The sequence below is a fragment of the Sabethes cyaneus genome, chromosome 3 (genome assembly GCF_943734655.1).
Source record: "Sabethes cyaneus chromosome 3, idSabCyanKW18_F2, whole genome shotgun sequence".
NCBI lineage: Eukaryota > Metazoa > Arthropoda > Insecta > Diptera > Culicidae > Sabethes > Sabethes cyaneus.
The window spans coordinates 116,129,185-116,273,363 of record NC_071355.1 but is presented as its reverse complement, the minus strand read 5'-3'; the positions used below and the strand labels follow the sequence as shown (position 1 = coordinate 116,273,363).

General features: G+C 40.2%; 3 protein-coding genes and 1 long non-coding RNA gene across 6 annotated transcripts in view; 2 read left to right on the top strand and 2 right to left on the bottom strand.

The window, feature by feature from the left end:
• The window catches only part of LOC128743749 (aldehyde dehydrogenase, mitochondrial), a 235,982-nt gene extending 207,135 nt beyond the window's left edge, over window positions 1–28,847 (bottom strand). The window contains exons 1-2 of one of the 2 annotated variants that reach the window (XM_053840402.1): window positions 28,804–28,847; window positions 28,615–28,730 (exon numbers count right to left, since the gene is read on the bottom strand). In XM_053840402.1, the coding sequence (XP_053696377.1) occupies window positions 28,615–28,722 (108 nt within the window). In that variant the 5' untranslated portion in view covers window positions 28,723–28,730; window positions 28,804–28,847. Of the gene's footprint in view, window positions 1–28,614; window positions 28,731–28,787 lie in introns of both variants that reach the window. The other variant, XM_053840403.1, reaches the window with a different exon arrangement.
• LOC128743750 (uncharacterized) lies at window positions 1,972–13,212 on the bottom strand. Its single transcript, XR_008412320.1, has 4 exons — window positions 13,114–13,212; window positions 12,803–13,043; window positions 12,620–12,742; window positions 1,972–2,089 (listed from the first exon to the last, which is right to left on the bottom strand). It is a non-coding gene; the product is annotated as an uncharacterized LOC128743750 (long non-coding RNA).
• A 34,932-nt stretch (window positions 28,848–63,779) lies between the features above and the next one.
• On the top strand, window positions 63,780–125,492 carry LOC128744654 (AP-3 complex subunit beta-2). 2 transcript variants are annotated; one of them, XM_053841811.1, is made up of 4 exons: window positions 63,780–63,994; window positions 64,053–64,710; window positions 122,929–123,517; window positions 123,573–125,492. In XM_053841811.1, exons 1-4 carry the CDS (start codon window positions 63,885–63,887, stop codon window positions 125,429–125,431), a joined length of 3,216 nt encoding a protein of 1,071 aa, XP_053697786.1. In that variant the 5' UTR covers window positions 63,780–63,884; the 3' UTR covers window positions 125,432–125,492. The 2 variants fall into 2 exon arrangements, with proteins under 2 accessions (XP_053697786.1, XP_053697787.1); XM_053841812.1 differs by lacking the exons at window positions 122,929–123,517; window positions 123,573–125,492 and adding an exon at window positions 64,782–65,051.
• Window positions 125,493–143,749: 18,257 nt separating this feature from the next.
• LOC128740051 (uncharacterized) overlaps window positions 143,750–144,179 on the top strand; it is a 771-nt gene continuing 341 nt past the window's right edge. Inside the window, exon 1 of the mRNA XM_053835558.1 lies at window positions 143,750–144,179. This exon is cut by the window's right edge and continues 341 nt beyond it. Coding sequence (XP_053691533.1) covers window positions 143,750–144,179 — 430 coding nt within the window.

The following is a 144,179-nucleotide window of genomic DNA, read 5'->3' as shown; positions in this document are numbered from 1 at the left end:
GAAGTTTGCGTAGCCAAAAAGTTTGCTACATTTCTGAAAATAAAACTTCTTGTTTCGATATCTGCTCGTCGAATCACCCCTTCAAGACCGATTTTGAAAAGCATGCATGGTAACTTGCCAGCTTGTCTCGACCCTCGCCGCGTCTCGAATCTATGGATTCTTACAGCCTCTCCCAGCCGAGATTCGAACGTACAACATACCTCGATGCCAACTGAAAGGCAAAATTTTAACATTTTTCTGATTTTATTTCAATTCGATTTTTAAATAATTCCCCATTTCTTGAATAAACTGCTTAAGATTACTCCACAGACAAACAGCCGAGACACTCGCGATAATTCCATCGTCCAATCAAAAACCACTCATTTTTCAAAAAAGCATGTTTCGCAACATGGCCAACATTGCTTTGAGTTTTCGATATAAAACCATTCAAATGTATAAAACCCTACAGCATAAAACCCGGCTAATGCAAGCTACTCCGCAACATGCATAACAGAGGGTGCTAGTGTGCAAGCTAAATGTGCAGGACGATGGTTTTTAAAGGATTTTCTTCTAAGTGTCATGTCAGTTCGTCAGTGATTACTCTATGCCCGATTGTTTTTGTCGATAGAACAATATCTGTGGTGGTGACTGAACAAACTAAAACTCAAAGTAGCGAAGATTGGGTTGAAGAAAAATGCGTCCAAACCAAATGACCGTGAACCGCTAATATGACGCACACGCTAAAAGATAGTAACTCGGTCCTATTGACGAGTGAGTTTGTTTTGTTTCGATCGTGCATCGAGCCGCTATGCTGCCCGTTCTTCCCGTACTCGACACTCGACAACGAATGAGTCAAGTTGCACGACATGACTTACAAATTAGAGCCCATAATTAATCGATGTACTGTCCTTGTAACGCTGATGTCTCTTGAGTAGATGCCGTTTTTTGTGTTAATTTACTGTCATGAGAATATTGCAGACTGGGGCCCCTAATCTCAAAGGCCCTGTGGGCCCTTTGACTCCCAGTTCGCCCCTGCCATACAAATGTAAAAACCCTACAGCATAAAACCCTGCAAATGCAAGCTACTCCACAACATGCATAACAGAGGGTGCTAGTGTGCAAGCAAAATGTGTACACTCAGCGAAATTTACATAAGATTTCCATAGGAAATACTTATGTTTTTTTGCCAAAGCAAAATACTATGTTAATCATACGATTTTCTAATGATAATCAATCGAACCACGCTTATGATTTTCATACATCCTGTATCGAAGAACATAGCGATTTCTTATGAAATTTAATATTTTTTCAAATGCATATCATACGATTTTTTGATGAAAATCAATCGAACCAAACTTATGATTTTCATACATCGTGCATCGAAAAACATACAGATTTCTTATGAAAATTAACATTTTCTCAAATGCAAATCATACGATTACGATATGAAATGTTAATATATGTCGTATGGGAATTATAGCGGCCCCGTATAATTTTCATAAAAAAGACCAATAATTTTCATACGAAAACTATATGATTAATGGAAGAATTTTCTTATGGATTTTAATACTTTTTATATGGTTTTTTATAGTACACACCATGAATTGTGTATTTATGAATCCCGCACTACGCTCGCCGAACGTGGTGATATAGGGAACACAACAGTTATCGTTCTTACATCAAAAATTATCTATTTACCGACCCATTTTGGATGTAATGTTGCCAATCTAGGCAAGGAAACATTGTACCCAAAATCAGCTGGGAACAAGATAATTTTTAATGTCATCAGAACGATAGTTGTCGTGTCCCCTATCACCGCGTTCAGCGAGCTTAGTGTGGGATTAATAAATACCTAATTCATAGCGTGTATTATATGCACCTGTGAAGCATTTTTTCTTGTTCTTACGTTAAAACGATTTAAATACATAAACTGTAAGTCTGTTTATAATTTATATATTTATTTTGTTTTAATTTTTGTATTTATTTTTCCTTTTAAAGTTATAATATCTCAATTTAGGATCTAATTAAATTTCTATTGCTGGTTTCAATCCGTTTGGTGCTTTAGTTGGAGTTAGCACAGTGTTCAAACCAAGAACTTGTAGCCGCAAGTCTGAAAGAGTTAATGAAAAATATTTAAATTTTATATATGTATTAGCAATTCGATAAAATAAGGCACCATCAAAATTTAAAAGTACTCTGATTTTGTCCAAATTTTATGTACTTTATTTTTATCGGAAAATTTTAATTTAAACCCGTATTTTTTTTAAAATACTTTTCAAGGGTGGTGTCCTTGAAGAAGTTTATTAATAAAATAATAACAATAGGGTTACCTTGAATTCAGTGAATACGAACTTTTTTTAAATAATTAAAAAAATTCTTCCAGAATGTTGGAGAACATACTAAAATAAGCAACTTTGCTGAATATAGTAGGGGAGAGTAGTCAACAGTGAGTCAACGGGATTAGTTACGTCATAAAACATTCAAGATCCATGACATTTTCATGGAAAATTAAGTTTGTGAACCTACATCGCATAATGTAGTTTGAGAAAAAATTGTTGATTTTTTTATATCTATACCTATAAAAATGGATTTCTGTCTGTCTGTCTGTCCATATGTTCCTTTTAGAATCGAAAACTACTGAACCGATCGGCGTGAAAATTTGCATGTAGGGTTTTTTGGGGTTGCCGAAGGTTCTCTCGATGGCAAAAGACCCCTCCTCCCACTAAAAGGGGGGGGCTCCCATACAAATCTATGCCTATAAAAATGGATTTCTGTCTGCTCTATGTTCCTTACAGAATCGAAAACTATTGAACCGATCGGAGTGAAAATTTGCATGTAGGGATTTTTGGGGCCAGGGAAGCTTTTTATGAAGATTCGAGACCCCCTCCCTTTGGAATAGGTGGCTCCCATACAAATCACACACAAATTTCTGCATAACTCGAGAACTAATCAAGTACAGTACCACCCCGCTAATCCGACAAATTCATGGCCGGATTAACGAGTTTTAACTCGATAATCCGACAGTCAAACTAACGTCAGTGGGGTTTGAAATGTCGTGTTGTTTACATCCAGACATAAACAACTCCGGAAATTTCCGAAAGAATTGTCGCAAATACGCAATAAATTTGTGTTGTACTAAGAAATACTCAATTTATTCCTTAAAATACTTTTAAATTCTTGTTTAGCCTAGTTAATAAGCGCAAGAATCTTTTGAGAAGAGTGATGAAAAATGGAGCTCCTGGCAAAATTGAACGCAGTTATAAGGAGCACCATTTACCCTTTCCATTTATATGAGTAACATCTTGACCCAAATGAAAACCCCCATTGAAGGCAGAGTATAGTTGAATGAAGTACAATGCTTTTTAATTCGGAATTTTCCGCATTAGCGAGATCCGGACTATCGAGTCGTCGGATTATTGGGTGTCGGATTAGCGGGGGGGGGGTACTGTAAATGAAATCAAATTTGGTATGTGGAGGATTTTGGGGGCATGAATATTTTTCATGGTGACTTAAGACCCCTATCCCTTCTGAAAGTACCATTTCGTAAGAGTGATCCTCTCCGCTTTCGTTCGTTCGGACCTAACTGAAGAAAAGTAATAGAGGTCAGTAGACTTAGGAAAACAAATATACCTAGACAGAGATGATTTCTGCGGGAGCTACCCCCTGAGTAGCCGGTGCTTCCGACGGCGCGTCGCTGGCATCACTTGTTTCATTTGTATGAGAATCCTTCCTACTTATCACAGGGGTGAGGATCCCCAAATGAGGAAATATGTTTTTCATTTCTTAAAAGAAAGAGGGGTCTCAGTACACCACAGAAAAAAAATCCTGCCTTCAAAAACCCCCATATGCCAAATTAAGCTCCATTTGCTTGATTAGTTCACGAGTTAAATGGAAATTTGTACAGTGGACTCTCGGAAAAGTTAATCGATTGGGGAATGGATCGATTAACTTTTCCGAAATATTAACTTTTCTGAGTAGGTAGTCCTAAAAATCATTGAAAATGATAAATACAAAGGCGAAAAATGCATTCCAGGATATAGGATACACATTTGTATGTATTTAGAAGTTCTAATGAAAAGATATATGTAGTAAGATCTTTATGAAATAATACTTAGCTCCTTTCAGTAAGTTTAAAATAGTCGGTTCACTAGTTTACTTTTGTTTTTTCGTAGTCTGCGACTACGTTTTAATAATGTTCGTATTTTAGTTCCTTCTTTTGCATTTAAAATTCAATCTGAGTTTGCGCTTTTCCAGTATGTTATTAATCAGTATCACGATCAGTAGTTTTCGATTCTGTAAGGAACATATGGACAGACAGACAGAAATACATTTTTATATATAAGACTAGCTGATCCGGAAAAGGTTGGTAAACGGCTAGATAATGCGGAATATAGACCCCATAGTGGTCGTTAGCCTCTTATCCAGCAACTCCGATCCCGATCTCCTCGTGGTACCAGCCGGAATACGAGCAACCTTAGCGGAGATCGGGTAACCAACCCCGGTGGAAACTAAGGTCGTATACTAACCGGGAAGGAGGTATAGTGCGTCTCGGCACTATGAGATGGCAGCCCCATCGCGAGACTCGGTAGTGTTGCCCCAGTACGGCTACACACCTAAACTAAACTTAACTAACAACATTCAAGCATATTCGGAGCGGAATATTCGGCATCGACCTAGGCGACGAAATAAGGACGACGAATGGAGACTCGGGACTTGGAACTGCAGATCGCTAAATTTCGCAGGTTGCGAGCGGGTGCTGATTGAACAGCTGGAACCCCGCAAACTCGGCATCGTAGCTCTGCAGGAAATCTGTCGCAAAGGAGAGAAGGTATGGAAGATCCGTGGCGGAAAGGCCCAGTTTTACCAGAGCGGTGGCGCTACCAACGAACTGGGAACGGGCTTTGTAGTGCTGGGCGGAATGCAGGATCGCGTGATAGATTGGAAGGCGATCAACGAGAGAATGTGTGTATTGAGGATAAAGGGCCGTTTCTTCAATTATAGCATCATTAACGTGCACTGCCCGCACGAAGGTAGACCCGACGATGAGAAAGAAGCGTTCAACGCGAGGCTGGAGGCTACGTACGACAGCTGCTCGTCACGGGACATCAAGATCGTCATCGGGGATATGAACGCCCAGGTCGGTAGGGAAGAAATGTATAGACCGGTGGTAGGACCCCATAGCCTGCACACCGACACAAACGATAACGGCCAACGATGTATAAACTTCGCAGCTTCCCGAGGCCTGGTGATCCGAAGTACCTTTTTCCCGCGCAAGGATATCCACAAAGCCACCTGGAGATCACCTGACCAACGTACAATGAACCAAATTGACCACGTTCTCATAGAGGGCCGATTCTTCTCTAACATCACGAACGTACGCTCCCGTCGGGGTGCGGATATTGATTCTGACCATTACCTAGTAGCAGTACATGTGCGCTCAAAGCTGTCTACCGTATACCGGACACGTCAAAGCCGCCCTCCTCGGCTGAACATCAGGCAGCTAGATAACCCACAAGCTGCCGAGAACTACGCGCGAGTACTGAATGAGGCACTGCCTTCTTCCGAGGAGTTAGGTGCTTCAAACCTCGAAGACGGTTACGCTCGGCCATCGGAGAGGCCGCTACCGCGGCACTAGGTATTAAGCCTCGGAGTACACAAAATGATTGGATTGATGGGGAATGCCAACAAGCGGTGGAGGAGAAAAAAAACGCTTGGAAAAATTATCTAAGTATTGCCACTAGAGAGAACCTGGCCAAGTATCGACGAGCTAGGAACCAGTTGACCACGATCCTGAGGAGAAAAAAGCGCCAAAAGGAGGACAGAGATCGTGAAGAATTAGAACAACTATTCCGAGCTAATGACACGCGCAAGTTTTATGAGAAGGTGAACCAAACTCGGAAGGGCTACACACCGAAACCTGACATGTGTAGGGACGAGGGAGGGAATCTAATTACAAACGAGCGCGAGGTGCTCGACAGATGGAAGCAGTTCTTCGATGAACACCTCAATGGCGAAGTCGCAGAAGGAGGCGGAACGGAAATTAACCTAGGAGCACCCATGGAAGATAGTGATGTCCTAGCACCTGATCTCCAAGAAGTCAAACGAGAAATCAGGTTGCTGAAGACCAATAAAGCCGCTGGGAAGGACCGCCTACCGGCAGAGCTTTATAAACATGGCGGGGAAACGCTAGCAAAGGCTCTACACTGGGTTATTTCGAGGATTTGGGAGGAGGAAAAGCTACCGGAGGAATGGATGGAAGGAGTGGTTTGTCCCATCTACAAAAAGGGTGATCGGCTAGACTGCTGCAACTATCGTGGTATTACGCTGGTAAACGCCGCCTACAAGGTACTCTCCCAGATCCTGTTACGCCGGCTGTCACCGATAGCACAAGGTTTCGTAGGGAATTATCAGGCGGGTTTCATGGGGGCTCGCGCAACTACGGACCAAATGTTTACTATCCGACAGATATTGCAGAAATGTCGGGAGTACAACGTGCCCACGCATCACATCTTTATCGATTTCAAAGCAGCATACGATACAGTCGATCGAGACAAGCTATGGCAGATAATGCACGAATACGGTTTCCCGGACAAACTGACGCGACTGATCAGAGCTACATTGGATCGAGTGATGTGTTTCGTACGCATCTCTGGGACACTCTCGAGTCCCTTCGAGACGCGACGAGGGTTGAGACAAGGTGACGGTCTATCCTGCATGCTGTTCAACATCGCTCTTGAGGGGGTGATCCGACGAGCGGGCATTGAAACGAGAGGCACGATTTTTACCAAGAGTAGCCAACTTCTAGGCTTTGCAGATGACTTCGATATCATAGCCAGGAACTTTGCGACGGCGGAGGCAATCTACGCCAGACTGAAAGCGGAGTCTAGGAGAATTGGGCTAAAAATAAATGCGTCGAAGACCAAATACATGAAAGGAAGAGGCTCAAAGGAAACAAATGCGCGCCTCCCACGGACGGTTACCGTTGACGGCGACGAACTAGAAACAGCACGAGCCACCCCGGCTCTATGCTGCTGAAGAAGACTAGCTGATCCGACAAACTTCGTATCGCTACAAACTAAACTGCTGTACATAAATCCGGAATCTCAGATGACATTTTTGAGGAGTCCAACCTTAGAATAAATCATTTTTGGCAGTTACGTAACTATGAAAGCATGGGTAGTTCAATGCACAAATTTCCAATTTTACCGGACATTAAAGTAGAAAACAACTCCCCCCATTGTTTAGACAGAAAAACTAAAACGGATATCATTTAAATATTCGCCGTGATTGTATAACATTTCGCCGAATACCAGTTTGCGGAAAACCAATTCTCGAATGACCTTTTCGCGGAAAGTACCATATCGCAGTGGTGATTTCCATCTTACTCGCCGCCGCTCGTTTGGACCCAACTGAAGGAAAGTAATAGAGGTCAGTAGATCTAGGAAAACAAATAAACCTAGACGCTGAATCATCTAGTGTTACTACAAATAGTTTTTGGTGGTCTTGTTATTGACTGTTTTATGGAAGAGTCTAAAATCTCTCGAGTTCGATTAGTTTTATTTGTATGATAGTCCCCCACCACCTCAATCCACCATGGAAAAAATTGCTTTCTCCAGAAAACCTCACATGCCGAATTTGGTTCCGCTTGCTTGATTAGTTCTCGAATTATGCAGAAATTTGTTTTCATGTGTATGGGAACCCCCCCCCCCCCCCTCTTAAAGGGCCTCGTAAAACCCCCACATATCAAATTTGGTTCCATTTGCTTGATTAGTTCTCGAGTTATGCAGAAATGCGTGTTTCATTTGTATGGGAGTTCCCCCTCTTAAAGGAGGGAGGGGTCTTAATTCACCATAAAAAAAATTCCTGCCTCCAAAAGTCCCCACATGCCAAATTTGACTCCATTCGTATTTCATTTGTATGAGAGCCATTCCTCTTAGAGAGGCAAGGGGTCTTAATACACCATAGAAATAATTTCTGCCTTCAAAAACCTCCACATGCCAAATTTGGTTCCATTTGCTTGATTAGTTCCCGAGTTATGAGGAAACTTGTATTTCATTTGTATGGGACAACCCCCCCTTCTTAACCTTCCTAGTGCATTGGGGTCGTTTTCGACCCATCGGCATGCTTACAAAGATTGATACTCAGTAACGGAACGAGCTAGAGACTTGAAATTTTCTGACTTTTCCTAACTTTGGAAAACTAACATTGTTAGGGAGTTTCAGCTTTCAGCGACATCTAGAAGTGCCATAGCAAAAAAAGTTACATATTATGCATTGGGGTCGAAAACGACCCAAGTTTTGAAATTGCTCTCATTCATCTATTTTCAATCCGAATTTCGTTTTCTTTACCTCGTTTGAAAGATATGCCCAATACCTGGCACCCAAGGCCACTTCTGCGTCGGTTCCGGAACACCCACTACCAGGACCCGGGGGACACTTTTATACTTTTTGGCTTGATAAAATAAGACTAGTGGAAGTACAATGGGGACACTTGTGCACCCGAATGGCCACTTCACCATCGGTTCCGGAACACTCGGTACCCGGTTTTTGAGGACAATTTTGAATTTTAGAATGATTTATATTGCGACACGTCAAATTTCATCACATTGATAACATAAGACTATTGAAAGTATAATAAAGACATTTTGTAGGCAAACGGCCACATCAGCATCGGTCCTAGAACAACCAGTAACCAGTTTTTGGGGACATTTTTATATTTTAGGATAACTCATAATGCGACATATAAAATCACATCGGCTTAATAAAATAAGACTGAAAGTAAAACAGTGTCATTTAGAAGCCAAATGGCAACTTTACCATCGGTTCTGGAACATCCGATGCCAGTTTCTGGGGGCATTTTTGGATTTTGCGGTACCTCAAATCACATCGCGTTTATAAAATAACTGTGGAAGCACAATGGGGTGTCAGTCGCATATAATCCGGTACCCGGTATTTATATTGAACCTTAAAACGGGGTAACACGGGCAGATGAATTGCCCTGGAATCCAAAAATGTCGCCAAAAACCGGGTACCGGATAGCCCGAAACCGATGGTGAAACGGTAATTTTGGCTGGAAATTTTATTGGTACACTGGCATTAGTGTTATTTTATCAAGCCAATATGATTTGATGTACCGCAAAATGAATTATCTCAAAATATAAAAATGTCCCCCGGGACCTGGTACTGGGTGTTCCGGAACCGACGCAGAAGTGGCCATTAGTCAACAAATATTCCTTAACATACCTTGGGTGCCAGTTTTTGGCCATAGTTTTCAAACGAGGTAAAGAAAACGAAATTCGGATTGAAATTGGATGAATGAGAGCAATTTCAAAACTTGGGTCGTTTTCGATCCCAATGCATAATGTGTAACTTTTTTCTAATGCATTAGGAACGTTAACGAATGGAGAGGTCATAATTCGCCATAGAAAAAACTGCAAGGTATACAACCCTAAGGGTTATACGAAAGGATGACGTAGGACTATATCAGATCATTAGATCAGAGACTAATGTAAACTGCATTTCAGGCATATGTATGTTTATAAGAATCTGTGAGTGCCATTAAGAGCAAAAGTGAAATATTCAGATTAAATTCTTCATTGAATGCAATGGTGGCTTTGATAATACGTGGACGGGGGTTCATAAGTACAACGCCTGCAACCATTAGGATATAGAATTTTTTTTAAAATCACTTGTGTGCATCGTAAAAGTTGAAATTGTAATGAATGACCAGCCTACAGATTATTGTAATAAATATGATTATGCGTAGCTTGACATATTCCAATAATCTTACTTTAACTCTCTTGTGGCCTTTAAAAGGGCCATTGGTTACAAGTAACATTAAAGCCAAAGTACGTTCATCGTAAATATGACGTACCATTCGAATGTCCTTCTTTTTTAACATGAATGGCAATAGGTACGTAAGGTAACGGCGTCGATTCACTATCTTTTGCTTCGAGAAGGTTGAACTAGTTTACTTTCACACGTTACCGCTTTTTACATAGCAGAAAATATGGCACATACGCAAAAATTTCTGTTTTATTTGTATGAGAGTCCTTATCCTGGGTGAGGGGTCTCAAACCATCATAAAATAAATTCATGCCTCTAAGAACCCCCACATGCCAAATTTGGTTCCATTTGCTTAATTAGTTCTCGAGTTATGAGGAAAATTGTATTTTATTTGTATGGAAGCCCCACCTCCTAAACAGGGGAGGGGTCATAATTCATCATAGAAACAATTCTTGCCTTCTGAAACCTCCACATGCCAAATTTGGTTCCATTTGCTTGGTTAGTTCTAGAGTCATGAGAAAATTTGTGTTTCATTTGTATGGAAGCCCCCCCCCAGATAACACAAAATCGTAATGGGAAGTTTACATTAAAACGTTTTCATGTCAATTTAGCATTGGAATTGCATAATGATTAGAGTATGTCAAATCGAAATGAATAATAAGTTGTTTTGCAGTCGTGCGTGTTTTCATATACAATTCATGACTGTGAATTATAAAGCAGGATAGACAATTGCAATATTTGATTATATCTTAATCATATATTCAGGAGTATTTAGTTGCGTGTTATAAAAACTGCGCAAAATAAAATTACAAATAGCTGTCAAAATTTTGGCACGTATATCGCCTCCACTTTGGTACATATATGTTCTTATATGGCGTGAAATATAACTTTTTCGTTCAGATATGATCTTGTATACCCCAGTTGCAATCGAGATATACAAACCAAATGATTTACTGGGCCCCTTCCCCTTAGAAAGGGGAAACGGTCTCAGTACACCATAGAAAAAAAACTCCAAGGTATGCAGTCCTAAGGGTTGTACGAAATGGTGACGTAGGACTATATCAGATCATTAGATCAAAGACTAATGTAAACTTCATTTCTAGCATATGTATGTTTATAAGAATCTGTGTGTGCCATTGTTCAAGTGACTGTTTAAAAGAGAAGAGCGAAATATTTAGATTCAATTCCTCATTTAATGCAATGTTGGCTTTGAAAATACGTGGACGGGGGTTAATAAGTACAACGAAACCCCTACATTCTAAATTTGGTTTTGAGGAAATTTGTATTTCATTTGTACGGGAGTCCCCCCCCCCTCTTAGAAGGAGAAGAGGTCTCAGTACACCATAGAAAAAAATCCTGCCTTCTGAAATCCCCACATGCCAAATTTGGTTCCATTTGCTTGATTAGTTCTCGAGTTTTGAGGAAACTTGTGTTTCGTTTGTATAGGAGCCCCCCCCCTCTTACGCTCCCCTTAAAATTGCTCTCTTACTCCCTATAAAATTGCTGGTCATTTTATCTATCCAACGACATATAAATTGTTCAGTTTCGTTCAGAAGTTTAGTAGTTATTAGCATTTGAAATCTCATTCAAACGTTACACTTTTATTTTCGTTTTCAGAAAGTGCTACCCAGTCCCAGTATAGTAAACAAAGACGTAGTCCTACGTCAAAATCCTGACTTCTGAAACCTCCACATGCCAAATTTGGTTCCATTTGCTGGATTAGTTCTCGAGTTTTGAGGAAATTTGTGTTTCATTTGTATAAGAGCCCCCCCTCCTACGCCCTCCTTAAAATTGCTCTCTTAAAATTGCTCCTCCATAAAATTGCTGGTCATTTTATCTATCCAACGACATATAAATTGTTCAGTTTCAGACAGTAGTTCAGAAGATATTACATTTTGAAATCTTTCATTCAAAAGTTACACCTCTATTTTCGTTTTCAGAAAGTGCTACCCAGTCCCAGTATAGTAAACAAAGAGGTAGTCCTACGTCAAAATTCTTCCCTGCAAAAATCCCCACATACCAAATTTGGTTCCGTTTGCTAGATTAGTTTTTGAGATATACAGAAATTTGTATTTCATTTGTATGGGAACCCGCCTCCTAAAGGAGAGCGTCCTAAAGGTTCAAACACGCGTGATTGATTTCTGGGATTTCAAAAGCAGTTTTGCGTCTGTTCGAACGCAATGGTAAATTTTCATGAACATATCTTGTGTTTTGAGCATGAAAACTGCTTTTGAATCCCAGAAATTAATTACGCGTGCTTGAGCCTTAAAAGCTCGATGCTCCTGCATCCATGGATGTCGCAGAACTGTTGTAATTCAATACTACCACCGGATGGTCGCAATCATGCCTACAAGCTACTACTTTATCTTAACAGATAGTTACAGTATTATTGAGACTCTACGATCGATGAAGATGATAAAGCCCTCCCTGTATTTCCTGTGAAAAAATACGAGCTTTTGATCGCTTTAACAGATAAAAAATATCAAGTTCAAGTTATCAAGTGCATCCCTTGTCATTATTCCATAGTGGCAATGAGAAAACTAATTAAATTTCTAACACGTTCCCAGTTTTCCCTAGTGGCGAATGTTACACTAGAGTTAAAATAACTCACTTCAACCCCACAACATAATACAACAGATAAAAAAGTGCCTCATTTCTTAAAACAAACTATAAATCGTCATCTAAAAACCTTGAAAACTATGTCAATAAAAGCCCAGCTAATTAAAGCAAATCAGGTCACTCCCTCAGAGTGTCTCTCTAAATATATATAAACAAAATAAAAAAAATATGGCTCGTTACAATTTCTGCAATTGAGTCTTAAGAAAATAGATAACTTAATAAACATAATTCTTTACCTATGTAGCACCGAGCAGCAACCAGTTCCATTTTCATCGTGCCATGTTGCGTAATCCGAATAAAATCAGGAATTCTGTTAGCAATTGTTTTTTAAGAAAGTGTCGGTTACTTTAATCGTTTTCCTGCAAAGTAATTTAAACCATTTTAAACAATGCGTTAGATAAATGAGTTCCTAAACTTACGTAATACAAAGCAAGCTCCTCCGTACCGTTTGTTTTTGTTATTCCGAAGGTTCGATCAGTTAGCGGGTTGCGGGAATACCGGCTTCTCTAGCAGCAAACACATCACGATAACAACTACGACCGGTAACAAGTTCCCAAACGTCGTATGATTTGCCGGATCTTCCCGATCGTTCCATTCATAGTTCCGAAACAGGTTTAGGAAAAGCAGCTCGTAGTATCATACAAACTGCACCAATAGCAACTATAACAGAAAATGGTAATGAAACACGACGTGCCGGAAAAATATAATCCAAAGGCAGGAAACAACTTACCGGCAGATCAACTTTTCCATTGCATTAATAGTGCCGAAAAACAATTAGCTAGCTAAACATTATCCACTCGTTCCATATTGTGTCCCGCAACACGCCGACCGCAAACAAAATGCGAAAAAGATTAAATTCGCAACGTAATATTAAAAATTCTTACATTTAAATAACGCGCACAATCAAAATCAAAATTCAAAACAAACGAAACACGAAAACTTTTGACAGCCGACGATCGTTACACGATAAAACAAGACAAAACGAAAAAGTTATAAACAACCCAAAAATGGGTAATCAACCTGTATTACATACGTCACACGTATGAAATTCAAAATGAACTATTGTGTTTTTCTTCCTGCAGCTTATGAAGTTCTTTATTTTTCGTATGACAATCATACGTTTCGTATGAACGCGAAATTATATTCCATTTACCTGATTCATACGATCCATGTTATGAAAATCCTATGTGAATTTCGCTGAGTGTAGGACGATGGTTTTTAAAGGATTTTCTTCTATGTGCTATGTCATTTCGTCAGTGCTACTCGGTGATACATTATCATCGTTATTATAAACAAGGCGTTGCGGTGTTTTGTAAGTGCGATTTCACTTTTAATTTTGGTGTCTTCAACCTTAGATTATTAAAGGAACTAGATGCGCTAGTTTCTTTAGGTTGTGAACCATTTAACAATGAATTGTTTAACAGTGAATTTTTTAACAGTTAAAATTTGACAGTTCGATAGTTATTTCTCATCGAGTAGTTAAAACCAATTCAGAATGCGAACCATTTCATATTAGACAGATGATAGTTATTTTACTCAATAAGAGCATATATAAGGTGAGGATGAAGATATGTTTATGTAGCAGCGAATTTCTTTATCCAGTCCAGGTTTGAATTGGATGAATTTTTGGTGTTCATTTGCTCCTATTTGATAGATAAAATTTATCTCATTTTATTTCGGGTTGAATAAAAAAATTGTTATACGTTAAACATCCATACATTGGTGAAAAAAAATTTATGGAAAAATCAACGAAAAATATCGAAGCTCTTTCCTTATCTGTGGTATATCACATTGGCTCTTAGAATAAACCATCGATCTGTCAAAAATAACCATGCTTCAGGTTCAGAGCGATGTGAAGTAGCAGAGGTGTGGAGCAACGTACTGTTTGTTTGTGTTAGCAGCGCAAATAATGTAAACAGCAGGGGTAACGTCAATCTCGCACTCTTCTTCTACGGGCATAAAAAAGCATAAACATTGTGCCGTGCAACGATGATACTAAGGCCCTGTATAGAGTGCACACGACAGCGATGCAACGTGACTTCGCTCACACTGTTTTAAATGCGTAGCCCTGCTTCTGGCGAAAAAGAGCTGCGCATTTAAATTAATGTGAGGGAAGTCGCGTCGCGTTTACTTTGTGCGGGGCCCAACACACCTATACTTTTTAGCATATTATGAACGCATACGTGCCGCGTTTGCCGTACTTTAGGGTACCGCCAGAGTAAACGCGACAGCGACGCGACGCGACTTCGCTCACATTCGTTTAAATGCGCAGAACTTTTTCACCGGAAGCAGGGCTGCGTATTTAAATGAACGTGAGCGAAGTCGTGTCGCGTTTACTCTGTACGGGGCCTTAGTAATAGTGTACATAGGCTTCAGAGCAGGGTTATTTTCAACCACCATATTGACATCTGTATATCGAGCTGCAGTAAATGACAGCGACTGAATGTCCCGGGCTCCAAAATAGACAGCGGGCCCAAAACACTGTCAAGGCAGTTGAATGAAGTCGAAGATCGATGTTTGACGCCATTTTAAAATTCAAGATGGCGGACTATTATTTGGCATTTTTTTATGAAAACCGAACCCTTGCAATGTTTTTTAGAATGAGGTCGAGGACTAGAAGGCAATAATCGATATTTGAGTGGACTTGACTGCTTGACTGAACTGCTCAATTCACCTGTTTGATTCGACTGTTCGACTCAACTGCTCGACTCGATTACTCGACGCGATTGCTCGGCCCAACTACTCGAATTGATTGCTCGATTCAGCATCTTTGGCTCGAGCAGCATGCTCCTTGTTGCTCGATTCAACTGTTCAACTCGATTACAGCAAAGTTTCGTTAATTGGTGGTTCATTAATTGGGTGTTCGCTAATTGGGCTATGTGACAACTTGAATGTCAAAATTGTATGGAATTTTCGAGTTTAGAAATTTCTAACAACTGTCAGTCGGCCCAATTAGCGAATCAGCTGGAGTGCAGTCGTGGCCTAATTAACGAATACAGGCTGTACTCGACGTCAAGTCGAGTAGTTGCGTCGAGCAGTCGAGTCAAGCAGTTGAGTCGATTATTATTCGAGTCGTGTCCAGTAGTTCCAGTCGACCAGTCGAGTCTTGTAATCGAGTTGAGTTGAAGTCAAGTTAAATAGTTGAACTGAGCAGTCGAGTTGAGCAGTAGAGTCGAACAGTCCACTCAAGCAGTCTAGCCGAATAGTCCTGTCGAGCTGTCGAGTAAAACATCGATTTCCGACTTCTAGCCGTAACGTCCATTCTAAAAATGTCTATATTGCAAGAATTTTTATGCAAAATGCTAAACAATAGTCCGCCATCTTGGATTTCAAAATCCACCTTTTCGCGTGCTTAATGGCGGCTAGTGGGTGGTTCTTGGAAAATATTTAAATGCTTTTGTAAACTTTGCAAACGTACGCTTGACAGTTTTACAACAACAATCAAGGGGAAAAATATCAACTTGACGTGAGCAGAGTTGCCAAAAGCATGTTACTTTTCCGAAAGTTGTACCCACTAGCCGTAAAGCCCTATAAATGTATATCTTTATAGACCTTTAACTAGCCACCATTAGGCACGCAAAAAGCTCAATAGCATCAGTACAAACATGTTGGCCAAAAGCAAAAATTCGAATAGCATAGTCGGCTGTGTGGGAACCGCGAGCCAAGCTAGCAAAAGAGGATGTTTGGCTTGGCGCTTGACCTGACTGACCCGCCAACATTTTGTTCATTTCCAACCCAGCATATGCGTATTAAAGCCTTTACACACAGTCCAGCATTCACCAGCGGTTTTATACTTTCGCTGAAAAGTTCATCAAAATTCCTTTCACTTGGAACCAAAATCATTAAAATCAGTTCGGTGGTTTAATAGTGAATAAGTGTGAAATAGTGAGAAAAGTGACATTTTTTCAATATGTGACTAAATAAATGTGACTATATGTGACTAGATGTTTTTCTATATTTAATCAAAAAACAGATGTTAGATTTCCTGAATAAAATTTCTTTATGACGATTTGCGTGAAAATCTTGACCAAACTCGTGATTTTAGTCATGACCTTGAAATGCGGACAGGCATATATTGATTTTTTTTGAAACGATGATTCTACAATTGATGAAGGGGCGGTAAGGGAAAGTAATGAAGAAGGATTTTTTGAGAATGGAGGAAAAGAGTGGAAAGGAAGGGGGGGGGGAGGTACACGGATACCAGCGAGCCACACGCCCTGGCAGGTGTTGTGGGTTCAAATCCGGTTTTTTTTCATGTGTGGACTCATTGCTGCGACCAGTATAGTTGATCTATTGTAATATCGCCCGGGTGTTTGCTGTATGACCTGCACTGCATTTCTTTTTGCTATAATCGCTATTGAGTGAGCGATATGCTTATTGAATTTTTTTTATGAGTGCATGCGTGTATTGAGGTTTACCCTTCCTTCAAAGCTTGATCTACTTTACCCACTTATTCCTCGCTGCCAGCACTATCCCATATTACAGTCGTCCCTGGCGAGGACTCATTCGTACCTCTGACCAGACCAGTACACTTAACTATAGGAGGGACATTTGCACTGTCAAGAGGCTTCAGAGGGTAAATATAGACTTCAGCACGAAGGAAGGGTAAATGGAGGGGCCTGAGAATAAACCCATGCTAAAGTTACTTGACATCGAATGGCTTGATTCTACTAAGATTCGAACCTACGACTACTCGCTTGTCAAAGCAGACTCGGTAACCTTGCGGCTACGGAGCCCCTTCAAATCCGATTATAATCTCTGATTATAGCTTGGTTCGACCCATGCACCTTCCAGCATTGGACAAAAGATAGGAGTCACAACGACAACTTGTTAAGCGTAGCTACCTATTACCTCCCCCCCCTTCCTTTCCACTCTTCCCCTTCATTCTCAAAAAATCCTTCTTCATTACTTTCCCTTACCGTCTCTTCATCAATTGTAGAATCATCGTTTCAAAAAATCAGAGGGGTTGTGTACAAGACACGACCGCATATATAGGTGACGCAGGACTACGTAAGTCTCTTTGTAGTGATAGTAGCATGTATTCATGCTTGTAATCATTCAATTCTTCATGTATACATGCTATATGCAGTGCTGTTAATATTCATCAGCATAGCGTTCAAACTTCTGGATTATCAGTCTACCTTGCATTGAAAATCTGCTTGCTTTGATCAAACGTACATAATAACTAAATGCAGCAAGCATGAACTTCATGCACGAGAATATACAATATCAGCGCCCTGTGATATTGTAACAAACTGATATTCACGTTTGAGCAGTGAAAATCAATAAAAAAAATTTATGCTGTTATTTAGCATCTATTGCGTTCAGCTGTTGGACATAAGATTTTTCTTTTCATTTACTGCATTTAAAATTGTTTTTTTCCTGAAGTGAATATCACCTTGTGGATTTGAAAATCACTTTCTCCTGTTCTATTTTTACGATATATTGAACTTGTATACTACGATGAAAATCACTGTGCAGTTGTACATACGAAACTCAGAGGCATAAAAAACAATATATGCTAAGAAAAAAGATTTTCTGTTTTGTTTGAAATTCGGTGATAATTAAAGGCCCTGGCTATATGTAACATATATACATGCTACATGCGTTGTATATAACATTTATCAAAGTAGTAACATTGCATACGTTCAATTCTCAAAAGATTGTACATTTGAAAACAATTTAACAAAATCAAGAACACAAACTATTGCTTTCCAGCTACCTTACTGAAATTAAAGATTGTTTTTATTACCCATGGTCATTGGCGGGGGGCTAGGGGGGGCTAAGCCCCCCCTAGAAGACATACAGCCCCCCTAGAAAATTTAAGCTGGATTTTTAAATTTAAGAAAAAACTATAGTTAGATAACTTTACATAATAAAAACCTAAGAGTAATTTTTATATGCATCACAACTTAAAGTTCCTATGCATCAATGTACATTTAATCTTAATATGCCAAAGTAATAAAATGGTCGAAAAAATGCCGGGGGCTATAGCCCCCCCTAGAAGTGAGCGCTAGTTCCGCCAATGCCCATGGTTCCCCACATTCAAGGGATTTTACCAATTCAATCCTATTTTATCAACAGCACATCTTTTCAATACACTTCTAATGAAACGGTAAGAATGCGTATTCACGGTAAACTAGCAGTCATTGACTTTTGTCGGAAAGCCCAATTTCGGAAGCAGCTTTTCGACCCAAAAGCGGGATTGTGTTTATAAAAATGTATATACTGCATTCTTCTTGCCAATCTGAACACAGCGAATATATTTTCATAAACCGAATTTTTGTTTCAAACCAAAAAACTGCTTTTGAAATTGGCAGAATCGATGATGACTAATTTCACCTTCATACAGAGTCGTATTATAACCGAACACTACAGTTGTAGCACATTTTTCCAACACAGATATCAAATTCGCCGAGGTTTAATCGTCTCGCAGTAAAGAATTTGCGATCTCTTGGGACAATGAGCTTGTGTCATTTTTTCTGGCACACTTCCCTAACACAGACATCAAATTGGACTAGGTTTAATCGCGTTCGTAAGAAATCTGTTGGCACGAGGGGGCTCTGTCACTCTTTCTGGCGTACTTCCCAAGCAAGGACATCAAAATGGTCTAGGTTTAACCGCGGTGTTCAGAAATCTTGTTAAAATGAGGAACCTTGGTCACTTGGTTTGGCTTACTTCCCAAGCACAGATATCAAATTGGTATAGGTTTAGATCATCATATAGAATCTTCCAACCAATCACGAAGCGAGAATTCTGGTAAAACATAGGTTCATTATTTTCAATTTTTCAATAGTTCAACATCAAGAATCCATACTTTTCTTCATTTGGGTCAATTCTTAGAAGATTTTCCGATCGATTGGTGTAAGAATATTGAAAATCGATCGGAAAACTGCTGAGCTATTGGCGCTCAAAACCTTTCATTTTTCGTGACGCTCGCATTTTTCGATTTTTTGGAATGACACCCTATCTAAACTTGCCGTAAGACGTAGTCCTACGTCAAAAAAAGTGAAAATCTTATTTTTGTTGGTATAACGCTTAAGTGGTATGCCATCAGCGCTACCTATCTGCAGCTGGGTGAAGCACACTGTCCATGTATGTGTGTAGTGTTCTCATCAGAGCTGCCATAAATACAGATATTTGTGCATGTATAAATTTGGGACCCATCAATTATTTCAGTTGCTGTGATTTCTGGCTCTGCTAATGTTCCTGAATTTTAAAGTAATCCATAAACTATTTATGTTATTTAAAAGATTAGATCGAGAAAATAAAATACTCCGGAGAAAACGATTGGGTCCCAAATTTATGCATGCACAAATATCTGTATCTATATGACAGCTCCTCTAGTTCTCATCTTATAAAGCATTGCACGCAGCTGTCAGTGCGTTTTTTTCCTCCCAGGTTTGACAGAGTTGTGGGGTTTGTTTTGATTACTTATTCGCAAGATCCAGAAGCAAAAAACTGCAAAAAGGACAAAAATATATGTTGTACAGAACTGTTATCATTTTCCTGCTTCGGAAAAGTCGGGTATTTCCGGTTTCCGCAAATAAGTGGCACGAATTACAAGTAATTAACCTACTAGCAATAAAATTAGGTTACAAAGGGAATCAAAACAAAACTCACAAAAACGTCAAACCAGAGTTGAGGTTAGGCACCGTGCAAAGGTTTATAGAAGTGTTGGTGACAGATGTGAAAACTGCCATACGTCAAATGTGCACGTTATCTAGTTGTATACAGAAATGAGATTAAAAATACCCTTGAAAGTTTTTCATTAGGGGACTATTCAAAAACAATGTCGTTCCAAGAAGCAGTAATTGCACCCCATCGGCAGGCAACCATGTTTTCGCTGCCAACATCTCGTGTGTGCGAAAATGAGATAGCATGTCAGCAATGCGTTTCACTCAACTGCCAGCAGTCTGATTTGGGCCCGCTGTCAAATTTTGAGCCCAGGACATGCTGTCGCTGACGTTCACTGTAGCTCGTTATAGAGATGTCGACGGGGTGAGTAATTGCCGGAGATATCCCGCATTTTGCACCTTACTGGACACCACAGTTTAAAAAAGCTACTGGGTACAAACGTGCGACATGGGGAAATCACCGCAGTAAGAAAGAGAAAGAGCGACAACGGAAATGTTGCTGTTTTCTTATACCCTAGACAGACATACAATTGTACCAGCATTGTACGTGTACAGCGTTGTACATGTACAACGGAAGGGTGACAAACATACTGCTGTACGTTGTACGTGGTTGTGCTCATCACCGATAATCTCTAATTGCATGGTCTAAGCGTTGGTTTTTGTTCCTATTCACGAAATGTTAACACAAATTTCAAGATGCCGAGCGTTTAGCGTTAAATCTTTGCCAAAATCTTGCAAAATAATAATTAATTTAAAATTCTGCCTAGTTTTTGTTATCACAACTACCAGTCATTGGCGCTGCGCGCAGTAAAAATCGAGCAGTTGTAGCTTCGTACAACGGTGAAAGAGGTAGGTACAGAAACCACCGTTGTACCACTTTCCTTGCGTGGTTCTATCGTTGTACACGGTGACAGACATACAATTGTACAGGTACAACGCTGGTACAATTGTATGTCTGTCTCTGGTATAACGCTTTATTCAATGGAAATTCTAATTACCGGCGAACTTGTTGAAGGATGCTCTCTTCATTCCTACATGAGAAAGAGATAGCATGATTACATACCCTTGCAACTAGTTCGCCGGCAATTAGAATTTCCGTTGAATAAAGCGTTAGCCGTCATTGGAACCGAAACGTCAGAAAAAACGGTTACACTGCAATCATATGCATTTCTCGGGAAATTTTTCAAATGGCCTTATCTAACATTTGCATCGAACTGAGAAAATCAACATTGAAACTATTTACTCATCATTTTAAATCCTATTTAAAAATCCGGCAATTTTTATTTTAGTGGATACTGCCTAACGGTACTTTTTACTATGGTTTTGCATTATTGTAGTAAGGATTCTAAGTATTTTTAAAAATAACTGAGTTTTGAGCAAAAATAAGGTATACAACGCTTCGGTTCAGTAAAAAACACATACACCCGATCATAAGACATAATGACAGCTAGCGTGTTACTCTCCACTTAGCGTAACGCACGCTATAAACTAGTGCGTTACCTTACGTCAAAATGTTGTGTCAGATTTGTAGTATCGTAGTTCTGTAATACAAATAACTTCATTCGCATTTACATTGACCATCATAGTAGGCTATGCGCATTAGTTACAAAACCTATAAAAGACATAATACATTCTTACTGAATCTACCTTTCGAACCACACGTGTTTCATATATCTCCGTCTAGTTTGAAGCTGTTACATTTTGGCGACGAGGATGGGATCGGTAAATTCGTTTGGTATGTATAAAATACTTAGGAAAATAACAAATCGCGAGTTGATTGCTTAAATGCAGATATATTGATGTGAATGATTCTAGCACGATCAAATTATAAAATAAAAAAAGGACTGTTTGGTTTGAGATACGTTGCTTGAATGCAGTAGATAGAAAATTTGATTTGTGACAAAGCGAAACAAGCTGATACTCGTTGCTTAAATGCAGTAGACGGAATTGTGATTTGTGAAAAAGAAACTCGTTGCTTAAATGCAGTAAGTGAATTTTGTTTTGTAGAAATTGGTTTCAAAATGTTCGCTTAAATGCACTTCGAACAAGAAAAGTTAGGTGATGCACAATTATAGTTACCATAGTAACTATGGTTACTTTGATGATGCGAGAAAATCAGAATAATGCAGTTCGAACAAGAACCGTTTGGCGATAAACAAAAATGGTTACCTTAGTAACAATGGTTACTACGGTAACTATGGGTTGAGTTATGAAAGCAGTACGAAACTTGCAGAGACAAAGTAGTTACGAGCCGAACAAAGTAGAACATATTTGTCAAGACATACAAGATATTTTTGTTATGTCAAGTAATCGGTTAGTTGTTTAAAAGTAATAGATATACGTTGAAGAATTATTTTATAGTGAGACGCATTTATAGTTAAATCAAGTTAAAAAAAAATTTGAACTGAGGAGTCGAGTGACTGATGTGCTGATTGATTTGATGTTTTACAGAAACAATGCGATCACTTGGACTGCAGCTAAGAGCGTTTGAATACGCGTCGTATACTAATGATGTTGGCATAGAGTGGCGTAAGTGGCTAAGATCTTTTGAGGCCATGATTCGTGCAAGCCGGATTGATGATGACGAATGGAAGCGAGATTTATTACTGCACTATGCGGGACCGAGCGTTCAGGAACTCTTCGATACATTACCCGAGGTACCAGGAATTAACGAACGTGGACCGTTGCTGAATGTTGAGCATTATACACCGAATATGACTGCTTACGATGAAGCCAAAAGTAAGTTGAATGACTTTTTCTTGCCAAAGGAAAATTCTACCTATGAACGACACTTGCTACGTCAAATGAAGCCACGAACTGGGGAAAATATTGACGCCTTCACTATTAGATTACGCGTTCAAGCAGAACGGTTCGGTGATGGAGCGGAAGAAAATATAAAAGATCAAATTATTGAGAAGTGTGAATCAACTAAACTACGTCGCGAATTACTAAAACAAGGGGATGTCAATCTCGACCAGGTGTTAGGAATAGCAAAAATTTTCGAAACCGTCTCTCAACAAGAAAAATCGTTTGCCGGTGTAGGTGAACTGAAATCACAGGATGTTAATAAGATTGAAACAACATATGGAATGTTGCTAAAGATGATAGTTGTCCAGCAAAAGGGAAGCTATGCAATAAGTGCGGTGGAAAGGACCATTTTCAAAAGAAATGCCGTAGCAAGCAATCAAGGAATGAGTCGAGGAAAACAAATACTAATCCAAGATTTGAAAGCCGAGTAAATATTAATAATACTGATATGGGCCATAAGAACGACCAAATGAACGTTGTAAAGCACATAGCTGATGAACAAACTGAATACGTTTTCAACATTACAACATTGGATGGCAATGTAGAAATTCGGTGTGAAATAGGTGGCGTTACTGTTTCAGCAGTGATAGATTCCGGTTCTAAGTATAACTTGCTTAGTGAATCAAATTGGGAAAGATTAAAGGAAAAAAAAATAAATGTGTCAAACCAACGTCGAGAAGCGTCAATGGTGTTCAAAGCTTATGGAGGACAATCGTTACAGCTAATTGGTGTGTTTACAGCTATGGTCAAGTTGAGTGATGCTAGCTTATCGGCTGAATTCTATGTTATAAAAGGAGATGGTAAAATTTTGATTGGACGAGATACAGCAATGGCTATGGGTGTCCTAAAGATAGGAATGCCTGTTAATAAAGTAGAAGTTAATGCTGAAAGTAAGAAGCTAGGAACAATCAGAGATATAATCATAGATATTCCGATTAAAGCAGATGCTGTACCAGTTGTTCAACCGTATCGACGAATACCGGTGGCTTTAGAGAAGGTAGTGGATAATAAACTGGACAACTTGCTTGAGCAAGGTGTTATCGAAGCGGTGAACGAACCAGCGAAATGGATATCTCCTATAGTAGTGGTACCCAAAGGAAATGATGGCGACGTGCGCATATGTGTAGATATGCGTCGAGCAAATGAAGCTGTAGAAAGAGAAAATCATCCTTTACCAACTCTTGAAGATTTTTTGCCACATTTGGCAAAGGCAAAGGTTTTCTCTCGTTTAGACGTAAAAAATGCTTTTCACCAGGTAGATGATGTGTCTGACGATATTTAATATATATAACATATATATTGCATCAGTTTTGGTTTTGATTGTTGAATTCAATCAAATAAATTTTCAAGTTTCGGAAGCTAAGATCTTAATGTTTTATTTTAGGTTGAAATATCAAAGAAATCCCGCGAAATTACTACGTTCATTACGCGTAAAGGCTTGTTTCGTTATACCCGACTAATGTTTGGTATAAACTGCGCGCCTGAACTGTTCCAAAAAACAATGGAACAGATTCTGAGCGGGTGCGAAGGGTGTTTGATTTATATCGACGATATAATTATTCATGGATCTGATCAGAGTCAGCATAATATAAGATTGGAAAAGGTCATTCAAAGATTACATGAATGGAATGTGATCCTAAACGAAGAAAAATGTATCTATGGAGTATCTGAAATGAGAGTTTTATGACATATCTTGTCAGCAAATGGAATCAAGCCAGACATTGATAAATTAGACTCCATTCGTCGTTTCCGAGAATCAAAATCTGCAGAAGAGGTAAGAAGTTTCTTAGGCTTAGTTAATTACCTTGGCAGGTTTATTCCCGATCTGGCAACTTTGACGCATCCATTACGACAATTAACGGTTCAAAAACAAAATTTCGTTTGGAAACTCGAGCAACAAGTAGCATTTGCTAAGTTAAAGGAGCATATGACTTGTCCTACTACATTAGGATATTTCGATGAATCTGATCGTACGCAGTTGGTTGCTGATGCCAGCCCGGTTGGGTTGGGCGCAGTCCTGCTTCAAATTAATGAACAAGGTCCAAGGATTATTGCTTACGCAAGTAAAAGCTTATCCGATGTTGAAAAGAGGTACGCTCAGATCGAAAAGGAGGCACTTGCTCTTGTTTGGGCAGTTGAGCGATTTCACTTCTATTTATATGGTCGGTCATTCGAATTAATAACGGATCATAAACCGTTGGAGGCGTTCGGTCCAAGATTCAAACCATGTGCCAGGATTGAAAGATGGGTTGTTCGATTACAATCATACAAAGCAACAGTTGTCTACCGCCCGGGCAAATCAAATATAGCAGATCCATTATCACGGTTGTCCGTTACAGATAATGTGACTGGAAAATCTTTTGACGAATATACAGAACATTACATAGCTTGGGTAGTTTCTAATGCATCGCCGGTTGCTCTGAAAATCACAGAGATTGAAACAGCATCTGAAATTGACAATATTATTCAGTCAGTCCGTCTTGGCATAGAAGAAGATATTTGGTCAGAAAGTGCATTACCGTTTAAGGTATTTGCTACAGAATTGTGTTTTGCTGGAAAGATTCTGTTACGAGGAACTAGAATGGTAATTCCAGAATCACTGAGAAAACAGACATTGGACTTAGCTCACGAGGGTCACCCTGGTATGACTATTATGAAACAGCGATTGAGAGCAAAGGTTTAGTGGCCAAAGTTAGATACGCAAGTTGAACAATACGTCAGAAATTGTCGAGGATGCATGCTGGTCGGAGAACCATCTGCACCAGAACCGATTAAACGAAGGGAATTACCCTCAGGACCATGGCAGCATGTAGCTATCGATTTCCTTGGACCACTGCCGTCCGCTCATTTTTTATTCGTGATAGTAGACTATTTCAGTCGTTATATAGAGGTAGAAATCATGACAAAAAAAGATACAACTGAAACTATTAAACGTTTAAATGCAATATTCGCTCGTTTTGGTCTGCCGCTTTCCATCACCGCTAATAATGGGCCTCAATTTATAAGTGATGAATTCCGAGAGTTTTGTAGTTCCAACAATATAAAACTAATTAACACAACTCCGTATTGGCCCCAACAAAACGGCGAAGTCGAGCGACAAAACCGATCTCTTTTAAAGAGACTGATAATTAGTCAAGAAACAAATTCTGACTGGATTGCAGAATTAAATAAATATTTACTAATGTATCGTTCATCTCCACACTCAACTACAAAAAAACTCCATCTGAAATGCTTCTTGGCTTCAACATACGTGATCGGCTTCCGTCAATTTATCAGCCAGCAGATGAAGATGAGGAAGTGGTAGATCGTGATAAGGAGGCTAAAGAACGAGGAAAGTTATATGCAGACATAAGACGAAATGCTAAACCAAATAATATTGCTGAGGGAGACGATGTTCTGGTAAAGAAAATGACAAGAACAAATAAACTATCCCCATATTACGAACCGCAGGTTTACAAGGTCCTGAAAAGAAAAGGAGGAGAAGTTATAGTGTCTTCAAAAGACTCAGGCGTAAAGTACCGTAGACACGTTTCTCATTTAAAGCCAATTCCTCGAGAATCACTTTCAGAAACTAATGAACTAGGATTATCTACTAAATCAAGCAATGAGAAGCAATCTGATAGATGTAAACGAATTATCCGTAAACCAGCTTATATGCAGGACTATGTACAATCAGTATTGACTGATCCCAATGATGCTTAGGATTAATAAAAAAAAAAATAGATAGTAAATGTAGTATCGTAGTTCTGTAATACAAATAACTTCATTCGCATTTACATTGACCATCATAGTAGGCTATGCGCATTAGTTACAAAACCTATAAAAGACATAATACATTCTTACTGAATCTACCTTTCGAACCACACGTGTTTCATATATCTCCGTCTAGTTTGAAGCTGTTACAAGATTGAAAACCGTTATGTTATATGCGTCAAAATCGTCAATATGTTTACATCGTTCAATGCAATCGAATGTTACTAACGTCGAATTGAACATAAGCATATTATGCTGCATTATAGGCTTTTACGTAAACAGTGTTGTGTTTTGGTTCGTTGTTCGTATCATTGTGAGTTAGAAAAACTCGAGGAAAAAGTAAAATAAAGCTATCCGAATAAAAACCACAAGTTCACACAAAATGACGGAAATGACTGTGGTGCATTTCTTTTTTCTTTAGTTACTTCGGCTGATTTTATAAGAGCGTATGTCAAATGACAATTCGTTTCATACATTCGTCCCGAAGCGGTGCAAGTAAAAAATGTAATTGTAGGGATGTTCGGTCATATTGTCAAAATTGTTTAAACTTATTCATGAGTCGATTTTCGTGAATCTAATCTAATAAGTGCTTTCATAACATGTTATATAGTAACATAGCATAAAAAAAACCGTTTGTTGACATTTTGCGACTTAAGTCCCTTTGAAAAATTTCCCGAGATTTGACGTTCGTTTCAAACCCTTGTTAGTGACGAAACCGCAAATTACTTCATGCTGCCGCCACAGATGTCTCTTTACCACGACACGCAGAAAAAAAATTGTAAATGCAAAAAAATTCTGTATAAATTCAACAAAAAATATTGTTGACTGAAGGCTAACCCAGATATTTTTTTGATTCTGATTGTTTGACTTTTTAGTTCAACAATCCACCTTTTCGTGTGCCTAATGGCGGCTGGTGGGTACACTTTTTGACGTTTATTTGCTTTTGGGAACCCCGCACACGTACGCTTGGAAGTTCTAGAACAACAATCAAGGCTGGAAGTATCAATCTGACGTGAACAAAGTTGCCAAAGCCATTCTAACGTTTTCCGAAAGCTGTACCCACTAGCCGCCATTACGCACGCGAAAAGGTCGATAAGGTTTGTCATTTCAAATAATTGCTAGTTTCTATCAAAGAAAAAATTGTAGAATCAAAAATAAGTACTTTTGGGTTTATAAACGATCTAGTAGAAGTAAAAGAAGTACGAATTCAGTTTAAACAATATTTTTTTGATTCAAAAATAAAATACAAGTTGAACTCAACAGGGGATTGTTGTTTCAAACTATCACCATTTTTCTGCGTGTACGCAAAATTGCGCAGAGTGGCGTATCTATGTAAATACTCTCAGGTAAATACTATAACTATCACGCAGAAAAATGCTGATAGTTTGATGCTGGTTGTTTCAAACTATCAGCATTTTTCTGCGTGTAGGCCTAAGCTTCAACCACAGACTTCAACGCACATTCCTCGAATTAAGCCCCAAACACAATGCATACGGATTTTACTACGTTGCGGCAATTTGACAGTTTTTCCACGGGTTTTCTGTCCAATTTCCGCAACGTAGTAAAATCCGAATGCATTGTGTCTGAGCCTTTATGAACGAAAAAGTGCGCAGGAAGCACCATGACACTGCGAAATCGCACTTTTACTAAAAGAATGCGTACACGCAGAAAAATGGTGATAGTTTGAAACAACAATCCCCTGTTGTTGAGTTCAACTTGTATCATATTTTTGAATCAAAAAAATATTGTTTAAACTGAATTCGTACTTCTTTTACTTCTACCAGATCGTTTATAAACCCAAAAGTACTTATTTTTGATTCTATAATTTTTTCTTCGATAGAAACTAGCAATTATTTGAAATAACAAACCTTATTGTTGAACTAAAAAGTCAAATAGTTAGAATCAAAAAAATATCTGGGTTAGCCTTCAGTCAACAATATTTTTTGTTGAATTTATACAGAATTTTTTTGCATTTACAATTTTTTTCTGCGTGTAGTTTTGATGAATATAGATACATTCATTATTCAACTTACCCCCGAATAAAGGATTTGCGGTGAAGTCAGCGGCGTAGGCAATGATGAATATTTTGCGTTCCCAACATTATTCAATTTTGGTGAAGCAAATCGGAAAATACGTTGCATTATCAGCTCTGCAAAATAAATTAGTTTGCGCAGTTAATTGGCATATTGACGTCCTTAAAGCGCACTTGATAAACAGCTTACCCAAACTATAAATAAACGAACAAACGATAAATTATTTCGATGATCGTAAAGCTTAGTCAAACTAGAGTGACTGTATACAGAGTGGCGACAATGTCAAAATTGGAATGATAATTCTCTCGTCACTTTTCATTTAGTCCAATGTAACAAATGTAAACAAATCCGGTTTATCCACGGGAATGACACTTCCAATACCAACCTGTACAAAAAAACGTAGCCAACATAGAGCGGGCCCAAGCTGACAGCTTCATAGATGGGCTCAAGCTGACAACCGAGTCGGATGTGTAAATTGTTAAATTTTGTTAGTTTTAGTTTGATTTTAGCCAAGGTTTTAGCGTCACATGGCTAATGCCAGGCAGGCGAAATTGATGCGAAACAAAAGAAGTTGTGAAAATGGTTAGTTAAATTCGTTTTGTGAAATCGCTTTGCGTTTGCCGCCTTTTTCATGTGAGCAACGAAAATGTGACGTCATATCAGCCCCCTGGGTTTATCACAACAAATTATTGCTCTTTTTAAACTCTATGTTATACAAAAACACCTGCCCAAATAGAATTATTTTGAGGTGAAAAAATTAGCATTATCAAAATGTCCAATGTGCACATTCGAATTACGAATGACTGACTGTTACTTCGGTCGTTCTCATCTGATGTCCAAAGTGCAAAAAAAATCAAAACAAACCCAATCTGTACATTGGACGTTTAGCAAGTGAAAGTTTTTTTTCGCATTATTTATGCATTTTAAGTGAAACAAGCGGTCTAATATCGAAAAATAACCTCGAAAATAGCGTAGCACGGCAACGCACGTATTTTACGGTGATCTCGCTTAATTTATGTGCAATAGCCTGGAAAAATAAAACCGTCCCAAGTACAGCATGAGATGGTAAACAGTCCAATGTAACTTTTTCCATAATAAACCAAAATTGCTTAGTTTTAATTAGATTTTTAAAATCTCCGTTAAATATTGAATGTTATTATTCATCAACCACGTTGAGTGAATGACTGAAAATTATTTCATTTTGAAACAATTTAAAGTTCAATTCGAAGAACTTCGATCTCGTTTTTCTCAAAATGGTGGAATTGTTACATTGGACGAAATCAAAAGTGACGCGAGAATTATCTGTCAGTGTCATTCCAATCGAGCAGACGACCTATCCAACGCGTATGCAGGAAAGAGAAAGAAAAACCTTGGAAAAACCGCATTGCATACATTTGGGATGACTTGTCGCCACTCTGTATATAGTCACTCTAAGTCAAACAACCACCCGTCGTAGAGTGTAGAGTCAGCCCAACCAAACAGGGATGAGAAACGAACGTCAAATGCATATGATTGCTGTGTTAGAGTGACTATATACTATATACTATATATATATAGTCACTCTAGAAATTCTAATTGCCGGCGAACTAGTTGAAGGATGCTCTCTTCACTCCTACATGAGAAAGAGATAGCATGATTACATACCCTTGGGTATGTAGGAGTGAAGAGAGCATCCTTCAACTAGTTCGCCGGCAATTAGAATTTCCATTGAATAATGCGTTAGCCGTCATTGGAACCGAAACGTCAGAAAAAACGGTTACACTGCAATCATATATGCATTTGACGTTCGTTTCAAACCCTTGTACTAGAGTGACTATATACAGAGTGGCGCCAAATCATCCCAAATGTATGCAATGCGGTTTATCCTAGGTTTTTCTTTCTCTTTCCTGCACTGAGAAAACTTTTCATATAGTTTCTATGTGTCCCACACATAGATTTTTGCAATGTGCCTAGTCAATGAACTTTATATGCCACACAGTTATAATTTATGGGTACGCGAAACTTTTGCACATACTATTCATATGCGTATATTTTTTATGTGTATAATTGCACATACTATTCATATCCGTATAATTTCTATGTGTATTTCTAGGCGGATTGTGTTTATATGCGGCACATGATAATCATCTAGAATTTCATATGGAAATTTACCATTAGTTATGTGCAGAATATTTTGAGTGTGCATACGCGTTGGATAGGTTGTCTGCTCGATTGGAATGACACTGACAAATAATTATCATTCCAATTTTGACATTGTCGCCACTCTGTATATAGTCACTCTACCTTGTACATACCCTTGCAACCAACCCATCGGCAGACAACCATGTTTTCGCCGCCAACATCTCGTGTGTGCGAAAATGAGATAGCATGTCAGCACTGCGTTTCACTCAAATGCCAGCAGTCTGATTTAGCATTGGGCGATACTGTATCTGTATCGAAAAAATCGATACTTTTGAGCCGATATATCGATATTTTGGATCGATACTGAGCGTCCCGATACCGGCCAGTATCGATGCTAAAACGACGATATTTGTATCGATACCTTTATAGTAAATGCTAGAGAAACTATTGCAAATTGCATCAAAAACGCGAAATGCAAGAAACTTGCAAACATTTTGTAAGCAAAATTCCAGCAGTGAGCCGTCAATTATTCATGTCAATTTATTGGGATTGACACTTGCAATAAGTTGACATAAATATTTGACAGCTCGCTGCTAGCATTTTGCTTGTAAACTGTTTGCAAGATTTTTGCATTTCGCGTTTTTGATGCGATTTGCAATAAAATATTGTGCATTGCAAGAAATCTTTTCATTCTCGGAAAGTTCATAGCAAGCTGTCAAAATAATTCTGTATTGAGCGAAGCTGATGAATTTTCGTTATTTGAATATCGATATTTTTCACATATCGATACGTATACTCAGCTGAAAGCATAATCAGCTAAATTGCTCGCATCACGTGACGATCTGCATTTTACATTTATTTTTAACACTCCGTATAACGTGTTAACATTTACAAAGCTGTTATATGCATGCCGAAATTAACTATTTCGAAAAAAAACTATATCGAGATTTCGTCCACGAATATCGATACCAGTTATATCGATACATTATCACCCAATGCTGACCTCGCCAAATATTGAAGGATGTGCTTTTGTCCAGAGCTGCCATACAAATAGATTAATTTTTATTGTTTAGATATTTGCAACCCCTTTCCGTACTTCTTAAATTGTGTTACTATTTACACATATTTTTATACTTATGATATTCAATGGATTTATATAATACATATTTTTGAATGTAAAAGGTTAAAAGACGTTTTTTTTATGTATTTTTAGTTGCTAAAGCATCAGTAACAATTGGACATATAAACCAAAAAATATTTGGCCACCTTTCCTTGTTCTCTTTGCGGTGATTGACGATGCGGGTTACCGCCGCAACAGGATGAAAATTTATGTAAATAACCGCAATACTTTATTGTGCTTCCCGAGAAAATATTTCGTTTTCCAGTTTAATATAGTTGTGCGCAAAGGTAAATCATTATTATTGACAGTGTAAGCACGTGTAAGTTTTTTATGTTTATGCTCTTATTCTTTGCTTAGATAACATTTGTTTTGTCCTATTACGTACAGACTTACAAACAACACAGTTACAATGTCTTACGTTAACCGAAAATGATAAAATTTAAATGCTGATTGCGTTTGTGAAAAATTTGTCCATGTTTGAACGGGCAAACACGAAGCAAGCTACCCTAGCATTCAGCTGATGAGCAAGAGAGAAATATTGTTGTTTTTCTCATCACTCTTGCGTTGACAGTTTCTTACGAGATTTCGTAAGAGTGTAAAAGAGATACTTTGACTGCGAGCAACCAGAACAGAGCTGCGCGCAACTGTTAGGCGCACAACTAAACCGATGAAAGAAAAATTTTAGATATTGTGCTTTGCAGCTGTACCTGGATTAATCCAGATTATTTTCTATAATGCCAATGTATATGACAAAAGAAAACAGCAACATTGCAGTTGTCACTCTTTCTCTTTCTCACTCACAGCATTCGCAGTATCGCACTTTTTGTGCCAGTCGCACTTTTAGACTGCGGTGTCCAGTAAGGTGCAAAATGCGGGATAATAATCGCAATAACCAATTTGCGCAATGCTGTCAATTCTATTTTTAGAACCAGAAATAGTTTTGCAATGCTTTTTCAGTCGCTTAATTAACGTCTTATCAATCTTTATGCAGCCAAAAAATGATCTATTTTTAAATTTAAAAAAGAATAGAACGCGTCATATTTATTTTGCTATGGCGTCGTATTTTTCTATAGCGTGCTATGAATTCGTATATGCAAGCTAATTAAAATTACATGTCATCTTTCGGGAATTGAACCGCCATCTTCTGATCCATAAGCACTCATCGTATGATCCGCCCCATCTGCATCTGCAGAACAGACAGTGAAAATATCCTTACACTTGAAGCAGTCGATAATGTCGATAACTGACATATTTTCGCTGCCAGTCGAATTGCGAAGCTCTAAGATCTAAGTGCTGTGAATCGAATGAAAGCTTGCTATTAGATTGTAAAGCCACTTTAACACCCTTAAGCTGCTTTAAAGAAGTTTGACAGCTGTGAGCCTAATGAAAGCGTCTACTGGTTTATAAAGCCACTTTAACGCCTTTAAGCAACCGTAAAACGGTTCTATATTTATGGCTGTTCAAAAGCGGATCGTTTAGCAGAAAAATCCGCTATTAAGCTTATTTATCAGCTTTGGAGGAAAGCGGGTTTGGAAAAACTTAAAGTAGCTTAAACATCGCTTGGTCAAACACCATTTGAGTGTTTGCAGCTTGGATTGTCTTAAACCAACTTGTAAACAACAATTGCTCTTGCTGTTTACGGGTTGGTTTAAGGCGATCCAGTGTACAAGATTTTTTGAAAACAGACACTGATGAAGCCTGCATGTCGTAGGCGAAATATGTATCTGTCACGAATAAATATAAATAGCAGAATTTAGTTGGAAAGTTTTAAATTTCAGAAGATGGCGGTTTAATTCCCGAAAGATTTTTAATTAGCTTGCATATACGAATTCAAGTTATTCGAAATTTAAAATATAGCTTATGACGCCAAAGCAAAATAAATTTGACGCGTTTCATTTTTGAAATTCAAAAATAGATTATTTTTTGGCTGCATAAAGGTCGATGAGACGTTGATTAAGCGACTGAAAAAGCATTGCAAAACTATTTCTCGTTCTAAAAATAGAATTGACTGCATTGCGCAAATTGAAACACGCAAACGCCTCTATTAAGCTCCATTGCAGCTTTGAAAGCAGCTACCCAAGTAACAATTTCAGGCTGATCAAACGCATTTATAGCTGAATTTATTCTACCTATGGCTGAACTATGGTTTAGTTTTAGAAATAAAAACCTTTTTTCAGCTCTTAAACATGTATATTTAGTGGCTGCTAATAGCTGCTTTCGAAGCTGCAATGGAGCTTAATATAGGCTTTTGCGCGTTTTTAAATAACCAATTTGCGCGAAGCTGAAAACAAGGCGCACAGAGGTTTTATAAAGGGTGATATAATTGCTTAACAAGTGTTTTTTCTGCCTCAAACGAAATAGGTTGTATAAGCTCCAAATTCGGCTGAATAAGTATACATAAATTTTATTTGATGCATATTCAGCTATGGCTGAATAATAATGACTGCTAAAATATTTAATTAGCGCATAAATGTTTGACAAATGACAAATCGTTTATTCAGCTAGTATAGCACAATTATTGAGAATATTGACGGGTTGTGGAGAGGTTGAAGATGCGTCTAATCTGCTTGTGACACTATTATGTGAAGCAGCTGATTTACACCGCATTCTTTGGCTGCTTAATCACTTATAGAATACAGAGGCATTTACTTCAATTTATTCAGCGTCTACCACCTGTATTCAGAGTTAAATCAGCTGTGACCAAATCAGTAGCATTGTAATTCAGCTTCGGTGTTTGTTGGGTTGAATTGAATTGAATTGAAGATAGAACCAGCAAATCAGAGATTGTGGCAAACGTGAACAAACCGAGCGAGAGCTGATTTTCTTATACTGGTCCAGCAGAAAATACCTCATCCTTTTGGGTTACATTTGTGACATTCGCCTTTTTGTTAATTCTATCTAGAAATGGCTAAACTCTATACTGAAAGTTGAGTTGTTTCCGATAGACGTGTTCAATTTACGGTGTACTTTGGTAACCTTTTATGCCGCAATGGCGCTAGTAGTCGTGTCTTCAGGATTATAGAGGAGTGAACTATATTGTTAATATAGTATATTTGGTCAAAGTGAATCTGATTCCAATTCAAATTTCGCAGGTTGAAATCGCCGATCACAACGACATCATCATCTGGGCCGATGGACACACTTACGGACTCGACAAAAAGGCAAAAGGAGCGATACCGATCAATGCTAGAGGTAGGTGGAATATAGCCACAGCACAGAAAAAGTGATCCGGTGTATGCTGGCAATTTAACACAGAGTGCTTCATTGTTTTTAGCTACTGCGTGTTCGGTACTGGCGATGCAGTTTCGGACGGCAATGAGAGCACCACATCCAGATGTTTTTTCACTGTTTGCTGAGTTTCTATCACAACGATATACACAGAAAGCGGGAGGAAACAACGAACTATCCATTACAGTTGAGTCCAGGTTAGTTTCGGTGAAGCAATATATATCTATATCTAAGTCGATTGAGGACATATAGATAATTTTTTGCCGTTCACTTCCTTTTATGCTATTCATGTTCTGATAGTATACATCCAGTATAATTCTTTTCTTTTCGGCAGGTTTTCGTCTTGTGGATAATACGGAGGCAGCGGTAGTCAATTTCGGTACTAACTCAGGTACGTCAGTAATGTTTTCGTGAATCGCAGTAAGATTATAATCTATCGTCATTTCAGATTCATCATAATTACTGTGTGTTGGTGAGCGGCGTGAGGAAATTTTCCGGATTGGACTCATTATACTTGTAGTCATCTCGAAATGTATTTGATCGAGACTCATTTATGAATTCACGGAAATAGATTCCCATTTGCCAGCTCGAGGGCTGCATCGCCTTTTCTTTATAAGCAAAATCAATTCCCACCTTGAATGATACGTATGTCATTTGACTTAAATGTTAAATCCGCTCCTTTACGAACTAATTTAACGACTTCGACCGGACCCTCTAGTTCTAGATTCTGCTGTACTAGTTTAGAAATCTCTTCCACAGTGGCTTGTGGTGAGAATCTAGACAGAAACAACCAGAATTTATTGGCACGAGGGGTAATCGGTACGATCGGAATGGAAGAGTCGCGCGCTGGCTCTTTATTCCCACAAAGCATTTGAGCAGTAATTGTTTCCTTTTGCGGAGGATCTAGAAGAATGTGCGGACGCTTCGATGCTCTTCCGTCTGAACCAGGAATTGGCTTGGGAGTTGAAGGTGTTAAGGGAATTTTTCTTGTGAGTCGATTGATCATATTCGCGTTTTTCTTAATTTCATCCCTGAATTCCTCGAATAAGCGTGTAGGGCGCTATATCTCTGCATATTAGCGTTGATAGGAGGAAATGCTTATCAACTTAGGAACTTTATTGGCTTGTTTCATTATGCCTGATTTTTGTTTTCAGGTATAATAAATTCAAATTTGTCACGAGGTTTTCGAGTCATTTTAAATCTCGCATGTGCATAATATTTTTAGATATAAATTATCAAATTATGGTTGCATATGAGCACCAATGGCATTAAATTAAATTTATTAAAAGGTATTTTTTAAAGGTATCTTAATTTTCGTAATTACTGGCTTTACCAGAAATTTTTTGAATAGTCAGGTTAGTCTTATATAACTCCCCCCATCAAGGGGTCGGTCACTCGGCACAGCCGTTTTTATGTTAGGCGACTTGAAACGAACCGAGCTGTGCCGATGCTGTACCGAAAGTGCCGAACTGCAAGATTTGTTAAATTCGTTAAAATCTGATAGATCTGGCAATCGTGCGAGATGATTTTGACAACTGGCAGTGCTCCCATTTCATATGTAAAATTGAACAGGAGGTGTGTAAAGCCCTATAAATGTTATTTTTATAAGGCTTTAGAGGTGTGCCGTTTGATATCTCTGCAGTGCCGGGGCACTATGTGCTGAGTGTCCGACCCCTTGCCCCCCATCTACTAACAACAATTCCTTTCCCGAAATACTTGAAGATGCAGAGGATTCCCTGGTCTTTAGTAGCAACAAGTATTGGACTAACACTCCTTCCCATCCCACCAGGACCCGCATTCGGACGTGGCCGGCCGAGGGGCAAGACACTGTCGAAAATATATTACTTTTCCCTATGGAAATATTTTTCCAACCTTAATATATTGACCTTTCCCACCCATAATATAACCGAAAGCCCTATAAAGTTACATTTATTTATACATTTATAGGGTTTTAATAGAGCCTAATATATTAATATTATGATAATATTATGAAGTGTCTTGCCCCTCGTGGCCGGCGTCGGTATTGATCAGCATGCAGGGACCTGATAAGGTTGCACAATGAGGAATAGCGTGCTGTCCCAAGTATGCTCTTTCCAGCCATCATTTTGCAATTTTCATCGGTCCTGGTCAATAACGGAGTAGCAGCACACGGGCGGTATCCTATGCTTATGCTTATGCTTATGCTTATTTCATCCCTGAATTCCTCGAACATTTTACTTTGCTGGTCCAGTACCATATCAAGTGTGTTATTAGCATTGCTTAGAGCTCCACGAAAAGTTGCATTGCTCATAAGTTTTCTGCAAGCTTGACACATCCAAAAAATCGCATCACTAGATTTTACCTCTGCCCATAGGACAGGATTAAGCCTGGAGCACTCAACATGAAATGTTGATCGACAGAAACCTTGACAAATAACCGTGTCAGCCTCCGAATGAATACAATTGGCACAGGCATTACAAAGATGATCCATTTTCAATACCGATTTTTTTTCACCCACAATCACGTAACGAATAAATCTTTAATACTTAAAAGCGTAATGTTTATCAAAGAAAACTTTAAGCACTATCCAGCAATATTATAAGCAGTATTTCAACGAAAAAATTAGCAAAAATTGCAGCTCATTTCACTATACGTATCTATTTGTAATCAAACATTGACAGTTTTATTCGGAACAGTTTCTAAGGATGATACATAGGAAATTATGAAATTGCATGAAAAAACCTGCTGCTGGCATCGTTCGTCAGCCGGTGCACACCCTCCCCAGTCACTGCCCCGGCCAGCCGGCACCTCGAATTCCTCATCTGACCAATGTCGCTGGTAACTGTTCTCTTCATCTTCAGCTTTTGCTGTCATCTTCAGTATTGCAGTACTGGACGAACCCGGGGACAATTTGGTGCACTCAGCTCTTTTGAGATGAACTGAAGTCCAGTGTCATGCATGCATGTTGAAACTGCGACAGGCTTCATGGGACTTAATGAAGGGCAAAATTCGCCTGGTAAGGTACCTATCCCAGTGTATCAGTGTACAGATCCCTTGCCAAGTCATAATCTTTTATCATGAACCCATCCCCAAAACTAATCTCGAAACTGCTAAAAATCCAACCGCGAGCCAGAGCATGAAGAATTTAATCTGTGGGTTTGGCTGAAATCGGCCTTATTCATCATCGAGTCTGACATGCATCGCGTTTCGTCATCATTTGGCCGCACAGCTCACGAGACCGGATTTTAGCCTTTGTTTATTGTTTGAGGTTTCTGCTGTTCTTGCTTGGTAACACCTATAGTCATTCCCAGACGGATTTGCAATACAGTCAGAATTCAGTTCTTTTGCCAAAGCACAATCCGTGATGCTGAGATCAACCTTGACTTTCCGAATGTCCCTCAACCGCAGTTGATAATCAAAAGTTCAACTCCAACGTCTGGGCTGCGCCTTGCCGCCTTGAGGGTTTCTTTGCACCCCTCATTTACTCACACTACAGCTTGTAGTGGATAGAGGTTAAACTAAGGCTGTGAACCATTTCGCGAAATTTTTAACTTTTTGGTTAAAATTTGACAGTTCGATGGTTTTCCGAAAATAACCCTGCTCGGGAGCCAAAGTAAATTGATATATACCAGGTATATGACAATGCGAGCTGTCATATACACTTTGCACTAACACGTCTACACTAGTTCTGAGATTTCGAGCATTTTGTATGGAAAATTAGTTAAATTTTTAAAAAAATCGTTGGATACGCAAGATTTGTCTTTTTTTTCTTACAGCTTTTATGTTTATGCTTAGAACATTATTTCTAGTATGTATTTTCATGAATACAATGAAGTGCAACATTCCAAATTGCAAGCGGAAATTTTTTCGTCAAAGCGGTATCAAGATGTCTCAAAGAAATGTCCTTATATCACCTTCCTACAAGTAGTAAAACAAAAAAGAAATTCTTAAAAATGCTCGGACATGATTGTTCAATAAGTAGCATGAGCAACATTGTAATCCGCCCGCGATATTTTTCGTCTGATTTCTGGTAAGCTTTTAAAGTGTTAATTATCATCTAAGACTGTTTTGTAGCAATCTAAGATTACTTTTTATGGTTTTCTACGTAGTGTTGAGACAAGAGCATATATATCAAACAACGTGAGCGGGCAAATTTATGATAAAAAGGTATGATCTTGGAACAATGACTTCAACTTAAGGATTTTCAAGCAGTAGCCGAGGGGCAAGACACTTCATAATATTATCATAATATTAATATATTAGGCTCTATTAAAACCCTATAAATGTATAAATAAATGTAACTTTATAGGGCTTTCGGTTATATTATGGGTGGGAAAGGTCAATATATTAAGGTTGGAAAAATCTTTCCATAGGGAAAAGTAATATATTTTCGACAGTGTCTTGCCCCTCGGCAGTAGCACAAGCATCTATTCGAATAAAAGTATTTTTAAAAGAAGACATCAGAGGCAGATATTCAAGAGCATCATGCAAGCAAAATGTTGGACGGAACGTGTTTTAATTTAAGCAACCGTATACCGTATTGATCGTGAAGTATTAGAAACATTAATTCATTTTTCAATTGCACATCGAAATAGTTAGTCACCCATGTTCTCAAATTTTTTACGCATAATTCAAGAAGGCTACAAGTGCAAATGACTTTAAAATATATTCCTTACATTTCATTGTAAATGTTCAAATATTTCTCTGGAATAATATAGCTGCATTCATTAATTACAATTAATTTAGTTTTAATTTTCATGCAAGTTCCACCATATTTCAGAACTATTTCTTCTTCTTTCTACACACACTGATGCAACCCTCGATGGTCACATACCTGGTATATAAACCTTTGCACGGTGCCTAACCTCAACTCTGGTTTGACGTTTTTGTGTGTTTTGTTTTGATTCCCTTTGTAACCTAATTTTATTGCTAGTGGGTTTATTACTTGTAATTCGTACCACTTGTTTGCGGAAACCGGAAATACCCGACTTTTCCGAAGCAGGAAAATGATAACAGTTCTGTACAACATATATTTTTGTCATTTTTGCAGTTTTTTGCTTCTGGGTCTTGCGAATAAGTAATCAAAACAAACCCCACAACACTGTCAAATCTGGGAAAAAAAAACGCACTGACATCTGCGTGTAATGCTTTATATTGCGCTCTTCACACTCAATTGGACTGCACAGTTATTAAGTGCAACCTTCAAAACTGTGATGAAAAGTGTGCTACTGATAATATCGCTAGTAATCTTATATCGATAATACCATCAAACTTTATCGTCCTGGAAGAATATCGAAAATTGGAGGGTTTAAAGTGAAATCTTCTTCTTGATTTGTTATTATTTTAACATTTTTGTTCTATTTCTTACGTATTTTTGCTTATATTGCCATATTATCGTTATTAATTATCAACGATAACAAAACTTTATCAATAATCGTTATAGATTTTGACCGACATTTCCCATCATTACAACTCTCCACGCTCAACCTCGGCTACTCAAAATTGAGTAAAAAACTACTCAGTTTCGGAAAAACCGTGGGTACGCAAAAATGAGTAAAGGTGCTGTCACTCAAAAATGAGTATGCATACATTTTCTCCAAAATGAGTAGTTTTTGCTCAGTTTTATTTACTTGGATAAATGGGTGGAAACTACTCATTTTTGAGTAACCGGGCATTTTGTCAAAACAGAGTAGTTTCTACTCAGTTTAATTAACTAGAATAATGGGTGGAAACTACTCATTTTATTGAAGGAAATGGTTAGAAAATACTCATTTCGAATATGTTATTTCAATTAAAATATCTAATTTAGTATGATGTATTATTATGAATATTTATTTGTAATTAACCTTCGTAATGCATCGGAAAAAGTTTCACATTATTTGAACTTAAGTTTTGAGTTTGCCCTCATTCTACCGTTTTCAATCCGAATTTCGTTTTCTTTATCTCGTTTCAAAGATATGACCCAAAACTGGCACCTAAAGTAAGTTGAGGAATATTTTGTTGACTAATGGCCACTTCAGCGTCGGTTTCGGAACATCCGGTAACTGTTTCGGGTGACATTTTTGACGTAGGACTACGTCTTTGTTTACATATACTGGGTAGCAATTTGTGAAAACGAAAATAGAAGTGTAACGTTTTAATGAATCTTTCAAATGATATTGTCAATTGCAAGGAAAATTGTCCAATCAATCAGTGCGCAATCGCTCATAAAAGTGCTATTTTAGCTTAAATCGTTTCAGTCTCTTAGGCGCACTTATTGCTTGGAAGATAACGAAAATGTGCGCCGAAGACACCGAAACGATTTAAGCTAAAATAGCACTTTTATGAGCGATATCGCACTTTGGATGGTACAATTTTCCTTGCAATTGACAATAATAACTACTAAACTACTGAATGAAACCGAACCGGGATTTCTGTCTATCTGTCTGTCTGTTCGTATGTTCCTTATATACTCGGAAACTACTAAGCCGTTCGGCGTGAAAATTTGCATTTAAGGGTTCTTGGGGCCAAGAAAGGTTTTTATGATAATTAGAGAACCGTATCTCTCCTAATACGGGGTGCTCTCATACAAATGAAACACAAATTTTTGCATAACTAGAGAACTTATCAAGCAAATGGATCCAACTATGACATGTGCGGGGTTTTGGAGGCAAGAAATTTTTCTATGGTGAATTGAGACCCCTCATCTTTTTAAGAGGGGGCTCCCATACTAATAAAATACAAATTTCCTCTTAACACAGACATAACTCTTATAAGAAAAATCAACAAAAATTATCGTACCTAACATTTAGCCTGAACACTAGCACCATCTATGATCGACATTCCCAAATATCAAATAGCAACATGGGTATCCATCGAAGTAGCAAGTATTTTTTATGGGGAATTCCACTTCTTTCGTCAAAAAGCACCAATTTGACCAAAACGGAGACATTCCCAATTAACCTAAATTTGAAATGACGGTTTAATCGGTACGAAGAATGGAAAACGAGTGTTATGTCTGTTTGTCTGTGCTCTTAACTTGAGGACTAATCAAGCAAATGGAAACAAATTTGTCCTGTGGGGGGTTTAGGAGGCAATACTTTTTGACGTAGGACTACGTCTTTGTTTACTATACTGGTAGCACTGTTAGTCAGATGCTATACATTAGTTGAATAAGCTACTTGTAAACAAAAATGTTTCTCGTGACGTGATTTTGCGGCTGCCGTGCGGGAATGGGATAAGCAATTGCAACAAAATATGTTGGAATGATAGCGTAAACCGAAGATATCAGATGGCTCTGCAACATGTAGGCTGACTGCCTTTTCCTGAGAGGGCCAGGCTAAAATACTCAGCAGGTTGCTATAGGCATTTCCTTGCAGCATGAAGGATTTCGTCACTTCACAACTTAACTTATCAATTTAATATTTTTTGCAACAAGTATGAGTATGAGTTGCTATTAAAAAATGTGATGTGATTTCATTATTTTTTCGTGCATGAAAATCTTACGTAAGAAATGATTAAACTCCCTCCCCCCATCATGCCTGGAAACAAGCAGTTGTTTTACGATTCATTAATAAATTAATAAATTAAATAACTTATGTAGCCTAAAATCATCCCAAACTCGGGAACCGTATATTATACGACTCCAAAATGTTCCTATTGTACATCAGTCTCATTTCATCATTTGTTCCGGGATCGACGCTGAAGTCGCCATTAGTCAACATCAACAAAATATTCCCCAACTTACTTTAGGCGCCAGTTTTGGGTCATATATTTTAAATGAGGCAAAGAAAACAAAATTCGGATTGAAAATGGATGAATGAGAGCCAGCTCAAAACTTGGGTCGTTTTCACCCCAATGAATAATGCTCATGAACATGAGGACCACCTACCGGTAGTGTCGTATAAACATGGAGAAACGCTGGCAATGGCTATAGATTGGATAAATTCCAAGATTTGTGAGAAGGAGAAGCTACCAGAGGACTGGATGGAAGGAATGGTTTGTTCCATCTACAAAAAGGGCGATCGGTTCGACTGCTGCTGACCCTATAGAAATGAGCGCAAATTCCGCCAATGATCAATTCCAAACAATTCCGGGGCAAAATTTGTGGCATTAACCAAGGTCAGGCTGCAATAGGCCAAGGATACAACATCTTATTCTGCTCCCTGAAAATAGAAAGACGTACCAACTACTAAAGATGTGTAAGAATAAAAAAACAAAAGTAGTAAAGTAGTTGCTTAATAAACCAATACATACATAAAGAAATGATGAGAGTGCATTCATTGCAAAGCTTGGTTAATAAATAATGCATATAAATTATTATTGATATTCGTGTGCAATAATTGATGTATTCGAAATTGATGCAAGATTACAGAGGTGGGCACTGCTAATCAGCTAACCGCGAACTAGCTAGCGCATAGTGCGTTCGTCAGGTTTCAAATGGGTTAGTAGTTTTGTTAGCTTGGTATAATAGGTTTTTATAATCTTATGAACGCATAAGGTAAATGGTAAAAGATGGTAAATGGTTGGATAAAGCGCAAAACAGATCCCATAGTTGTGCTTAGACTCCTATCCCTACGTCCACGTGATACCAGCCGAAATACGAGCTACCTCAGCGGAGATCCGGTAACCAACCCCGGTAGAAACAGAGGTCGTATACCAACAGGGAAGGAGGCACAGTGTTGTCTCGACACTTTAAGATGGCAACCCCATCACGAGACTTGGTAGCGTAGGCCTTAGTACCGTCTAGTAGTGTCTAAATCTAAAAAACTAAGAGTCAAGAAAATTGTACTCAGAACATTCGGCATAGACAAAGGCGACGAAATAAGGACATGCAATGGAATCTTGGTACTGCAACTGCAACTGGAACTGCAGATCGCTAAATTTCGTTCGGTGGCGACAGAGTGCTACTCGATCAGTTAGAACCCCGAAATTTTAGCATCGTGGCACTGCAGGACTGTCGCAAAGGCGAAAAGGTATGCAGGGTCCGTGGCGGCAACGTGCAATTTTACCAGAGCGTCGGAGCGACCAACGAGCTGGGAACGGGCTTCGTAGTGATGGGCAAAATGGAGGATCATAAACATGTATTGTCCACACGAAGGTAGACCCGACGACGAGAAGGAAGCGCTCTATGCGCACCTCTAGGCAACGTACGAGAGCTGCTCACCACGGGACATCAAGATCGTCATCGGGGATATGAACGCCCAGGTCGGCAAGGAAGCAATGTTTAGACACAGAGAATAGACATTCAAGCAAAAGATCCCCACTAGGATAAAACTTATGTCAAATTAGTTGAGAAACTATAGAGATTTTGTCGCTAAAGACGCATAAAATTCTACAATAAACTCACAACAACTAGCTTCTGGCGCTATTGTCACGCTTATATATACTAGCGCCTGAGGAGCCAAAGGTTATCAGTGTGCAAATCGAAAGAGTCATTTAGTTGGGAAACTATAGTCTCTGTGCTATAGTGGTGGTGACGCTAGCACACGCTATGTCCGAAGGTACTTATTATTTAATTTACATACACTTCAGATTTCTCTTCACAGGATTCACAATCCCCCTTGCAGTGACATGCAGTGAAAAATGAGTATTTTCGAAAATCTGAGAAAAATGGAGAAGCGTCACTGCAAGGGGGATTAATCAATCCGTACAAAACTTTGAGAAAATGAATGTGGGGTCGAAATGAGCAATTATCCCAAATTTGGTTGAAATCGGAGGTGGTGGAATACAACGGATATGATCACTAGAGAGGGGGTGACCCCTAAATGACCTTAAAAATTGAATTTTGCAAAAAACCTAAGATAAAATATTTTAAGACCTTCATTGAATTAATTGTTTTGACTAATACTAACATCCTGTGAAGAGAAATCTGTGGTGCATGCCGATTAAATAATAAGTACCTTCGGACATAGCGTGTAGCATATTAGGTGTTTTAATTTGAAATTTTGTCCAAGAATTCCCGAAAAATTTGAAAGAGTCTAAAATTACTCGAGTTCGATTAGTTGTTGAGTTACGCAAAAATTTCTGTTTTATTTGTATGAGAGTCCTTATCTCCCTACCACAGGGGTAAGGGGTCTCAAACTATCATAAAAAAATCCTGCCTCCAAAACCCCCCAAATGCCAAATTTGGTTCCATTTGCTTGATTAGTTCTTGAGTTATGAGGAAATTTGTATTTCATTTATATAGGAGCCCCACCCCTCCTCAAGTTGGGAGGGGTCCCAATTCACCATAGGAAAAATTCTTGCCTCCAAAAACCTTCACATGCCAAATTTGGTTCCATTTGCTTGATTAGCTCTCGAGTTATGAGCAAATTTGTATTTCATTTGTATGGAAGCCCCCCCTCTTAAAGGGGAGAGAGGTCATAATTCCCCTTCTAAAGAGGGGAGGGGTCTCAATTCACCATAGAAAATATTCTTGTCTCCAAAAACACCCACATGTCAAATTTTGTTCCATTTGCTTGATTAGTTCTCGAGTTTTGCAGAAATTTGTGTTTCATTTGTCTGGGAGCAGATACCGCTCTTAATGGGGGGAGGGATCTCTAACCATCATAAGAATCTTCTCCGGCCCCAAAAACCCCTATATGCAAATTTTCACGTCGATCGATTCAGTAGTTTTCGATTCTATAAGGAACATACGGCCAGACAGACAGAAATCCATTTTTATAGGTATAGATTTGTATGGGAGCCCCCCCCCCCCTCTTAGTGGGGTAAGAGATCTCTAACCATCATAAGAACCTTCCCTGGCACCAAAAACCTTTACATGCAAATTTTCACTCCGATCGGTTCAGTAGTTTCCGATTCTATGAGGAACATACGGGCAGACAGAAACCCATTTTTATAGGTATAGATTACCAACAAATGCATATTTAATTTTTATCGTAGAAGCCACTCAAAAATCAAAGCGCAGCCTTCAGGGTTTAATTGACTTTGTAAGCGAATATCGTTTGCCAGACACCCAAATAAGTAAAACTGTTTTTAGTAATCATTATAAAATAGATACGATAATAAGAAAACCGCTTAAATAAACAAGAGATAATTTGACAAAACAGACCTTAAAACATTTAAATCAATCAAAAACTGAATTGCTTTCCATCTAGTTCCTCTCTGACGTCACTGTTCTGGGGCAAATTAAGCAGTGTCGTTTGGCCGACTGGCATATAGGCAACACCTCGCGATATCCTCTGCAGCCTCAATTCTTCGCATTTCTACAAAACCGTCATCGCCAATTTAGCCGTAAAAATTCGCTGCTTCAGCATTCCCCTCCGCCGATACGACAGCGGCTTTCTTCTTCTGTTCGGCCTTCTCGATTATGAAACGATCTTGTCAGCTTCCCGTTAGGCAACTTGTTACATTTATACCGCTTGGGTAAATTCATTGCCGAAAGTCAAATGAGTAACGGAAATGTGAATTGGCCAGGCTGAAGCCGACTTGCGTGTGTCGAGACGCACAATTAATTGGCTACGAGTAGCGCAGGATTAAGTACAATGGAGAGGAATTCTTGATGCGGCAAGAGCCACCGCGGCTCTCGGCTGGTAAAGAAAGAAGAAAGTTCTGGAAGCCTCCGATAAATTAAATATTTTCAAAATAATAACAAAAATAAGCATGGGATGGAAAAAATGATAAAATTGACCATTGGCGGTCGCGATGCGAGTAAATATAATTGATATAAATAGATAGTTGCATTATTTCCAAAAAAATCCTATACTTATTTAACTAAAGTTTATTTAGTGGAAGCTAATTGGAAGCGTTAACCCATTTAAAACCTAGTGAACACACTACCGTGGACACCCGTTCGTTTGACCATTTTTAATCTGAACACTTTTTAATTTGAACCCCGTTGGTTTGCATGCATGCAAATTAAAAATGGTTCAAATGTCATTCTCAACATGACATCATTTCTTTATGCAGACAATGCACATAAACACGATTTGTTGGTACTGACCTAGCGTGTTTAATCGGTTTCACATTTCGTTTTCCTAACGATTACGATAGAAATCCGATTGGAAAATGCAATATTCGTACTTGCAACTGCCAACTAAAACAAACCACCAAAATAATAACAAAGAGCAGGGCGGCCAGTTCACACAGGTTTCGGCATATTTCGGGTTACCAGTTGTTCAAATTAAAAAGTAACCCCGTTAGTTTGCATGAGGAATCGTTCAAACGAACGGGGGTCCACTGTATTCGTTAGCTAATTCGCGGTTAGCTGATCAGCGGTGCACACCTCTGCAAAATTAAATTAGTAAAACATAAAAAGTCAAATTTAAAACTATACAATTTATGATTCTGCGTTTAGCACGCAGAACATCGTAGTTATGTGAAATAATTAAGTTCAAAACAATCTCACCGGCACTTATAATATGTTCTCTTGTCCGTTTCATCAGCAGCAGCACATCTATGAATTTGCTGCAGTCCAAACCAGGTCAAGGTCATCTCCAACAGTAATTAAACAGTCAGCTCTAACCGCTCCAACTCGCGATTTGCACCGAACATCCACCAGCAGTATTTAAAAAGTTTGATGACTCGTGCATCTTGCGTTCACTTTTGTTCACAAAAATAAACCAGTAACTACTTTAAAAAACTTAAAAAAAAACAAACGAGAGCGAACAAGCGTTAAATCAACAACAAATTTTCGCGAAAAAATCTGATTGCGGCAACACTCAATTTTGAGTAGTTTTTGCACAGTGACAATATGCAATTCTACTCATTTTTTGACAGCCCCATATCGATTCGCGAAGCGAAGCGCTACGATGCGATGCGATGCGATGTGTTCGCCTTCGAACCCACATCCTCTACCTCAAGATTTGAATGAATCGTGCCTGATGCGATGAAAAGCCGAAGTTAGCTTGTTTTCGCTCGTGTGTATTTCCCCCTTACATGAAGCATCATGAACGTGTCAGCGTATCGACGCTACTGACTCATCCGTTGAACACAAGCTCTGTTGCTCATTCTTAGTACGATTCGCGTACGATGCATGAATTTGAATGCAACGAAGCGAATATCAGCAGCCTTGGTTATAAGTTTAGTCAATTAAACTATATGCCTTCATGTAAAATGCTATTTAATACCATAGGCATTTAACTAATATGTTTTATGGCAATTAATTATTATTTGAACAAAAGAAATAACGATAATTTGTTTACCAAATGCATTCTATAAAATGAACTATTAACATGTGTTTTATAGTGAAAATAAGTGAAAGTTATAGCGATGTACTTATAGGATGCATGTTTGTTTTGTTTACGTTTAATATTCATTATTACATATAATGTAAAAACCAATGTAAATAAATCGTAATATTTTTCCGGCATGCTTTGAATGTTCCGTGCATTATTGATTTCAAGAAAAATAATAATAATTGATGTGTTATGGGAATCATGATTCAAAAGTATAAGGGGGATGCTTTAAATTTATATGTAGTAGGATTACGGATTAAGTAATTTGTCGGTATAAAACATCCCAAATTTTTCACATGAAACAGATTACACGTTGTAACATGAATAAAACGTTTCGAATTTTTCGAGTGTATACACGCGTATTTCGTGTTCGCTAGTGTGGGTGCTTGAGCTGTCAGAAAGCTTTATAGTGTGTTGCTATCTATTTCTCATGTAAGAGTGAAGAGAGCAACTTTCAAATGGTCCTCGGTAAAGGAGAATTCTCGCGTCACTTTTGATTTCGTCCAATGTAACAATTCCACCATATTGAGAAAAACGAGATCGAAGTTCTTCGAATTGAACTTTAAATTGTTTCAAAATGAAATAATTTTCAGTCATTCACTCAACGTGGTTGATGAATAATAACATTCAATATTTAACGGAGATTTTAAAAATCTAATTAAAACTAAGCAGTTTTGGTTTATTATGGAAAAAGTTACATTGGACTGTTTACCATCTCATGCTGTACTTTGGACGGTTTTATTTTTCCAGGCTCTTGCACATAAATTAAGCGAGATCACCGTAAAATACGTGCGTTGCCGTGCTACGCTATTTTCGAGGTTATTTTTCAATATTAGACCGCTTGTTTCACTTAAAATGCATAAATAATGCGAAAAAAAACTTTCACTTGCTAAACGTCCAATGTACAGATTGGGTTTGTTTTGATTTTTTTTGCACTTTGGACATCAGATGAGAACGACCGAAGTAACAGTCAGTCATTCGTAATTCGAATGTGCACATTGGACATTTTGATAATGCTAATTTTTTCACCTCAAAATAATTCTATTTGGGCAGGTGTTTTTGTATAACATAGAGTTTAAAAAGAGCAATAATTTGTTGTGATAAACCGGATTTGTTTACAATTGTTACATTGGACGAAATGAAAAGTGACGCGAGAATTCCCCAAGGGTATGTAATCATGCTATCTCTTTCTCATGTAGGAGTAAAAAGAGCATCCTTCAACTAGTTCGCCGGCAATTAGAATTTCCATTGAATAAAGCGTTAGCCGTCACTCGGACCGAAACGTCAGAAAAAACGGTTACACTGCAATCATATGCATTTGACGTTCGTTTCACACCCTTGGAATTCCCAGCAAATTTTTTGGTTCCTGTCAAAATTAACATTTTGGTACCTATGCGTGGGACATCGAAAATGTATGAATTTGACAGCCACTTCACCCCGTAGGAAATTTCTGAAAGAGCGCAAGAGATCGAAACATTTTGGCAGATTTTCACCCACACGTACATACGGGAATTTCTATGAGTGTGCAAGAGATCGTTTAATGCCGTCAACGCGAATTGAATAAAGCGTTAAGGTACTATTACACTTGCATACAAATATGACTAGTTTGCCATATAAATTTGTCATATAGGTGTAATAGCCAAATAAATATGGCATACTTAATATGGCGACATACATATGGCGGCGGCCCGTCATACAGTCTTATGTCATGTATATGTAGCGGTGTAATAGCCATACAGCACTCGTGCGCTAATTGCACGTCCTCTAATCGCACCGTCTTTTAAATGCACGTCCGCTAACTGCACGATCGTGCAATTAAAAAGCAGTTATCTGTCAAACTACACGTGGTTTCCCAGGTGGTTGCTATAAACAAAAATGCAGCGTTGCCGAATGCAAACTCTCTATCTCTGCATTACATAGATACATTACAAACAATTTCATGCAAATTTGGCTAAACTTTGACTAATTGAACACATTTTCATTAAGCTTTTAGTTCGTTTGTAAAAATTTAAATGTTTTGCCCAAAATTTAGCGTACGTGTGAATGCATGTGAAGAGTTCTTTACAGTGATAACGCATCACGTTTTACAATAAATATTGGCAACCATCGTGCAATTAAAAAACGAAATTCGCTAATCGCATCACCTCATTCGTGCAATTAGCGAACGAGTGCTGTATTTATATGGCAATGAACAAGTGACACCATATATATGATCAAGATTTGTCATACTATTCGGCGCCAGATATATGTCACAGTGTAATATCAAAATAGAGCCCTAGTCATATGCATTTGAATATATGGTGCCAGGCAGCCATATAAAAATTGCTGGTTTTTATATGCTACCCGTTTGTCATATTCAACGCGCGTATTTTTCATGTTTATCTTCAAAGCGACTCGTTTTATTGGATACACTTGTTAAAATATCTCGCAAATTCTTGTAATTCTGTTCTATGAACATAAAGCTTGCAATGAAATCTTTATGTGGCTTGTTTGTTGTTGTTTAATTTGTAGCGAACCGACGAGGGGCAAGACACTGTTGAAAATATATTACTTTTCTCTATGGAAATATTTTTTCAACCTTAATATATTGACCTTTCCCACCCATAATATAACCTAAAACCCTATAAAGTTACATCTATTTATACATTTATAGAGCTTTAACAGGGCCTAATATATTAATATATTATGATAAGATTATGAAGTGTCTTGCCCCTCGCGAACCGATTACAAAAATGAGTGCAAAATGTTGTGACCCGTTTTAACATAGTGTTTTCAAATAAATGTTGCTCTTGAAGGATACGTTCTACTTTCTTTGTGTAACTTTAGTAATTTTTCTAGGATCTGAACATCGGGTTGCAACAATTTGCTTTTGAGTGTGTAAAAAGAGCAGTCAGATTTCATTTCAAAATTTTATCATGATTTTGAAAACTTTGCTTTTTCAGTGATTTTGACGTGACGTCATTTTGATTATATAAGCAATTTTCAAGATACGATTTTTTGAAAAAAAATCAGAGGGGTTGTGTACAAGACACGACCGCATATATAGGTGACGCAGGACTACGTAAGTCTCTTTGTAGTGATAGTAGCATGTATTCATGCTTGTAATCATTCGATTCTTCAAGTATACATGCTATATGCAACATATATGCATGCTCTATACGTTGTATGTTACATTTATCGAAGTAGTAACATTGCATACGTTCAATTCTCAAAAGATTGTGCATTTGAAAACAGTTTAACAAAATCAAGAACACAAACTATTGCTTTCCTGCTACCTTACTGAAATTAAAGATTGTTTTTATTATCCATGGTTTCCCATGTTGAAGAGATTTTACCAATTCAATCCTATTTTATCAACAGCACATCTTTTCACTACATTTCTAATGAAACGGCAAGCATGCATATTCATACAGAGTCGTATTATAACACAACACTACAGCTGTAGCACATTTTTACAACACAGATATCAAATTCGCCTACGTTTAATCGTCTCTCAGTAAAGAATTTGCGATCTGTTAGGACAACGAACTTGTGTCATTTTTCCTGGCACACTTCCCTAACACAGACATCATATTGGACTAGGTTTAGTCGCGTTCGTAAGAAATCTGTTGGCACGAGGGGGCTTTGCCACTCTCTCTGGCGTACTTCCCAAGCAAGGACATCAAAATGGTCTAGGTTGAACCACGGTGTTAAGAAATCTTGTTGAAATGAGGGACCTTTGTCACTTGTTTTGGCTTACTTCCCAAGCACAGATATCAAATTGGTATAGGTTTAGATCATCGTAAAGAATCTTCCAACCAATCACGAAGCGAGAATTCTGGTAAAACATAGGTGCATTATTTTAAATTTTTCAATAGTTCAGCATCAAGAATCCATACTTTTCTTCATTTGAGTCAATTCATAGAAGATTTTCCGATCGATTGGTGTAAGAATATTGAAAATCGATCGGAAACCCGCTGAGCTATTAGCGCTCAAAATCTTTCATTTTTCGTGACGCTCGCATTTTTCGATTTTTTGGAATGACACCCTATCTCAAAACTTGCCGTAAGACGTAGTCCTACGTCAAAAAAAATCTCATTCTTTTGAAGTCTCTTGACCAAAAAACTATGATGAATGAAAAATCGTGGCAAAAATGGTTTATTTTGCAGCATATTCAGTTGGAAACGCTTCAAATGACATAAAAAGTATAAAAGCCAATATTCCAAATAAAAATATCTTGAGAATTAAGCCTTCAAGAAACTTCGTGCGAAGAGAAATGGAAAAGGGTCGAAATGAAATTTCTCATACCAAAGGCTTTAAAACACATGCAATACGAAGAAATGATTCGTCTCAATTCAGGTCGATCTTGAACCACTCATCATCAATTTTCCAGGCGTTTCAGCAGCCGCAAATTGCTTTCGAGTTCAGCCTTTTCGCATGTTGGAAACCAGATGTACGATGAGAGTCTTCAAGTAGCGCCTGTAGTTCTCTGCTTTCAGTTTGTATTATCAATATTATTATCCGCAGCACCTTCCGGCATTGGCGGAACTAGTGGGGAGGGGCGGTGAGGAGGGGCTTAGATTTACCCTTCTAAAAAAATGGACCTGGCCGACCAAAAAAATGGTCGAAAAAAATACCGGGGACCCCCTAGAAATGTGCGCTAGTTCCGCTAATGCCTTCCGGTCGAACACGGCAAGGAAGGGAATGTCCCGGTGAGTAGCGTCGCAGCTTGAAATCCATAAAGAACTACCGGTCTAATGAGGGCTATGTACATTGTCAGCTTCGTACCGCGGTGTATTACGAAGGGCAAAAGCCCGATTTTCCACTTGTTTGCGCCGCTGGTTCTCCTTGCTAGTGTTGTCCGCGGTCACCAGCGAGCCCAAATACACGTACACATCTACCACTTCTAATTCGTCGCCGTCAACGGTTATCGTCTCCGTCGCAAAGATCCAGGCTTTTGATGACATCAAAATCATCTGCAAAGACTAGAAGTTCTATACCCATACTATAAACCGTGCCTTTTGTTCGGATGTCCTGTTTTCAGATCACCCCCTCAAGAGCGATGTTGAAAAGCATGCAGGCTAAGCCGTCACATTGTCTAAACCCAAGCCGCTTCTCGAAGGAAATTGAGAGTGTCCCGAGAGATGCGCGCGAAACAATCACTCGATTCAATAGTTCTGATCGGTCGTGTCAGTTTGTCCGTAAACACGTGTTCATACATTATCTGCTGCTTTAATGTCAATAACGATATGATCCATGGGTACGTTGCGTTCCTGACATTTCTGTTAGATCTGTCGGGTGATAAAAATGCTCGCGCTAGTACGACCAGTCAGAGCCGATCACGCTTTTTGAAGATAGGACAAACAACTCCTTCCATCCCTTTTGATCTCGTAGAAATTGGGTACTGCGACACTACAGTCTTCCATAAGCATTCTTAGGTCAACTTCCGTTCTGCCTCCTTTTGCAACTTCGCCATTTTGGCACGGGCGCAGCCAGAAATGTTTTCTGGGAGGGGGGGGGAGGGGGGAAATAAGAGGAGTTGTGACAAGATACGACCTCGTTTTAATAATAGGATTCCCCAAGGAACAATTTTTGCTTATTAAACGTTTCACCGACAGCTTTTATTCAGCACATGCTGTATAGCTGCTTTTAAAGTATATCTAAACACCTCTGTTCAATGCTTATACAGTTGGTTTTGGAGAATTTAAACAGCACAGTGCTGAATATGGGCGTGGAAGATGCGTTTGTATGACTGTTATGCAACGTATAGTAAAATGTTTATTCAGTACGCATAGAGATGTTTATTAAACTGCTGCTAATGATACTGAAATTACGTTTATTCCACAGCAGTTCAACATTTAGACAAGCAAAAAGAATAAAATATGCAGGAAGTATTTTTATTTTATTTTGTGGGTTTCGTTATTTTTATGTTCACTTTTGTATTCGTATTTTTATAATTTAATGAGAGACTTAGTAGGAAATCGTTGGTTGACTCAAAATTTATCAAGCCTGCCATTATACTTTTTTCATTCATCCGAATTCGAACTTACATACTGACGGTCGGAAGCCATCGACGAACACATCTGAGATAATCTGACATATGACAGGCGCCGAGTTTTTAGCCGATGTGGATTTACCTGTTTAAATTTGTCAAGCGTGGAACAAAAATGGGCTAAAATACATTTAAGCGCTGAAGAGTAGTTTCTTAAATTATGTTTGGCATCTGCTGTACAAGATTGCTTTAGAAGTATTTATTCTGCACATGTTAAACATTTAATAAACTATTTGTGCTAAAGTATTTCGCTTGTACCACCAGCAATGACAGCAACATAAAGGCCCAAACAGAATACTGCGTCAACGTGTCCGTCGGCGTCATTCTGACAGTTTTCCCATGGGTTTATTGCCAAATTGACGCTGACGGATGCGTTGACGCAGCATTCTGTTTGGGCCTTAACACACTCACAACGCAAAGGTTTTTTTTTCTTGAATATTGACGACGGTGAGCGGTGCTACTGAGTGAAATTAACTGGAAACTGGAAATCCAGAACTTTCGTCTAGCTGCGAACATTGTGTGCAATTGTTCAGTTAGTTAGCAGTGATGTGATTAGTTAGCAGCAGCAGTGATTAGTTAACAGCAGAAGTGGTTCGTGCTAGTACAGCAGAGGATTAGTACTTTTGTCACCCCATCATTAGTTTACGCAGATAGTACTGCTTCTGCTTGCTGTCTGTGCAGGTATATTTGTCAACGGGTCGGATTTAGTTTTTTTCATCCAAAAAACAAAAAGCAGCAGTGGATGGCACGAGAAGAAGTGAGGTTTTCGCGCACCGGCAGCGGGAGCTGGTCACGCGATTACGGCGCTACCAGCAGTGGTGGTATTGCCATTATGCCACCCGATCATAACAATTCTGGCGGCTTTAGCCCGACGCAATTCATCTCGCTGAGCAAAGCGTCAAGTAGAGCTGGTTGCCGTGGACGAGGGATAAAGACACGCCGAGGGAGAAGATACAGATCGTCCAGACAACAACAAATAAAAGGATTGCCACGACCAGCAAAGATTTGTCTCAGATAAAAGTGGTTATGGAAATTTTTTCTATTCTTAATCTGTAAAAAAAAGAAATAAAGTGTACCTAATACAAATTTATTTATATAAATTATAAAGTGTAAAGTATAAAGTGTCATTCAAGTTATTGTGTTATTGGCTGCCATCAAGCACTTTTTATTCCACACCTGCTCTTGGTGGTGCTACTGATACGTTTGTACGACGATTAATCGACACATATTTCACAATTTCTCTTAGCAATCAGCTGATGCGTTTGGGCAACTTTCATTCCACCCTTATTCCATCACTATTCCACACTTGCTCTCAGCAATGCTGCTGATTCGTTTGCGCCACGTTTATTCCATCCTTATTCCACTACTATTCCACACGTGCTTTCTGTAATACTGCTGATACGTTTGCGCAATGCTGATTCCCCTCTTATTCCACTTTTACTCCACAATTGCTCTTAGCTGATACGGTAGCTTTTAAGCGACCGGTATTCCACACCTGCTCTTAGCTGTGCTACTGATACGTTTGCACAATGCCTATTCGACTCTCATTCCACACTTACATAACAACATGTAGATGTTGATTAGAAGCTAGGAAAAATGTGGGATATGACGTTTAAACAACACGTACTTCAGCAAATTCGCTTATTCAGCACCGGATGCTACCACACAACTCTTATTCGACACCTGCTCTTTTAAGTGCTGCCGTTTTGCTCCTTGGGTCTTCATACATACATGCTACATACAGCATATATACATGCTACATGCGTTGTATGTAACATTTATCAGAGTATTAACATTGTCTATCTTCAATTCTCAATAGATTTCAGAGTTATTGCTATGTGCATTTGACAATTTAACAAAATCAAAACACAAATTATTGCTTTCCTGTTAACTTAAAAAAATTAAAGATTGTTTATATTGCGGAGTTTCCACCTATTTAGAGTCCCACGCGAAAATTATTAGCGTGGTTATTTTTAAAATTTCTTCGAAAGTTTCCTTTTTACTCCTGAATCCCGCAACGTTCATTAGGTTTATAAACCGCGTAGTACCGAATTGGGGCACAGGATTACAACTATCCGGCTCAACTCCATCAATGGGTATGAGCAGTCCGTAAACTGTGTACAGCAATCGGAGCTTGCCCCAAAAAGACGATCAATAAGATTGTCGCAGTGGCCTTTTAACCCAATACCCTCCTGGCATGCAAAAAACATATGAGCGTTGGAAAAAAACATGTCGATTAGATTTCTTTCTTTGTTTCTTAGGACCCAAGTTAATATCTCAAACCTAGCCTTCCCTAGAATTGAGATAAGAGTGCGTTGCGTTTTCGTAACGCTGGGAGGAAAGGGGTTAAAATCAATAACCTTGCCAAGGCGGAGGCCAGTTGCGTTGAACCAGGGACTAGGAACGTTGAACTAGGCTAGGAGGATTGGGCTTAAAACAAATGCGTCGAAGACCAAATACATGAATGACAGAGACTCAAAAAAGACGAACATGCCTTTTTTGCAGCCGGTAATCGTTGACTGCGACGAACCACTGGTAGGGTTGCCAAGTGGCCGGTTTTTGGCCGGTCCGACCGGTTTTTCACTTGCAAAGCCGGTGGCCGGTCAATCCTGCACATAGGCCGGTTTTCCGATATATGAAGCCGGATTTGTACTTTTTGTCTAATTTAATTTTAATTAATTTTGATAAATTTATTAGCAATCCTGAGCAGTGGATTATTGAAGATAAATAGCCAGTTTTGTAGTGACAATACTTTGCTTCTGGCGGTAATATGTATACATTAAATTGTCCACCACTAGCGCCAGAAGCAAGTAGTTATCACTCTGATACTAGCTATCTTCTGTAGACAGCTATTTAAAACAATGTTTATTCGAGAGCTTCTCAAATGCTAATGATCGGTTTTACACTCAATGTCACTCTTTATATAAATTTCTACTATAGGTATGCTATGCCTACTATATCTGCTACACTTCAATAATCAATTCAATGTTCGTTCTGGTTTCGACTGTGAGGTCCTACCGTTCGCTATCTCCACAACTGACTGTTCTTCCCATTACACGGGAAACTGTCAACCGTTCCAGGCAAATCCTCCAATGCTATACTGCCACAACCCCCCCCCCCCCCACATTACAGGAAGGCAGGACCGACCAGCCGGTTTTTGTAATTTTCAGACAACCCTGCCACTAGTAAATGAGTAGCCGCGGACAACATCACAAATAAGGACATCCAGTGGTGTATTCAAGAAGGACATCGAGCCTACTTTGCCCTTCGCAAAGCACTGCGATCATCAGACATAAGCCGTCGTACGAATCTGACAATTTACAAACTCTCCATTAGACCGATAGTTTTTATAAATTTGACAATGTTCATGGAGGACATGTGCGTCTTTGCGGACAACTTTTGGCGGAGTACAAGATCAAAGCAAAAAGTAGCAGAGCAGAACCAAGAGCAACAGACACTAGTTGAGAAGATTACCAACGTGCAACCTACATTTGGCGAAAGTCGGTAAGCTACGGTGAACCGGACACGTACTAAGGAAAACGGTTCTATACAGCAACCCCATCAGCTCCAAGAATAGAGGAACTTAAGAGGGGACCCTACTCTGGAAAGTCGGAAAAATCGAATATTATTTCTTTTGCATTTTCGAGAAGCTTATACCTTCAGAAATGTCATGCCAGAAGGACTTTTATCATCTGATCTCGTTGGAAAGTTACAGCGAAAACTGTGGGGTCACCTTTAGGGAAGTACTTCGCTGAACTAAACTAAAAACGTTTTTCTCGAAACCATGTTTTTTCAGCTGGCGGTACGTGTATCTCAGAATCTCGTGCTCCGATATTGCTGAAATTTTTTTTCAGCATGTAAAAATGAATTATCTAAATTGTTACGTAGCCGTTTTGAGATATCTCAATTTTTCAGTTTTCATGAGCTCGCAATTGGCCATTTGAAATTGCCTTTCTTTTGGAAAAATTGCTGCCATTTTGGTAACTTTTCGAATTTTCAAAAACCGCTACGTAACAATTTAGGTATTGACTTAAAGCTTCAAAATCATCCTTGAAATCCTTTTATCGATACTTCGTTGGTTCCCAGCACGTACCGCCTGCAAAGAACTATTTTCTAGAGAGCATCCACGCGCCCTGCTGCCTCCAGCATAATAATCCCTATTTTGGCATTCAAAAAACATAATATACACGTTCGAATATACCTCAGTCTATAACCAAATTACCCCAACACTTAACTATAATTCCAACATACGAAACATCCATTATTTTTCGACATTCCAGAGTAACCCCCCCCCCCCCCTTAACGTGTGAGAAGGCTCGTCCAGGTCTAAAGCGACATTTTTTACTTTTTAAATATAAAAACTGCGACTTCAGAAACGCGGCGAATAGCCAAAGAGTTGAATGGAGCTTAAAACAAAACGAACCATTCCGGTTCTAAGCTGCTGACGAGTTTTGTGAGCCTTCCGAAAACCGTTCTCTTCAAGACCCGCATCGGCAGTAGGCACAGAAGGGCCCAATATGGAAAATAGCCCTACCAAGACGGAGGTGACTTCTGAGACGCCTGGGAAATTGGCCATGAGTGACCCAGGAAGAGTATAATGAAGACAAAACAGGACGAACCACACCGGCTTTATCCTGAACAACAACAACAAAGATTATGACCCCAACATATTCGTCCCGGAACCAGTGGCTTTTCGCTATTTGCTTTTATCATATTATGCAGGTGAATTTTCGAATTGGACGAAAAACATATATTCTAAATAATCGAAAAACTCCTGTTGCCACTTTACTTTTAAATCAAATACGAATATAGGTAACAAAACTTTTTTTATTAACTTTAAAATTTCTGTTACCCAAATTATAGCGTTTTTTTGGACAAAAAGTGAATCACGCCTCAAATATATATGTCCCGGTGTAATAGGTTTGCCATATATGTCAACAAAATTCATACTGGTCATTGTTTCATATGTCTTTGTTGGTCATACTGGTGTAATTGCCAAGGGTAAGTCGCTGAGAACATTCCGTTCACCTCATTCATAGAAATTTTGTTCAGTCTGTACCTTACTGTACCGCTGAGGTGCTGATCGTGTGAAACCTGCCAAACTCGCCTGCGCCCAGCCAAACTGTTTTGATCGTTTTGACAATAACAAACATTGGCAGGGCTGCCAATTTCTAACATTTCAAAATTTAAATGTCAAAAAGGTGGGCCACAGTGTGCCATGAACTGTGAAATGAATGTACCGCAATTGTAATCAATGAGGTAAGCAGTTCCTTAAATTGAGCCTGCAACAATGTTCTAAGCGACTTACCCTTGGTAATTGCCATATTTTACCTTGCCATATATATGAAAACATATAAACTGACAAGGCTGCCTGTCATAGAAATTGGCCAAATTTATATGGCTTAGTGTAATAGCTCTTGCCATACCTTGCGTGTCATATTGATATATGAGCCATATTTCATATGGCACTATCGACCATATTTATATGCTAGTGTAATAGTACCTTTAGTCGTCACTCGGACCGAAACGTCAGAGAAAACGGTTACACAGCAATCATATGCATTTGACGTTCGTTTCTCACGTTTCTCTTTTCTCACCCCTGGTCCTGGGCTCAAAATTTGACAGCGGGCCCAAATCAGACTGCTGGCAGTTGAGTGAAACCAGCTAACTGGCACCTTTACCTCATTTCAGCTACTGTGAACCATTTCGCGAAATTTTTAACTTTTTGGTTAAAATTTGACAGTTCGATGGTTTTTCGAAAATAACCCTGCTCGGGAGCATGGTTATTTTTAGGCTGTGAACCATTTCGCGAAATTTTTAACTTTTTGGTTAAAATTTGACAGTTCGATGGTTATTTCTCCTTGAGTGGTTAAAATCAGTTCAGAATGTGAACCATTTCATATTTGACGGATTGATAGTTTTTTTTTGCTCAATGAGAGCATATAAGGTGAGGATGAAAATATTGTTTTTTCTGTCCGAGTTAAAATCGGAGGAATTTTTGATGTTCATTTGCTTTTTTTGATAGATAAAATTCATCTCATTTCAATCCGGGTTGTTTGAACAAATTTGTAATGCGATAAGCATCCATACCAATGTAAAACAAATCTATCGAAAAATCAGCGAAACTTGTCGAAGCTCTCTTCCTCACCTGTGCATATCTCATTGGCTCTCAGAACTTGGTTAAAACTAACCATGCTCCCGAGCAGGGTTATTTTCGGAAAACCATCGAACTGTCAAATTTTAACCAAAAAGTTAAAAATTTCGCGAAATGGTTCACAGCCTTAACCAAGTTTTGAGAGCCAATGTGATATGCCAGAGGTGAGAAAAGAGCTTCGATGTGCTTCACTGATTTTTCCTGGAATTTTTTTTCATCGATGTATGGATGTAATTCAACCCGAAATGAAACGAGATAAATGTTATCCATCAAATAGGAGCAAATGAACACAAAAAATTCATCCAATTCCAACCTGGACTGAATAAATAAATTCGCTGTTATAGAAACATATCTTCATCCTCACCTTATATATGCTCTCATTGAGTAAAACAACTATCAATCTGTCAAATATGAAATGGTTCGCATTCTGAACTGATTTTAACCACTTGAGGAGAAATAACCTTCGAACTGTCAAATTTTAACTAAAAAGTTAAAAATTTCGTGAAATGCCCGAACAAAGTTACTTTTTTGCTTTTATTCTTTTTGTGTCGGACGTGTAGGAAGCGTAAAAAGATGTTAGCTACGTCTTTACCCTTCAGTTTCATTTTTCATACGCCTGTGGGCAGGGGGCTGATATGACGTCACATTTTCGTTGCTCACATGAAAAAGGCGGCAAACGCAAAGCGATTTCACAAAACGAATTTAACTAACCATTTTCACAACTTCTTTTGTTTCGCATCAATTTCGCCTGCCTGGCATTAGCCATGTGACGCTAAAACCTTGGCTAAAATCAAACTAAAACTAACAAAATTTAACAATTTACACATCCGACTCGGTTGTCAGCTTGAGCCCATCTATGAAGCTGTCAGCTTGGGCCCGCTCTATGTTGGCTACGTTTTTTTGTACAGGTTGGTATTGGAAGTGTCATTCCCGTGCCTGTGGGCCCCACTGACAGGTGAAGAGCTAACTTGCGTGAAGAGTGGCGAATATATGATTTCTCGTTTACGCTAACGCTAACACATGTTGGCATCGAAAACATGGCTGCCTGCCAGCTACTTGAGTGAAACGCAGTGCTGACATGCTATCTCATTTTCGCACACACGAGATGTTGGCAGCAAGTAGCTGGCAGGCAGCCATAAAGTTTGCTAAGCCCAGTGAAAAAGGCTACAAAAACTTATCGTTTATCACTCAAACGTATGTTTTTCTACCGGGGTATAACTGGGGGAAAACAAAAACAAACGTGTAAAATCCACGGGAATGACACTTCCAATACCAACCTATACAAAAAAAACGTAGCCAACATAGAGCGGGCCCAAGCTGACAGCTTCATAGATGGGCTCAAGCTGACAACCGAGTCGGATGTATAAATTGTTAAATTTTGTTAGTTTTAGTTCGATTTTAGTCAAGGTTTTAGCATCACATAGCCAATTTCAGGCAAACAATTAATGCGAAATACATGAAACTGTGAAAATGGTTAGATAAATTCGTTTTGTGAAATCGCTTTGCGTTTGCCGCCTTTTTCATGTGAGCAACGAAAATGTGACGTCATATCAGCCCCCTGGTAAAATCAATGTAAAATCTAACAACAGCAACAACAAATCGCGCGTCGATGTGTGCGTACGATAAACGTCAGCAAGCTCAATGTTTTCGATGCCAACATGTCAAAGTAAATTGATATATACCAGGTATATGACAATGCGAGCTGTCATATACACTTTGCACTAACACATCTACACTAGTTCTGAGATTTCGAGCATTTTGTATGGAAAATTAGTTAATTTTTTTAAAAAATCGTTGGATACGCAAGATTTGTCTATTTTTTTTCTCACAGTTTTTATGTTTATGCTTAGAACAGTATTTCTAGTATGTATTTTCATGAATACAATGAAGTGCAACATTCCAAATTTCAAGCGGAAATTTTTTCGTCAAAACGATATCAAGATGTCTCAAAGAAATGTCGTTATATCGCTTTCCTACAAGTAGTAAAACAAAAAAGATTTTTTTTAAAATGCTCGGACATGATTGTTCAATAAGCAGCATGAGCAACATTGTTATCCGCCCGCGATATTTTTCGTCTGATTTCTGGTAAGCTTTTAAAGTGTTAATTATCTTCTAAGACCGTTTTGTAGCAATCTAAGATTACTTTTTATGGTTTTCTACGTAGTGTTGAGACGGGTAAATTTATGATAAAAAGGTATCATCTTGGAACAGTGACTTCAACTTAAGGATTTTCAAGCAGTAGCACAAGCATCTATTCGAATAAAACTATTTGTTAAAAGAAGACATCAAAGGCAGATATTCAAGAGCATCATGCAAGCAAAATGTTGGATGGAACGTGTTTTAATTTAAGCAACCGTATACCGTATTGATCGTGAAGTATTAGAAACATTAATTCATTTTTCAATTGCACATCGAAATAGTTAGTCACCCATGTTCTCAAATTTTTACGCATAATAAAGAAGGCTACAAGTGCAAATGACTTTGAAATATATTCCTTACATTTCATTGTAAATGTTCAAATATTTCTCTGGAATAATATAGCTGCATTCATTAATTACAATTAATTTAGTTTTAATTTTCATGCAAGTTCCACCATATTTCAGAACTATTTCTTCTTCTTTCTACACACACTAATGCAACCCTCGATGGTCACATACCTGGTATATATCAATTTACTTTGCCAACATGTTAGCGTTAGCGTAAACGAGAAATCATATATTCGCCACTCTTCACGCAAGTTAGCTCTTCAGCTGTCAGTGGGGCCCACTAGAGTGACTATATACAGAGTGGCGACAATGTCAAAATTGGAATGATAATTATCTGTCAGTGTCATTCCAATCGAGCAGACGACCTATCCAACGCGCATGCAGGAAAGAGAAAGAAAAACCTTGGAAAACCCGCATTGCATACATTTGGGATGACTTGTCGCCACTCTGTATATAGTCACTCTAACCTACCCCGTAACAAAGTGACAGTTATTAACAGTTTCCCCATAACACCCGCCAGTGTCAAAAATGTCGCGACGATCGTTTTTACATGCCGGTCAAAATTGACGCACCTTCGATTTCCAAGGCTGTGAACCATATAGTCCAGCCCATCGACATCTCCATATCGAGCTGCAGTAAACGTCAGCGACAGCATGTCCGGGGCACAAAATTTGACAGCGGGCCCAAATCAGACTGCTCGCAGTTGAGTGAAACGCAGTGCTGACATGCTATCTCATTTTCGCACACACGAGATGTTGGCGGCGAAAACATGGTTGTCTGCCGATGGGGTGATATAGTCTATATATATATGACTTGTCGCCACTCTGTATATAGTCACTCTACCAGTTAGCTGGTTGGCATTGGCAGCGAAAACATTGTTGCCTGTCAATGGGGTGTCCATTATAGATTAAAAATTTCTTCAATCTAAAGCCTATCAAGCTGTGACGAACAGCACTCAGGTGTTTTTCAATCTTTTTTTTTCCTTAAAGCTACAATGTTATCCGGATCTGCAGGCGTTAGCAGTGGGGTGAATTCCTACGGAAACGACCGAAACGACATAGAGTATGCAAACGAAAGCGGAATCTTTCATGCTGATTATAAAAAGTAAATAATAAATGCTAAGATAAGTCATGAAAACCAAACCTACATATAAATGTTTCAGGAATGATGATCTCATACAAATGTTGGACAGCAATAAAGATAATTTGAAATTAGAGGCAATGAAACGAATTATCGGCATGGTTGCAAAAGGCCGAGATGCTTCCAATTTGTTTCCTGCTGTTGTGAAAAATGTTGTTTCGAAAAATATTGAGATAAAAAAACTGGTTTACGTTTATTTGGTTCGCTATGCTGAAGAACAACAGGATTTGGCATTACTATCTATTTCAACATTTCAACGAGCTTTGAAAGATCCGAATCAATTAATTCGAGCTAGTGCATTACGAGTACTTTCAAGCATTCGTGTCACAATGATTGTACCAATTGTGATGTTGGCTATAAGAGATTCTGCTTCAGATATGAGTCCTTATGTGCGAAAAACAGCTGCTCATGCAATACCTAAGCTTTATAGTTTGGACCCGGATCAGAAAAACGAACTTACTACTGTAATTGAAAAACTGCTATCTGATAGAACTACCCTTGTTGTAGGTTCGGCAGTAATGGCATTTGAAGAAGTTTGTCCTGAGCGCACAGATTTAATTCACAAAAACTATCGAAAATTTTGCAATCTATTAGTTGATGTGGACGAATGGGGCCAGGTTTTGATTATCAATATGCTCACGAGATACGCAAGAACGCAGTTTGTGGATCCAAATAACGACGTAAGTTATCTTAAAATTAACATGCTAACATTTTTGCTACATACGCTCTTACTTGTTAATTTGCTTATAAGATTCATCCGACCAGCGATGGCACGATCATTTGAGGCAATCCATTCATTGCCGCCTCAGCCAAGCAGATTTTCAAAACGTTATAGGTATGGTTATATATATGAAGATAGAGCCTAGGGCTAGTTATCTGTAATTTTGCTGAATGAAGTAACACACATACCAGCAACAACAATCGTAATTGTAATTTATTAGAGATACGTTAACCACTTAGTTTACAAAAATGTTCAGGGTCAAGGATTTATAAAGAGAAACATTACAATGGAAATCCAATAAGCAAGCAATTAAAGTTAGCAACTATGAGCTATGCACGAATGATAGTAAGTTAGTAAATATAGAGCTATATATAGTTTAAATAGTGGATACAGTCACTGGTTAATCGGGAGAGATCTCTTGAACCCACTTATAGTTGGTTGCTACTTTGTCGTCACACGGGAAGTATGTTCCATATCAGCGCTCCGGAGATCAGCACATTTCTGCGCCCATAAGTTGTGTGATTGTAGTTTATTAGAATGTCATGTCCTAGTATAGTATCTCGAACTGTCGCAGTCGATTCTCTTGAACGAAGGTTAACGACGAAACGCACTGCAGCTTTAAAGCAGCGATGAAGCCGCATTTTTTGGTCGGCAGATAATCCTGTGTAGAAAATGGCGTCACCGTATGTAAAAAATGGGATTATCACAGATTGCACTAACTTCTTGCGTGTTTGAGTGGATAATACTGCAGCAAATCTCCGAAAAGTCTTCAGGGTGCTAAATACTTTCGCAACTACGTTGTTGATCTGGGGGTTCCAGTTGCAGTCCATGACCAACTCAAGGTTAGTTACTTTTTCGGATAATGGAATTGCCTCTCCAAAAAACATAATAGGCGATCGTGGTACTATTTTACCTTCCTTGCAGAATATGATGGCTTGTGTTTTCTTCGGGTTGGGAAATAAACAATTATGAGCCGCCCAGCGCTCGATTGCAGCTAGATCACGGTTAATAGTCGCAATGAGTCTGTCTACTTCCGCGATTGACCCAGAGATATTCAGGGTGGCCACTCAGTCGGGAAAATCGGGAAAACCGGGAAAAAGTCGGGAATCACTAACAGTCGGGAAAAAACCGGGAAAAAGCCGGGAATTTCACAAATAAACCGGGAAATACCCGCCCGAGAAGTTTTTTTTTCAATAGCTGCATTTTTTCAATCAAAATCTTCAGGGCGCCTTTCAGGTTTTTTTCATCTCGCCACTTCAGTTTGAGTTCAGCTCAGTTCATTCGGCTCACTTCTTCGGAATTGTGATTTGAACCCGAACCCCGCTCCACTATCCTCTTGGTTCGATTAACAGCGTCCAATTGACCGAAGTGTGTTAGTTGGGCTGGTCAATACGTACTTCGTTTACTTACGAGTTAGATCGACACCACACTAGCAAATGGCACCTTCACTAGTCGTTCACCGAGCGGAAAACAAAATATTCCAAAATCTTATGGAGACTTGTGAGGCATTATTAGGGGCAAGTCACCCATAACCGGACACTTAAGGATTTTGACATATATAAAAGCAACACTGCATAACTTCAGTTTTTTTCACTGGAAGAGTAATATAGAAAACTATTTTCCAATAAAAAAGGATACACGTACTTGAATCACTAATGAACCATTTTAGAAGCGAAATGAGAAATCGAAAAAAATCATTACTTAAAAATTGTGTCTCCCAATACCAGACACTTATCAGAAATCATAATGTAAACCAATTAAAGACTTATATTTCTGAATAAAACATGCCAAAATGTTTAAAATCTCTTATTGCTTGCATACTTGCATACTTGAATGAAACAGGCTGCTTTGCTTTTCCCGTGTAAATCTTATGGGAGAGTTTGCTCTAACTCTTTTATTCATACGGCCTAATGGCACGTGTCCCACCCCAGTGTGGGATGGAACCTTGACACGTCAGTAATTAACCTTCTAACGGGCAACATAGAAAAAATAATGTGAACAAGCTAATGAATATTTTTTCATGAAATTTAACTCAAAATTTGATATTCATGCAAAAATGCATGCATATCATACATTTTTTCACGAACTTATCCGCTAAAACAAACTTGCATCCGTTAAGAACCATCCCGCGAGTAGGAGCTTTGAAAAACTTGACCCCCGATAATTGGTTGTAATCGACTTTCGCATAAATTTCTCCTCCACGATCCATTGCGCTTCGTTAGCATCTAGTCGTACAACTTACATGCCCGAATTCTGGCCTGCTCGGTACCACCTGGAGCCTTTCAAATTCGCCGTACAGTGTAGCAGCCATCTTCAGTTTTTTCTCCAAATCAATCTGAGATATTGGGATTAACCTTAACTTTCCGAAAAAAAAACTTTCCGAATGATCTTTACCCGCAGTTGACGATCAAGGGTTTCACTCCCACGTTTGGTTTGCACTTTGCGGGCAGTCGTGAGAATTTTCTAACATATTTTGTTAAAAAGTTTTTGATAACTCACGCCTCTATAACTTTGGGATAATCCAGCAGTTTTGCCTGCACCTGAGTTGACGCTGATGGATTTTGGGGTTGACTGTGTCAATCATTTTTATTTTCTCCTCTTACATGATAAATATTTCGGAATAACATTAGTTTTAGACTACAAAAAATATAAATCAAGCAGAACTGTTTACAAGCAACATAACGCAGTCAAAAACTTGCATATCCGACTGAGAGCACCGCTATCGCCAAATTAAATTGCCCCATTTCTAAACGATCTAAGCTTAATTTATTTAAATTGAACAATTATCTTTATCAAGACTTCAAAACGGTTTCTCAAACGGTCAAACAATTTTAAAGTAATCCGACCAGTTGAAAAATTTTTCGGTCGGGAAAATCATACATAAACCGGGAAAAAGTCGGGAAAAAATCAGGAATTTGAAATTTGAAATTGAGTGGCCACCCTGTATATAGTTGTAGATCGTCTGCATACAGTTGGTACTGACATAGCAGCTCGCTTGGGAGGCTGTTGATGTACATGGCAAACAGTAAAGCACTGAGACATGAGCCTTGGGGCGTACCGTCGACTGTTGCCCTTTCACCCGATGTAGAATTGTTTACTCGGACCATTTGCTTGCGATTAGAGAGGAACGATGCGATGATGAGATTCCGTGCTCCATCTGAGAAACGGAAATCACTGGATAGTTTATTACTCAAGACCATGTGATTAACACAATTAAAAGCGAGAGAAAAGTACTAGCACCATCACCGTACAATACCCATTATCTAGGTTGTTATATATATCATGACTAACCTTGGCTAAGGCGGTTGTTGTACTATAACCTTTCCCAAGCTGGGCTTCAGCGAGAAGCGACGGATTGGTTACTTCGAGATACTCAGTCGTTCGAACCAGCAGAATTTTTCTAGCACTTTAGAGATAGCCGGAAGGACACTGATTGGCCTCAAATCCTTAGACGCTACGGTGTTCGAAACTTTGGGGATGGGTGTAACGATCACTTTTTTTCTATATGTGTGTGTGATACAATCCATCGCCCGCTGACCGGCAGCGCTTTTATGTAAAAAAATTACTTGCATCTATTAACTAGAAAGTTTATGTCTCTATATGCAAATAATTTTAGTCCTGGAGATGGAAGGTGATAGCTCTATTGTTCATCCAGCGACCCATTTCTAGAATGCCTGGATATACACGTACATTCCGAAGTCGCCTTCATGGACAATAAGCCCCACATGGATACTTTTAAATATCCACACTTCCAGAATAATTTTCATTATTCTGGCGCGTATTTGGTTTAATGAAATCAATAATAATTGAAATAGAACGATATTACAAATGTTTGCTTTCATCCGTGCATTGCATATCTCTAGCGCTAGTAGCTCTAGTACTCTCGCAAATTCATGAAAAGTATCGATTAATCTATATAGAAAAGTAATTTTATCGATATCAATAACTATCGATAATTTAACAGCAAGAGTTCACCAAAATATTGTCAACTATCTACAATAGCTGGTCAGAGTGATTTGTAATTTGCATAGCAATTACTCGCGGCAGCAATACACGAATGAAAACAGAATACTTATGCACGTTTGCCGAATGAAACTTCCGTAGATCATATAGAATCACTCGCCGCAGTGCAGGAACCACAGGAACAGAATAGCAACTTAGCTTGGTTTATTCGATGGCGAGATAGCAACTTGATACATCTCACTCACACCAAATAGCAAAATTTGTTATGCATTTTGTTCGCAACTACTCGCTGCTAATCCTAGCACATAGTGCCATCTCGCTTACACTATCAGCGTCAAACAAACTGGCAGAACTTCATGTTATTTTTCCAGATGATTTTCTGTTTCTGTTTCTGTTTGCAGCACAAGGTGGGGCAGTTAGAGCCAAGTCTGTCCAGGGCTGAGATAAGGTGGTTGTGATAATGTTAAAAGAATCCGTGCGGATTACGCTAGCTCCATAATGTATTGGTGATTATGGATTAATGGGCGGAAGAAGAGTGACAGAACTTGGCTTGATATAATTGTGTGCTTGGTCAATATAGCATAAGATGGCTTGTACTTATCTTGTTTTCTCCTTCCTTTGTTTGTTTCCTCATCTTGTTCGTAGTCAATCCTATTAAACCTGAAGCAGGCTCCACGCCGGCCGTCCTCTTTATCGTTGTCACCAGTGTGGTCATCTGTGGCTGGTCTCTTGCCTCCCCTCACGGCAACATTATTGTTGCCGTGAGAAGAAGCGATAGAGATCAGGCAGAAAAGAAAAGAAAAGAAAGAGGAATTTTTTAGTCAACATGTTGATTGCAATTTTCAAGTTAGTAATATCACGAGAATTCTATGTCTGTCCATCACCTATGCTACCGACTAACTACTCGCTAGGATGGACGCTACTCATCTCCCAAATACCCATGTCATCACGATTGACCCAGCGCTGTTCAACAACCTATGGTCATTAAAAGCCACAGCCGCTTCTTTATCTACCATCTTTGCAGTATTGTAGCTGTTGGCGTAAATTTTCGAATATTTTGTGCGGAATATTATTCAAGAGCAATATTATCGCTCAGAACTATCGAAAAACTACTTGAACTTCCGAAAAATAGAGCAGATGCGATATAATGGGGACTGGTACTCGCTCGTATTATTCCCGGTGGCATTAATTGCATATTTGTAGCGGTAGTCAACCGATTTGTCGGTATGCTCTTCAGACCGTGGTCAATTGAAATGATTCTGTAACTAAGAAGGGATGAGGTGGATCAAAAAGAACTTCACTTGGAGATATGTATATATGCCGTGTTAGGTCTTAAGTGCAAGCTGTCACTAAAGCAAGACTTAATAAGATGTTAACGACGTTGATAATTCTGTGAGGATGGTATTGAATCGAAAAAAAATCCTCATACCACGGCCATATATTATGAACTATGACCCCATTTTAGGAAGTGGAAATGATTGAGGACAGCCCTTCGCTATCGCTTGAATCAGCCAGAGAATCGAATACCTGTTTTTACTTGAAGAAGTTTTAACTCTAAAAAGATTTAGTTAGAAATGGAATTTCAGTTGAAGTCTGCCAGCATTGGGCAATGGAAAGAACAAGATATATATCGAGGCTATAAATCTTTTCGAGTGATCCACTAAGTCCGACCGCGACGACAGCCGCAAGAATGGAGAGGAGCAGGCCGCCGGTGAGTTGCCACCGTTCGACTTGATGGACTCTCCGACAGAGGCTCATCAGCATTAGGAAGGCCCTTGGGAGACAAACAGCGTCATACATGATCATTTTATGTTGTTAGTTGAATACCGTTAACGCGGTTAGTCACAAGACATGCAAATCATTCTAATAAAGGAGGGAAATAAGAAAAAAAAAAAAAAAAAAAAAAAATTATAATTACATCCAAAACAATACAATAGAGGTGACAGTAACAGCAACGATAGCAATATTAGTAATAATAGTAATAGCATAGGAAACTGATACAGGAAACACAGCTACTGACTATAACTTCCTGCCCATTAATAATTGTAATTTGGCAGCATAGGTATAAGAATTTCCGACTCATCATAGAACACTCAAACATATATTCATTCGTACCTATACACCCATGCACACTCATACATGCATACACATGTATACATGTACGTGTGTGTATATTTTTCAGTGCTGTGCTGTCCATAATCGCATAACAGCCACAAATTCTATGGCAATCTCATAGAAAATGTCTCGATTACGCCAATAAAGACATCACATCATTTTTGAACACTCGTTCGTTCTAACTAGCGATAAATTTTAATTTTCATGAGTAAGTCAAAATCTCATGAATGGTGGGTAGGATTTGGTTTCAGTTTTCTAGAGAAATTTCTGTGCATACCAGCAATTCATCTAGGGAACCGAGTAAGCCCTCCCGGTGCTTCGGCCCAAACGGATTGAATTTAAAATCAAATCCGTTCGATTTCGCTCCATTCCGCTTTACGAGACACATGCTACACATAAAGCTAAATTATGCAATACTACATACTACACATATATCCAACTTAAACTATAAACATTCTACATGCGGAACTAAGAATTTTTAGGTCGTTTGGCCGAAGTACGCGTCAAACCACCTACCCATGGGAGGGAGATTTTTCCAGATGATTTTCACAGCAAAATTCACTTTCACGGAACTTCCTGCATGCTTTTCACATGCAAAATACGCCTATTTATCGTTTACAACCATTTTTAACAACACTAACTGAGAAAACTATAAAAAATTACGAAAAGTTCTGCAGCCGGCACGAACAGAGCACTTTTGGTTGACAGTGTTGTCTTGTCAGTTCTCGATCACTTTTTCCATATGTTTGTAAATTCCTTAGTGTCAATGATGGCATTATATAAATGTGCCAAAGCAGGAAGGACGAACGGGCAAAGCATTTTTATGATCTTAATCGGGATGCCATCCGAACCGATGGCATTTGATTGGATTTCTTATATTTTTGTAGACACTTCATTGACTGAAGTATGACGGAATTCAAACCTTTCAAAGCCATGGACACCAGCAGCTATGAGCTGGGGTAGTACGCTGGCTGACCGTTGTAGGGGAGTGCTGTAATCTCTGATGTCCTGCGAAAAACTGGTTAAGTTCATTGGGGTCAATTTGTTCATTTGTCACGTTTTTCTTTGTGTTCCGAGTCGCGAAACACGTGCGACCGATTTCTTTTGAGCAGTACGTAAATCACCGGGTTTATGCTTTGTTATGGTAGTACAGCTTGTTGTCGCGAGCAACATTTATTTTGGCTAAAGATGGTCTTAGCCGGCGGTTTTGCCTGCTTGCCCAAAGCCTGCTTCCGACTAGGTCGTACATAACTCTGGCAACTCTGTCGTAGTTTACATCGTTTTCTAGTGTTTGCTACATTATTTTTGAATATTTTCTAGTGAAAACCGTAAATTTTATTTTTATATTCAGTGGAATCCCGCTATTTAGAAAATAAACTATCTGTTGAAGTTCAGTTCGGTTCAACCGTGTGTGATATCAATTTTGGTAGTGTTTCTGATCGTGTACAGCTCGATTCATACGTGCATTTTTGATCCGGCGCCTATTGTTTGAACTTGGCAGCATCTAAAATGGATAAAAAAGTGTGTGGAGAATGCTGCCTGCCGATCAACGATCTCGAGCCAGTGCGTTGCGGCTTTTGCGATTCCTTTTTCCACATCGGACAGCAATGCTGTGGATTCAACGGCCGGGCACACAAAGAGCTGTTTGCGCAAGGAAAAGCAATATTTATTTGCCCAGCTTGCAAAAACGAATTGAATGGCAGGAGTATCCGTTCGTATTTAGCCGAAAAGTGAAATTGTGTTTCGGCCCCGCCGGTGGATGCGGTATCAAATCAATTCATGCAGCTGGTTGCAACCGTTGGATCCCTTAGTGATAAAGTGGATCGTCTAATGCAAAGTCGCAACGATCAAAACTCAACAGCTACATCGTGGCCTAAACCGGGTCTTAAACGTCGACGCGCTGATAGTGAGCAAACTGTACGTGATTCGGCTGACCGTGGCACCAGTATGATCGATTTTAGTGATCTGTCTGTTGCATCTATCACAACCGCCCCCCGTCCTGCAAGGTGGTGGCTGTATTTGTCCGGATTTCAACCTACAATAACTAATGCCGATGTTATGAAAATTGTATCTCGCTGTCTCGATCTGAATGAACAAGATAGCTTGATGTTACTCGTCTGGTGCCAAAAGGGACTGACTGTTCGAATCTGACGTTTGTTTCGTACAAAATTGGATTGGATCCGCGTCTCAAACAATTAGCTATGAGTGCATCTTCTTGGCCAACCGGATTGTTGTTTCGAGAATTCATTGACATGTCAAAAAACCGAAATACTGGATCGACGGTAGTAATGAATCCACCCGAAGCCGTTTGAATTTTTCTTCGCAATTGCTTTTAACTAATGACGACCGGAATGCTTGCATTTCTGATATGCTGACCTCGTCTTCGTGCTCATGTCATTCTTCTGCTGTTGCTGTTTTGGATCCGGGACAATCTTTATCAGGCATTATGGAAGCCCCTGACCCCTCCGACACAGTCGTGCCCGTTGCAGATGTCCGCCTTCGTCGTCGTCCCGGTCCTGTGTTCGGAAGTGGCGACGGGGTCTTCCAGCCTGTACTCTCAGGCAAGTATATTTGTGTACCAGAGCGCTCGGTACCTGATGATTCCTTGCAGTTTAGTACACCGAATCGTGGATCAGCTGCTCCATCACATCGGCTGCGGATCTATTACCACAACGTGCGCGGGCTCCGTACAAAAATTGACTCCTTCTTTTTGGCGGTATCTGAAGGAGACTACGATGTGATAGTACTCACCGAAACGTAGCTTGACGACCGTATTTATTCTACGCAACTATTTGGCAATCATTACACTGTGTTTCGGAACGATAGATCCCGCCTGAATAGTCGAAAAACACGCGGTGGAGGTGTACTAATTGCTGTTTCCATTAAACTAAATTGCCGCATCGATCCTGCTCCTATCTCCGACACTCTCGAACAGTTATGGGTGATCATTGATACATCCTGTTCGATTGTGAGTGTAGGCGTTATATATCTGCCCCCCGAACGAAAATCCGATCGTCAGCTCATTCAACAGCATGTTGATTCAATAGCATCTATATTGTCGCATGTGGATCTTCATACACTAGCGTTACTGTTCGGAGACTATAACCAATCCGGTTTGAGCTGGTTTATTTCAGACAATGGTTTGCCCCTTGTGAACACGCTATCATCACAAATGCCGGTTTGCTGCTGTGATCTGCTAGATAGGTTCAGCTTGCATGGACTGACTCAAATCAATACAGTTCTGAATCGAGATGGTCGCTTGTTGGATCTCATTCTTGCAAACGAATTGGCGGTGCCTAACTGTGATATATCTCTTGCGTATGAGCCGTTAGTCGATTTGGAAGCTGTGCACCCTGCTATTACCGTGTCGCTTAATCTTCCGTTACCAATGATGTATGACCAGCTATCACAAAATACAACTTTAAACTTTCGTCGGGCTGACTATATAGAACTGAGCGCAGCTTTTGCCGAAGTTGACTGGGATGCAATTTTGGAAGCCAGTTCCAGTGTCGATGATGCGGTGTACTGTTTCGGCAGCACTATTGAAAACATCACCAATCGGATAGTTCCAGTATGCACACCAGTGCGGCAGCCCGCGTGGTCTAATACACGTCTACGTAAGCTTAAGCGTTTGCGAGCGGCCGCACTGCGAAAATATTGTTCTTATCGGTCAGCGTACTTTAAAAATCAATTTAATATTGCAAGCAATCGGTATCGCAGCTACAATCGCTATTTGTATAACCGATATGTGAATCGTATCCAAAATAGTCTACCTAAACAGTTTTGGTCGTTCGTAAATACAAAACGTAAAGAAATCGGCTTACCCTCGTCTATGTTTTTGGGTAATTGCGTTGCCAACAGTGAACGTGGAAAATGTGATCTGTTTGCCGAGCAGTTCAAACAGGTATTCAGTGATTCCAACGCATCTCCCGCACAAATAGAAGAAGCTCAAAACGTAGTACCACGTGACATTTTTTCATTCGAGATGCCGCATATTGACGCTGAAGTCATAAAATCTGCTTTGGGTAAACTGAAAACTTCATATGCACTTGGTCCGGATGGTATCCCTTCGGCTGTTCTCAAACAATGCAGTAACGTGCTTAGTGCCCCAATCGCGAAGCTGTTTAATATGTCGATACAGCAGCGCAAATTTCCTGAACCGTGGAAGTTTTCTTATATGTTTCCAGTACATAAAAAAGGCGACAAACGCGACATCACTAAATACCGAGGGATCACGTCCTTGTGCGCTTGCTCAAAATTGTTTGAAATTCTCGTAAATGACGCTTTGTTTGCTTGTTGTAAAAGCTATATTGACGCTGACCAGCATGGATTCTTCCCGAAAAGATCGGTGAGCACAAATCTGATGCAGCTTGTTTCCCGCTGTTTGCAAAATTTGGACTCAAGCTTTCAAACCGACGCTTTTTACCTGGACCTGAAAGCCGCTTTCGATCGAGTGGATCATGAAATACTGCTGAGCAAAATGGAGCGACTGGGTATATCTACGGATGCCGTATGCTGGTTCAGATCCTACCTGACGAACAGAAATTTATGTGTCAAAATAGGATCCACTGTCTCCAGCTGCTTCTCCAATCAATCTGGAGTCCCGCAAGGCAGTAACTTAGGCCCGCTGCTTTTTTCAATTTTTATAAATGATGTTAGTTTCCGGCTTCCACATGGTTGTCGACTATTCTATGCTGACGATACTAAAATTTTTAAAACCATTACGTGCCTGAGTGACTGTGTGGAACTGCAAGAGTACTTGAACGTGTTTGTGAGCTGGTGCGAAGCAAACTGCTTAACGCTAAGTATAGAGAAGTGTAACGTGATTTCGTTTCACAGAAAACGTGCGCCTATTGAATATGACTATACTATTTCTGGCCACCACCTCCTCCGCGTACAGCATATTAAAGATCTGGGAGTGCTGTTGGATAATGGATTAACATTCAAGTGCCACTACGACAGTATTATCTCCAAGGCCAACCGTCAACTTGGATTCATGCTCAAGCTTGCGGATGAGTTCCGAGACCCACTATGCCTTAAATCACTTTACTGTTCACTTGTGCGGTCAATTCTCGAGACTAATTCTGTCATTTGGTGTCCATTTCACGCAAATTGGTCGCGCAGAATCGAGATGGTACAGAAGAAATTCGTCCGCTATGCCCTTCGCCATCTTCCGTGGCGCGATCCACTGAACCTACCGTCGTATGAAAACCGCTGCCGACTTCTTGGTATTCAGCCGCTGGAACTCAGACGACGAACTGCACAGGCGGTTTTTGCTGCTGAACTACTGACGGATCGCATCGACTGCCCGTCGTTATTAGAACAACTGGCCCTATATGCTCCCGAACGACCGTTACGCCAGAGAAACTTCTTCTATTTAGAACCACGGAGTCATTTATATGGATCTCATGAGCCTGTTCGATTTATGTGTCTTCGTTTTAACGAGGTGTTTGAAATGTTCGACTTTAATGTACCAATACATGTTTTTCGTAACCGCTTGCTTAATATTAGAAATTAGTGGTAGTATAATTAAGAATATTCATTAAGACATACTTATTGTCAGATGAGTCTCATAAACAAATAAACAAATAAACTTAGAAATTGGATGTGATATTCACTCGTGCTTATCGTGCTGATTAATTCACTTCACTACTGGTATGGGAAACTGTTCCCAGGAAAACTTAACTTTATTGAAAAAAGTTACAATTGTCGTCTTAAAGCTACGCGTTGAATAATCGATGGATACTTATGTAAAGCATCCCAGAAAAATTGACTTATATACTATGTCCCTTTAGATACCAGACTTTTCTTCGAATATCTATAATTTTCATTTATTTTCCTACTGGAGTCTAACGGGCGCTTATCCTAAAACACTCTAATTGTTTGATCACTGCTCATTGCGTCCTAACGATAAAAAGAGAAAGAAATTCTATGGCTGTGAACCATTTCGCGAAATTTTTAACTTTTTGGTTAAAATTTGACAGTTCGATGGTTTTCCGAAAATAACCCTGCTCGGGAGCATGGTTAGTTTTAACCAAGTTCTGAGAGCCAATGAGATATGCACAGGTGAGGAAGAGAGCTTCGACAAGTTTCGCTGATTTTTCGATAGATTTGTTTTACATTGGTATGGATGCTTATCGCATTACAAATTTGTTCAAACAACCCGGATTGAAATGAGATGAATTTTATCTATCAAAAAAAGCAAATGAACATCAAAAATTCCTCCGATTTTAACTCGGACAGAAAAAACAATATTTTCATCCTCACCTTATATGCTCTCATTGAGCAAAAAAAAACTATCAATCCGTCAAATATGAAATGGTTCACATTCTGAACTGATTTTAACCACTCAAGGAGAAATAACCATCGAACTGTCAAATTTTAACCAAAAAGTTAAAAATTTCGCGAAATGGTTCACAGCCTAAATGCGACACATGGGAGTGGCTTAATCTTTCATGCCCTAAATAAATAGTCTAATCAGTACATAATCCATGCGCGAGATGGTTTTTCAGATTCCTTTTCATATTTTGATTTTCCCACTCCCGATCAGATGGATCGTTCTGCTGGCATGTTTATTTGATTACATCGTTGGCGCGTCTAGCTAAGCAGCTTGCTTGCTCTACCTCTGGAAGCGATAATGCCTCCAGCTAAGTTATTTATTTTTATCATTCCGCTCTAGTAGCGACATTCCGGGGCCCGTAAATCATCCTAGATTTACTAATTAATTTGTTGTATTTTTGGATATAAATATGCTTCGGGTGCGGCCGGTAGATCGGCCTCCCTTGGTGCACTTTCAATATGTAGACTTATTTCATTTGTTTCATTCTTTTGGGCCATTCTTCTCATTGAATCTCGGTGGGACAAGAAGCTCGTTAGTGAATCCCAAAATGATGCTATAAGTTGCCAGCCGAGACCGTATATACCATATAATATACGTCCGTGCATAAAAGTATCAATTACAAATTTAATTATCCTACCAATCATGTATATTCTAATAAATGTAGAAGTTATATTCCCCAGCCAAGTTGACCAGGACATCAACTTACTCCAATATTTTTCGATGACATTTTCAACTATCTTACTTGAAACAAGCGCATCGAAACGAAATCCTTGAATATCGGGTCGCTGACCAACTAGGATTTTGTGTAGTACGTTAGACGCTATACGTCTGTCTCCCTGTTCATATATCATATCCCTCATTTTTTCAACACTGTCCGCATCATATACTCCACTTTGCATAAGATTTGGTAGCGGCGTGTAGGACCATGTAGTAAGAATATCCGTTGCAAGCTGTAACGGAGCGTTAGTCTCTCGTATACGACTGTCTGTGGTATACCATCTACCACCGATTCGAAATTTGGCAGGGAGTAAAGGTGTGCAATCAATTTGCGTCCCCCTAATTTGCAGAATTCTGGTCACAGGTGATATAAACATTGATTTGTTATTATAATTTACTGGTATCTCTTGATAGCAGTTTTCATCCGACCTGGGCATTACGTAAACTTGTTTACATTCCAAAATGTGTAAAACTTCACCTGCTACAACGGCCGTATATCCGGACCGCTTAATTATACTAGAAACAAATTCCGTAGGATTTAATCGTGCTAATGTTAATCTTGTTTCCATTAGCGTTTTATCGACTTTACATATTTCAGTCATAACTGTATTCTGACCAATATAATTTTCGACGATTGTTATTTTTGAGTTGAAGTATGTAAACAAGTCAAAATTTCTACCTGATGTAGATCGTCTAATAAAGGGAGAGTTGAAGCCAACTACTTCTACTATTAATATTCGTGGGTGATCAGTTGTAAAACCAACATTACCACAAATTTTCGTTTGCTCCCTAGCACGAATAGAAAACAAATTCGACTTGGAGATTATGCTGTAGATAACATTCGTCGCTTTACGACCGTGTTTATTTTCGTTTTTAGTTTTGTTTACTGTACCCTCGTAAATAACTTCGAACTCCGTTTCTTCGCATTTTTTATTAAAGTTTACGTCCCAGGTGATGTATCCGTCTTCTGAATCTAAACATCGTCCTTGGGAATAAAAGCAATTTATACCGTTTCTCAAATATACAGTATCGCTTTCGAAGTCAACTGTTGCTACATAATCTTGTAACGTTATCTCATATTCGTAAAAAACCAATGCATTTTCCCACGTATATTCGGGTGTCCAATGCCTCCCGCCTACGCAATTACTTCCAGAAACGGAGCCCACAATGAGTTTCTCACCTCTAACTGTAGAGTTTCGCTTTAGTTCGCGAATAGTATGAGTGTCTGTAAGTGTCACTCTATTAAGTTGATGTGAAAGTCTACATTCTTCTGCAGTAAACTCTTTCACCATGTAAGCATAACCCCTCTCGAATTCAGATGTATGCGAATGCATACAACAATGCTTAATTCGGCGCTTTATTATCACCTTGCATTGGAATGCATGTATTTCGCTTTTGACATTACGTTGCAAGACCTGTATTTGCACTTCTTCCGTCGTTAAATTGTTGGAAGGTGGAATACAAGCTGCTACATCTAATAATGAATAACTCGTTAAGTTAACTTCAGGATTGCCGCAGTCATAAGCGATTAATCCGGAACCTTCATAGGAAAACACGGATCCGAATGCCGCACATATAATGTAAATAAGCATAAGTAAATTACTCCACGTCCAGGATCTAATTTAATTTAATTTAATTTTTTTATTTTTCGCTAGTGAAGGAAAGCCCGTTGGAGTGAAACTCCTTTTAAGCCTCCTCTCCGACAGGCACAAAACCTTCAATCTTTTCAAATTGAATACAGTGGTGTGCACTTTCCAGTGAGCGACATGCTCTTTTAAGGAAGTGCTTAACTACTTAATATCTAGTTCGTGAGGTTATTGACTTCATTTAATTACAATTTTTGTTTGAATTTACCAATGACCTTCTAAACTATTTACGGGTAGCAGATGGTGGTTTGGTAGGTGGTGGGTGGTGGGTGGTGGCAGTAGATGTCGATGGGCGGCGGCGGCTAGTGGAGGAAGATAAGAGCAGAATAGAGATACAGTTTTAGTAGCGAGTGAATTAATGCAGAAACTGTTGAATTCTCATCTTGAACAAGTTCTTCACAGATGTTTTGAATTCGTTCAGAGTTGAGCAACTTTTACACGTTGACGGCAACTGGTTGAAAAGTTTACTTCCAATGAAGGTAAACTTCTTGCGACCATACTCTGTTCTGGGACGAGGGAGTATGAAATTCCCAGCTTGTCGAGAAGCGCGGTTTTGTTGGTGTCTAATTAATGTTGAGTTGTGATGATACTGGGGATCATTTACAGTTTTCCACATTTTGACCAATATTTGGAGTTCGTAGAGGGCCCTTATCGGTAGGACCGAATCGTTCACATTGGAGTATAGCATGTTGGTAGGATACAGAAATGGCTTTTTAAAAACAATTCTCAGGCACCTGTTTTGTAGTACTTGTAGTTCTCGCAAGTTCGCTTTGCTCGCAGAACCCCAATTCGCAACAAGGTACTGAATTCGAGAATGCACTAGGGAGAAGTACATCATCTTAAGACAAGTTAGCGGCAAGAACGGTGAGACTCTTCGCAATATTCCGCATAATGAACTCAGCTTTTTCTTTAATGAGCTAATATGCGCAGTCCAACTCATTGTAGCATCGATTGTCATTCCCAGATAACAATATACGTTAACCTTTTCAAGTGTTACACCTTGGACTGAGACAGGCACAAGGTCTGGTATCTGCTTCCGCATGGAGTGTATCAGCATGTATTTGGTCTTACTGAGATTGAGAGACAATTTGTTTTCATTGAAGAATTCCATAAGCAGCGTAACGTCCTCCTGGATTTGTCTTACAATCCTTCTGCATTCGAGCGCTTGGTAAAATACAGAAGTATCGTCAGCGAACAATCGGACCTTCCCGTGCAACTTCAACTTGCATAGGTCATTGATAAACAGTAAAAAGAACACAGGACCTAAATTGCTGCCTTGTGGTACCCCAATCGATATAGGATGCTGAGGACTGGAGCAATTTCCAATAGACACATATTGAGTACGGTTGGTCAGGTAACTTTCCAGTAGCATCTTGGTCGTTCCCCTTATTCCATAGGATTCAAGCTTTTGCACCAGTAACATGTGATCAACAGTGTCGAATGCTTTTTTCAGATCGATAAATAAAACTCCACCAAAGCTAGCGTTGTCGAGTGAATCATAAATATCCTCTACCAAGTCACTTGAAGCTGCGAGCGTATTCGAGCCTTTCCTAAACCCATACTGATGGTTGTTGATCAAGTTGAAGCGGGAAGTATACTCAACCAACCTAGCTACAATGAGCTTTTCAACAATTTTGTCGATTATAGACAACGTTGAGATTGGTCGATAGTTGTTGAGTTCCTTCGTGTCTCCTGATTTGAAAACAGGAACTACGCGGGCTATCTTTAAACAGTCAGGATACTGCCCAGTTTGTATGATTTCATTAAAAATATCCGTTAATAGTCATGCGAAAAACTCGTGATGGGTTTTAATAAAGTTCGCTGTTATTTTATCTGCTCCAGCAGATTTTTTGGAGTCTAAATTGTTAATAAGCAGCAGTATCTCATTGATGGAGGCTGGTCTTAGGAACATAGATGATGAAGACGACGGCATAGTTCCAAAACGGTGGATGTTGCGATTACTCGTGATGGAAGAAGCCAGATCAGTACCAATCAGTACCTCAGGTAGTATTCTCGTTTGCAACGCGCTTTTTTCGCTTGCAGCATCTTCGACACATGGGACAGCAGCTCGGCAGCACGTATATTGTTCGGATCAGTTCGCACTTTTTTCAGGTGGTTGTCTTTAATGCGTATGAGCCTCCACAAATCAAGCGTCATCCACGGACAGTGTCCTTTGATTCTCACCTGTACCGTAACCGTCCTTGTGCAGTCTCTAACGTGAGCATTATAACGACCAATCACATATTCCAACTTCTCATTAGCAGTCATTGTCAGCGGTAAGTTCAACATCGATTGATGGAAAAGTTCATTCAATCGGTTATGGTCTATGATTTGTTTTGTCAAAAGCTTTCTCGCGGTCTGGCAGATCATATCAAATGACGAGAATATTAAATAATGATCGCTCAGATCGGTGCCAATAGTATCATTGATAACTGAATCAGCTAAATAATCGAAACATACAACATGATCGAGTACATTACCACTCGCAGGCCTCGTGGTAATTGTATTAGTAACTAACAAATTATACGACGCCAACAGTCGTGTGTATTCACATACAATATTGTTGGAGTTAATATTAACTGGAATGTTGGTATCCCCTACAATTATACATCTATGTCCGCTCCGAACTACTGAGATCATATTATCAAGCTCATGAAGAAATCTTCTAACATCAAATCCAGGTGGTCTATAGACAGCATGCAAATCAATCGGTTTACCATAGGTTTTAAATTGGCAGTGAATATGATGGAATCCATCGACAGTTCTGTTCACACATACGCTCCCATTCAGCTCATCTCGAACAAAAACGGCTAGCCCCCCGTGAGAGTCGCTTCTGCACGAAAACGTCCCATTATATCCGTCTATCTTGTATAATTGAGTCCGATCATCCTTGATCCAGGTCTCACAGAGCACAATAACATCCACACGCTCATTGCACCTTTCCAACAACTCTTTAATGGAATCAAATTTTGATAAATCATTTATGCCTCGAATGTTTAGTTGCAGCAGTTTAAAATTCAAACGAGAGAGAGATGTGTTTTTATTTAATATCCAATCTTCATAACAATTATAAAATCTATTACTACACATATTTTGTTTTTATTAAATTTAGTTTCTTACTGCCGACGCTTCGGAGCGGGTTCCTGAATAGAAATCGAGTGTGAGGTAGAGTTGGCATTAAGTTGCCTTTTTAGGGTACATCTCTCCAGCTCTTCTAGGTCCTTACGGCTGCGAATAATTTCAGTCCTCGAGTTATCAGTGCGCTTAACTAAAATTGCACCATTCCGTCCCGGCCAGATGTATTTACATTCCAACAATGTTTGCGCCTCTTTTACTTCACTAAGCAATTTCATGCCTAATGCTGTTAATTCGTCCCGCAGAGTAATTTTCTTTCCTGGGCGCGGCCAATTATAGCTTTTCTCTTACGCTTTGGTTCGGGTTTTGAAATTTGAGCTGCAATCCTTTTGACTACGTCAAGGTCAATGCATTTTCTTTTCCCATATTCGTATGGTTTAAATATTTCGGTTGGCGTTCTTTTTACTACACCAACAAAGTTATGTTTATTGCCTGCACTTGACTTTACAACATGCGGCTTCCTAGAACTTTGCTCTTCAAAATTTTGCTTTATTATTTGTTTGAGTTCAACGCCCAAATTTTCTTCTCCTTTTGCGGTACCTCCCTCTTCACTCGGAGGGTTTACATCTAGTACGGCTAACTTAACAACGGGTCTTTTTAATATTCCTGTCGTCGTTCTGATTGTGGCCGAGCGAACCTTTTGGTCTTTGCCCGGATGTACTTCTATTACCATTCCTTTTTGCCACTTTGCTTTATGATGATCATCGGCTATCATTACGATGTCACCAACACGTATATTGCGAATCTCTTCTGTCCATTTGGATCTCCTTGCGATTGAAGGAAGATACTCATGTAACCAACGATCCCAATAATTTTTTGTTAGTAGTTGAACGCGCTTCCACTGTTGTCTTAACGCTTCCGCTTTGGAGGTGTCATTCAGGGAAGGTTCTGATTCCCCGGCACATCCAAATAAAAAGTGGTTTGGAGTGAGTGGTTCATCATCAGTGGCGTCAAGTGAAATGGCTGTTAGTGGCCTACAATTTATTATAAATTCAATTTCTGCCAAAAGGTGTCTAAAGACGTGCTCAGGCATTGTTTCACTGGGTATTAAAGTCTTTATTTCGTACACCTGCCTCTCCCAGCATCCACCTTGGTGTGGAGAGGCTGGAGTATTAAAATGCCATTCAATTCCTTCAGTAGACAATCGACGTTGAAGCTCGTTATCTGCTCCAACAAAATTACTTCCGTTATCGCTATAAAGGTGCTTAATTCTACCTCGTCTAGCTTGAACTGTAGTGAGGCACAATAAAAATGCATCTGCACTTAAGTTCTGTGCTACTTCTATATAAACAGCTCTAGTTGTCATACATGTAAATAGAGCTCCCCATCTTTTCTCCGACCGTCTATTAACCGATACGTTATATGGACCAAAATAATCCACTCCCGTATGTGTAAACGGCTTTACGAATGGTTGTAATCTACACTCGGGCAATGGTGCCATTTTAGGCGCCTTTGCTCTCGCAGATTCATTCTTACAACGCTGGCAACGATTCTTAATTTTTCTCATACCGGCGTCAATGTTTATTTATTTATTTATTTATTTATACTAGTCTTCGAAATTTCGTACAGACAGTTCTTAGTAATTACTTATTCTAAGTTTGAAAGTAGTCCGAGTAACATTAAAATCATAATCGTCAGAAACAGTATTAAATACACGACAACATACGTCAGATGGATTGTTTTGAGCGAATTGAGTACGGTGCATTGGAAGCCTAAGGAAATCAGCTCGTCGAGTATGCCTTGGTGGAACGTTAAATCGGACTCGACTTAGGAGCTCCGGGCTGTCGATATTACCTCCAAGAAGATCAAAGATGAATAGTCGTTGCAGCAAAGTTCTCCTATTCGCCAACGTTGGCAGACGTATCAAAGCGCATCGATGTTCGTAAGGAGGCAGTCGAATTGGGTCATCCCAGGGCAGCAACCGCAGAGCGTACCGAACGAAGTGACGCTGGATTCGTTCGATCCGGTTGATATGGACAGCGTGGTAGGGCGCCCATACAAGCGCCCCATACTCAAGGATACTGCGTACAATCGCACAGTAGAGAGCAGTCAAGCAATAAGGGTCGGTAAACTGCTGCGTATTCCTTTTTATGAAGCCCAGAATAGCGTACGCTTTAGCAGTAGTAGCTGTAATGTGCTGAGTGAAACATAATTTGTTATCTAGAAGAATGCCCAAATCTTTAACGGAATCGACTCGGGTGATACTAGCTGAATCCATTTTGTAGTCAAACAAGGTGAGATGCCTATTTCTGCAGAATGAGATGACATTACATTTCTGCACGTTCACGTCCATTCCGTTGAGTTTGTACCAACTTAACAGCGAATCGATGTCGGATTGTATGGCAGAGCAGTCAACACTGGAAGCGACTACCCGATAGAACTTCAGATCGTCCGCAAACATATACTTGGACGATTTTATCGTGGGACACAAGTCGTTTACAAAGAGAATGAACAACAGTGGGCCCAGGTGACTTCCTTGGGGCAGACCGGATAGAATCTCAAATGGTAGGGATTTGGTTCCATTAACACGTACGACTGCAACGCGACTGGTGAGATATGTGAATGATATGATATTTCTGTTGGACTGCTGCTATAGCAGCCTTCATTTTCTTATGCTTGAAACGCTCATGTTGGTGTTTCAGTATTAACTCAGTTACATGATGTTTATCTGGCAAAATGTAGGGATATCGAGCCGCATATGGAACAAATTTCGTATTTTTGTAACATGTTTCTGATCTCATTATACCGTTGTCTGCCACAAACGGCGTGAGAGTTCGAATCCTACTGCTTTTACTGCAACCGTTCCAGTAGTTTGCAATTCCACCATCTCATCAGGAAACGCATTCCATTGAGCGGTTCGAATCAAAAACTCTTCAGCTTGCTGCATATCCGAAGCGGTTATTATGTTATTAAAGGGTAAGTTTCGCCTTTTACTTTTAATAAATTGCGCGAACTTTTTAATTATGCAGAGTGCTCTTTTCAATCAATTCCAATCAGAGCACCAAGTAATACATAAAATATCGAACTGTGGCTTATCGATTTCCTTTAGCGTATACATGGGTCGTAATTCTTCATGACACGACTCTTTAATTGATATCTCTTCTTCAATAACTTCATCTATGGAGAACAAGTTTTTGGTGTTAGTATTAACTTCGCTACCACCAAAAATAGTCCATCCCAATTTTGTTTGTTTGGCAATGGGCTCTTTATTTCCCCTCGAGCGTTCTGCTATTGCCTTAAATAAATAAGCATGAGGTAGCAGTATGGTGGGTACCGCTTGCTCATATGATCGCATATTTACATCACGAAGGTAAGGATATCGTGATTTTAATTGCTTCATATCTATTGATTGAACAGGTAAATTCAGTTCATCAACTGTTCTCTTGTTTTTAATGGTAAAGATTTGTCCATTATCGGCTTGGACCTTGATTTGTATTACCTGACTATTCCGTTCTTCCTGGACTTCTCCGTTGGTCCAGGCAAGCGTTAGAGGAACACATGAACCTGTTGCTTTAACATCATTTGCAACTTGTTCTTTAATCAAACTCACAGACGAACCTGTATCAAAGAAAGCGAAAGTTTTATATTCGCAGTCTTCGCCGATTATTGTAATTGGCACTACTTGATAGTAGATAGTCTTGTTATTTTGCACAAGACAATTTACATTTTCAGGTTGTCTTCTTGACGTGTCTGAATTGTTATTTCTTGTATTAAAGGGCGCGTGTAGCAATGGATGGTGCTTCAATGTGCAGCCGTCAACACCACATGTTTTACCAATCTTGCAATCCTGCATTCTATGGTTGCTGTAATTACAACAAGAGAAACAAATTTTCCTTTCCCTTGTGAATTGCCTTCTTTTGTCAAGTGGCATCCTTTTAAAATTTGAGCAATCAGATAAACGATGATCGCCCTTGCAAGCAAAGCATCTGGACTGTTTATTACCGAGGAAATTCACCCGGTCTGGTCTTGTTCTTTCATAATTAACGCCTCTTTCCGCTATTAACATGTTCGCAAGAGTTTCTTGTGGTTTCAACTTATAAAAATTTTCTAATGTTGGAGCCGTATAGGGGTTGTTAGGAGTTGACAAGAGTCTCTCTTCATTAAGGTGCATCAACCATTTTTGATGCAATGTTGTTGGTAATTTAAAGGCCAAGTCTTTAATCAGACGTTGGTCATTCAAATATTCCTCTCTATTCAAACTTTTCATAGTTATTACCAGGTTTCCAATCCCTGATATAAAGTCGACTACCGTTTTAGGCGAACGAAAGTACCTCTCTTAATAATCCATTATAGACCATTTCGGAACTGCCGAAATGTTCTTCTAATTTATTCAAAATTATTCCGACGTTGGCGGAATCCAACAGGAGTGCACTGACTAATCTCAATGCATTTCCTTTGAGACTTTTTGGTAGTCTATACAAATTTTCCAAATCGGAAAAATTACCTTTATTCGTGGTTTCGATAAAGGTTTGTTTAAATCTGGGCCAAAGATTATATGACCCATCAAAATATGGCAACTCAATCATCGACTGTTTCATCAAGAAACTGTCGGTTGATGAGTGCTTTTCGACGTTTATTTCTTTAATCTTATTGATAATTTCATTAAGTGCCTCGACATGCGAACTGTCGGGAGTTTCTAATCGAGAAATCTTCTTGTCCCTACTTGAGATCTCGTCGTAGAGTTTCTTACATTTAAAACAAATCCACGGCTCCTTTTCGCCGGAAGTATGATCTAATCCTGCGCATGCCACGTGGAACCAGCGATCACATTCGTCGCAAGCTACCAACGTGCCGATGCTATCGGGTTTTTCACAAAGACGGCAATTGCCGTTTTTATTGTTAACTAAAATTCTGTGCATTTTCACTCACCAGATGTTTTCCTTTGCCTGCGCCTGCTGTGTTTGTTGATTCTAGGGTTCACCGATCGTTCGTCGATGCGGCTGCCACCAGCTGATTGCCGATGCTGCCACGCTGCTGCTTCGGTTCACCGACCTTTTGCCACCGACTGGGTGCCGATGTGTTGGAATCACCGACTGCCTGTCGGTTGGAGTGTCACCGGCCTATTTGAGCGCCGATGTTTCAGATTACACTAGTCGCCTACTAGTGACTCAAGCTAGCCCACTAGACTTGAGATTTTGGATAGCACCGACCTTCCGTCGGTTGGGTTGCACCGGCCTCCTTGTGTGCCGATGTTTTTTCGGATTGCACTAGCGCCTGCCAGTGACTCAAGCAGCTCACTGAACTTGAGATTTTGGATAGCACCGACGTCTGTCGGTAAATATCACCGGTCTCCTTGCTGACCGACGATTACAATGGCACTAGCGCCTGCTAGTGACTCAAGCAGCTCACTGAACTTGAGATTTTGGATAACACCGACGCCTTCCGTCGGTTGGGTTGCACCGGCCTCCTTGTGTGCCGGTGTTTTTTCGGATTACACTAGCGCCTGCTAGTTACTCAAGCAGCTCACTGAACTTGAGATTTTGGATAGCACCGACGTCTGTCGGTAAATATCACCGGTCTCCTTGCTGACCGACGATTACAATGGCACTAGCGCCTGCTAGTTACTCAAGCAGCTCACTGAACTTGAGATTTTGGATAGCACCGACGTCTGTCGGTAAATATCACCGGTCTCCTTGCTGACCGACGATTGTTGTCGGTAGATATCACCGGCCTCTTTGAGCGCCAATGATAGCGGGTGCTGCCCCAAACTGGTAGAAGTCGTCCCGTCTTTTGCCTGCTTGCTTGCAGCAGGTCTTTTGATTGCCCTTGCGCGGGCCGACAATTGTCACTTCTACCCCTGTGGTAGAGTCGACTCAAAACAGTCAGCTTTCTGACTGAAATTGCGAGTATTATTTTCCTCGACTTAGTGCCTGTACGCTTGCGACAGGTCTTTTTTTACTTTCTTACCCTAGCGCGGGTCAAGAATTGTCACTTCCACCGCCAGTGGCAGAAGTCGACACAAAAAATCAACCAAACAGTCTGGTTGGAAGCTTCCTGGTTTTATTCCGTGAGTTCGCCTTCCTTACTATCCTCTGTGGATAGCCACCATTAAATGTTGTCGCGAGCAACATTTATTTTGGCTAAAGATGGTCTTAGCCGGCGGTTTTGCCTGCTTGCCCAAAGTCCTTTTCCGACTAGGTCGTACTTAGAAATTGGATGTGATATTCACTCGTGCTTATCGTGCTGATTAATTCACTTCACTACTGGTATGGGAAACTGTTCCCAGGAAAATTTAACTTTATTGAAAAAAGTTACAATTGTTGTCTTAAAGCTACGCGTTGAATAATCGATGGATACTTATGTAAAGCATCCCAGAAAAATTGACTTATATACTATGTCCCTTTAGATACCAGACTTTTCTTCGAATATCCATAATTTTCATTTATTTTCCTTCTGGAGTCTAACGGGCGCTTATTCTAAAACACTATAATTGTTTGAACGCTGCTCATTGCGTCCTAACGATAAAAAGAGAAAGAAATTCTAAATGCGACATGGGAGTGGCTTAATCTTTCGTGCCCTAAATAAATAGTCTAATCAGTACATAATCCATGCGCGAGATGGTTTTTCAGATTCCTTTTCATATTCTGATTTTCCTACTCCCGATCAGATGGATCGTTCTGCTGGCATGTTTATTTGATAACATCGTTGGCGCGTCTAGCTAAGCAGCTTGTTTGCTCTACCTCTGGAAGCGATAATGCCTCCAGCTAAGGTACTTATTTTTATCATTCCGCTCTAGCAGCGACACAGCTTTTAGCTGTAATTTTAATGAATTTTTAGATCATTTTCATATTAATATTTAGTTAACTTACATAAATCGGTTCTTCCTTGTTACAAATCGTGTAAATCAAATTTTCGGTGCTTATTGCACAATGCGCTGATCGTATAGAAATAAATTTAGGTTAAGAACTTGTTTTAGATAGCATAGCATTAAGCATTAATTTAAGTTTTTACTGTAGCAAACTATTTAATGTAGTTTTAAGAATATTTAGTATTTTAACTAGTATTTCGAATAAATTGTTTTAACAAATTTCACGCACTCAATCTAGCTTTCACCAATGTGTTCTGCTGCGTCGTTCTCGTTCGTTCACCGTTCTTCCTTTGACATATGGCCAAGATGTAATGTCGATTTCAGGTGGTGTGTTTACCGATTGGTAGGTGTGTGAGTGCCGCCACGACAGTGCGGCCAGAACCAACATCCTCCCCCCCGTAACACTGACCGTAAGGCTCTGTTTTACCTCCATCTGTTACTTCCAAGACAGCCAATTTAGCCACGGACCGACGAACCAACCCCCTCGCAGTTTGTACAATAGCCTGACGAATCTTCCCGTCGTTTCCTCTGATGACTTTGAGAATCCGTCCGCGTTCCCAGTTGTTTCGGGTGGACTCATCCACAATTACTACCAGGTCGCCTTCCGCTACTGGTTTCACGTCTGCAAACCATTTCGTACGTTTAGTCAAAGTGGGCAGGTACTCTCGCACCCATCGTCTCCAAAAGGTATCCAGATGAAGCTGTATCTGTTCCCAGGATGATCCTAGTGCGGCTGCGGTGTTTTTCGGTTCTGCTGCTGGCTGGCGAACTCCGCTTGAACTGCCCAGTAGGAAGTGGTTCGGCGTCAACGCTTCACTCTACTCGGACGCGATGGGCAGATACGTTAACGGACGAAAGTTTACCAGTCCTTCCGCTTCCACAACTAGGGTTGCCAGCGCCTCGTCGTCCAACTTGCTGTGACTCTTAAAGGTAACGTCCATCGCTGTTTTGATGGAGCGTACCATGCGCTCCCAGGCACCTCCCATATGAGGAGTCCCAGGAGGGATGAGCACCCACTTCGTCGTGGTACTGGTGAACGTGGCTGCTAGCTGCTCAATCTGCTCCTGTAACAGTCGATTTGCTCCACGGAAATTGGTTCCGTTATCGGAGTAGATCGTCGCTGGTGATCCCCGACGGACAACGAAGCGGCGTATGGCCTTGACACAGGAACTGGTGCTGAGACTATGGAGACATGGACAGCCCGCACAGTGAAGCACGTGAAGACTGCAACCCACCGTTTCGCACTGCTCCTGCCAATCTTCACTAACACTGGTCCGAACAGATCTAAACCGGTGTGCGTAAACGGTCTTTCAAACGACGCAAATCGAGCTGCCGGTAGAGGAACCATCGGGGGAATCCTTGGTTAAATAAATCTTACACCACTGACAGATTTTCATAATCTGCTTCACGGCAACTCTGAGTCGCGGCACGTAGTACTCCTGGCGCATCTCATTAACCACAGTTTCCTGGTTGCAGTGACGAAATTTCCGATGATAATCATCTAGGACAAGGTAGGTGTACCTATGTTTTCCAGGTAGTATAACTGGATGCTTAGTGCTTTCGGCCACGTTTGGAGCAGCAACGATACGTCCAACTATTCTCAGGATACCGAACTCATCCAGCATGGGCGACAGTCTGTACAGGCTACTCGATTTCTCGAGTTGTAACGGTTGATCTGATGAACTCTGCTGATTCCTCTGCTGCTGCTGGGAACGCCTCCCATTGCGTCAAACGTATCAGTGTTATTTGTCCTTTTTGCAGCTCTTCTGATTCCAAATATCCTTTGTTCGGTGTTTTTCCGATTGCAGTTCGCCTACAGTTGTCGACATAGCGATGAACGTACGCGGCTGCGTTGATTGCCCGGGACAAACGAGAGAATCGATTCAAATTGAACACCATTGCTGGCACGGAAACGTGATGGTGCACGTGGCACGGCCGTAGCTCTTCTTTCGTAGCCAGTGTCGTTGACTTTTGCCGAGGCCACTCGGATGGCGGATATTTCAGGAACTCCGGGCCCTTGAACCAAGCGCCGGTCACATCTTGACAGGGACCTTTTCCCCACTTGGTTGTCATATCAGCTGGATTGAGTTTAGATGGCACCCATTGCCACTCGCGAACATTAGATGCCGTCAGCAATTCTCCAATCCGACATGCTACAAACTGCTTGTATTTTCGATGATCCGCGCGCAGCCAAGCCAGTACGGTTGTTGAGTCGCTCCATAGAAACCGTTGTTGAACCTTCACGTTGTGGCTCTCTTCGACAAACTGCATCAACCTAACTCCCAACACTGCAGCTCGTAGTTCTAAACGAGGAATCGATGATGGCTTTAACGGGGCCACTTTGGTCTTTGCCGCGACCAGGACGCTTTTACCAACTCCGTCTGAATTTGTGATTCGAAAATACGCTGCCGCGGCATAAGCAACCTCACTGGCGTTTGCGAAGATGTACAACTGAAGGTTCTAATAATGCCGAACGCTACCATTCTGAAAGTAGCACCGAGGAACACGAATTTCAGCGATAGTCCGGAATAAGCTGGCCCACTCACTCCAACGTTCGAAGGCCGCCTCATCGACTTTTTCATCCCATTGGATTCCACTGCGCCAAACATCTTGCAGCGAGAATTTTCCCGTGCACCAGGAACGCGCTCCATAGGCCCAGGGGGCCAAAGAATCCCGTTAGGCATTTTAGAATTTATATTTTTTTGAAACGATGGTTCTACAATTGATGAAGGGACGGTAGGGGAAAGAAATGAAAATTTTTGGTGAAGGAGGGGGAAGAGCGGAAAGGAAGGGGGGGGGTATTGGTAGCTATGCTTGACAAGTAGTCATTTTGACTCCTACCTTTTGTCCAATGCTGGAAGGTGCATGAGTCGAACCAAGCTGTAATCTGAGATTATAACCGGATTCGAACCCACAACACCCTCCAGGGCATGTGGTTCGCTGGTACTTGTACCTTTGTATATGTATAATATATGTATGACCTCATTCCAAGGTCAAGACTAAAATCTTGAGATTAGTCTATTACATAGGAACGGGGCCTTCCCTCGAAAACCCGCGCCGAGAAACGCGGCTAACATACGCTGACGGACGAACAGCGTCACGTGCAGTACCTTGCAAGTCGTAAGGACCGGCACAGTGTCGTCGTCCTGAAAGTAAATAGTAGTTAGATTAAAACTTCTCGCTCGGTGGTAATCTGCAATTGATGCAGGAAGCGGCACAATATGTGTCGATAACACAACCAACACGCGTAGCTATCCTTGAGAAGTGGATTTTGCGGTCTCCTTTTGTCCAGCGCCTCTATGGTTCAAAGGTACAAGTACCAGCGAACCACATGCCCTGGAGGGTGTTGTGGGTTCGAATCCGGTTATAATCTCAGATTACAGCTTGGTTCGACTCATGCACCTTCCAGCATTGGACAAAAGGTAGGAGTCAAAATGACTACTTGTCAAGCATAGCTACCAATACCCCCCCCCCCTTCCTTTCCGCTCTTCCCCCTCCTTCACCAAAAATTTTCATTTCTTTCCCCTACCGTCCCTTCATCAATTGTAGAACCATCGTTTCAAAAAAATATTAATATATGTATGACCTCATTCCAAGGTCAAGACTAAAATCTTGAGATTAGTCTATTACATAGGAACGGGGCCTTCCCTCGAAAACCCGCGCCGAGAAACGCGGCTAACATACGCTGACGGACGAACAGCGTCACGTGCAGTACCTTGCAAGTCGTAAGGACCGGCACAGTGTCGTCGTCCTGAAAGTAAATAGTAGTTAGATTAAAACTTCTCGCTCGGTGGTAATCTGCAATTGATGCAGGAAGCGGCACAATATGTGTCGATAACACAACCAACACGCGTAGCTATCCTTGAGAAGTGGATTTTGCGGTCTCCTTTTGTCCAGTGCCTCTATGGTTCAAAGGTACAAGTACCAGCGAACCACATGCCCTGGAGGGTGTTGTGGGTTCGAATCCGGTTATAATCTCAGATTACAGCTTGGTTCGACTCATGCACCTTCCAGCATTGGACAAAAGGTAGGAGTCAAAATGACTACTTGTCAAGCATAGCTACCAATACCCCCCCCCCTTCCTTTCCGCTCTTCCCCCTCCTTCACCAAAAATTTTCATTTCTTTCCCCTACCGTCCCTTCATCAATTGTAGAACCATCGTTTCAAAAAAATTTTAATATATGTATGACCTCATTCCAAGGTCAAGACTAAAATCTTGAGATTAGTCTATTTTAGAATTTGCCTTTCGGTCGGCTGCTTTCCTTCGTCAATCAACCTTTGGATGGGTTCTTGAACCGTTGTAGATAAACACAGGATATCCTCCTCGGTCAACCATAACATCCCAAGTACGCGTTCAAACGCCTTCCTGTCCGGGCCGACATTTATGTCGATCAACGATTTCGTTTCACCGAGACGGTGCAAGACTTCTCCACTATTAGACAACCAGTTCCTTAACTGAAATCCTGCCTTGGCGTGAATCGACCGCATCTCCTCAGAAACGCGTACCGCCTCCTCTATACTGCTATAACTTTGCAGCGAATCATCCACATAGTGGTTTCTAATTATCCCTTCGACTGCCCGGGGATACTGTTTCTCGAATTCAGCCGCATTCTTGTTCTTGATGAACTGTGCGGACGCCGGCGAACACGTTGATCCGAAGGTTGCTACGTCCATTAGATAGACGTCTGGAGGACTCGAAGGATCCTTTCGCCAAAGAAACCGCTGTGAGTTGCGATCTTCCTTTCGAATAAGTATTTGGTAGAACATCTCTTTGATGTCCGCCGAAACTGCCACCTTGAACTGCCGAAAATGTGCCAAAACTGCCGGTAATACTGTGAGTTGATCCGGTTCCTTGAGTAGGAGCATATTCAGGGAAATATTTCCTACCTTTGCCGCCGCGTCCCATATGAGTCGTACTTTCTCAGGTTTTCTGGGATTTATCACCGCCCCAAGCGGCAAGTACCACATCCGATCTGCGTTTCCACTCGCCAACTCCACTTCCGTTGCCTGGTGGGCGTATCCCTTCTTCTCATAGTCCATCAGCTGACGATGGAGGTTTTCTAGTAGCTTAGGATCCCGCTCCATCTGCTTTTCGAGACACTGCAACCTGCGGAGAGCCATGTAATAGCTTAATCTGGTCATACTTCCACAAGAGTCCCGTTTCGAAACGGCTTCCCACACGAACTGTTGTCTCTTCTAGAATCCGCTGAGCACGCTTCTCTTCCTCCGATAGCAGGCTTATTGTTGTTTGAGTGGCGACGTCCTCAAGAGCAAAGTAGTCCTTTACCGTATTGTGCATATCTTCGTCCCTGGTGCAGTCGCAAGAATGACAATTCAGTGATTGTATCGCGTTCCCTGCTGCCTGTCCACCATATACACACCAGCCCAGCCTTGTTTTTGCAGCAACTGGTTCACAACTTCTGCCTTCTTTCACCTTCAAGGGCACAATCAAGTTCACGTTATTTACACCAATGAGCAATCGCGGCACTGCATCAGCGTAGTTGGTTATTGGCAGCCCACGAAGATGCTGATATTTGCCAGATAACTCTTCATACGATACCGTTTGCTTGGGAAGGGAAAGCTCCTTAACCGTGCGCACATCATCCAGTGTATGTTTTATGTGTCCACTTGCCGCAGAAATTGATAATGACACTTGCTGCGATGAAGATTCCGTTCTGGTTACGTTACCAGTCCACATCAAGCATAGTGGCCGGTTCTCGCCGTTTACTCCCAGTTGCTCCACTAATTTCTCTTCAATCAGCGTCATTGACGACCCGTCGTCGAGGAAGGCGAAAGCATTAACAACAGCGCGTGGCCCGAAGAGAGTCACCGGAATTATACGAAAGAATAAAGACTGTCCCATCTGTCGATGGGTATGATTTTCCCCAGATGATACATGCGGCGGATGGCTGATTGCACTGTATCTCACAGAGTGGAGTAGAGGATGATGACGGTACTGGCATCCATTTATTCCGCAGCTACTCGAACGCTTACAGCTTCGCCTGCCATGGGTACCCAGACAGTTCCGACACAGTTTGTTGGTTTGGACGCATCTCCATCGTTCGTCGATAGACAGCGACTTAAACGTTCTGCACTCCTGCACACGATGTCCAGATCTCTTACAGGCGTAGCACAATATCTTCTTTTCACGCACCTTCTCCGTAGTGTCAGAGTGTGCGTTAACTATTCCTCGAAACTTCGGCTTCGATTTTTCTCCCAATACACTCCTGCCACTTTTTCCGTCATACACTGTCACTTTACTCGCGGATATCACAACGTTTGACATAAACTCACTGAAGGTTTTAAGGTTAACTTCCGGGTAGTCGCGCAGAAAGTAACCCCATTCCATCTTCACATGACCCAGGAGCTTCCCTACGAGTTCCATTAACAGCGAGGGATTGGACAAATGTGCGAGTTGACCTGCTGCCTCGAGGTGATTGCAAAGACATTGGACAGCCATACCGAAATCGATGAGCGTTTCTAATTTATCGACTTTCGGTGCCGGGGCAGAACGAACCTTGTCCAGAAGCGCGTGTATAAGCAGCTCTGGTCTACCATAAAATAGATTCAGGGTATCCATAACCTGAGGGACTGACTCCGGAAGAAGGAGACGACTTTGTACAGCATCATATGCGGCGCCTTTTAGGCTGCGTTGGAGACGACATAAATTTTCAGTACTGGTGTACCCACAAGCAAGTGTCGAGTTTGTAAAACTGCTTATGAACACGGGCCAGTCTGCAGGATTGCCCGAAAACTGCGGCAGATCCCGCGGCATAACCTGACGCGCGGCTAGTTGCGAGGGGGTGGGGGTATATTCGGAGAACGCCGGAGGCTCAATTGGTACCAGCTGTTTTCCGGAATTCAAAATGTAATTTGGTCGTGGCTTAGGTTGGAAAAAATTTCCAAATTGGCTAATCAGATGTTTGAGGTTTGCATCTTCATCGCTTGGTTGAGCGGGATTAACATTTATTAATGGTTGGTTCGGCTTACCTTGCACTTTTGGTACGGGGGGTCTGGGGGTGATTCTACCTTCTACGTTCCTTTTCACCAGCGTTGGACAGTCCTGTAGCAGCTTGGGAACCGCTCCTTTGCTCGGACCCGCAGTATGTACTTCCAACGGTCGTGGTTGCTTCGTCGACAGATTCGAAGTCTGCTTTGCTATCGGTCGCTGCAACAGGGTAGAAGGCATCTTTTTGACGACCGCCTTTGGTCCCAAAGAATACCGAACTTGCGGTGGTATAGCTGGATGTTTTAGTGGACTCCCAGGTGCTCGAACGTTGGCAACGGCAACATCGTTTTGTCTGAGCGGTGCGTGGAGCAGCGTCTAGGGGGCGGCATCACTGTCTTCAACAGGACCCGTTGCGCCTTCTCCTTGACCTGCATTCTCGTTGATCCACTTTCTAACCTTGTCGATGTCAGCACGCTTGCTGGTTCGCGTCCGACCACTGGCGTTCTCCTCTGCTGCATCCAGTTCGGCCTCCATCAGCTTGTCTTATCGTCGATGTACTTTCGTTTCAGTTCGTGCTGCTCTTTCAGCTTCTGGTGCTGCAGCGCTACCCGTGCCGAACCTGCTTTCGATGACGTGGTGTGTACCGATACGATATCTTGTGCACACGACCTGCAACTCCACGGTCGATCAGCAATCGAGGGCGTAACGCCGGCACAAGACTGGTGCCACCATGAATCACATGTGTCACACTGCACAAAATCGTCCACGTGGTCTGGGCGATTGCAATTTACGCAATTCGCCATCTTTTCGTTGTTGACGGGAGTATTCGGCGTATCGTTTTCAACAACGGCGTTTTAATATTTAGTTAACTTACATAAATCGGTTCTTCCTTGTTACAAATCGTGTAAATCAAATTTTCGGTGCTTATTGCACAATGCGCTGATCGTATAGAAATAAATTTAGGTTAAGAACTTGTTTTAGACAGCATAGCATTAAGTACTTACAGCTCGATAACAAATTTTAGTTAGGATTTACTATTTAATTTAAGTTTTTACTGTAGCAAACTATTTAATGTAGTTTTAAGAATATTTAGTATTTTAACTAGTATATCGAATAAATTGTTTTAACAAATTTCACGCACTCAATCTAGCTTTCACCAATGTGTTCTGCTGCGTCGTTCTCGTTCGATCACCGTTCTTCCTTTGACATATGGCCAAGATGTAATGTAGATTTCAGGTGGCGTATTTACCGATTGGTAGGTGTGTGAGTGCCGCCACGATAGTGCGGCCAGAACCAACACTTTGCGTTGTTGAATTTACCTTCACGACGTAAATTATTCCGTAACACTTTTGCTGGCAAATCGTGAGCGAAATTTCTTTCTGCGTATTGTTTCTTCGCAGCAAAAATAAGCGAAGTGGCTCTATCCCTTTAGCGTCGATAGTCCAGCCAATTATTATCCTCTCTGCTTCTGTAAAGGATTGTGCTGGTAGAGCTTGTGTGCAAGGTTCCTTAATGCGATTGTCTGTTCAACCTCAGCAGTGATCCAAGGAGTGCGTTTATTGCGCACTGTTATCACCTTTTCAGGAGCATGCCTTCTCATAAGATCTTGCAGCTCAGTCGTAAATCTTTGAGCTTTGCCACCGATGTTTCCAGGAGCATGAAGATAGTCTAGATTCAGTGCTTGATGGTCAGCTTGCAGTTCGAGCTGGTCGATTCTTTCGAAATTTCTAACTGTGATACGTTGCGGTGCCTGGGTCTGAACACGTACATCTGTAATGAGGAAGACTGTATTATGATCCGAGACACTATTAATGGTCGTCTTAGATGTTAGAATGCTTTGTGTACTGTCTGTTACTAGAAGGTCAATAGTCGAGACACTCCTTTCTGTTATTCTTGTTGGAGGAGTGGGGAGTACTATAAGGTTAAACGTACTGTGAATATGAGCGAGGGCAGTTAAATTGAACGATGGTAGTGTGGCGGCGACATTTATGTTGTAATCTCCCACCAGAAACAATCTGTCAAAGCCAAAATCTTGGATATCGATCAGCAACCTTTCATAAGATTGTGCGAAACTATTATTGGAGCAGGACGGATTATAAATTACTTCAACACCAATGTTGAGATCATTTATCTTAACTTGAATCACTAAATATTCGAATCTGGTCGCAATGGGCATGACTGGATCAAACGTTGACTTCAGTACCGGCACCGCTTTGAGTCCTTTTTGCACATAAATTCCTACTCCACCACATGTTTTCGAGCCGCGACCTCTGCCGCTTGGTAAGGAGTGTTTAATAAAGTTGTATGCTGGAACACGGATCGGTCCGGCAGGAGAAGATATTTTCATTTCTGTTTCGGTTACAGCGAAGAGATGGTATTGCGATTTATTCAATTGCAGCTTGATGCCATCAATATGTCTTTCAAGTTCTCTGACTTTAAGATGTCCGATTCTAAGATTAGCGTAGTCTCTTGACATGTTTAGCGATAGATAAACGTAAAAATATTATAGCGAATTGAAGGAATTGTTGGTTGATTCTGCGTCGAAAAACATGGTCGAGTCGTTTCCAGTATTGGCGTTGGTGAGATTAAGAAGATGAGTGATATCTTTCACAGGCGTGTATTTATTTTGTTTCGATAGCCGGATGGCAACAGTATCATTCCTGACAAAAACAGATTGAAGAAGTTTCTTTTGCTTTAGCCGTAGCGCTAGGTTTTGCTTTAGCCGTAGCGCTAGGTGCGTCTGAACGTCGGTACTGAAAGCATTTTATTGATAGTAAAGCGATACTCCAGGGGAAAACCTACACAAGTTCTACAGGAGGTTCTTTAATTTAGCCTCGGTATGTTTCTCAAAATAGCATCTGAGAACGTGGGATCTGAATTCTTTGCTAGTAAAAGCAACAATTGTCGGGGTCAGCGACCGATCAGCCCAATTAAATGATTTAACTGATAACCTGAAACAGGATGCCACTTGTGATATATTCTCTTTTAAGTCGAGAAAGCACAGTAATTTTTCAACTATACTGCGAACGTTTTCCCCTACGCGATATGGTACTTTATTGAGCGATATTCTGTAGAGGTTAGCACTGTGAGAACCGTTTTTGGCTAACTGGGCTGCTGATTCGATTAACTCACGTTTTCCTTCAAAGGTAGTGGCAAACTCTGAGAAAGCTGTAATTCTTCGCTCTAAACGTTCCAAATCGTTGATCCTATTACGTAGCTGGTCGACTTGTTTCGTAATTTTGGTCTTGAATGCTGCTAGTTCTGACTTCAGATTAGTGAACTGAGTTGAGAGTTCTTCAATTCGTTTGTCGCTCTCGTGCGAATCGACAGATTTCACAGTACATAGTATGCGTAGAATTGTATGTCTTCTAAAAGTGAGGGTCCGATGAGTATACAAATGGCGTGGAACCAGCAAGAGCACCGATCACAACAAATCCACACGATTTTAGTGCTGACTTTTTTTTTCTTAAGTTTTTCGTTCCGGCGGGTCTTCTAATCTACAAACACTGCAGGTTTCTTCCTTAACCATAATGAGTGTACGGCTGATTTCACTTTTTCTCCGGACGAAAACGAGAGATAGAAATCATTCATGTTCAACACTTCGAGCGTACACACACACACACACACACACACACACACACACACACACACACACACACACACACACACACACACACAAACACACACACAAACACACACACAAACACACACACAAACACACACACAAACACACACACAAACACACACACACACACACACACACACACACACACACACACACACACACACACACACACACACACACACACACACACACACACACACACACACACACACACACACACACACACACACACACACACACACACACACACACGGAACAACCGAGATTTGCATGGATTGGCATTTGTAGCGATGGTAGGGTTGCCAAGTGGCCGGTTTTTGACCGGCCCGACCGGTTGTTCACTTACAAAGCCGGTGGCCGGTCAATCCTGCAAAAAGCCCGGTTTCCGACATATTGAGCCGGATTTGTAATTTTTGCCTGATTTGTTAAATTTTCTGATATATTTATTAGCAATCCTGAGCAGTCGATTATTGCAGATAGCCAGTTTTGCAGTGGCAATACTTTACTTCTGGCGGTAATATACATTCAATTGTCCACTAGCACTAGCAGCAAATAGTTGTCACTCTGAAACTAACTAGGGTAAAGAACTAGTTTTAAGCAGTCTAAGCGGGTCACTGATTGTTTTACCTTATTACAAGCGATGGGTTGACTAAGTGGGGGATATCAGCATACCAATCTTCTTGCTAACTTTAGTTCTTCAAGCTGTTACCATTGGAAGACACTATTGTTGAGCTAAACTTTTGATTTTTCGCTTTAAAAGTTGGAGCGGCGGAACTAATTTTGAACACACCGAACCCATTTTCACCCGCAAGGTGCTATTTTAAGCAATCCTAAAATCTGAATTTTTTTACGTCCCGTTAAAAAATCCCTCGAACTTTTCCCCCTATTCAGTAAGTTCGCGTTCCTATCCGTGACCTACTAATCGGCATCTGATGCGTAATCGACATAGCGTATCGGCATAGATGCGTAAAATGCCATCTGTCTAAATTGTTTATCGGGGCATACACTCACCGCACCGTTCGGCAAACGGTATGTTGCGGATAGTTAAACACCGTTTTGTTAGTTGCTTATACTTAGCAGCTACAAAGCTGGAATATATTATAATTTCAATTACAATTGTGTTTACCAGGTAAGTATTTAATTTTAACTTACATTTTCAGTGTTTTTTCTCTATTTACAGGTTCTTTATCTACTGGATTCGGAAACACGGGCAATCTACAACTACAGGTAAGTATACAAGTATGTACTTTCAGGTTACGGACTAGTAACGCGACGGTAAGTAATTTCTTTTATTCAACCTATCTTGACTGGAATAAACTGTATTTATTTCCGACTTTCACTGGACTAGGTGAACTAATTACTTATTACTGCTACTGCTTTCAACTGTTGACTAAACTATATATTTTACTGCAACTTTATTTACAACTGATTCTGCAAACTAGCGATATCGATGTTCGGTTTATTTACAAGCGACTGTCATTCCGTCAATGTATTCGCTCGTGATGAAAGGTAAGTTGTTCACTTTTTCACCATGACGAGGGGCTCGTCAACATACCCCGACCCGTGAACCACTACCGTTTCCGAAGCGACTACATCCACATCCTTATTGCCCAACATATTTACCACTTCTCAATTTCACGCTGTTTTATCGAACACTACTCTAGCTGTTTGAACTGAGGCGCACCTGCCCAAGTATTCCTGAAATTCTCTGCAGAATAATTCGTGCCATCAGCTGCGTCACACCGACTAGTGTGTAACAGCGTATGATGACGTAAGCGGCACCCATCTATTCCGCACTCTCTCTGTGAACGACACGGCCATTTCCGATGCGGGATCAAGCACAATCGGCACAAATTCTTCTGCCGCATTGCCTTCCAGCGGGCTCCAATATCCAAGGACTTGAAATTGGAGCAATTCGCGATCTGATGACTGTCCCTCTCGCAGTACGAACAAGCTTTCGATGCCAAACCGCCGACTGCATTGTCCGTGTACGACGTGATCGGTGACTCACTCCTGTGAGCGAACAGCCTTTCCTTGTGCGGACTGTCCGCGCTTGATTGCTTGGTGTAATTTTGCACGAAATCGCTCCCAACGCACAGGTCAGAAGCCAGATTTACTAGCGTAGACATGAAGGTGTTGAACGTCGCCAGGTTCACGCACATGAATCCTTGTTTGAAGGATGCCCACTGCATTTTCAACGGGGTTGGTAACTTCTCAATCAACTCCTGAAGCAGCATGGGGTTGGACAAGTGAGCTTGCTGATCGGTCAACACAATATGATCAACGAGATTCTGAATCACTAAGCCGTAAGCAACTATGCTGGTTAGGTTTTCCGACTTCGGCGGAGGAGCATTCCTGACCTTCAGCAACGAACTGATGAGTATCTCGGGCCTTCCGAAGAGCTTCTGCAACGTTGCCATTACGTATGGAACGGATGCGGGCAAGAGCAGACGGCTTTTAACTGCTTCCAATGCCGCACCCACTAAACTACGCTGCAGTCGAGCTAAGTTTTCGGCATCCGTGTATCCGCAGACTTCCGTCGTGTTCTTGAACGAACTCAAGAAAATTGGCCACTTTTCGGGATCGCCGCACAGTGGGACCATTCTGGAAAAAGGCGGTCAAAAGTCTTTTCTCGCTTTTCCTGACGTTTTCGAGCTTAGGTGTCTTAGGAGAAGTTTCATAAAAAAGTATTCTGCATCTAATGATATTTTCATATAATTATATATTAAGGGGATAACAAATTTGAAAAAATTAATTTTTTATAGAAACTAGATAGCATGGTCATGTGTTCGGCAAAGTTGTAGAACTTTGAATTTCATTAAACTTTGCCGAAGATACTATGTATCTGCATCATATGGTTTGCGAGATATAATTGACTTTCTGTCGTGACCCCCTTAAAATCAGTTTTTTAAACTTCTTGTACACAAAACCTCATCTAACAGGTTCGACATGTTCTACAAACTTTTGGATACTATCAAAATCCGTAACTTTTTAGAAGGTATATATATCATATATTGCTTTATTTGCTTTAAAAATGGATTTGAAGCATAAATTTTACCGTTTTTACAACTAATTTTTTCCGTAAATAGGCAGCTACTGGCAGCTAAAGTTAGCATCGCTTGAACCGCCATAGAATGTAGTATAAGTGTGCCAAAAAATTTTGGCCGGGTCTGGCCGGGCATTTTGGTTATTTCAATTATGAATTACATACATATATGCTGGTTTTAGTAAGTTATCAGGGTTTTTTTATTCGTACATGTTCATAATAATTTCACAGGACCTCGCCCACGTCTGTTTCGCTATCTGTTGCAGAATTATTTTCGTTCTGGGATTTTTGTAAAAGTTTGTATGTTTCTGGTAACAACCGCCATGATTTTCTTTACTGTTGGTCTTCTTAAAGTTGAAATCAATGGATCCGACGTCATTAACAATTTTTTGAAAACATTTTCGTTTGACAATATTCTGTTCAGAAATCAGATTATTTCAATAATTACATAAAATCATGATTCATTACTGTTAACATACCTTGAACATTTACGTGCACGCTTTATGTCTTTGATACGGTACTCTTGCGGTTCTTCCGAAAGACGACCGACTGGTAGAACAGCTGCATCTATTATTTTTTCTATTACCGTGAATTAACGACAATATCGACAAACGAAGATGTTTTCAGAAGATTGTTAATGACGTCGGATCCATTAATTTCAACTTTAAGAAGACCAACAGTAAAAAAAATCAATGCGGTTGTTACCAGCAGCATACAAACTTTTACAAAAATCCCAGAACGAAAATAATTCTGCAACAGATAACGAAACAGACGTGGACGAGGTCCTGTGAAATTATTATGAACATGTACGAATAAAAAAACCCTGATAACTTACTAAAACCAGCATATATGTATGTAATTCATCATTGAAATAACCAAAATGCCCGGCCAGACCCGGCCAAAATTTTTTGGCACACTTATACTACATTCTATGGCGGTTCAAGCGATGCTAACTTTAGCTGCCAGTAGCTGCCTATTTACGGAAAAAATTAGTTGTAAAAACGGTAAAATTTATGCTTCAAATCCATTTTTAAAGCAAATAAAGCAATATATGATATATATACCTTCAAAAAAGTTACGTATTTTGATAGTATCCAAAAGTTTGTAGAAAATGTCGAACCTGTTAGATGAGGTTTTGTGTACAAGAAGTTTAAAAAACTGATTTTAAGGGGGTCACGACAGAAAGTCAATTATATCTCGCAAACCATATGATGCAGATACATAGTATCTTCGGCAAAGTTTAATGAAATTCAAAGTTCTACAACTTTGCCGAACACATGACCATGCTATCTAGTTTCTATAAAAAATTAATTTTTTCAAATTTGTTATCCCCTTAATATATAATTATATGAAAATGTCATTAGATGCAGAATACTTTTTTATGAAACTTCTCCTAAGACACCTAAGCTCGAAAACGTCAGGAAAAGCGAGAAAAGACTTTTGACCGCCTTTTTCCAGACTGGTCCCACTGTGCGCCGCTAAACCTCGGTAACTCCCGCGGCATGACTTGCCTAGCCGCCAACTGCAAAGCCTCCGCGTCAAAATTCTTGTAGTCACGATACCTCAGGTAATAAAGTATCGTGACTACAAGAATTTTGACGCGGAGGCTTTGCGGTTAGCTTTTCTTTCGTTTGATTGGTCAGAATTTCTTAGTATCACAAACTCAGATATTTTACTGGAGATGCTCAATGGTCATTTCAATTGGCTACACGATAATTTTATACCACTGCGCGTGAGCAAGCAAAGAATAAACGCTTGGTTCAACAGTGATATTGAAAAAGCTATTATCGAAAGAAATATTGCCTACCGTAATTGGAAACGCTCTAGAAATCCCGTTGAACATTTAAACTACAAACGTAAGAGAAATCTGGCCACCAATATGATTAAAAAGGCAAAAGACAACTACGACCAGCGTAAATTTAATGCCAACTTACCTAGTAAACAGCTTTGGAATAACATACGGAAGCTTGGTCTTACAAAAAACCAAGCGTCTGATACTTCTTGTAATTCTTCAGAGGAAGAGATAAACGAATACTTTGCCTCCAACTTCACACCTGAACCAGTTATTGATTCGATAATACCCGTCAACAATGATGGCTTCCGCTTTCGTCCTGTTCAGGACTATGACGTTGTGAATTCAATTTTTTCTATAAAGTCGAATGCAATTGGTCTAGACAACATTCCAATACAATTTTTAAAAATTTTGCTACCCTTGGCTCTTCTATATATCAACCATTTTTTCAACACCATTTTAGCCACATCAATTTTTCCGAAAGCATGGAAGATTGTTAAAGTGATTCCCATCAAAAAGAAAGCAAACTCCAATCATCTCACCAATTTAAGACCAATAAGTTTGCTAAGCACGCTCTCTAAAGCTTTTGAAAAGATCATGCAAAACCAAATGTCACACTTTGTAACTGAAATGAATTTCCTAACCAAATTTCAATCCGGATTCAGAAGGTCTCACAGCACTGAAACAGCACTTATGAAAGTCCACGATGATATCGCACAATCAATCGACAAACGTGGAGCCACTACCTTATTATTAATTGATTTCTCTAAAGCCTTTGATCGCGTCTCTCACTCCAAGCTGGTTTACAAACTGTCGTCTTTATTCCAGTTTTCCAGCCAAGCAGTCAATCTAATCCGCTCTTATTTACGTGGCCGCAGCCAAGCCGTGTTCTATAATGGTAAAATATCTTCATATCTACCTATAGATTCTGGAGTCCCTCAAGGATCCGTGCTGGGTCCCCTGTTGTTCTCAATGTTTATCAATGATTTACCCACAGTTCTGCAATTTTCCTCAATACATCTCTTTGCAGATGATGTCCAGATTTATTACTGTGCCCAAAATAATGAAAGCACTCAAAACATCTCAAGAAAGATTAATCATGATTTGAACAATGTTTTTCTTTGGTCGCAAAGAAACCTTTTGCCGATTAACACCTCCAAAACTCAAGCAATGATGATCAGCCGATCTAGAACTTTGATGGAGACACCATCGTTATTCATGAATAGTGAACGTGTGAATTTTTCCAGCACTGTCAACAATCTCGGTATGATTTTTACTTCAAGTTTAAACTGGGATCTCCAAATAAATGCCCAGTGTGGAAAAATTTATGGTACGCTTAAACGTTTGAATCTAGTCACACGTCATTTCTCAGTCGATACCAAAATCAAGCTTTTCAAAAGTTTGATACTTCCACATTTTTTATATGGGGATTTTGCGTATTCGAATGCTTCTGCGGCATCTCTAGCTAAACTAAGAGTGGCTTTAAATTCCTCGGTAAGATATGTCTACAACTTGTCTAGGTATTCCAGTGTATCACATTTACAAGCTTCATTATTAGGTTGCAAATTCACTGATTTCTACAAGTTTCGGTCATGTGTTCACTTATATAAAATAATAAAAACAGAAAAACCTGATTATCTATTTTCTAAGCTGATACCACTCAGACAGACTAGAACGTCTAACTTTATTATTCCATCTCATCGCTCATCATACTATAACGAATCATTGTTCGTCAGAGGTATAGTAGTTTGGAATCACTTACCGAATGCAGTCAAAAATAGTACTTCAAAACTAGTATTTAAACGGAATCTACTATCAGAGCTCAACCGCACGAATTAGTTAAGCTTCAATCGAAAAAAGAAATAGTTTATTAGTTTGTAAGACAAATTTTTCTTTGATTTGAATTATATTGCACCATATCAGTCTCCAATTGTAACAAATTAAAAGGCAATAGCCTTACGTTACGAAAAATAAACAAATAAATAAATAAATAAACTGGGCGCTGGTTGGTCCTATTATACTGATCGATGGACTTATCACAGTTCCGCTGACTCCTACAGCTGGTATCGTAGAAGGTCCTACTCCAGATCTCGTTACTGGGAACGGAACTGTTGTTTCTGGATACGGATATGACACTGAATTCGCGGGAAACGCCATACTAGTTTGATTATACAAGGGAGGATAACCTGACGGTGGCCCATTGAAAGTTGTTGGTAACCCGAACGAACCTAACGTGGAGAACGCCATGGGATCTACATACACCGCAGGCGCAGGATGAAGAGAAACTGGAATCGGTACTTGTGACGATCCTTGTTGATGTACATAACCTCCACTCACATCATACGGGTTCAAGTCAGCTGCTCTCGGAACAACATTTGTTCCGTAAATGGCACTTGACCGGATTACCGGAATTAACCCAGCTGAACTCGCAATCATTTCAGAATAAACCGGTGTTTTACCGAGACTACTGGGGAGATTGTGAATCCCGCTGCCCATAGAAATAGGAATCCTTGGAATCGTCGGAGCACACGAAACAATCGTCGAAGAAACAATTGGGGTAGCAACTACGGACGTAACCCTATTTTCACTAACTGTTGCCACTACCGTCACTGGATTCCTCGATATGGTGGATACACATGTTGAAATACTTCCAGGTGTCGGTGTAACAGCTAAAGCTTCGTATGACTTCGTTAACGAAGTGACGGTACTACCGGGAACGGGGATCGTTGGATCCGAATACAGCATACCCTGATTCAGTGTAATCATCTGGGAAGAGGTTCCTACGGTCGTAGAAACTATGGTTGGTGGTAGCGCAGTGGTTACTGAATTCACCTTACTGACGGTTGCAACTGGTAGGGCATCTTTCTGTACCGGTATAGATGGCTTGGAATGTCCAATTTCGTCCCTCTGAGCTTCCTTGGCGGACCACTCCTTCCTCCGATCGCGTTTACTTTTCACGCTGACTTCACTTTTCCTACTACACGACTCCTTTTCGTCCTCTATCTGCATCATCAACTCGTGTCTTTGCTTCAGGTACTCCTGCTCCTCGTCTATCTCCTTCAACTTGGCCTCTTCTTCCAGCTTCCGCATACGTAGTTCCTCTTCGGCACGCTTCTTTTTCAATTTCCGTTGCTCCTCTAGAAGTTGCAGACTGAGCTGCAATTTCTGCGACACTCGGCTACTCTTGCTGACCGACGACTCGTTGAATGATACACCTGACTTCGATGCAACATCCCAATTTGCCATGCAATCACTGCACTTCCAGCTTCTATCTGGCTCTGCAATTGAATCAGTCACGCCCGCGCAGCAAAAATGTACCCACGTATCACACCCGTCACAACACACCATGCCTTCCTGCACATCGGTACGGTCGCACTTTTTGCAATATTGCGTATTGCTCGCGGCGGTCGTATTATTGTTCCCGTCCGACATTTCGAGACGCGACCTAGCTTGCCTAACAGCTGATTAACTCTAACTGTACTTAAGACTATTTTTACAACTAGCAGCTTACAACGGCTGGGCAGAATTAAATGATACTGACTATTTGTTGTAGTTCAACTCCGGTCCGCACTCAACGCTGCAAATGAAACCCGTTGCTCCGGCAATGACGTCCTATTTGCAGGTTGGTAAACTCCAACAAATCATCCAACTTCGGATGAAAATCTTTGTAGAATGTTGCGGATAGTTAAACACCGTTTTGTTAGTTGCTTATACTTAGCAGCTACAAAGCTGGAATATATTATAATTTCAATTACAATTGTGTTTACCAGGTAAGTATTTAATTTTAACTTACATTTTCAGTGTTTTTTCTCTATTTACAGGTTCTTTATATACTGGATTCGGAAACACGGGCAATCTACAACTACAGGTAAGTATACAAGTATGTACTTTCAGGTTACGGACTAGTAACGCGACGGTAAGTAATTTCTTTTATTCAACCTATCTTGACTGGAATAAACTGTATTTATTTCCGACTTTCACTGGACTAGGTGAACTAATTACTTATTACTGCTACTGCTACTGCTTTCAACTGTTGACTAAACTATATATTTTACTGCAACTTTATTTACAACTGATTCTGCAAACTAGCGATATCGATGTTCGGTTTATTTACAAGCGACTGTCATTCCGTCAATGTATTCGCTCGTGATGAAAGGTAAGTTGTTCACTTTTTCACCATGACGAGGGGCTCGTCAACACGGTATTCGTCGTCTCTTTTATTCTCTAGTGTTCTCATTGGCGGGACTAGCGCTCAGTTCTAGGGGGGGCTATAGCCCCGGAATTTTTTTCGACAGTTTTATTGGTCGGCCTAGTAAATTTTTCTAGGGGGGGGGCTAAACCTCTCCTAGGGGCTCCTTAGTCCCCCCTAGCCCCCCCCCCCCCTAGTTCCGCCAATGGGTGTTCTTATGGGAAACTGCGAGTTTGACGTCTCACTCGCTGTTCATAAGGATGGTGGGAGAACAAAAGAGGTAAACATATAGCAGTACAAACGATCCGACTGAACAGTGTTGTCAAAGCAAATAACATTGAAACACATCGTTGCTTTATTAAATCACTGAGAAAATCTTCGAAAATTATTGAAAAAGCTGTCTTTTGTGTTGTTTTGAATATAGAAAAATTAATTATGAACATACATTTCTCTTGAAAGTATTGAACCACGTTTTCACCATAGGAGGTTTCAGTTAATTTCAAACTTAAAATTCTTATTTCCAGAACCGAAACAGTGTCTTGGCAACACGATAGTTCATCAGTTGTGCTGCAGCTGCTGCTAGTGGTGAACAGGTTCTGTCAATTCAGAATTTGTTTTCAGTTTTGTTAGAAAATAATAAAACTTTTGGCTAGTGACAAAGCCTTAGATAATAGAAAAAAAGAGACTGAATAATATGGTATGTGACAATTGAGTGCTTGACTTTCAGAGTGGTTGTAATCAGTGCTGAAAATTTGATGAATTCGTTAGTAGCGAGCTACTGTTAAGTAAACAGTAGTTAGATTAAAACTTCTCGCTCGGTGGTAATCTGCAATTGATTTAGGAAGTGGCACAATATGTGTCGATAACCCAACCAAAACGCGTCGCTATTCTTGAGAAGTGGATTTTGCGGTCTCCTTTTGTCCAGCGCCTCTATGGTTCAAAGGTACAAGTACCAGCGAACCACATGCCCTGGCGGGTGTTGTGGGTTCGAATCCGGCTATAATCTTAGATTACAGCTTGGTTCGACTCATGCACCCTCCAGCATTGGACAAAAGGTAGGAGTCAAAATGACTACTTGTTAAGCATAACTACCAATACCCCCCCCCCCCCCTTCCTTTCCGCTCTTCCCCACCTTCACCAAAAATTTTCATTTCTTTCCCCTACTGTCCTTTCATCAATTGTAGAACCATCGTTTCAAAAAAAAATATTAATATATATGTATGACCGCATTTCAAGGTCAAGACTAAAAACTTGAGATTAGCCTAAAAATACATTGGCGGAACTAGCGCACATTTCTAGGGGGGCTATAGTCCCCGGCATTTTTTTCAACCATTTTTTTGGTCGGTCAGGTCCATTTTTCTAGGGTGGAGGGCTTAATCTCTCCAAGGGGGGACTTAGCCCCCCAGCATCCCCTAGTTCCAATGCAAAGTTATGCTTAAAACCCAGTTTCCGCATACATGGTTTCAAGGGGACATGAAAGTCTAAAAATTTTGAAATCCTTTTGGATTTTCCGGGATTTCCTTCAGGAAAATGAATTATCTGCATTGTAAGCCGTACAAAGTCAATTCGCTTTGTTGTACATGTAATTCAAAAGTATTAGCAATTGACTAAAGAAGAATAAATTGAAACTAATTAAAAGTATTAAAAGTAAAATTACATTTTATCTTCATTTTTAAAATTTTCCCGCGAAAATAATTGTCAGGCTATAAATCCAAATATGGGGGTAGAACAAGGGGTCGGTCACTCAGCACAGCCGTTTTTATGTTAGGCGACTTGAAACAAGCCGAACTGTGCCGATGCTGTACCGAAAGTGCCGAACTGCAAGATTTGTTAAATTCGTTCTAATCTGATAGATCTGGCAACCGTGCGAGATGATTTTGACAACTGGCAGTGGTCCCATTTCATCTGTAACATTGAACCGGAGGTGTGTAAAGCCATATAAATGTTATTTTTATAGGACTTTAGAGGTGTGCCGCTTGATATCTCTGGAGTGCCTGGGCACAATGTGCTGAGTGTCCGACCCCTTGGGGTAGAAAGATGTTGTCGAACATTTTACTTTGAAGAAAGTTTCGGCATAGCTTAAGTGATCGAAGTTTGAATAGAATGGTAAATAGAAAAGGCAAAGCGTTGGTGCTATATTTCGTATTCTGAATATGACCTGTTGTTCTCTGCTTGAAATATTTCACAGCCAACTGTTAGAGTTGACTTTTACAGCGCTCTTAGTCCAGATTCGAACATACCACGACAGCCTTATTAGGTTAGTTTCGACTTGAAGGCTTTTTTAACTAAATGTCATAAATTGTTCATTTCGATTGTAGTCAAGGTTAGGCTTTGCTCCTTTTTTTAGTTTAGCATTTAATAGAATCGTTAATTGACTTGTGGATTTTCACAAAACGTCTGTTTTTTGCAACTTTGCTACTATTAGGTAGTGTTCGCCTCTGAACGATCTTCTGGCAGTGGACTGTATGGTAGCGGCAGCGAAAGCAAAAGCAAAAGGTGAAAAAATTAACTCTTCATATAGCGCTTATAAGGGCTGCGGTTGACTTTGCTCGCTCTCCTTTCAGTGGGAAAATCCAGTGGGGAAGTGGGCGGTGGACCAAACACCGGCTGCTATGCCAACAAAAGTTTATTCCTCTTATTCTAAATCTTCGGCTTATTGCTACTGCTGCGATGTGAACGGTTGGACGATTGAAAATGAAATGGGGTGATTTTCTCTGGGTGGGCGGCAGCAGTGTATGCTGCTGGGTGCGGGTTTTACTTTCGGCTGGAGACGGAATATCCTCCCCGGTTGAAGGATCCGCGGTTCTCTGGACATCGCCGGCTTTTCAACTAACTCGTTGTCTTCGATAGGCAGGATGGATACCTTGTTGATTAGACGACGATACTTGCAGCTCTTGGAGAATACATCGACTGCACAAACAAGTCCATCGTCACCAGGGTAGACTGCTACGATGCGTCCCAATTTCCAGTTGAGGGGTGGTTGGTTCCGGTCATGAAGCAGAACGATCATGCCCTCGCGAACATTGAGCATCTCTCGTTGGTTCTTCTTTCGGGGTTGCAGGGTGTGCAGGGTGATAATCTCTGCTCCAAGCACTCCAAAAATGTTCACAAAGGAGTTGAAGATGTTGCGAGCACGTCAAACGGGAAACATTGACGTCTTCTAAGGAGAGCTCAGCTGGAGCGGTGAGTGGTCGCCCGATGAGGTAGTCAGCCGGAGTGATAACTCGTGGATCCGCCGGGTCATTCGAGATGGCGAATAAAGGGCGGGAATTCAAGACGGTCTCGATTTGAGCCATGACAGTCGAAAGCTCCTCAAATGTCAGCTTCACATTACCGACGACACGCTTCAGATGTGTTTTACAGGATTTCACGGCCGCCGAACTTCGGTGCGACTGGCGGGATGAAGTCCTACTCGATTGCACGGCTGCGACAGAAGAATTCGATGGCGTTCACAGCCTGCTGATTTTGGAACTGTTGGTATAGGCTGTTCAATTCATGATTCGCACCTCGGAAGTTGGTGGCGTTGTTCGAGTGCAATTCATGAATCATTCCAAGGCGAGCAATTAATCTTCTTAGAGATGCCAGGAAAGCATCGGTGCTCAAATCAGAGACGACTTCTAGATGCACAGCCTTAGTTGCCATGCAGACGAAGACTGCTACGTACGCCTTAATCAGCGTTGGACGACGTGACCCTTGTTTAATCCAGAAGGGGCCGGCGTAATCCACACCGGTTATGGCGAATGGGAGCGATGGCATCACTCTCGACGCTGGCAGGTTTCCCATTAGTTGATTGGGTGTCGTAGGATTGGTTCGGAAGCACTTAACGCATCGACGGGTGATGAAATGGATGATGGATCGACCTTTCGGGAGCCAGTACTTTTGGCAAAGAGCATTCAGCAAACCTGTTTGCTCGACGTGAAGCAGTTCGCCGTGCATCTGCTGAATGAAACGATGAATCACCGGATCCTTATCCGATAAGATAATTTGATGGCGACTTTCAAATGGTAGTTGCGATCGGTCAAGTCGGCCACCAACACGGAGCAAACCGTTGCACAGTGGTCCCATTGGTATCAGAACACGCGTTTTTTTAATTGTGCCGAAATGCTTCATGGTTAAGTATGTTCAGATAAACTTCTCAGTGTTAAAAGCTCTTTCATATGGCATGAACGATTATTTGATTAATCCCCCTAAAAGTAAGATAAAAAATTTATTTTTTGAACAGTAAAAGATACAGCAAAACAAAGTTTTACAAAATTTTTGATAAGATTATTATAAAGAACTTTGCCAAAGAAAGTAACCTTCTAGCTAGTATAGTTTTAAAGATAAAGAGCAATTTTTGTGGAGACTTTACGAAAATCAATTTTTTAACCACAGTTCTTTCTACAGTATTTATTCGCATTTGACATGTTCGGCAAAGATTTTGTAACTGTCAAATTGCATACTTTTTTAGAATATAGTAACTTGCTATCGTCAATATTTGCGGAGAAAATTAAAGTTTTCATTTAATAATTATACAATTTTCAACAGCAATAACTCTCAAACATGCAAATATATTTAAGCCAAAATGCAAAACAAATTAGCTTGACCCTATGTATCCCTCTACCAAAACACTCGCATTGAAAATTGTTACTCGGTTGAATTTAACTATGGCGTAGTGTAAAAACTGTGTTATCCCGATCAAGTAAGTGTGCAAAATAAATAATGAAAATGTGTAATCCAAACAGCATGGATTGTTTGTAGAGATTCAGAAATTTTCAAATTCGTTTTCGGTTGAAATTTAATTACTGCAGTTCGAGGTGTACGAATTTCGAAGTGTATTTGAAGATTCTTCATCCTCACCAGAGCTGCAAAAATTCAAAACCATACTGTTGAAATGCGCCAAAATGAATTAGTTACGAAATCAGCAACCTATGATTCGTGCTACCTGATAAATGAATTAAGGGCGCTATCGTGAACGCCGCCGTCCAGTATGTGAACTTTGTTTTTCCTTTAGCGATTGTGGCAGTCAACTCACACATGATATCACTGAGTCTGAACGTTAAAGAAAATCATTTTCATTTCAACTAAATGATTTTTTCCGGGAGCGGCTATGCGTATCAAGAGTGTTCATAAAAGTGCTTATAATATAATTTACATTGTGTATTCAATCATGAATGGTTAGTTCAGACGCTATTAGAATTTCATTTTTTTAGGTATATGCAGCAAGATTTTTTGTTTAGTTGTACAATTATTGTGATTAGAATTAAAGTGTTAAGTAAAAAATCTTAAAACTAAATTCTTGCTTACATAGGCACAATGTGTGTTAACTGCCTGTGTGTCTAGAGGCGTTACTGAAAAAAATCATTTCATTTGTTGAATGCTGATTTTTTTGATAACTGAAAGTAGCTCACTAGACTGCGTAGGGAAAGTAAAACGCGCGCAAATTCAAAATCAGCCTTTGGATATGTAGGTATCAAATATCTCCGAGTGCTATGATTTGATGTTGGTGTTACAATACAGGGAATATAATGAACTGATATTTTCCTTTTTTCAAACTCATTATTTTCTGTCAACTGTTTTCAGCCCTGATCCTCACTATCGCTATTATTGTGCATATCATATGTACTGACCAACAGTTGCAGTACATCTTTGGAGGACATGGCGTTTTTGTTATTTGGTAGTTCCCTCATGCTAGAAATTACCGGATCAGAAGATTCTAACAGACGGCAGAAGATCCAGGGTGGCAACTCAATCTGTGATTTCAAATTCCTGGTTTTCCTGGTCGATTTTAAAAAAATTCCTGGCTTTCAAATATAACACAAAATTAGCATCAAGAATGGAAAAATACAAGTTTTTTTGTATTGAATATTATGCTGGAAAGTTTGCCGGGTTATCTATTCCCTTTTCCTTTGTTTCTAGAGTAAAGATAAAAATTTATATATGCTGCACTGACTAGGATTGAAACCGGCGGTGAGTCTTCTCTAGCAAAATTTTCTTATGAAAATGCGTCGGCTACTTCAGCTAAAGGTAAACATTATGAGAAAAACCTGCGAAAAAAGCAAAATCGGACAAGATACTTTTTCTCGTTCCGGTCTGTCTTTTACCGGTCCCACCGTAACCCGCATTAGCCAGATATACGGTTGCAATATTTCTAAGAAGTGTATGTAGCTCGTGATTCATAAAACGTTCCCGCCACTCTCCGCTTTCAGTTTGTACTCCGCCAAATATCATCCGCAGAATCTTCCGGTCAAACACGACAAGAGCGCGTATTTCCGCTGTGAACGACGTCACAGCTTCAAGTCTGTAAAGAACTACCGGGTAAATAAGGGTTTCGTACATTGTCAGCTTCGTACAGCGGTGTATGCTGCTTCTTGATCGTAGCGTTTTGCGAAGGGCAAAGCAGGTCGAATTTCCTACTTGAATGCGCCAATTAATTAAGAATATTGCGCAACAAAAGAAATGTGCAATATACAGTGAAGCTGTTCAGAAAATCTTCAGTGAAAGTTGACGGAGTACTCTAGAGAAATGTGAGAACAAACCACGGAAGAAGGTTCGGTTGCAAATACAAACTGGAATAGAAATAACTTTCTGATTACTTAGAATAGCCTGTTGACAAGGCTGAGCCAATTCTACGGGCACCAATCATCGCTTCGAACGTCTCTGCCTGATCTAAAAAGTAAATATACGCTGTAGTTATGCGATGAGTAATTCATGAAGAATGAAGAAATTGTTGCAGTGGCAGAACCAGTCTAGGCTGCTGTCGAATTGCTGTACCGGAAAAATTGTAAACTCTACAACTCTAGAGCTGCTCTCGGAACACCTCGCACACGGCACAACTGCTGTGTTGTTTACTGTATTGGTAGAATTTCAGAGAAAGTTCGTATACTTAAATTAATTCGTTTTATAATTAATCGCACTATTCGTGATTTAAAAACAGATGACTTTGTAATATTCTTCAAGGCATCAAGAATGTTTTGCTAGTAAAATTCTGTAAGGTACTTCCTTTTTGCGAGGACACTGAATAAAAATTCTCTGCCTTCGCAAGTTTTTTCATTAGAATTTATTTATTAACATTTGTTTTCGTTTGAGACGACATGATAAATTCTCTTCGCGATCTAAAACTTTTTTTTATGAACTAGTCAATTAGTTATGCCGAAAGAAATTGAGTACCATTGATTATAAAAAGATCGTCTTCAAATCATAAAATTTTTAAATGTAGCTTTCGATTATTAACTTTTATCGGTTTTCATCAATACCGAAAATCCGGTTTTCGAAATACCCCCGGTATTGGCATTTCTATTCAAGAGTGCAGGTTTTCTTTTATTAAAATGTTTTTGTGACGTTTACTTTCCCCCATCCAAACCCTCCCATTCCTCCTGATCCTTTTCCCTTCCCAGCAGGTAAGTGATGAGGCAAAAGCGGCGAGGTACAAATATCCAAAATAAATATGAAGAACGTGCCACCCGAGCCAAAAATTCGGAAACATTTTGAGGATTGAAACCACCCGTTTCCATAAGTTAACTTAATCTAGTACGATAAACTACTTTAAAGAGAAATTTCGTACTTATTTAAAATTTAAATCATTCTGTAACTCGAATTGAAAGCTTACTATTCAATTTTGTAAAATTAAGAGTTGCGGAATGTAGCCACAGATACTTTACAGACCATTGCTCAACAAATTGTCTTGCCAGTTGGCTCAATGGGCAAGAAAGGTTAGCAGCTTGTAGCTCCAAATACTGGAACTAATCGAGTTCCAAGGGGCTTACGAGGCTCGGAGCGAATAAACAATAAAAGTGATCGTACCCTGATCACAAACACAACTAAAACCAAGATTGAGTGTGCACGACTAAGACAGCAACCCATCAACGATGCACCAAGCTGGAAAAGGCTATTAAGAAGTTCTGTTAACGGGACAAAAGAGCCAGAGTCAACTAACTAGTTGAAGAGGGTCACTACCAGCAGACATATTCACTTATTGCAGAAATTTTTGCTACCTTAGTGGTGTTAGCACCAATGCGAGGATGTCGTCACGGGCAGAGCTGTCTGATTACCTATCGACCGTCCGACCGACCGAGACAAGCTTAACCGTTGAGCTAAACATTTAAAAAACTCTTCCGAGTCTCAAATTCCGCAGACTAGAAAAATCAGCAGTGCGTGATGTATCGACCATGTCAACCTGGAGGTGCCATTGTTAATTGAAATTGAATATATGAAGTCTTGTAAAGCACCAGGAATAGTCTGCATTTCAACCGAGATGCTGAAAACTTGCCCAGTATTGTCATCGCAAATGTTGCATCAGCTCTTCGGCAATATCTGCAAAACTGCAACATTTCCGGTGGATTGGATACAAGGCGTTTCAGTAAGTCACCAAGAAACAGAACCTATCTGAATGCGAGAACAAGGGCGGCGTCAGGTTTTTCTGTATCGCTCTTGTAGTACTCCGAAAGGTGATTTTTGAGCGAATCCAGGAGAAAATCCGCGCTACTCTCCGGCAGCAGCAAGCTGGATTCCGTGCCGGCCGATCGTGTGTGGATCAGATCACGACACTCAGTATAATATTCAAACCATAGCAAATCATCGAAATCCATGACTGCCTTCTTTTAGAGCTTCTTGATTTCGAAAAGCATTTGACCGACTAAATCACAAACACATCTCGGCGTATGCGGAAGGCGTAGAGAAGTTCCTGATATGCTATATGCTCATCGACGCTCAATATGAGGCGGTTTCGTGCAAATCGCTGCACGATGACCTTCTGTGGGGCCCTATAAGGGTTGCTACAGGAGTGAGACAGGGTTACATACCGTTCCTCGTTGTTATGAATAAAATTTTAATTGCCAATGATAGCAAATCTAACCGAGGATTACCCTGAAACTCTTTGACAATGGAGTAATTAAATTACCTCGAGCCGTCCGACGACATTTACTTGCTCTCCCAATGGCAATATCATATGCAGAGAAATTTAAATGGTCTGTGCTACAACTCCAGGTCTTTGCGACTATAGTCCACGTCGCAAAGACCAAGTCAGTGGGAGTGAACAATAACAATTCCCCCAATTTCACAGTAGAGGTTCAGGAGGTGGAAGATTTTGGTAGCCAGACAACCCCACACGATGGTGCCAAGACCGATATACAAATCAGAATGACTAGCGACGATTTTTTGGATCTTACTTTGGAACGTTTGGTGCTCAAATCAGATCGGTGACAACTGCAGGTCTTCGTTAATCGTTGCCTGAATACATTATTCGGGCTTGATGGCCTAACACTCGATCGTTGATATCACCAGCGCCAGATAGAAACAGAGATTTGGAAACGTAGGTAGAGGTGGATCTGACATATTTTGAGAAGAGAATCGAACGAAATCTGCAGGAAACCTGGATTCAACTGTAATCCACAGGGAGAGCAGAAGAGGCAAACCTAGAGGCTAATGGTGGGCTACACCGTCAACGTCAGTCAACTGATTCAGACTATTGACGCAAATCTCTCCTGGCGACAGATGAAAGCCAGGGCATATGACCATCGACAGTTGGGAAAGCAGACTTTTTGGTTTTGTCGAACCAGCGGACATGACCACACAAGTAATTAAGCAACCAGCAAGCATCTAATTTTTTTTCCTGGTTTTGGGTGAAAATTCCTGGTTTTTTCCCGGTTTTTCCTGGTGTAAAAAAATTCCTGGTCTTTTCCTGGTTTTCCTGGTTGAGTTGCCACCCTGAAGATCCGTATTTGTAGCCATTCTGGAGATCTTCCTTGTGTGATGAGTTCGGAACTGTTGTGTGTCCTTGTCCACCATTGTCATAACCAGCTCGGAACCACTACCATTCTACCTTCACATTCAATGGATGTAGGATGAATTTTTGCGATTTGCTGGCCTATGTTAATTTTTTCTTGCAACGTTAGTGCAGTCGTTTCCTTTGCAAACTGAAGATGCAACGGCCGGCAATACCTGGTCGAAGACGATCTAATTAGGCTAATTCAAAGAAACATATCTGGTCGAAGATGAATGTGGATTTAGAAATATATTCTTTCCATTTGTTGCTTCTTTCATGGGAACAATTGATGTGACACAAAGGCTTGAGTTGGAGGTCGTGCCATCATCATCAATGAATGTTTGCTTATACTCGCTAAGAACTGCGGTTCCATCTTCCATCGCAATCGTACTTTACGAAAAAAGTTACTGTCTTCAGTTCTTCATCAGAAAACGTGCTTAGTGATGCAGCTTTCGAGCTGATAATACTTGACGAGGTCTGATATGCACAGTAACAGCGATAGTGAGGATGAAGTATCTTCAAATACACTTCGAAATTTGTACACCTCGAACTGCAGTAATTAAATTTCATGCAAAAACGAATTTTGAAAATCTTTTTCTGAATCTCTACAAATAATCCATGCTGCTTGGATTACACATTTTCATTATTTATTTTGCACACTTACTTGATCGGAATAACACGATTTTTACACTACGCCATATTAAATTCAACCGAGTAACAATTTTCAATGCGAGTGTTTTGGTAGAGAAATACCCAGGGTCAAGCTAATTTGTTTTGGATTTTGTAGTATTTTTTTTGTAGTTTCACATGGGTAATAAATGGCTTAAATATATTTGCATTAATATTTTTTTGAAACGATGGTTCTACAATTGATGAAGGGACGGTAGGGGAAAGAAATGAAGATTTTTTTGGTGAAGGAGGGGAAGAGCGGAAAGGAAGGGAGCGGGAACCGGATTCGAACCCACAATCTCAGGTTATAATCTCAGATTACAGCTTGGTTCGACTCATGCACCTTCCAGCATTGGACAAAAGGTATTAGTCAAAATGACTACTTGTCAAGCATAGCTATCAATACCCTCCCCCCCTTCCTTTCCGCTCTTCCCCTCCTTCACCAAAAAAATCTTCATTTCTTTCCCCTACCGTCCCTTCATCAATTGTAGAACCATCGTTTCAAAAAAATATTAATATATATGTATGACCGCATTTCAAGGTCAAGACTAAAAACTTGCGATTAGTCTATATTTGCATGTTTGGGAGTTATTGCTGTTGAAAATTGTATAATTTTTAAACGAAAACTTTAATTTTCTCCGCAAATATTGACGATAGCAAGTTACTATATTCTAGAAAAGTATGTAATTTGATTGTTAGAAAATCTTTGCCGAATATGTCAAATGCGTATAAATACTGTAGAAAGAACTGTGGTTAAAAAATTGATTTTCGTAGTCTCCACAAAAATTGTTCTTTATCTTTAAAACTATAATAGCTAGAAGGTTACTTTTTTTGACAAAGTTCTTTATAATAATCTTATCAAAAATTTTGTAGAACTTTGTTTTGCTGTGTCTTTTACTGTTCAAAAAATAAATTTTTTATCTTACTTTTAGGGGGATTAATCAAATAATCGTTCATGCCATATGAAAGAGCTTTTAACACTGAGAAATTTATCTGAACATACTTAACCAGTATAATCAACCATTTCGGCGCAATTAAAAAAACGCGTGTTCTGATACCAATGGGACCACTGTGCGTTGGTGTAGATGGGACGAAGATTTCCTAACCTCTTGCATGGTGCGTTGTCAAGGACTCGTTTGATTTCGCCAGCAAAGTGTGCATGCTGCACGACGTGCATGATGGTTTCTGTTGCACGGCGAAGCTCATGGACGGTCAGATGGGGTCTTAGTTCTCGGGCAGCTGGATTCTGCTTACGGCAATTATTAGCAAACCGACGAATGTAGCCAACAATTCGTTGTAGCTTGCAGAAATTGCTGTAATTGGAGAAGAATGAAGGCATATCCATTCTTACATCGGAGATGGCGACGGCAGATTTCAGTTCCGGTAGCGCTTCCTCAGGTATCTCGTCCGGAATAGCCACTTCGTAGCACACCACTTCAAGGTAACTCGGACTATGCCACCAGAGGGTGTTGGTTGCCAAATCTTCGGGAAGCTGTCCGCGAGAGATGACATCGGCTGGATTCTGTTGGAATGGGACCTGTTTCCACCGGAACTTGTCTGAGTGCTGCTGGATCACAGCTACTCGATTTCGCACGAACAGCTACAACTGGTTGAGGGGTTTCTTCAGCCAGGCCAAGACAATCGTACGGTCACTCCACAGCACAACTTCCTGAACCGGCATATCCGGGGCTGGCAGTACTTTCGTCAGTAAACGGGTCAACAGGAGGGCGGCGCACAATTCTTTCCGTGGTATGGTGAGCTCACTCAGAGGGGCCAGTTTGGATTTATTGGTGAAAAGACGAGGCCTTGCCGAACCATCGGCAAACAGGGTCCGTAAATAGGTACATGCTCCGTATGCCGCTGTGGAGGCATTCGAAAAACCATGCAGCTCGTAGGCGACTACATTGTTCAAAATCACACACCAAGGGATCCCAATGTCACGAAAATGCATAAGTGAAAGTTAAAGGTTTTGCCACTGCTTGGTAATAATTTCATCCACCGGATCGTCCCAGTTGATTCTGCGCGAGGAGTTTCGCCAAAACAATAACCACAATAAGTCCAAGAGAGTCGAAGTATTTGGCGATTTCGGAGTACATCGTACGTTTCGTTGGTGGTGGTTTCACAGGTGGATTCGGATGATAGGCGATCTTCAATGTATCGGCGGTTGGGTCCTAACGTAGGCCTAACACCTTTATGGTTTCGTTCACTCCTTGCTCCTCCGGAGTCATCGTCTCTCGTTCATCCATAGGAGTTTCTTCAACTGCTCTTTTGCCACGATAGCATCTACCACCGAGGTAGCTCCTGACAGTACGACGTCCATATAGGTCTCCTCCTTCATCATACAAGCGGCGATCAACAAGTTCTCATCATCTTCCTTGACGAGCTGTACCAAACACCTGGTTGCTTGATAGGGGGCCGATGTGGTACCGTACCCAGTAAACCATTTGGTTAGTATATCTCGATTGCAACTGAGATATACGAAATCATATCTGAACGAAAAAGTTATATTTCACGCCATATAAGAACATATATGTACCAAAGTGGAGGCGAGATACGTGCGAAAGCTTTGACAATTATTTGTAATTCTATTTTGCGTAGTTTTTATAACACGCAACTAAATACTACTGAATATATGATTAAGATATAATAACGGGCGGTATCAGGATTGGTAATGTGCGACTGTATTAGTGGTTTGTGTGCGTCGTGAAAAATTTTTCGCGGCGAAATACGTATACGCGAAGTGTGCGTGCGGTAAATGCCAGTAATCTCTATAATACGTAGTAGTGCTTCATAAGCTATGTACATTACAGCAAAAATTAGACTGCAAAAATGAAATACTGCGGGAAAATAATGGTGTCCCAAATTTATGCATGCACCCAACATTCATTTTTCTTAAATAGTAGGGGTATAGATTACACTCAAGTACTTTTTTTACACGGTTTAGTTTTTTGAGTATTAAGAACGGGGTAACTTAGAGACCATTCATTTATTTCTCAATACTTTTGGGAGTAGCTCGACATTCCTCACGTAGATTGTAAATAGTTCCTTAGCTGCACCGTTTTCGAGTAATCGAAAAAAACAAACCGTGTAAAAAAAGACTTGAGTGTACCGGGTAATAAGCGCTTGATTAACTGTCATTCAACAGAAATGTTTGTTGGGTATATCTGGCATCTGCTTACGACCTTTTGAAAAGTTGGTGCCGAATTATAAAGCTTGTTATTCATTTGTGTGTCTTAATTATTTTACACACTGGTTATGCTAAACGCTTTCTGTTAGTTGCCTTCCTCATTTCAAAACCAGTAGATGCTAACAATAATATAAACCACAAATCATAATTAAACTATTTTTCAGACAATTACTGAAGACCTTATCGTTGGTGTTGGTCCCACATCACTATCTACAGCAAAAAATTTACTTTCTAATGCGCTAATGTCGTTTCAGGATTTTATTGACATCAACGAAAATAATAAACCGTTTTATGATGATTCCTCGTCAGGGTCAGAGAAGCAAATGAACTTGATACCTCCGCGAAAAAATTATTGTTTGGATATAGATCATCGACTGCTATTACGGCAAGCTAAACCACTGTTACAAAGTCGTAATGCTTCCGTGGTTATGTCTGTTGCTCAATTGTACCATCACATCGCCCCTAAAGATGAAGTAACGGTTGTTGCGAAGGCTTTGATTAGACTATTAAGAAGCCACAAAGAAGTGCAAAGTATTGTATTGACTTGCATTGTTTCAATGTCCGCCAAGAGAAAGACTATCTTCGAACCGTATTTAAAGTCATTTTTTGTAAGAACCTGTGATCAAACGCATATTAAGTTACTTAAGTTGGACATCCTAACAAATCTAGCTTCTGAGAGAAATATTTCAAATATTTTACAAGAATTCAAAACTTACATAAGCAGCAACGACAAGGAGTTTGTAGCACATACTATTCAAGCCATTGGGAGGTGTGCCACTTCCATATCAGAAGTTACTGATACATGTTTGAATGGACTAGTTTTTCTGTTGTCAAACAAAGATGGTAATATATATAATAAACTATGCTTCTCTTTCTGATTAATTATGATTGTTTGCAGAAAATGTTGTCGCTGAAAGTGTGGTCGTAATAAAAAAGCTGCTGCAAACACAAACAGATGATCATTTTGACATAATAATTCAAATGGCAAAACTTCTTGATTTTATACACGTTCCAGCAGCGCGTGCGTCAATTCTCTGGCTTATTGGAGAATATAATCAAAAAGTACCCCAAATTGCCCCGGACGTGTTGCGTAAATTGGCCAAATGTTTTGTCAGCGAAAACGATGTCGTTAAGCAACAGATTTTAAACCTGGCTGTCAAACTATATCTCACTGATCCAAAGCCGACAGAATTACTTAGACAATATGTGTTTAATTTAGCTAGATATGATCAGAACTATGATATCCGAGACAGAGCTAGGTTTTTGAAACAATTTTTTCTGTCGACTGGTGAACAACAGACATTCATGTCACAAAGCGCTCGAAACGTTTTTCTTACGGTTAAACAAGCGCCCACGCTTAGTAATAGATATGAAGTTGGCAGTCAATTTCAACTTGGTTCTCTTTCTCATTATTTAAATATCAAAGCTAACGGTTACCAGGATTTGCCGTCCTTTCCACAGATTGCACCGGATAATTCAGTTCGTAATGTAGAATTGTCATTACAATATAGACAATTGATTCATTCTACGGAAACGGAAAATAAACCACATTTAACCGATGATTTGTATGAAAAGAGGCAAGCCAAAGAAAAATTATTTTATATGGAATCGGACTCCGATACCAGTACTTCTTCAAATAGCTCATCGGAATCTAGCTCAAACTCGAGTTCGAGTAGTGATCATCAGTACAACGACATGCAAAACATGGTAAACGATGCATTAGAATCTTCCTTGCCAAATTCAAGAAGTGAAAGTGAGGATAGCAATAACAGTGAATGCAGTAGCAGTAATAGTAATTCTGAAGTTTACGATAACCCGTCAAGTCATGATCATTATAATTTTGTTGAATGCACCCAAAAATGCAGAAAAACTGTCAAATGCACAGAAGCAGGAACGAAAAACTTTTCTATGCCAAATGTGGAAACCTTGCAACAAGATAACTTAGATTTGCTTCTAAACATGAATGATATTCCACCAGTGGGGCCTGTCATGACACCCTCACTCGATGTCTCCACACCATCTAAAGAAACCATTTTGGGTAATCTTGGACATGCTGTGATTGACCCTAATTATATACCTGTCAAATCTAATGAATTACTAAACAAAGTAAACGGGTTTGGCCTTGAAATCAGCTATCGTTTTATTCGCTCTCCTCATATTTTCTCTACTAAAATGATTTCTGTTGAGCTTGTTTTTACTAACCGTGGAAACATGGAGCTTACTGATATTCTTATTGGAAAAAAGAGTCTGCAAGCGGGAATGCATTTAAAGGAGTTTCCTCCGATTCAGGTGTTAAATCCGAAACAATCAAGAACATGTATTTTAGGGTTGGATTGTAATGATTCCACACAACCTGCTAACTTCGAAATTATATCTAGTAGTGGCACTAGTTGTGTGACTCTTAAAGCTCCAATTGGTGAGCTTATTCAGTCAGTGATACTTCCAGAATCTCTTTTTGTTAGAGAACGTGCCAAACTGAGGGGAATGACTGAACATTCCAGTTCATTCCAATTGAATAAAACTCTCAGAGAAGGATTACTACATGAACGCATTTTTGAAGTGATTAACGTGGCCAACATTCAATGCAGTGAAAAAGGTCGTTCATATTTTGCCGGTCAAACGATAAGCTCTAAAAGCCTTGTGTTGATAGTGTTACAGGTAGAAGAAAGTCATACATGTACTCTTACGGTTAATTGTGACAAAATGGTTATAGGATCTATGCTTTTTAATGAAATAAAAACAGCAATTAAACAATAAATATTGTTCTATTTCAAGTATATGTTTCATCTGAGTTTTTTTTTGTAGCTTAACAGCGTGTCGATGACACTGGGCGAGGGTAGCCGGCAAGCTAACAAGCTGTTAATAGTGAAACTTGCGGACTTTCGGGCAGTTTTCTAAATGAACAAAATACGCGTCGTACTCGGTTAACGTTCTAATCACGAATGCTTAGTTTGTTTTCAGCTATTGCATAGATTTGCTGAACGGCTACAGCTTATGTTTACTATGTAATTCCCCCGAAGGGGTTTGGGTCGACTGATGGGATTTTTATGATTGGAAAGGTATATCACAATATCTTCCCTCTACTACTACTACTTATTAACATTCATTAAACCGATCGAAATTCATTCTTATAAACTATACAAACTTGTAATTTTCAGAACTCAAGTATTTTACTTGAAATAAACAAAATTTTTATCGACCTTCTTCTTAAAAACTCTAGAGGATCTTCTTAAACTTTCAGTAGGATGTCTTCCAGAGACTCCTAAATCACTACAATCATTCGAACGAAATACTTTAGGGTGTATTTCACTTCTGACTGGCGGTGGCATCTCGAATACGGGTGGAAATCCACAGAACAGCACTCGTTCGCTAATTGCACGAATGAGGCGATGCGATTAGCGAATTTCGTTTTTTAATTAATGAAATTCAGCGAGTGAATTTTAAGTAAAACAAATAAAACCGCCCAGTTAGCTTCGATGTATGATGCTGGTCTAACAAGTACAGCCTGAAATCGTTAATTGGGCCACGACTGCACTCTAGCTGATTCGCTAATTGGGCCGACTGACAGTTGTTAGAAATTTCTAAATTCGAAAATTCCATACAATTTTGACATTCAAGTTGTCACATATCCCAATTAGCAAACACCCAATTAACGAACCGCCAAATTAACGAACCACCAATTAACGAAACTTTGCTGTAGCTGTATACCAAATCATCATACCGTCAATTGACAGATAGTGGCGCCCTTGTTTACATTTTGGAAAATTTTCCTTTTCGTTTATAGCGAATGTAGCGTGTGTTTTAACATTTTAAAGGCATAATGGCGTTTTAAATTTATCCTAATGCTGTTTAAAACAACAAACTTGCCGTTTAACAGCTGAAACTTTTTTGGAGTCTGCGGTCTGTTTGTAAACAAGGGCGCCAGTATCTGCCAGATGACGTCACCTTGATTTGGTCTATATAGTTACTATTAGAGTGACTATATACAGAGTGGCGACAATGTCAAAATTGGAATGATAATTATCTGTCAGTGTCATTCCAATCGAGCAGACAACCTATCCAACGCGTATGCAGGAAAGAGAAAGAAAAACCTAGGATAAACCGCATTGCATACATTTGGGATGACTTGGCGCCACTCTGTATATAGTCACTCTAGTTACTATATATATATAGTTCGGCGGATAGAAAACCAGGCGAATTGGCATCCCTGATTTATGAAATTAAATTTGAAATTATGGTGAAATGTGCAGGTTTTTACGAAAAATAATCACTGGCGGGTGTTGAAAATGACTAGTTCTATGAAAATAAAGTGTGTTTTTTTTAACATTACTCCTGCATTTTGGATTTTGAAAAGCTTTTGGCTCCGCTTTTGACGTTTATTTGGCTCCCGATTTTCTATCCGCCGAACTATATATATAGTAACTATAGAAAATATGTATGCGAGCATGGCAACAAAAACATCCCATCAAGAAGACTGGCAACTCTGCTAAAAGTCGAGCGACAGTAACAGCAATGCTATCTGCCGAGTTAAAGTTGAACTTTCACATACTAGTGCGTTTATATTAGAATATGGATGTACACAAACACGTATGCAATGCATTGTTAAAATTAGGTTTAGAGTGTAACACAATTGAACTTTCACATTAAACGTGTATTAAAGTGTCAAATAAATCTTTCTTTTTTGTCTTTGATTCGATACGACGTGCATGCGTTTTACTTCGTTGTCCGAAATATTAAAAGGTTATGCGCCCAGTTATAACGCGTTAAAATATATAGCACATTCTCGTGAACCGTGAAAGAAAGTCTGTCGGTAGTGCGCGATGGAGGAAGAATCGAAAATCCTCAGGATCAGGCCGTTTGACGGAACGAGCTTTAATAATTGGAGCTTCCGAATGCGAGTTTACCTCCAGCAGCTTGAGGTACTGCATTGTATAGAAAAAACGGCTGAAGAAGAAGATTTTTGGGAGAATCCGGCCGTCGGTGCAGCTGACGTACGTGCGGCTAACGAAGAGAAAAAGAAATTGCGCGTAAGGCAGGATAATAAGTGTCGTTCGGTTTTGATCCAAGCGGTGGCCGATAGCCATCTTGAATATGTGAAAGATAAAAAGAGCCCAAAGCAAATATGGGATGGTTTGCATAACGTTTTCGAGCGAAAAAGCATTACAAATCGGTTTTTGCTTAAAAAGCGTCTTTTAGCAATGCGGTTTAACGAGAACGAGAGAATGCAGGACCATTTTCTGCGATTCGACCAATTAGTGCGTGAAATTAAGGGTGCTGGTGCTAGAATGGACGAAGAAGATGTGATTTGTCATCTTATGTTAACCATGCCAGACTCTTACGATGCAGTTACCACTGCTATGGAAGCTGTTTCGGAGAATCTTACGATGGATTCCGTGCGGCAGAAATATCTCGATGTGGAAGCTAAGCGCAAAGGTCAGCGAATGGTGGCAGATACAGAAGAGGCTGCATTCGCTGGGAAGTCGAAGAGAAAAATAAAGTGCTTTGGTTGCGGTGAATTTGGCCATAAAAAGGCGCAGTGTCCTAAAAATCGCGATGGTCAAAAGCAATCGAAATATAGTGTTCCACAGAAGGCTAACGTCGGTGCAAAAACAATTTCGTTTGTGGCTGCCGATGATCGACATGAGATTGCAGCTGCTGGCAATATGGCAGATACAAAATGGTTTCTGGATAGCGGTGCGTCCGAGCACATGGTTAATAACAAGCTATTGTTCGAAAGTCTACAGAAATTGGACGAGCCAGTGGTCATCCAGACAGCGAAAAGTGGTGTTAGTTTGTTAGCGCATTACAAAGGTCGCATTGTTGCCAGTGCTGTAGTTAACGATGAAAAGATTCAAATATACATGGACGATGTTTTGTATATTCCGGAACTATCATTAAATCTGTTGTCGCTTCGACGGTTGGAGAATACCGGTAAAAAGGTTATATTTTACGGCGGACGTGTGATCGTGGAACACAATGGCGAAGTTGTGGCAAGCGGTAGACAGTTGGGACGTTTATACTGTATGGATCTGGTGTGCGAGGAAAGTAATGTGAATATAAATGCGCTGATTACGGGCAAAATGAGTAAGAAACTGGAGCTCTGGCATCACAGGTTCGGCCATCTCGGAAACGATAATCTCGTAAGACTTGTGAAAAAGAAGATGGTCGATGGTATGTCACTAGATGATGAGTGCGGCGATTCAAAAAAATTTGTATGCGAACCGTGCATTAACGGCAAACAAACGCGAGATCAGTTTCAAACCAGAACTGAGAAACGTACTAGTAGGCCGTTACAAATAGTACACAGTGATGTTTGTGGTCCTATTACGCCAGTGTCCTGGGACGGTAATTCATACTTCGTTACATTCACGGACGATTTTACTCACGTTTCGGTCGCATACCTGATGAAAACAAAGAATGAAGTGCTAGATCGTCTAATGGATTTTGAGGCAATGGCAACCTCTCACTTCGGAACGAAAATATCTATGCTGCGATGTGACAATGGTGGGGAATACACCGGTAAAAACGTTAAGATTTTTTGTAAGAAAAAAGGGATCCAGTTGGAGTACACCGTGCCGTACACCCCGGAACAAAATGGTGTTAGTGAGAGATTAAATCGTACGATAGTGGAGAAAGTGCGCGCGATGCTAAATGCATGTCGTTTGCCGAAGAATATGTGGGGTGAAGCAGTGTATACCGCAGTATATGTTCTGAATCGGAGCCCGAGTGTTGCAGTCGATGGTGAAATTACGCCGTATGAAGCATGGAACGGTCGGAAACCTAACGTCAGAAATCTTCGTGTGTTTGGGAGTACCTGTTACGCACACGTTCCCAAGGCGTTGCGGAAGAAGCTGGACTCTAAAAGTGAGAAAGCAGTTTTTGTTGGGTACGCGCCGAACGGTTATCGTTGCTGGAATGGGAGGAGAGTTTTTGTGGCTCGAGATGTAATTTTTGATGAGTTTGAATTTGAGTCGAATAAAAACGCAAAATGCGACCCTAGTGAAACGGAACAAGTTGTGATTGACTTCTGTCCTGTGCCTGATCCGGAAGATACGCCAGTGCCGGAGGGGGGCAGTGATTCAAATACCAGGGAAGAACAGGATTCGGAAGAAATGCATTCTGCAGATGATAGCGAAGATTCATACGAAGAGAGAGGTATTCGGAGAAGCCGAAGACAAGTGGTTCCGCCAGCGTGGCATCGTGATTACGATATGACGGCGTTTGCTCTCAGTGCTGAAGAGTTTGTAGAAAATATACCGTCAGATGTTGGGTTACTGAAAAAGCGTAGTGATTGGTCAATGTGGAAGAAAGCAATAGAAAACGAACTTGAATCCCTGGAGAAAAATAAAACCTGGAGCTTAGTAGAGTTACCTGAAGGAAGGAGAGTGGTTGACAACAAATGGGTGTTTAAAGTTAAAAGAAATAGTGAAGGTGAAATCGAACGCTACAAAGCCAGGCTCGTGGCCCGTGGTTTTTCACAGCGTGAAGGATTTGATTATTCGGATACTTACTCGCCGGTAGTAAAAATGACCACTTTGCGAATTTTGTTATCTCTTGCTAATCAGGAAGACTGGGACATCCACCAAATGGATGTAAAGTGTGCGTTTTTAAACGGAGTTTTGGATGAGGAAGTGTTTATGCGGCAGCCGTCTGGGTTTGAACGGGGTAGATCGCTTGTTTGTCGACTGAATAAGGCCATCTACGGTCTAAAACAGGCATCGCGAAAGTGGAATGAACGGTTTCATGAATTTATGACTCGTCTGGAGTTTAGAAGAAGTGAACATGATTTTTGTTTGTACACTTGGTCGACGACGAATGGCATAGTGATGTACGTTCTGATTTATGTTGACGACATCCTCATCACTGGAAATTCGAACAAGTCAATAGTTTGGCTTAAGCGACAGCTTTCTGCCGAATTTGAGATGCGGGATCTTCAAGAAGTAAAATGTTTTCTTGGTCTGTCCATACAACGCGATCGAGAGAAGGGATCCATGAGTATCGATCAGAAGCCATACATAAAAAGTGTTCTCGATCGGTTCGGAATGAAGGAATGTAAACCTTCTGCCATTCCTATGGAGCCACATCTGAAACTTGGGAAGGAGAAGAATGCCGTGAAATTTACTACTAAGCCATACAGAGAACTGATTGGCTGTCTTATGTACCTGATGGTGACATCCAGGCCGGACATTTGTGCGGCAGTGAATTATTTTGCTGGTTTCCAGTGTTGTGCTACGGAAGAGCACTGGATACATTTGAAGAGAGTGTTACGTTACTTGCGTGGAACAGTCGACTGTCAGCTTGTATATCTCCGACAGGATTCGTTTGCAGATCTTGTAGCTTTTGCAGATGCCGATTGGGGCAATGACCCTAACGATCGTCGTTCAGTTTCGGGATTCGTTATTAAGCTTTACGGCTCAACGGTGGCATGGGCGACTAGGAAGCAATCTTCGGTAGCCTTGTCGACTACAGAAGCAGAGATGATGGCTCTTTGCTTGGCAAGTTGCGAAGTGATATGGATAGTGAATTTACTTAAATCGATTGGACGACAAGTTAAGGAGCCGGTTACTGTGTTCGAGGACAATCAACCGTGTATTGCCTTAACAAAGGAGCCTCGGAAGCAGAAACGAATGAAGCACGTCGAAGTTCAGCATTACTTTGTGCGAGAGCTCGTAGATGACGGTAAACTACGACTCGAATACGTACCAACCGAACAACAAATTGCAGACGTGATGACCAAGGGGTTGGCGTCACCGAAATTTCGAAAGCTTCGTGATCAGCTGGGGCTGTTCAATTGAGCGGGGATGTTAAAATTAGGTTTAGAGTGTAACACAATTGAACTTTCACATTAAACGTGTATTAAAGTGTCAAATAAATCTTTCTTTTTTGTCTTTGATTCGATACGACGTGCACGCGTTTTACTTCGTTGTCCGAAATATTAAAATGCATTGCCATGCTCGCATACATATTTTCTCACCAATACATGTACACACAGCTTCAACTTTTGTCGGAAGGGGTGCGCTGTTCCTTCTGTTGCTCGACATTTGTATGGGCGCGACGAAGAGATGCCAGTCTTCTTGATGGAATGTTTTTGCTACCAGGTAATTGACAAAAAGTGTGTAAAATGTTTTTATGTAATCTACGAGTAATCCTTCAATAGAGCACCCCTCGAGCAGTAAGTGGCAAACTAAATCTTGATGTCGCTGCCATCGCTGCTATGTAACTCCAACACAAAGAAATATTGATAAAGGTACGTGAATATTATTTGATGAGTTTGGCAAACTATTTCTGGAGGGCGCTACCGACAGATTTTACACACAAAAAATCGATTACTTCCTTCGAGCCTGCTAATCTGTTCTCTGTGGTACCGGCACACCAAAGATATCAACCGGTACTTTTCAAATTGCTCAACATAAAAATGGATGTGCTGAGTGACCGACCCCTTGAGTATTAGTACTTTGTTTATTGATGCCTTGCAGTCGACAACAAGACGAATGCTATTGTCCTTTTTCATCACAACTACCACAGGTGAAGCCCATAAACTTGCCTTAATAGGCGTAATGATTTTATCTTTTTCCAGGGCTATTAAATAATTCTCGCGTCACTTTTCATTTCGTCCAATGTAACAATTGTAAACAAATCCGGTTTATCACAACAAATTATTGCTCTTTTTAAACTCTATGTTATACAAAAACACCTGCCCAAATAGAATTATTTTGAGGTGAAAAAATTAGCATTATCAAAATGTCCAATGTGCACATTCGAATTACGAATGACTGACTGTTACTTCGGTCGTTCTCATCTGATGTCCAAAGTGCAAAAAAAATCAAAACAAACCCAATCTGTACATTGGACGTTTAGCAAGTGAAAGTTTTTTTTCGCATTATTTATGCATTTTAAGTGAAACAAGCGGTCTAATATTGAAAAATAACCTCGAAAATAGCGTAGCACGGCAACGCACGTATTTTACGGTGATCTCGCTTAATTTATGTGCAAGAGCCTGGAAAAATAAAACCGTCCAAAGTACAGCATGAGATGGTAAACAGTCCAATGTAACTTTTTCCATAATAAACCAAAACTGCTTAGTTTTAATTAGATTTTTAAAATCTCCGTTAAATATTGAATGTTATTATTCATCAACCACGTTGAGTGAATGACTGAAAATTATTTCATTTTGAAACAATTTAAAGTTCAATTCGAAGAACTTCGATCTCGTTTTTCTCAATATGGTGGAATTGTTACATTGGACGAAATCAAAAGTGACGCGAGAATTGTTCACTTTATCCTTTAAGCGATAACGTACTTCGTGTGGGAGTATAGAATAACCACCGGCTTGTCTCTGATACACTAATACAACGATACAAATATAACTGCGTCACCTCGTTTATTATATTCACATTGGTTTATATTCATATTTCTTTGTTCTGCTGACGAATCGAAGCGTAATAAAAGTTGTTCCTTTTCTCGAGCATAACGCGTTTGGTCTTTTGGTTTAAATATCTATTTTTCCCGTGTTCTCTCCGTCGCGCCCTGTCGTCAGGTTATGTGCCCAGTGTCGGGAAACGTGGACATTTTGTGTGGAAAGACTGTTTTTTTCCGGAAATATCGCGTTTTATTTTCCGAAGATTAGTTGTGCTGAAGTGAACGAGAAAAGATGGCGGATCATGTGAAGATTTCTTTTACGAAATTGAACGGAAATAATTATGTTTCGTGGAAATACCGTATGCAGACGATGTTGGAGCGGGAGGAGGTTTGGCACATAATTGAGATGCCAAAACCGGAAGACCTTGATGAGGCGTATCCCCAATGGCAGAAAGATGATCGGAAAGCCCGTACCACGATTGCATTGTTCGTAGAGGATAGTCAGCTAAGATTTGTAAAGCGAGCGACGTCAGCTAAAGAAATGTGGCATAACCTCAAAACATACCACGAGAAGGCAACTATCAGTAATCAGGCGATGCTGCTGAAACAGCTTTGCGCTATGGAATTGAGCGAGAACGGTGATGTCGAAAAACACATCGAGGACACTGAAAGCCTCTTCGAGAGATTGGACAATGCTGGAGTTGAATTGAGCGACCTACTTAGGATTATAATGCTGTTGCGAAGTTTGCCACCATCATTTGACAACTTTGTCACTTCTTTGGAAAACCGACCGCAGGAGCTCTTGACAATGTATTTGATCGTTACCCGATTGCGAGACGAAACGCAGAAGCGGGCAAGTCAGCCGGGAATCGGTGTAAAGGAGGAGCGAGCATTATTTAGCGAGACTAAACCGAAAAATGAGAAACGGAAATGTTTTTTCTGCAATATGCCGGACCACATAAGAAGGAACTGCCGTAAGTTTCTTGCTGTTAAAAAGCAGGAAAGTGTAAATAAACCCTCGCCGAAGCCTAGTGGACAGCAAGTGCATCAGCCTGAAGTTTTTGGAGCGTCTTAGTAGAATACGAAACCTAAAAATAAAAAATAAGAAAACTTATCCAATTTAATTCTACTATGTGTATTATATTCAATGACAGATACGTATTTCGCCTACGACTTGCAGGCTTCCTCAGTGTCTGTTTTCGAACTACAGTTCGAAAACAGACACTGAGGAAGCCTGCAAGTCGTAGGCGAAATACGTATCTGTCATTGAATATAATACACATAGTAGAATTAAATTGGATAAGTTTTCTTATTTTTTATTTTTAGGTAAGTGCATCAGGTTCAAGCGGAACCGAAACCGGTGGAAGTACCGTTGAATTGCGTGAGTACAGTTCAAGGTGCTATATGTTTTGTCGCAGGAGGAGCAATTCCTGGTGCATGGACGATAGATAGCGGCTGTACCTGTCACATGACAAGTGACCGTGAGTTTTTCAACGAGTTTCAAAGGGATGTCATTGTCGAGGTGACACTTGCTAATGGTACTGTTACAAAATCGGCTGGATGTGGCAGTGGTGTTTTATTCGGCGTAAATGGTGGAGGCAATCGGATCGCAATCAGACTGGAAAATGTTTTATACGTACCGTCGCTAGAAGGTGGACTAATTTCAGTTAGAAAGTTAGCACTAAAGGGCTTCGCTGTAGTTTTCAAGGTTGATTGTTGTGAGATCCGAGCAGCAGATGGTGTTGTGATTGCGATGGGTGAAACGGTGGGTAATCAGTATAAGTTGAAACTGGCAGAACACTGTAATGAGGTAAAAGCCGCAAATCACAACGAATTGTGCCAACATACCTGGCACAGAAGATTTGGTCATCGAGATGTGAATGCAATGGGAGAAATTAAATCCAAGGATTTAGCGGATGGATTCTTGATTAAAGACTGTGGGCAACAAGTAGTTTGCGAGTGTTGTCTGCAAGGAAAGTTGGCTCGAAGTCCATTTCCTCCGGTGACCCTGCGAAAGTCGAAGCGAGTACTGGATCTGATCCACAGCGATCTGTGTGGTCCAATGGAACATCAGACACCGAGCGGTAATAAATATCTAATGACCTTCATAGACGATTTTAGCCGATTCTGTGTGGTATTCCTTTTGAAATCGAAGGACGAAGCCGCAAGCAAGATTCGCGAGTATGTACGGTGGACTGAGAATATGTTTGGTCGAAAGCCTCGAACCATTAGATCAGACGGTGGAGGTGAGTACACCGGAAAAGATTTACAGAACTTCTACAAGGCGGAAGGTATCGAAATGCAGTTGACAGTTCCCTACTCTCCACAACAAAATGGGGTAGCGGAACGAAAAAATCGTTCTCTCCAAGAAATGGCTAACTGTATGCTCTTGGACGCGAAATTACCAAAGCGGTATTGGGGAGAAGCTGTTTTGACTGCGACGTTTATTCAAAACAGAATGCCCTCTCGTGCGGTAGATCGTACACCGTATGAGATGTGGAGCGGATTGAAGCCTGACCTGACGCGATTTAGAATTTTCGGTTGCAATGCTTATGTTCATATTCCGGATATCAAAAGAAAGAAGTTTGACCCTAAGGCGAAGAAGCTTGTGTTCGTTGGTTATTCGGATCATCATAAAGGTTATCGTTTTCTTGATGTAGAAACAGACCGGATTGTTGTTAGTCGCGATGCAGTTTTCATCGAACTGGATAATGGATCGGAGCAGATGAATTCTCACGGACAGAAGCAGCAAATGGTTCCTGATGAGCAAATGAGTACCATTGATAACGAGCCTGAAATAGTGATAAACCGTCAAAACGAAGAAGTGGATGAGAATGTGATCAATGAACGCGAGGAAGTGTCGGTGTACGAAGACGCTAGTACAAACGAGAGTGATTTTTTGGGTTTCAGTGGAAGCGAAGAAGAAATTCCAAATAATGACCGACAGTGTTTGAGAAGATTGTAGGGATCGAGCGGGGTGAACAGAGAAAAAGAAGCAGCAGCGATAGGGTCGTATACCCTCCGCACCGAGAGAGCGGAGTCGTTACAGAAATGGAAAGAAGAAAGGGAGAAATAAACCAACTCAGTCTTGTGAGTTGTGATTGATTGTGCCGCGTAAAGACGTGTTTTATTAAAGCAAAGTTCGCAGTTGAGAAAATGTCCGTTTATTCGCAAAATCACCACAATGGCACAGTCGGTAGTTTAGTGAATTGTGTTCAATAATCCCTCTGAATAAAATGTTCTACTAGACGCTGAAACATTGCCTCATGCGTAGATGGAATTTTCATCAATGTGTGCATGATAATGACAGTGAAAAACCAGACGGATAAGATTTTTTTTGAATGAAACGAAATTATAGGATAATGAAATATGTACCAAGACGTTCCTTATAAACATGTACGGGTTGTGTTATTGCCTCATGTGTTAATTTAGAGTATTCAACTATGTGTGCAGGATGATGATAGTGAAGCCCTTGGAAGATTAGTTTTAAAAAACGAGGTTGCATAGAAATGAAAAGTTTGCATGGTGTCCATTTTGAATATGTACCTATACAGATGGAATAGTGGCGAGAAATGAGTTTGCGGAAGCGATGTGTGAGTGTGTTGATGGTACGGCTAAGTGCGGGGACAAATGGGTATTAACAAGTGTAGGGAACGAGCCGAGTTAGATGAATCAGCGTAAAACAAATCTAATGAAACTGAATTATTTACTTGAGTGTAACTGAAACCCCTTGCATAGGAAGAATACCGTCATACGAACGATGAGAGACAAGGAGAGAAATGAATCGTTCAATATGAGACTTACGCATACTGTGGCATGATATAGCATGCTCTAAACAAGTCAGTTTTTGGACGAACGTAGACTTTGACGGACGTTGTTCCGTATTCCGGAGGGCTCGGTTGGAAATAACCGACGGACACGACATTGGCGTAGTGCTCCCAAATAGTGAGTATAGTAAATTGAATATATATAGTGGCGTCTGGTAAACGCCTATTCCAGAAAATTTAAAAGATGCTTGTGCGCATCTGGTTGTTTGCCGAACTGCCTCTGTGAGGGCTATTTTTTGTACATACTTGTGTGTATGATTCGCGTGCCTCTGGGAAGGCAGAATAGTTTACTAAAACACGCTGGTATGCGTTGTTTGATCGCCTCTGGGAAGGCAGCGTAAATTTGTTTGTATGCGATAGCTCCCCTGAGAGGGACTTTTAGCATCTCGCTTGAGCGCGTCTGACTATTGGAATGATTGGAATACGCTGATGTGCGCGTATTAGTGGCGTCTGGCAAACGTCCATCTGAGAAAGTTGAAAAGATGCTTGTGCGCATCTGGTTATTTTTTAGCTGCCTCTGTGAGGGCTACTTTTGGCATATGCTTCGCGTGTATGATTCGCGTGCCTCCGGGAAGGCAGAATGGTTTACTGAAACACGCTGGTATGCGTAGTTTGATCGCCTCTGGGAAGGCTGTGCGAAATCGTTTGTGTACGATAGCTTCCCTGAGAGGGATTTTTAGTAACTCGCTTGTGTGCGTCTTACTATTATTGAAATACGCTGGTGTGCGCGAATTAGTGGCGTCTGGCAAAGGTCTATTTGAGAAAATTGAAAAGATGCTTGTGCGCATCTGGCTGGTTTTTGAACTGCCTCTGTGAGGGCGACTTTTTGCACATGCGTATTTTTTGCGTGTGATTTGCGATTATGATTCGCGTGCCTCCGGGAAGGCAGAATGGTTTACTGAAACACGCTGGTATGCGTAGTTTGATCGCCTCTGGGAAGGCTGTGCGTAATCGTTTGTGTACGATAGCTCCGCTGAGAGGGATTTTTGTAACTCGCTTGTGTGCGTCTTACTATTATTGGAATACGCTGGTGTGCGCGAATTAGGCGTCTGGCAAAGGTCTATTTGAGAAAATTGAAAAGATGCTTGTGCGCATCTGGTTATTTTTTAGCTGCCTCTGTAAGGGCGACTTTTTGCATATGCTTTGTGTGTGATTCGCGTGCTGAAACACGCTGGTATGCGTTGTTTGATCGCCTCTGAGAAGGCTGTGCGAAATCATTTGTGTACAATAGCTCCCCTGAGAGGGACTTTGGCAGAATTGTCTATTGATACACGCTGGTATGCGTAGTTTGATCGCCTCTGAGAAGGCTGTGCGAAATCGTTTGTGTACGAAAGCTCCCCTGAGAGGGACTTTTAGTAACTCGCTTGTGTGCGCCTGCCTTTTCGGAATACGGTGGTATGGGCGTATTAGCAGTGTCTGGTAAACGTTCATCGGAGAAAGTTGAAAAGATGCTTGTATGCATCTGGTTATTTTTTTAGCTGCCTCTGTGAGGGCTATTTTTTGCATATGCTTCGTCGAAAAACACGAATCTGATCCTGATATCTTTTAGCTGCCTCTGTGAGGGCTACTTTTTGCATATGCTTCGTGTGTGATTCGCGTGCCTCTAGGAAGGTAGAAATAGAATAGTTTACTGAAACACGCTGATATACGTAGTTTGATCTGGCCTGTAGAAAATCGCTTGTGTGCGAAGGTTTCCCTGAGAGTTGATAATGAAAATGATGATTGCAATGACGGAAATAATTATGGTAATGACAAAACTGATTCTGGTGATATTAAAAGTAAGGATTGCAATGAAGAAAATAATTATAATAATGACTAAAGTGATGATGAAAATGAGGTAAATGATTATGGTAATATCGAATCTGACGTATGTGATGGCTGTAATGACGAATATAAAGATAGAAATGAAGTAAATGATGATGGTAATGTCGAAAAATATGTAGACGATATTGACGATTTGGTTATTTCAATGATGTTAGTTTTGTTGACCTGGATGATAATCATTTTGATCATTTTGATGATGCTGATGATTTTGAAGTCGTGGATAATGTTGACGGTTTAGATGATGATGACTATTTGATAAAGATGTTGATATAGATGTTGATTTTAATTATTTCGATGGCGTGAATGATGATTTTGAACGTTTTGATGATGTTGATGATTTTAATTATGTTAACGATTTTAATTATGTTAACGATTTCAATTATGATGATGGTAATGGTAATTATAATGGTAATGACGAAATTGATAGTGGTAATGATTAAAACGATGCGGATGTCAAAAATGATGATGGTCATAAGATTTTTTTTGGTCGATTAATTGACGATTAATTAATTGAGAAGAGTAGAGGAGGGGGTGAATGTAGGGAACGAGCCGAGTTAGATGAATCAGCGTAAAACAAATCTAATGAAACTGAATTATTTACTTGAGTGTAACTGAAACCCCTTGCATAGGAAGAATACCGTCATACGAACGATGAGAGACAAGGAGAGAAATGAATCGTTCAATATGAGACTTACGCATACTGTGGCATGATGTAGCATGCTCTAAACAAGTCAGTTTTTGGACGAACGTAGACTTTGACGGACGTTGTTCCGTATTCCAGAGGGCTCGGTTGGAAATAACCGACGGACACGACAACAAGTAAGTGGAAAGTTTTTACCGTTGCCCCTAGCCACTTTTTGCGGCGCGACGGATGAAAGCTTGAGGGAGCAATGTGACATACGTAAACGAAAAAGCAGTGTAAAAGAGCTTAAAGGTGTGTGTGTGTGTGCGTGGGAAGTATGGTATCGGGCGGCAGCCAGTGAGTGGACGGTTTTCATACGGTGGCGCTCTAGCCGTTGTTTGCGGTGCGAAGAATTTTGGAAGCAGGCGCTAACCACATCTACGCAGTTACACACACATTCGAAACAGCAGGGGAGAAAGCTTGGGATAACTATGTGTATGTGTGAGAAGTATGACATCGCACAACAGCAGGTGAGTGGAAGGTTTTTATTTGATTGCTTTCTAGTTTCTAGCCGCTGTTTGCAGTGCTATGAATTATGGAAGTTTGCGGTAACAACAGGTACGCACTTACACGAAATAGTGAGTGCTTGGTGTAATGCTGTATGTGTGGGAAACATGACATCGCGATTAAAGTTTCAATTCGGTTGCCATCAAGCCGCTGTTTGCAGAGCGATGAATAATGAGAGCATGCGGAAGCAATGTACACACACTCATAATCGGGTCAGCAGTTGGAAAGATACAATATCGCACGGCAACAAGAAAGTGGAAATTTTTTAATCCGTTGTCTTATAGCCACTATTTGTGGAACGCTAAGTTATGAAATGGAGGGCTGGTATATTTGTCTAAATATAAAATGCCTGGATCTCTCAAAAATAATAGTTTTCAATTCTCATACACGATTGATTTATGGTTTTAACTATATTGAGATGGCAAAATCATACGAACATTATATCTTTATGCAGGTCCATATTTTTAGCAAAACGCAAAACGGTTATTTTAGAAACATTTGTTTGTTAAGCTATTTATAGAGAAAAATTTATATTTTGCATCTTAAGTTTTGCTTTTTAAAGAAGTATTTGGAATTCGCAGTTACGAAGATTTTAATGTTGAGATGATGACAGATGATTTTATAGATAAAATGCAATTTTTAATTCATTGCTGTTAGTTATGGCAGCTATGATGTAATAATGCATTATGTTTCCTGAAAAGATAATTAATCAATACATATCTTAAATAGTGGGTATTCAAATAAATACATTTCCCGGTGAGGAAAATAAGAGGTATTATTCCCCTGAGAGGGTTATGAATAAATACATTTCTCCGAGAGGAAAATAAAATGTATTACATTTCCCTGAAAAATCATGAAATAAGAATATTTTTCCGATAGAAAAATAAAAAGTATAGTTTCCCTGAGAGGGTCAATCAAGAATACATTTCCCCGAGAGGAAAGTAAGAGTATTATTCGCCGGAGAGAATCATACAAGAATACATTTCTCCGAGAGGAAAATAAGAGGTATTATTCCCCTGAGAGGGTCAACCAAGAATACATTTCCCCGAGAGGAAAGTAAGAGTATTATTCCCCTGAGAGGGTCATATAAGAATACATTTCCCCGAGAGGAAAGTAAGAGTATTATTCCCCGGAGAGGGTCATACAAGAATACATTTCCCCGAGAGGAAAATAAGAGGTATTATTCCCCTGAGAGGGTCATACAAGAATACATTTCCCCGAGAGGAAAGTAAGAGTATTATTCCCCTGAGAAGGTCATACAAGAATACATTTCCCCGAGAGGAAAGTAAGAGCATTATTCCCCTGAGAGGGTCATATAAGAATACATTTCCCCGAGAGGAAAGTAAGAGTATTATTCCCCGGAGAGGGTCATACAAGAATACATTTCCCCGAGAGGAAAATAAGAGGTATTATTCCCCTGAGAGGGTCATACAAGAATACATTTCCTCGAGAGGAAAGTAAGAGGTATTATTCCCCTGAGAGGGTCATACAAGAATACATTTCCCCGAGAGGAAAGTAAGAGTATTTTTCCCCTGAGAGGGTCATATAAGAATACATTTCCCCGAGAGGAAAGTAAGAGTATTATTCCCCTGAGAGGGTCATACAAGAATACATTTCCCCGAGAGGAAAATAAGAGGTATTATTCCCCTGAGAGGGTCAACCAAGAATACATTTCCTCGAGAGGAAAGTAAGAGTATTATTCCCCTGAGAGGGTCATATAAGAATACATTTCCCCGAGAGGAAAGTAAGAGTATTATTCCCCGGAGAGAGTCATACAAGAATACATTTCCCCGAGAGGAAAATAAGAGGTATTATTCCCCTGAGAGGGTCATACAAGAATACATTTCCCCGAGAGGAAAGTAAGAGTATTATTCCCCTGAGAGGGTCATACAAGAATACATTTCCCCGAGAGGAAAGTAAGAGTATTATTCCCCTGAGAGGGTCATACAAGAATACATTTCCCCGAGAGGAAAGTAAGAGTATTATTCCCCTGAGAGGGTCATACAAGAATACATTTCCCCGAGAGGAAAGTAAGAGGTATTATTCCCCTGAGAGGGTCATACAAGAATACATTTCCTCGAGAGGAAAGTAAGAGTATTATTCCCCTGAAAGGGTCATACAAGAATACATTTCCCCGAGAGGAAAGTAAGAGGTATTATTCCCCTGAGAGGGTCATACAAGAATACATTTCCCCGAGAGGAAATAAAAGGGTATTATTCCCCTGAGAGGGTTATACAACAATACATTTCCAAGAGAGGAAAGTAAGAATATTATTCCCTGAGAGGGTCAACCAAGAATACATTTTTCCAAGCGGAAAATAAGAGGTATTATTCCCCTGAGAGAGTCATACGAGAATATATTTCCCTAAGAGGAAAATAAAAAGTATTATTCCCCTGAGAGGGTCGTAAATAAATGCATTTCCGCGAGAGGAAAATAAAAGGCACTACATGTCCCTGAGAGGGTCATACCATGTATTTATTTCCTTGAAAGAAAAAATATAATATATATTTCTTAGTGTCTTGAATTAAACACGTCTACTATATTTTCTTAACAGCTATTGAATGCTGCTATTGGTAGTTTTTAAAAGTTTGAGATACTATAATTTCGATCTAATTTTTGTAAACAGATATGATACTGACAGTTAGCGTTGGCAAACGTGATACTACTAGTTCCACTACGACCCCTGTACTCCTAGGTAGTAACGGAAACCTCATTTTTAGGAGACCATAGAGGGAAGTTCGGAAACTTGTAAAATACTAGTATAAGATCCTCTATCAAGTTTACAGTTAAGAATAGAGTTAGGGGAAGATGTAGGGATCGAGCGGGGTGAACAGAGAAAAATATTATGTATTGTGAAAAATTAGAAGCAGCAGCGATAGGATCGTATACCCTCCGCACCGAGAGAGCGGAGTCGTTACAGAAATGGAAAGAAGAAAGGGAGAAATAAACCAACTCAGTCTTGTGATTGATTGTGCCGCGTAAAGACGTGTTTTATTAACGCAAAGTTCGCAGTTGAGAAAATGTCCGTTTATTCGCAAAATCACCACAATGGCGACAAATCCGCGGAGTTCTACCGAAACGTTTTGATGATTATGTTGTTGAACTTACGTGTCATGAAGAAGAACCGAATGATTACTGACAAGCATTAGTTTTGTCAGAGTGGAAAAGTGCTATGGAAGACGAGATGAAGGCCCATGAAATTAACGGTACATGGGAACTTGTGAATTTACCCATCGGTAAGAAAGTGATTGGGTCTAAATGGGTGTTTAAACTGAAACGTGACGAAACGGGGAAAGTAGTGAAACACAAAGCTCGCATCGTAGCACAGGGCTACACGCAGTTATACGGTATCGACTATCTGGAAGTGTTTGCTCCGGTAACGAGGCAAACTACGTTGCACGCGTTGCTGGCTATCGCAGGAAAGAACCAGTTAATTCTTAAGCAGTATGATGTCAAGACGGCTTATTTAAATGGCACCGTGGACGAAGAGCTTTACATGCGTCAGCCACCTGGGTTTGCTGTAAGCGGCCAGGAGGAGGCAGTATGTAAACTTAAGCGGAGCATTTACGGCAACGTCAGTCAGCAAGGTGTTGGAACAGATCTCTAGACGACGTACTTTGCAATCCGGACTTTAGACAGAGCGACTCGGACCCGTGCCTGTATATTCAACGCACTGGCAATGCACCGTTGTATATATTAATATATGTAGATGATTTATTGATCGGTTCGTCGGATGAAAACGAAATAAACAGCGTATACCAGCGTTTGCAAAGCAAATTTGAAATTGTTGACCTCGGACCAGTGCGATTCTTTTTGGGTTTCGAGATTGAACGGGAAGGTGGTTTCTTTTCCATGCGTTTGACTTCGTATATAAAGATGTTAGTGTCCAAATTCGAGATGGAAAATGCGGCTCCAGTAAAGACACCAATGACGCCGGGCTATACCGTTAACAACAGTGACAGCAAGCAGTTTTTATATACAACACGCTACCGCAGCCTAATAGGAGCCCTACTTTATTTGTCGGTAAATGCACGTCCAGACGTGTCCATCAGTGTAGGTCTCTTGGGAAGAAAGGTGAGCGACCCGAATCATAGTGATTGGTCAGCTGCTAAAAGGGTTCTACAATATTTGAATACTACCAAGCCTTTAAAGCTACGGTTTGGTCCTGATCGGGAGTGGAAATTAATCGGATACTGCGACTCCGATTGGGCTGGTGACCAACAAACCAGAAAATCTACGAGCGGAATAATATTTTTCTTCGGTGGAGGACCCGTCAGTTGGATAAGTAAGGCACAGGATTCGGTAG

Bases quoted from the DNA above. Each gene is read 5' to 3' on its own strand.
- LOC128744654 (XM_053841811.1), top strand. From the start codon at position 63,885: ATGTTATCCGGATCTGCAGGCGTTAGCAGTGGGGTGAATTCCTACGGA. The intron at 63,995-64,052 runs GTAAATAATAAA...TAAATGTTTCAG, and splicing joins TTTCATGCTGATTATAAAAA to GAATGATGATCTCATACAAA. The intron at 64,711-122,928 runs GTAAGTTATCTT...ATGTCGTTTCAG, and splicing joins TTGTGGATCCAAATAACGAC to GATTTTATTGACATCAACGA.